Genomic DNA, 144,179 nt, shown 5'->3' with positions numbered 1-144,179 from the left:
AGTTCCCTTTAGTTTTATTTTTCAAGTCCTTATTCTGTTTCAGAGAGGTATTTCACCATAAGATTTTAGAGTCCATTTATTTGGGCCGGGTTGCATATACTCATAATGGACACATGGAATTTACTTGATACCAGAGAGACAAACACAGATATGCTGTATTCATTCAGGAATAAGACTTCTTTTTCTAATGATTCAAGCCTGTTCTGAATAAATAATCTTGCATATATCGTTTGCTTTGAGATGGATGAGCTATTGCACCAATATTAAAGATAGTTAAGAATAATTACCCTCCACAATATAAATCACCCAGATGCTGTGAGGGATGTCACCTTGTATGACAAAAATGGGAGCAGAGGAAATTAGAAAGGAGATTAATGTCATGTTCTGATGCTCTTGCATAGAAGTTATATATAGTTTGCATCTCTACTGCTTGATCTTTCCATATCTAAGGTAAATTGGTTTATGAAACATCCACATGCATATAATGAAAGATTAGATACAGTAAACGTTTAAATTAATCTGTCTACTAAGTGTGTCCAGAATCAATACCAGGATGTAGATTTTTAGCATCTTGAGCTAAATTCCTCACTAATGAGAGGTTTATTTTTTCATTCAGTGGAGCTCTCCTGAAAGGCAAGTGTCTGCCATCTCATCTGATCACAGCAAATGACCTTCCTCTTTGAAGATAACTTGAGCTTATTGGATTTAAAATCAAAATCCTCTCCTAACAAGAATTACTGATAGACACTGATGTTGTCTGGAAGGGGAGACCCCAGTGTGACAGCCAGTGATTCCACTCAATGTATGGCTACGCTATATGCTGTGTGAAGATGTGAACACACTCTGCCTGTGCTTTGAGGTGGCCAAAACCCCTTGACTGTGTTACGGTGGCACCAAGCAGGAGGTCAGGCCCAGCATTGTGTTGATAGAGTCACACAGCTTTTGCATGGCACCTGGGCTGGATCCTGGGGGCTCAGAGCACAGGCACTTCATTGCTCTGAGGTAGTCACCATCATGTTAGCATGGTCATTTTCTGGATGCATTATAAAACTACTGGGAATGCGTCTATGGTTCCTTATCTGAAGCGCTAAAGCCGAGGAGGGCCAAGAAATCTGGCTGGTGTTTGGGACTAAAATGTTATGTCAAAGGAAATAATCCTCTAAGCTTTGCCTTTGTAATTACAGCTTGCTTCTTAAATACGTATGAGCTGCATTCCAGCACGACATATCGTACCATCTGCCAGATGCTGCCCTTGGGAGAGAGAAGAATCTGTAACATAAAGGAAAGAGTTCATTTGCCATAATAGTTTTGCTGTTTAGTCCTTAGATACTTTTAAATTTAAAAAAAATTCAGCAATTTCCATAAAGAACATATTGAATCAAAAGCTTGCAAGATCTCTCTCTCAATTCTTCCATGTTGAACTGGACTGGTCTGCTAAGTAAGTCCAATTGTAATGGGACATGGTTTGATGTGGCAGCCAATGCCTAGAAGGCTGCTTTAAATTGGGAATTATTTTAGAATTAGGTTACTGTGGCCTTATCAGATCTGCTTGGATCTGTAGTTTAAAATAAATTGGGTCATTAGAATGTGTAGTATGGTTAATGCTAATGAGCTGGTTGGTTTAATTACATAAGAAAACAGCTCTAATCATTGGAGGGTGGGGTTTTTGTTAGATTTTTTGGTTTTTTTTTTTAAACTAGTAGCAGCTATGACACTAATGTTTTGTGCTTAATGTCTTCTCATAGCACATTTACTATTTATCATGTCTTGTGACACAACCTTGAAAGTGTCAAAGAGAAAAAAAATAAAACCACACTGAAAAGCTGTGTCTGAGGCTGATTTTCTGAACAGACACATGTTTCCTTACCCCTCTTCCTTGTCAGATGGAAAGTAATACCCAAAGACTTTCCCTGCTCAGAAAAGCCATAGCGATATGAACTAACACCCCTGGTCTATTTTTAAATGGACAGAGTGTTAAATGTCATCTGGGAGGGTGAAGTCCACTTACAGCAGGAAGTCTAAGCTGTTCACTGTTCACCTTTCTCACTGCACACCCTGTGTAGTGAAGGTCCTTCGAGTTATAACTTACTGTTATATGATTATTAGAAAAGCAAATAAGTAGAAATGATGAACACATTTAAAAACTTTAATAATGGGTTACCTGATCCCCAGAAGACACCTTTGTCAGCCACCTGGTATCTTTCTGATGAGGTTCATCAATAAGTACATCTGCACTGGTCCTGATGAAGTTTGTAAACCACATCCAGGCCAATGAAATACCAGATATCAATGAGCCAGATCAGTCACATATAGAGTCATCTGCTCCACTTAATAAATCAGGCCCATGTGAGAAATCACATGGAAGCATCTGACGCAAGCCATACCTTGGCAATGGATTAGGAAAGAGCAACTCACCATGAGCCCTGCTGAGTCAAAATCAACCCGTGGGCAGATGGGAGATGACTAATGAATGTGAGCAAAGAGGTGATCTCACCTGGAAACAGGAACCCAGCACTAGGGATTTTCATCTAACACTGGTGTTCACTGCAGAAGTCAAACTATTTAACCAGATTGATAGTCTGATTTTCCTTTAAAAAGTGTATGAATCTATTAAAATATCTTAGCAAAGCTAATCTACTAAAACACCTTAGCAAAACCAGCTGGGGTTTGCAGGGTCAGTGCACTGGTTCTCATCCCATGAGGGCGAGCTCTGGCTTGCAGTGCCTGCCCCAAGAGATGCGGGCAAGCGCATGGCGCTGAACACACGGAGCCCAGATTATGGTCACAGTCAGTCTGTATCACTGAGATTCTCTGAAGACAACAAAATTTGCAAAATTTGCGACAAGCTTGGCCTCAGCTGCCTCTCTCTGTATTACTGATCTCATCTCTAAATGTAGCTTCATAAAAGTTGTTAAATGCTGCAGAACTCACAAACTAAAATTATGAAGTATAACTAGTTTGTGCCAAGCAGGATATAATTGGTTATACTTACTCTGGTTGGGAAGTGTTGGCCACGTGTCCCATAAGGCTTTCTGTCAGAAAAGCATTAGGTGAATACTAAATACCTCAAAAGCAGAGAGTTAAATGTTGACCCTCATTTATATTTACTAGACCATATGCTTTGCTGTCAGGGGGCACGAACGTTGCATGCTCCAGCGCTGAGAGCAACACTCCCATCTGCTAATACGGCTCCACAACTACTGACTTGTATTTTTGATGTGGACCCAGTACTGAATGTCAACAAGATCTCTAGGACCTTATCAGTTTAACAACTGAACTATCAGTGAGAGCGTCATTGTTTTCCAGGATGTAGGCTTTGATCCAGAGTGGTTTTTATATCTATATAAAATATTTTCAAAGTATTCCAACTTTTTAGTGGATCGAGATGCATAACAGAATAGATGCAATATTTTGTGTAGTGTTTTACGTTGGAGGCAAGAGTGAGGATTAGGAGCTGATCACTGAAGGAATTAGCTGTTTTGAAAAATGTTTTCTATACATCACATTTGCTGCATGCAGGATAGATGTATGTATATTTTCACTGAAATAGAATGTGCAGTGATACATTTCTTCATTTCAGTCAAATGCAGATGTCTAGTCTGCCATTATAGATGATTAGATACCTATATTTACTGCTCTGAAGTTATTCTTAATAACACCATTGCTCTCAAACTGCTTCTTAAGCTCCAGAAGGGCAACTGGTATTGTGGCTAATTATTTTCAGCATTCTGAATACAATAAAACTGCACACACTGGAATTACACGTATGTCTGTTCATAAAAACACACACCCCACTGCTATAGAACAATAAACATTTAAAAAAAGAAAAGAAAATCCCTCCTGTCTTGTCCATATATCATAAATAATAGGTATATCTGTGATGGATGGTATATGGAATAATGTCTTACTTTTCTCAGTAATTGCTTCACTCACTTATCTTTAGAATGCGGCTCTTGCTAACAGCAAGGAAAGGGACACCTACTTTCCCCCCATGGCCATTTAAAAGTAATAGCCTCACACTATTTGTCATTTTCATTGCTGTGTGGTTAGTAAAGGAACAGATACTGAAGGCTTTTTTCTGCCTTGGCATTTGACCATGAAACTCCAAAATTGCAGGTGTGATGTTTGAAGTATCCAGCAGAATATGCCTCATATGCTCCCTCTGCAAAGGGAGCTGATCTGCACTATCCAGTGGGCTACACCCGAGGATGAATGAGTCACCTGAAGTCAGACTTAATAGTCTTGTCTGTTGTTTGGGTCTTGGAAGTCTCCAGTTTAGATCCCACTTAGCTTGTTGGAGATGTCCCAGAGATGAGGACCAAAACCAGCTTCTGGAACAGGGCATAGCACTTTTCTTTCCCTAACCTCATACGTGGGAGCCATACACACTGGCCCCTCATTATCCGCTCAATGAAATGGCTAAAAGGGCTTGGTAAAGTGTAACCTGCACTCCTGTATTCGTTCTGCTCTGTGTTAAGCCAAAAGGAGGACGCTAGGGAGTACCAAAGTCCCTCATTCGTTACCATGAAAAGAAAAAAACAGAACCCAAGAGGTACAGCCTGAAAAACAAACCAAAACACCACCACCCCCCAAAAAAACCAACAAACAACTATAAATAACTTTATTTTATCTAAAACGACATCTTTCTGTTAATCAAGTAAAGGTTATTAATGGATGTGTTCAAAAAATGGGCCTCTTTGGCCTGAACTCACCCTTTCTGACATTAGGTGCCTCACATTTAGCTGATTTGTCTCAAGCTGGTTTTGGAGCTCTTTCGGTAATCAAAGTTGTTTCCTCTCCTAAGACAGATTTCCCTGAAGGGCAGTTTGTTCCCCTAATTATTTTACAGTGAATGTAGCTAATTAGATGACAGTTTTTCAGAGAGAAAGACAGATGAGATGAATCCCACCTTTGGGGCCCTGACCCACTGCGAATGAATCAGCAATGGACAAAGTAACACTATTAAAATAATTCGAATTTCCAGTCTTACTAACTCTTGAGAGAGAAGAGCTGCAAAAACTTAGAATGAACATTTCTACTTAAATGATGAAGAAGGAAAATTACATATTTCATGTAAGGCACCCGTTCTCCTGGAGTGGCTTGTTTCCTGTACTTCCCTAACAAAAATATTTCAAGCTCCTCTCTCTCCTCAGCACTAAATGATAAGCTTGATAGTAGATATACTGTTATTTTGCACGAGTAGATGCTGCATTCATTTATAAGGCTTTAAAGTAATTCTGTTTAGCAGCTTGATGTAAGATGAAAGCATGTGCACATTACTTATTCCTAGTCAACAAATACCAGGTATATAATTTACACGGAGAGCAACATCTGGCACGATCCTTGCTGCTGGGAATAGTGGAAACTGCACAAGGTATCCCCATTATCTTATCAGCCTAATTTTGCTAAGCTCATTTTAATGAAGTGCAGAAATGTGACTGCCTATTCAGCCTCTCATCCTGGGAACATATTGTAATTAACTGCCTGAGCAGCTGTACGGCAGTAGGAGAAGGCTTTAAATGATGTGACTCTGTTGATATTACTTGTGTTAAAATGATTTTGGAGATTGGAAAGGAAGATCTGATTGCCTTTTATGGCAGTGTCTAAAGCCTAAATGAGTTCTGACACCTGAAGGAAGAAGAAATAACCTGCAGACTTAATATCAGCAGTCTGTAAAATGCATTTGGAAGCTTGATCACCATGACCTAACCTTTGCAATTATTTCAGCCCCTCCAGTTATTATCATGTATTTGATCCTCAAATGTTGTTTAATTGATACTATAAATGTTAACATAAACTCGATGGCAAAGGAACAGCTATTCATTGTGTAAGTCAATATCTTCATATCGCAAGGAACCAAGATACCACCAATGACTTTTCTCATGAGTAAACAGCAATGGTTCATTGAAAACCTGCAGAAAAAATGTACTTGGAGAAACTATTACAACACTTTATTAAATGGGAGTAAATGAAGTTAGTCTGGCAGACAGCTACAGTCTGTAAGGCAAGGATAGAGCAATGTATTGAATAATACATTTCAGGTGTTGATAAAAATGTTTTAAGATACTGCCTTCCGTGGGATGACATAATAGTTCTACAAAGCTGATTGCTGTCTTTGTTTCTAAAAAGTAGACTAAGAGATTAAGACAAACTATGGTATAGAGTCCATCATGGTAAATTATCATTAAATACAGCTGTGAGCCAAAAGACTTCTGCACCTCCCTGTCCTGTTCAAGTCACTTATTTCAACAAAATGAGATTTGAACAGAGGAAGCTTTCCAGGTTACACTCCAACCAACTGACAATCCACCACTACTGAAATTTCCCTGCAAAACAGTGACAGCAGACCACCATGCAAAAGCAAGACCTAGCAGGAAAATACACCGAAGATTTTACAACATGTTCCTGATCTCAGAGTCCTAACCCTCCACCAATTGCCACCTTTAACATTCTGCACCACTCTTCTAACAAAGCCTTCAGGAACCTATGTTAAGTTTTGAAATTGGTCTTCAGTTTAGTTTTGTTGGAAAGCTTTATGTGGCCAGGCTCAGGCTTCCCCTCGGAGGGGATGAGACATGCTCCTTCATGTTACTGGAGATGTGTGCTTTGCTCACCTGTTTGGCCTGCTAGAAGCAGGGAGGGTGAGTCGAGGGTGTCAAGAATGTGTTTTCAAGTGCATGGTCAAGGGGAAGCTGTGGGAGCTCCAAGAAAAGAGTGTGGGAGAGAGCAATCTGGTTAAACATCTCATCTGTCTTTAAGAACCTCTGCAGATGTAAGCCTGCACCCATTTGGGGGGCTGATCCAGTGCAAAGGCTGTCAAGAGGACACGCATCTCTGAGTGATCCTGGAGCAGAAGCAAGCAAGACTGTTGCTTAGTAAGGCCTGTGATCTCATGAACATTTTTTTATTTGCTTCTGTCTGTAAAAACAAGACATTCTTGCAACTCACCTTTATAGATAGCCTTCATAACCACATATTTGGCTAGCTATGGTTTCCCTCCATAACTGCTTGTTTGCAAAAATCACTTGATGCATCTTGTTTAAGAGCATAAGGTCCCCTGTGAAGTAAACATTTCTCACAGCTAGTTCTATATTGTTCAATGCAGAAGCTTGTGGGCCTTATTAGCATTATTATTTGTATTACAGAAAGCACCACAGAGATTTGAGAACAGTTGTTCTTTGGCTCGAAGAATGGGTTTCCCCATGAAGAGTTGCTTCAGGGACATTAAAATCAAAAGTGGAAATGCCACAGCACAAAGTACACAAAGTGGCATTCTGACATGATTATGGGGGAATATAAATTACAGCCACATTAGTACTAAGTACTAAATATCAGCATAAATATTTGTCTATTCCAGCTGTAGATTCTAACAGTGATTTAGACACATAAGTGCCTAATAGTAGCAAAGCATTTGTTCTAAGAATATGGATTTCCATATCTGTGCTGTTATGAGCAGTATTAATTCTTCATTTGAAGCACATTTGTCTTCATCATTCAGAGTATCCCTTTTCATTAGCACTGGAAATTCAGTCAGAAACATGCTGTATTCATTCCACTGATTATGAGCTAAACTACCCTCTTGGGTGAGAAATGCAAAATACATTTATACTGTTTTAATTAGACCTCTAGCAAATCCTTGGCAAATGGCAATTTCGAGCAAAAGACGAGAGAGCTATTTCCTTTAGTCTCTCGCTGCCACGATAGCAGGATGACAGAAGGAGCTAGGAGTTAATAGGAAACATTAACCAAAATTTGCCCTTGTAGCAGCTAGCAGTTCAGCTGCTGTTTCATATTTCTTCCATGACATCACACGCACTTCCAGACTTTAACATTTGTCCATGGCCTTCAGGGAGTGCACACCATGGTAATAAGATGAACTGCTGTTAAAAGATTGTGCTAATACCATCAGGGCTGACACAGCACTGATGTCAGTGGAGGTAAGGGAGAGTGCTGAACTCCTCACCTCTGTTCCTGTCACTGGGAGGATGAAAAATGTATACCCTGATGCTGCCAGCATTGCAAGCTGTCTCCAGCTGCTCACAACCAGCGACCAGGATCAAAGGGTGGGGACTGCCAGGGCCCCAGCATCCACGGTGCTCAAGGTTTGTGTGCCGTGATGGAGGAACAGCAATGGGCTCTATTGAGGCAGGGAGAAGAAGGGGCTGAAATCTCTCCCTTGCTTTTTCCTAGGAAACCTAGATCTGACCATCAGCTTAAAAATGTGGCTGTGCTCTCTGGAGACACAGGTACATTGAAAGATTATTAAGTTGTATTGGACCACCCCAGCGGTCCTTTATGGACTGGCTGGCCATTGATGGGTTAGAGAAACACCCAATTTCTCAGCCACAATATTCTTTGCCATAAAAAAAAGACACTAGCTCATGGGAAAAGCAGTGACTAAGGCATCACTGAGATACAAATTCCTTCCCAGGCTTGCCCTTTCCCTGCCCGCTGACTCGGGATGAGTCACTGTCGTTTAGCCTCTTTCTCCTAGATGCTTCATTTATTCAGTGCAAATCTCCTAGGGCAGAAGCACCTTCTTAAATGGGTTTGTCTAACATCAAAGATGACTGAGTGCAACTACAGTATATAAACAGTAAGAAGGAGGCCAGCTGGCCTCGGAGTGTAAAAGGCTTGTTCTCTGCACCTCTTGGCCTTTCCAGATTGTGTAAACTTACAAATATCAGAAGGAAAGAATCCAAAGGCAAAGGAGGAGGGCATGAGGAGGAGGAGGAAGGGAAACCACATACTAATGGCTTATGATAAATCACTTGGCAATTCATCATCTGGCTTGTTTGAGATAAAAAGCCAATATAAAGAAATCAAGAGCAATTATGCCCCAGCCTATGAAATGGCTTGGGCTATGCTCAAGCCTTCATTTTTCAGCTTATGAAATGTCTGGGGCTATGCTCAAGCCTTCATTTTTGATTCTATATGTTTTGCACTTTGTATGTTTTGTCTCTTCTGTGAATAATGGATTCTGTCATCATTATTAGTTATTATTTTCATTATGGTATTTATTATACTCTTGAAGGATATACTCCACAGGATATGGCTGAAAAGTGACCAGATTGCAGTTGTAGAATATACTGGGTTTTAAAGGCGTTATTTCATGTGCCTAATGAATACATAATTGGGATAAGAGGGCTGAAAGCTGAAACTTAAAAATCCAGCCTGGACATGTTTTTTTAAAAACAACAGCTGCAGAAATTTCTGCCGGAGCCAACCGAAATAGTTGATAACTCTCCCTCTGGGCTTTTCGGACCAATCTGAGTGTGTTTCCCAACAGCCCAGTGGCCTTGATGACAATCAGCATAGCAGGGTGGAATATTGCTGTCTTGGCGCAGGTTGCAGTAAAGGTCAGGCTAAAAGGGAACCTTTCTGGGCTTAAAAATAAAATACACACAGCAAAAGAAGTGCCAAGCTTGGAGAGCTAGGAGTCTAAGAGAGCTGTTGTAAAAATGTAAGCTTTTAGGGGATAGGGTGAGGAAAAGTACATACCATATAGTAATAAGGAGAGTATTCTGTTCATAGGGGTGAGCACGACAAATAACATGGAGAGGTAATGGAATAAAATAGATCCTGCCTTAACAAAAAGAGCAAATGGCTGCCTGTAGGGTATTGATTTAGTTGGACAGTACCTGTGTACCAGTCCTCCTCCTGGAGTTAAAGACTCTGCAAACAGGGCAAAGGGGAGCTCTCTGCCTTGCAGAGCTCACGGGGTAAATGTAAGATGAGAGGCCACAGACGGGCAAGGAAAACACAAGGAAACCAGCACACACTGTTGGTCAAAGTGGTAAGGCCGGCAGTTTCAGGAGATGAAGGACCTAAGCCCTGCTCACACAGCAAACAGGTGTTTTAGGGAGAGATGTCAGAGGAGAATCATAACAGAGTGGTTTCAGAGCTGTCTGTGGGGTTTTCCTGCTGTCTGTGGAGTTTTCCTGCCTAATGCAAGGGGAAACTTCAGAGAAGGCACAGAGGAGCTCACCTGAAACCACAAAGCAAGCAACCGAGCTGATGCCAAGGCCCGACTGATGAAGATGAGGAAGGCAAGGAAAAGAGGGCAGAAAATGTAGGCTGTGAAATATTTTCAACTAGTTTCTCCTGAATATACTGTAGCCTAGTGAACAGCATAAGCAGTTGGAAGAGATAATGAATGTCATGAGTAGCAGTGTTTTGAATGGGCAGGAGCAGGGAAAGGGAAGATGCCCATGTTATGACGAAGAGGCAGGTAAATGATGTCACAGCAGTGACAAAGCCAAGAGATGGGACAGGCAAGAAGGCAGAATCAGATTCAGGGCCATGGTGAGATGACACATGCACAAAAGAGATACAAGAGACAGGCTGAGATGTTAGGTAGGACATTAATTGTTGTCGTGGTTTGGTCCCAGCCAGCAACAAAGCCCCACACAGCCGCTCGCTCACTCCCCCAGGTGGGATGGGGGAGAGAATCAGAAGAGTAAAAGTGAGAAAGCTCGTGGGTTCAGATAAAGACAGTTTAATAGGTAAAGCAAAAGCCACGCAGGCAAGCAAAGCAAAACAAGGAATTCATTCACCACTTCCCATGGGCAGGCAGGTGTTCAGCCATCTCCAGGAAAGCAGGGCTCCACCACGCGTAATGGTTACTTGGGAAGACAAAACACCATCACTCTGAACAACCCCCCCTTCCTCCTTCTTCCCCCAGCTTTATATGCTGAGCATGACAACATATGGTATGGAATATCCCTTTGGTCAGTTGGGGTCAGCTGTCCCGGCTGTGTCCCCTCCCAACTTCTTGTGCACCCCCAGTCTACTCGCTGGTGGGGTGAGAAGCAGAAAAGGCCTTGACTCTGTGTAAGCACTGCTCAGCAGCAACTAAAACATCTCTGCTTTATCAACACTGTTTCCAGCACAAATCCAAAACTCAGCCCCATACTAGCTACTATGAAGAAAGTGAACTCTACCCCAGCCAAAACCAGCACGATTCTGGTGCAGTCTCCATGTACGGCCCAGCACAGGATTGATTCTCAAAACAGCTGACAGGACAGATTTGATCTTTTTGATGTTTTTATAACACATGCTTCAGGAGTCCTGCGGCCGGCCAGCTGATCCAGCCCCTGCCGGCCATAGGTGGGCTGTTGGCCCATCACAGCAAGCAAATGCAACTCTATTGATTTAAAGATGTATGAGTCTCCTGCTAGAAAATCATTGTATTCAATGGTTTCTTTATTGCAATTAATAATGGGAGTAGGTTTTCCATTATATTCAAATGACATTTTTTCCTTTTCTAGGAGACAGATGGAAAAGCACATAACAGATGCACGGAGAGAGGCATTTTTACAGAAGTCTACGCAATGGAAGCAAACTTTAATGAGAAGAAAGGTCAGTCTGGCAGGTCCTTTTCACACACAGGTGCACAGTGCAGAACTTTCCAACTGCTAAACTGTTACTACGGTAGTGCTTAGGACCAAACGAAACCTACCTTTGCTCTCTCCTTCAACAAGGTTTATTAGCCCAGACAGAACCCTCACCTGCTTTTCACAGAGTAGAGTCAGGTTGTTGTTTTTCTGTTCTTCACAGAATCACAGAATCACTAAGGTTGGAAAAGACCTGTAAGATCATCAAGTCCAACCATCAACTAACACGACCATGCCCATTAAACCGTGTCCCACAATGCCTCATCCACACGTTCTTCTCCTGGTCTCACAAATCTTGAACTCCTAGTTGTGCAACCAGAGGGATGATGTACATGTCCTTGGAGCACGATGACTGGGGACATGAAAGACAGAGACTCGAAAACCCTCACACTAGGGGAGGTTAAATTCCTTCTTTCTAGGTACTGACTTCTTCACTATCATGGGTTTGAACATCTGCGGTCTGTCAGCCGTATGGATGTATGCATGGCAGAGGGCTCCTGCAAGTATAGCACCATGGGCCAGAAGCTGTCCAGGCTCTTGGATGGAATTAGGCATTGGTGCCCAAATCTGAATGTCAAGGGATCTTGAAGGTGACATAGGCACCAACCTGATCTGAATGGGTGACAGCAGAGATGTGCAATGTTTGCATTTATATGGATAGGGAACTTTGGGGCTGACCAAAGAGACACGTAGACAATGGACAATAAGGAGAATATCAAGACAATTGCCATTTTGAAGCAGTGGTCTGAGCTGTTGGTATCCAAATTCTGCAAAGCATTAGTCTAAATTCAGTCTTAATTTAGGTGACTTCAATCTGGCCTTCACTGCAATTACATGGAATTGAATTGTGTCCTGCACTTACTTCTGCAGTAAGTTCTTTAGGGACAGCTAGGTCTTAGGATGGTATCAGAACACATTTATCATCCCCTTATATTTTCATTCGTTTTGTGACTGTGCCTTTGTAACCTGATACACTGCTTCCATTAGTCCTGACAGAAACAGCTGATCTGACAGAAGAGCCCTTGCCTATCTTCAAAATTTTTTTTACATTTCTAGATCTTGTACTTATTCTAAGTTTGGAAGATAATTACTTGAATCAGTTCTTTCTTAGCCTATTGTTATTATTTTTTGTATTTAGGTCTCAGTGTAATCGTGGCAAAGAACCTCAACCTTGATCAAATCTGTTTGCTTTTCTCCCTCTGGTCCTCCAAAAGAGTAATTGGATTGTTATACAAGTCTAGTGAAAATAGCATTTTCCATTTTCAAGCATCAAAGATCTTCTCAAGTATTTATTGATTGCCATCTCTTATGATTCCTCTTTGAAGCAGGTAAGATCTGTTACATCTGTTTAACCAATGGATAAACAAGCCTTGAGGTTCTTCGTAGAGCTTTGAATGACATACTAGCATCGATATTTTTATTAAATTCCTTCTTTCATGTCAAGGAACTTCATCCTTCCCTCGCAAACCTGGCTCTGGACTCCACAGCCCATGAGTTTTACTACCACTCAGTGTTAGTTCAGTGCATTGCAGTGGAGTGCAGACACCGCACAAGCTGGGCAGAGTACCGTGGTGTTCCTCTGATCTGCCCATGCTGTCATGGAGGTGTCAGCAAACTGCTGCTGGGAAGGTTTCCTGGACCCTGCTGGCACTCCAGCTGTGCCTGGGATAATCTGCAGAAGGTGGCACAGGCCAGAAAATGTACAAGAAAGCCTTCAACCAAAGTAAATTGAGGCAGTCACATCCCTCTGCTCTCCCATGCAGAGAGAGACCAAGGAGCTGAGATCCCATCTCTCCATTTGATCTTCCTCATCTCCTCCAATTTGGTCATTTTCATATGCCACATGTTTGTTCAGGAACTTTCAAAGGGCAATGAAACATTTTGGCCTTTACACAACTGAAATATTTTTTTAGAATATCTTGAAATGCTTTCTTTTGAACCAATTTGGCATCAAACTGTGACTTGCATTTCATTCTCATACGTTTTAGGCCACCTCCACCCTATCTATGGTCATCTAACTCTTCCTAAATTATATCCCTAGCCTTCTGAGATGAAAGTGCTTCTTAACTTTTTCCATAAGCAATTTTCTTAAGTTTACCCCTGCTTTTTAAGTAGGGGTTGTTAATGCATGTTTTCAAATATTAGTTTCCGAAGCCAGAGGCCTTTTCTTCTCCTGTAATAATTTAATCCTTATCACAACCTATTGTAAATTTTCTTTTAATTTCATCCCTACTCAGTTCACAGTTCTTTACTGAAATTCAGTTTATTCATCTTAAGTAATAATTTCTTACATATCAAAAGAAAAATACATTGTTGACTAATTTAAAGAATCTCATATCTTATCAAAGAAGACTTCAGATTATTCTGGGGAGCCTGTTTTTGACAAAGTCTTGTAGCATATTAATTCATTTCTCTGTACATCTATATTTTCCTTAAAAATGTCTTCTAAATTCTTAAATATAACTGGCATCAAACTAATTCGGTTTTAATTAGCCAGTTCTTTTTTTTTTCACCCACTTCGAGAAATCTGCTCCAATCATCTGATTTGACAAGATCTCTGATGAGACTGAGAGATATGCAGAGAAACTGTGTGGAGGAAAAATACTTATCACAATACCACAGGTCAGCTATTTTTCATTAGTCCACTGAAATCCAGAGGGCTGATGAACATGGGCTTGTGAGCTCAGAGTCAGATATTACTGTCCTGTCCTTAAAGCCACCTTTTTCACAAGATTTGGCACTGCAGGCCAGGGCGATTTAAAAGCCTGCCATCCCCAAATGTCCCTGCCAGATTACTGATTGGGTGTGGTGCTGATTTCGCTATTGCCATGAAGTGTAAAACACTATTAATCTCAGTTTACATTAAAAAAATCAAGCTGTGAACTGTGCAGTTTGACGATTCAGATCCACAATCATCTCTGATTTAGCTGTAACAGTTGAAGAGTTTATCTTCCAGGTTGGTAACCTCTTCAGCCACTGCAGGTAAATCCTATGTGAATCAGAGGCTGAACTGCCCTTGTTTTCACAATTATCCAGCTATCAATGCACAAAGAGTCATGAGAGTCATGCTGCAAATCTCTGCCCTGTACTCCAGAGGTCTAAGTCTTACCAGAAAAGACATGATTCAAAATACTGTGGGTATATTTCAGCTATCCCAATTGTCTCATCAAGCAGTGACAATATATTACTATTAATATTAATAAGAATTTTATCAGATTATTGCATTTCAAGGCCTAGGAAAGAAATACGCCAGGAAATAGATCTCTACTCTTCATATTCTAGGGAAAATTCTATTTGTTGTTGCAGTTAATGTTTCTGTTGGCAGCTACATCAATGACAGGCTGAGAGATGCGAGAACTGTTGCTCTACAATTAGACTGCGTCTCGTGGAATAAGCCTCGGTAGGAGCAGAGATCTTCGTGCCTGCTGCTGAGTGATGGGATTAGCTCACATCTGAGCACAGACATGATCTTGACATGCAGGAGGCTTTTGAAAACAGTTTGGACTGAGAGCAAATAAGGGTCTTTTGCAGTACCTGAAATTTGAAATGCAGGTGCCACAGGGTAGCTGACAGGCATGGAGAAAAGGACATAGTGGGACATGCTGGCAGCCTACAATGACAAATAATGTTCCTGGACCTTGAAGTCAAGCAGTACACTTCAGCCCGCATCCACGCTAATAAACCATGGTAGTCCCCAAAATAAGGTGGCTGCACACAAACCACTTTGGGGAATGATCCCTGGACCATGCCAGCTGTTGAACTGTATCCAGGGATTGCTGGGAACTGCACAAGTTGGAACAAGACAAATTCTTGACAGGGAACAGTCTAGGGATTTACCAGCACAATGAGCCACATTCCTGTGCCCAGGACTGTGCTGGAAATTACAGAGACACCCTTGGTATGCAAATGGATGCAGAACTGGTACTTCACTGGTAGGGCAGGAATGGTGGTGGAAAGGTCTGTGGTAGGGCTTGTTAGCAACCAGCCCTCATGATATGGTTAAGAAAGTCACCTATAGGGCTGGCTACTCTACAGACATGAATTAGAGCACCTGGTCCATCACGTACTAGAGAAGTCACGGCACAGAGAAGACTAGAAAGCATGGACTGGTGATGTGCTTTGCTCCCTCCTCAGTGCCGGCACATCCACGCTGGATGGGGCAGACCCACAGCCCCTGGTGCTGGTTGTAGGGCACTGGCTCGTGCTTGCTGACTGCAGAGGACCAGGCAAATTCACTGCCCTTGGAGCCTGAGGTATGCAAAGTGTGTCCTGTATGGGTCTATACATCCACATCTACCCACTCTGCTGGGATGGAGCAAAGTCTTTGTGTGCCTCCCATATTCGTGTATATGGGGAAATATTTACTGCATTTTAACTGAATTTCACTCAAAATGTGCTCTTTATCCACTGAGCCTTTGCACCTTTGTATTAGTTTGGTCCATTTAATAAATTCCTCCTGAGAAAAACAAAAGGCAATGTTTCATCCTTCATGTGTCATACGTGACTTTCAAAAATGACCTTGCAGGCAGGGATTTTTAATTTCACCTGGTTAAAGAAGACTTTAAATAGGAGTCAACAGGACCTCTGCCATGCAAGTGACATCGAAGAGCAAGTTCTATGAAAGATAATGGAAGAATCACCTACATGATTCTTCAGTGCAAGTAGATTTTTACAAAAGGCCAAAATAGGTGCATTTATACATGAAGAAAACATATGCATGCAGATATATGGCAAATATTTTTTTTGGCTGACAGTAAAAATAAACAATTTCATCTTTCAAGTGACAAATGACTTCTTATTTGGCAGAGTTGATTAAATTTGTTTTGTGGCTAGAAAAAAAAAAACGTGCTGCAGTTCACTGATACAGAAACAATTAAAATAGATTGGTTTTGCTGATGCAATTCCAGACATGAACTAATTATCCCTTTATGAAATCACATCTGTAAAAGGATAATTGATTTGAATGAGTACAATATTTCACAGAGACATGAGTGAGTATAGCACCTGTTTTACCTCCACAGTATTTTCTTATAGTCTTTAAAAACTTAATTCTTAAGAGTGGCTGGTTTACTATTTGCTTGGTTTTATTTTATACTGAGTCCTATATTGAGTCCTGCACTTGGGTCACAACAACCCCATGCAACGCTACAGGCTTCTTGGGGAAGAGTGGCTGGAAAGCTGCCTGGTGGAAAAAGGACCTGGGGATGTTGGTCAACAACTGGCTGAAGATGAGCCAGCGGTGTGCCCAGGTGGCCAAGAAGGCCAACAGCATCCTGGCCTGTATCAGAAATGGTGTGGCCAGCAGGAGTAGGGAGGTGATCGTGCCCCTGTACTTGGTGCTGGTGAGGCCGCATCTCGAATGCTGTGTTCAGTGTTGGGCCCCTCACTACAAGAAGGACATTGAGGTGCTGGAGCGTGTCCAGAGAAGGGCGACGAAGCTGGTGAGGGGTCTGGAGCACAAGTGTGATGAGGAGCGGCTGAGGGAACTGGGGTTGTTCAGTCTGGAGAAGAGGAGGCTGAGGGGAGACCTCATCGCTCTCTACAACTACCTGAAAGGGGGTTGCAGAGAGGTGGGTGCTGGTCTCTTCTCCCAAGTGACGAGTGACAGGACAAGAGGAAATGGCCTCAAGTTGCACCAGGGGAGGTTCAGGCTGGATACTAGGAAAAATTCTTTTATTGAGAGAGTGGTGAAGCATTGGAACAGGCTGCCCAGGGAGGTGGTGGAGTCACCATCCCTGGAGGTATTTAAAAGACGTGTGGATGAGGTGCTTAGGGACATGGTTTAGTGGTGTACTTAGCAGGGTTATGTTAATGGTTGGACTTGATGATCTTAAGGGTCTTTTCCAACCTAAACAATTCTATGATTCTATGATTCTCTACGTTCATATGCATTAATGTACACATTCCCCTCATGCATATATATCTAGACATAAAAATGTTGGGCTTCAGAAAAACACCAAATTAGATTGGAGCACTTCAGAGGAGCCAGTTTACTTAAATGACACAATGGTTTCTAAACCTTCTGTTAAATTTTGTTGCTTCCACAGTCTGTTCCAGAGTTCATACAACATGAAGGAACTCTTATTTTTTTTGGATATTAAGTGAAGTAGTAGAAATGTTTCCTGTTTCTTTTGCCTTATGGATGCTCTGCCTAGAGAGCAGAATTCTATACAATGGCACATTTCCTGGTGACCCTTGAGAATGTTTTTACATGCAGAAACAGAATATATATTGGCATCCAGCAGTCTGAGATGAAGTGGAATAATGCCACATGAGGACCACAAGTCCAACAGAAGAATTTCAAAGTGTGACATGAGAAAAACAGTTAAAGGAATTTACAGCATACGGTGTAGAAAACAAACACCTGACAGGTATGGCGATAAATAATAGAGACTGTGTTAAAATAATGTCAGTAAAAGTGGAAATTTAAGTATGTTATTTGGAAGCGACTGGTGACATTTAGTTGTCAGGCCAGTTAGCTAGGGGAATAATTCATACATGGCAGTAATAACTTGGAACAACTGAGGAGGAAGGCTGGTTGGTACTTGCCCATCAGGAGCAACTGAGAGCCACCACTGTTGCATCTGTGAGAAAGGCAAAGGTGTTCCTAGGACATATGAGATGAGATTTTTCCAGTATATACAGTGAAATACAAATGTCACTGTATCTCACAGCACCTTGGTGTCCTTATTCATGGAGAAACCTCACCTGCTGTACTCTGAGCCAGTGAGGTCCCACACTCGAGAACCCAAACTGGGCATGGTGAAGAAAAGGCCTGTGATGTGGTTGGGCTGCTGTGCAAAGGGACACTGGGCACACAAGGCTTGCTGAAGCTGTCATGACAACAGGAGGAAATATTTTATTAAAAATTACTTCCTTCCCTCCATTTTTTCAATTCCGGAGAGGCAGAACCAGGTTAATGCAGGACAAATAAATTGGGCATGGACACATTTAGATAGAAACCAGGAGAAAGTTTCCAACTCTCTGAACACTGAAAACCTGGGTCAGGGCCAGTAAACGTCAATAACAAGAACGAAGCAGTTTTGAGACAGACCCTGATCAGCAGATCGCAGGTTAAGAAGCTGTGTGTACCTGTAATAGCAGAAGACGGAGTCTAATGATCCTTCTAGTCTAGTGTTCCAGGCAAAGTAAAATAGCACAGCCTGATCTTCAAAGGCACCAAAGAACAGTGATCCATGACTGAGGAAAATGTCCTTATTTGTGACTAACCTGAAAAATACACAGCAATTAAGCATCTATTTAACTATTGGACTGAATTAGAGCTTTAACAAGCACTGCATGTTAATGTACTTGATTAACAAGACCTAATTTTCATGACATAACATTGCATTGTTAATAGAAAAAAAATCGTCATAAAGCAAACTGAAAATACAGCATAAAATAAACTGAATTTAAGATGAAAAGAATAGCATAAATGCTGCAGTACTGGTTTTGTTGTTCATAGCAGAAAGTTGGTGGTGGCTTCTCTTACCTAACAGAAAAACAGGTTTTATACCATCCAAACGTGAAACTTAAAAATGGGCAGAGTATATCATCTTCTGTGTGTTTACTCTGGTTGAAAGTTGCACTGATTTTGTAATATCCCCTACTTTTAAGTGTATATTACTAAAGATTTATGCCATTTCCATGCCGTTGAAATGCTGTGTTATTAACACAAAGGAAGGAGGTTTTGACCAGTACCTTAGTAGCAGTCTTTTGAAGGTCTGTGAATACCGACTGGCCAAGGATTTTGGTGCAACTAGAATCATCAGTGCCTTCTGTCAGAAACAGCTTACCAAAACAGCAACAGAATGAAAGAAGAAAAGGGAAAAGTTTGGATGCAATTAAATAGGAAGGTCATTCTTTCCATTCTCAAAGCACAGATTCCAGTAACCTAAAGAGTTATTAATGGAGCCAGCGTGCTGATGATCAAAAGAGAAGCTTGAAAGAAGTAAAGATTTTCAATACGATGCTGTTTTCACGGCTGCAGGCCTACAGCCAACATAGTTATTTCTTATGAGTAAGGGCAAAGCCGGGTTAAACCAATTAATTTTTTTATGGAGAATGTGCTTTCAATTTTGGAGATATAATGAAAACCAGTTTACATTTGGCATTACTTAACAGGTAGGAGCAGAGCTTGGTTTGGTTTAATTATTGGAATTACTTAGATATTCTTTTATGATGAAGTAATTTAAGTAAATTCTAAACAGCCACATGCCGATAATCTTCAGCACTTCATTTCCATGATTTACTTGAAAAATTTGATTTATTACTGCCCCACAGCACTGTGTTGTCTATCATCAGGTGTACTGGATTGAAAATGCAAATTCTCTTAATGCTGCCAATTTTCAGCAGAGAAGCCCTAGAAGAGATTAGATGGAGATGGAAAGAATTGCCAGAAACTTTGTATTTTGACAGCAAATGAAGCAAATGAAAGGAACAAAATGAAAGAAGCAAATGAAAACTCAGTTGCTGAGGCGAGCAGCTCTGGTGCCAGCACGATCGGCAGTGGACTGCTCTAGCGCGGTGCACAGGGGGGTTTCCTGAATCGGGGGAACCTCAGGGGAGAGAAGAGACCTGCCAGAAGCCTGCAGCTCACACCACAGCAGCTGAGGAGACCTGGGCAGGGCCAGGAGCAACGGAGGCCAAGTCCTGACATGTATAAAGGAAACCCCTGGGGAGCACCGCGAACAGTGCAAGCAAACAGGGTGTCGTACGGCAGTTTGCATGGAAGAGCATGCGGGAAGGGCACTGTAACTCTGCAGGCTTCACCAGGGAGCAACAGTATCTCCTGTTGAGTTAGCAGGGCTCATCGAAAGAGCTTTAAACTAGATTTGAAGGGGGAAAGGGATAAAACCAGGCTTGCTAGAGATGAGCCTGGGGGCAGCACGCCAATGTTTGAGGGATGGTGTGCTAGCGAGGTCTTCAGTCTGCTCCATGATGTGCTGAGTACACACTGGAGCCCATTTGAAATGTCCCTGTACTAATGAGCGCAGCACCTTAGCCATCTCAGTGGAGGCAGGGGATGGAGATCCACACGGCAGCAGGCATAAGGGTTGTCAATGCCTTGGAAACCATGGAAGCACCTAAGAACAGTGACATAGGGATTAGGGCTTCTCCCCAGTAAAGATGGTGGGATCAATAGCCCAACTGAAGTCCATCTACACCAATGCATGCAGCATGGGCAACAAACAGGAGGAGCTGGAAGCCATTGTGCAGCTGGAAAACTATGATATAGTTGCAGTCACAGAAATGTGGTGAGATGACTTGCACAACTGGAGTGCTGCAGTGGATGGTTATAAGCTCTTCAGAAGGGATAGGCAAGGAAGGAGAGGCAGTGGGGTAGCCCTGTATGTCAGGGAGTGTTTTGACTGTCTAGAGCTTGACAATGGTGATGAAAGGGTCGGCTGTTTATGGATAAGAATCAGGGGAAAGGCCAACAAGGCAGATATCATGGTGGGAATCTGTTATCGACAAGCCAGTCACGATGAAAAGGCAGAAGAAATATTCTATAAGCAGCTGAGCAAAGTCTCACAATCACTAGCCCTTGTTCTTATAGGGTACTTCAACTTATCAGGTGTCTGCTGGAAATACAATTGAGAGGAAACAGTGGAGAGGAAAGAGTCTGGGATGTTCCTGGGGTGTGTGGAAGATAACCCTGACACAGCTGGTGAGTGAGCCAACTAGGGAAGGCGCCCTGCTGGAGCTGTTGTTTGTGAACAGACAAGGACTTGTGGGGGATGTGATGGTTGGAGGTTATCTTGGGCATAGTGATCATAAAATGATCTCGTAGAATCGTAGAATCATAGAATCATTTACGTTGGAAAAGACCTTTAAGATCATCAAGTCCAACCATTAACCTAACCCTGCTAAGTCCACCACTAAACCATGTCCCTAGGTGCCTCATCCACACGTCTTTTAAATACCTCCAGGGATGGTGACTCAACCATCTCCCATGGCAGAAGGAGAAGGGTTAGCAGAACTGCCACCTTGTTCTTCCAGAGGGCTGACTTTGGCCTGTTTATGGGTCTGGGTGACAGAGTCCCTTGGAGGGCAGTCCTGAAGGGCAAAGGAGTCCAGGAAGGCTGGACATTCTTCAAGAACAAAATCTTAAAGGCCCCGGAGCAGGCCGTCCCTACATGCCGAAAGACTAGCCAGTGGGGAAGACCATCCTGGCTGAACTGAGAGATTTGCCTGGAACTCAGGAAAAAGAAAGAGTTTATTACCTTTGGAAGAAGGGACAGGCAACTCAGGAGCACTACAAAAAAGTTGTGAGGCTATGCAGACAGAAAATTAGAAGGAACAAAGCCTAACCAGAACTTAATTTGGCTACTGCCGTAAAAGACAACAAAAAAAGTTTCTATAAATACAGTAGTAACAAAAGGAGGGCTAAGGAGAATCTTCATCCTTTACTGAATGTGGGGGGAAACACAGTGACAAAGGGTGAGGAAAAGGCTGAGGTACTCAATGCCTTCTTTGCCTCAGTCTTTAATAATAAGACCAGTTGTTCTCCAGGTACCCAGCCCCCTGAGCTGGAAGACGGAGACAGAGAGCAGAATGAAGCCCCCGCAATCCCAGGGGAAATGGTTAGCAAGCTGCTACACCACGTAGACATATACAAGTCTATGAGGCCAGATGGGATCCACCCAAGAGTACTGAGGGAGCTGGCAGAAGAGCTCACCAAGCCACTTTCCATAGTTTACCAGCAGTCCTGGCTAACCGGGGAGGTCCCAGTTGACTGGAGGTTAGCAAATGTGATGCCCACCTAAAAGAAGGGCCAGAAAGAGGATCTGGGGAACTACAGGCCTGACAGTCTGACCTCAGTGCTGGTGAAGGTTATGGAGCAGATCATCTCAAGTGCCATCACACTGCTGACAGATGATGGTGAGGAACTATAAAGGGGGCTCGCCTTTTTTGCTGAACAAAGGGAGCATTTAATGCCAATGAGAAAGAGTAGAAGGCAGGTGCATACAGCTGGCCTTTGACTGCACTGCTTAGCCATAGGTAGCTAGTGTTATTTGAGATGTTCACCCCACCTCTAGCTTTTGGAACAGAAAGATGCGGTACACCCCACACACCATGCAGATGCTCAGACACGCTCAGGCATCAATGCCACTCTGTGTTTAAAACATTCATTTGATCCTTTGATATTCTCAATACAGTTTGGCTTTATGAGGTTAAACTGGGGGTCTTTTGGTGGTCAGCTGAGAGAATTTGTAAAGTGTGGGTGAACTACCAACAGACTGTGAAGGTCAAAAGCACTCCTAGTCCTAAAAAGGGGAAATACAGAGGACCTGGGGAAAATACAGACCTTTCGGCTTGGCTTAAATCCACAATGAAGTTCTGGATCAAATCATCAAACCAGCCGTGTGTAAGAAAGAGTTAGATAAGAAAAAATACCGATGTCCCAAGAATTAAATTATGACTGAACCTATCTATTTTCCTTCCAAAACTAGATACAAGTTCACATGGCAGAGAAGAATTTCTGATTTCATACACTTTAATTATTTGGCACAGTTTTGGACACTATTTTCCAAGATATTATATTATAAATAAGAAAGAGCACAGTCTAAACAAAATCATACATAGTAGGTGCAGAAACAGTAGGATACCATACCTGCATTTCACACTAGTACTGTTCATAGTGTTGGTCAGGACTTTTTAGTTCTTTACCAGTTTAAGAAAAATGCATCAGGTGGGGTGCCATCCGTCTGCTGAGTGTTTAGCAGCGAGTCTTCAATGAATTTTCAAATGGATTGAAGGCACTGCTGAGTCTCTTTAAGAGCAAGGTCAAATTCCTACATGATCTTGACGTCTGAAAAATGCAGGGTGAGATTCAATATGAAAGCATGAGAGGCAGGAAGAATCCACTGTACAAACATGCAATATGGCAGTAGCTGTTCAGGAAAGGAGACGGGGGATATAGTGAGTCACAAGTTGGAGCTGAGTCAACAATGTCCTGGTGTGTGAAAAAGCAAAAATGATCCTGGGATGCATGAAAAGCAGCATGCAGCCTACAGAAGATGTGAAGCTGCAGACCTTGCTGTAGACATTCATCAGTATATGTCATCATATAAAGGTTTTGCTGGCACAGTAGTGACAGCAGGTCTCACAGAAAATGGGATCATAGATTAACTGTTTGCCTAAGATAATGCTAAGGAGGTCAGGAGGTTGTCACAAGGTGAACAGTCCTGTAAAAACAGGATAAGGGAGACAAATTCATTAAACACAGGGTGCGTGGCATCCTTTGCCAGGAATGGAATCTCTACTTTTCTAGATTATGCAAAATAACATGGGATTGTTTCAAGCAGTGTATAATATTAGGTTATATGATAAAAGGCTTATTTGCACACACACAGAGGAGCCCAGGGGCACAAGGGCACTGGGAGAGTCCCGATACCCGAGTCAGAGGCACAAGCTGCTGCCCCAGTCCCTGCCCTGGGAGTGAGTGACTGGCTGAGTGGGAGTTTGACGGCTGTCCAAGGTTTAACCCACCTGTATTGGGTTTGCATGGCAAGGTTTTGGTGGCAGGGGGGCTACAGGGGTGGCTGCTGTGAGAAGATGCTAGAAGCTTTCTCCATGTCCCACAGAACCAGCTGGCTCCAAGATGGACCTGCCACTGGTCAAAGCTGAGCCAATGAGCAATAGTGGTAGCGTCTCTGGGATAACAGATTTAAGAAGGGAAAAAAAAGTGCTGTGCAACAGCAGCTGGAAAAGAGGAGTGAGAATATGTGAGAGAGACAACTCTGCAGACCCCAAGGTCAGTGCAGAAGGAGGGGGAGGAGGTGCTCCAGGCGCCGGAGCAGAGATTCCCCTGCAGCCCCTGGTGAAGACCATGGTGAGGCAGGCTGTGCCCTGCAGCCCGTGGAGGTCCATGGGTGGGGGAAAGGTGTTTAAGATTTGGTTTTATTTCTCATTACCCTACTCTGATTTGATTGGTAATAAATTAAGCTAATTTCAGCAAGTCAAGTCTGTTTTGCCCGTGATGGTAATTGCTGAGTGATCTCCCTGTCCTTATATTGACCCACGAGCCTTTCGTTATATTTTGTCTCCCCTGTCCAGCTGAGGAGGGGGAGTGACAGAGCGGCTTTGGTGGACACCTGGCATCCAGCCAAAGTTAACCCATCACACCCACCACACCCATAAACCGGGATGTATTTTTTGCCACCAAACCAAACCTGTGGTCATGCTGTGAAAAGCAAGACCATGGATCAATGGACATAGTGCACCAACAGCAGAAGATTACAACAGCCACAAGAGTGCACCTTTCCTCCTCATGCAGCCCTCATAAGACCTCAGCTGGAGACTAGTTTGGGTAAGTTAGGAAAGAAATAAGTCAAATGGGGGATGGGCAAAGAATGCTGGACTTCTAATTTCAGCATGACCAGTTCAGGTGAGAACACTGCCTGTGAAAATTGTGAAGCTCATATTGCTCAGAGATGTCTACAAGCAGGTTAGATCATCATCTGCCAGGATGTCTTGGCTAAAGCTGATCTTGTCTTTGGTGAGTCAAAATTCACTAAAAAGCCTGTGAGATTCCCGGTCGCTGACAGATTGCAGTGAAGACAGACACCAATTCCCTGCAACAGCTTTCATAGAAAATGATGATACAAAAACAATCATGTTAAGAGCCAGGACAGACTCCTCCTGATGGGAAACATTCCTAATTACATCTGGTTTTAGACTTACATGAGGCAGGCTGCTTCCTTTGCCAAAAGCATTTGAGAGCTGTAGTAAATTAAAGCAGAAGTCTCCAAAGTTTAAACCACGCAATCTACAAAACCATATTTCATGTACATCAAGCACTTTTCAAAATCAATGACAACCATCTAAAGCAGACAAGACATCATTCTAAAACTCACTAACAACTGCAATGGATTTATTAGCTTAAAAGCACACTGATATGGAAATAACATTTGATGTGGCATAATATATTCTATCAATTTAATTTCTGAAGACATATATTATTTAAGCTCCAATTTCTAAATAGAAAAGAACAAAATATGTGATAATAGATGTGGGGCAGCAAAAAATATATATAAGTAAATCTGGGGTTTTGTCTAGGACTGGAAAGGCTTGTCAGAAGATGTAGGAAATGCTAGGGCAGCAGATCTTAATCCCAACAAAGAATGGTCCTTTCCTTGAAGAGTATTTTACACATTTGAAAAATAGAGACCTACTTCTGTCTCTTTTTTAAGCTTGTATGTCAGAAGGAGAAAATGTTCCATACCAGCTGCAATCGAAGTTATAGATGCAGGTCTAGAGACAGAAGTATTAGTAAAATAGCATTACTGGGGTAGGCAACACGTAGACTGGTTTTTACATACTGAGCTCATGATTTCCTTACAAACTGATCAGGCTCCAAGTTGTGGAAAGGACTGTCTAGCCCTGTATAAAAACCAAAATGTTGTAAGAGGTCAGACAGACCATTAAGTGTTGTCAAGGGATGCCTGTGAAATAGGCTGAAGTATCCTGTCTGATATCAAACACTGAAAAGGTCTCTGTAGCAGGGACCGGGACCCAGTAATCTGCCTAAACCACAAAGCAAGGCCTCCTGCTGTTTGCTTTCCCATGTGGCTTGGTGGCTTTAGTTGTGAACCAAGGGACTTTTACAGAAAATGCCACATCCAGGTGATGGGGATGAAAGTTTGAGTCCTCTTATCCTGGGGAAGGAATTGAATGGAGGTTTCCCAGACTCTGGACATGCTGTGGAAAAGGTAGTCAACACACATCATTGACTCATCTCAACAAAGATCACAGAATCAGAGAACCATTAAGGTTGGAAAAGACCTGTAAGATCATCAAGTCCAACCATCAACCCAAAACCACCATGCCCACTAAACCATGTCCCACAATGCCTCGTCTACAAGTTCCTTGAACACCTCCAGTGAGGGTGACTCCACCACCTCCCTGGGCAGCTTATTCCAGTGTTTCACCACTCTCTCAGTAAAGAAATTTTTCCTAATAACCAGTCTAAACCTCCCCTGGTGCAACTTGAGGCCATTTCCTCTAGTCCTGTCACTCATCACTTGGGACAAGAGACCAGCACCCACCTCTCTGCAACCCCCTTGCAGGTAATTGTAGAGAGCAATGAGGTCTCCCCTCAGCCTCCTCTTCTCCAGGCTAAATGCTGCAACATAAGATGATACAACATAGGTATCATCCCTGCAAGAAGACCAAATTGCCCTGACCACACAGCAGACCAACAAGCAAAACATTCAACACTGCATCAAGCACTGGTGTTATTTGCTTTGTTTGCCTCCAGGCTGCTCCCAGTCAGTGTGAAAAACACCCCTCATCTTCTACCAGAACATCGTTTTACCCCCGGAGAGGGAGCCTGCTCCCAGAGACGGTATTTTGTCGAGGCACCAGAGCGATCCCTGCCCCCCCGGACATACAGATCTTAGCGGACCTCAGACAAATTATTCTAAAAGAGATTAATCACTGCAGATGGGGACAAAACTAGTAGGCAGTTAGTGACACTGGGGATGGACCAGAAACCTGGAGTCAAAGGAGAAGTATGCCGATCCAGCAGTACAGCCACAACCTGAATTGCTCTGTGGAAATACCTCCTTTTGAATTAGGGATCCGACAGCCATGCAACCATGGGTGGTTTTTACCTAAGTGATTTGCTCAAGGCAACGTAGGAAGAGGGTGGCAGAGCAAGGACCAGCATGGCAGAGCAGAGAGCCTCTAAAAAATCTGTGTTAAACTAGGTCCTTCTTAATTTTGCTCATGAGTTACTTTTATGTTAATATTCTGCTGCAGCGAGGCGAAGCCAGACACAACACACAGGGTACTGAGTTGCAGCAAATAAACCTTTTTAGCAATGCCTGGCAGCAAGTTAGGATAAGTCAAAGTTCCTCCTCTGCTTTAACCCTCCCAGCAGAGAGGAACAGTGCAAACACCAAACAAGACACATAAGCGCTAAAAAGTGAGATTTTTAAAGCATGAGTACACTTTTAGTAATCCCAGGTGTTATTAATAGCATCAGTATGGGCATTTATTTTCCCCACACTGAAACTAGAATTGTAATCCCTTATTGATTGAAGCTGATACACAGGACACACTGCAATTTACGTGATTGATTCGCGTACCTGGAGGGAGTCAAGTCATCTGTAAACCAAATTTTTTCTTCCCTTACAGGCCCCTGTTAGATAAATGTCTCTGTAAGCAAAATATCTTCTTTAAATTAAGGGCAACAGGTCAAATAAACTGCTAGCAAAACCAGGCAGAACTTCAGTAAAGTCCGAGTGGAAAATTTGACCTTATAAATACATTTGCTTATATTATGAGAAGGTAACTTGGATTCAAGAAAAAAAAACTTTTTTAAGACTGAGAAGTTACATGATTCACAGAATCACAGAATCACTTAAGGTTGGAAAAGACCTGTAAGTTCATCAAGTCCAACCATCAACTAACACCAGCATGCCCATTAAACCATGTCCCACAATGCCTCGTCCACACGTTCCTTGAACACCTCCAGTGATGGTGACTCCACCACCTCCCTGGGCAGCCTGTTCCAGTGTTTCACCACTCTCTCAGTAAGGAAATTTTTCCAAATATACAGCCTGAACCTCCCCTGGCGCAAGTTGAGGCCATTTCCTCTTGTCCTGTCACTCGTCACTTGGGAGAAGGGACCAACACCCACCTCTCTGCAACCCCCTTTCAGGTAGTTGTAGAGAGCGATAAGGTCTCCCCTCAGCCTCCTCTTCTCCAGACTGAACAACCCCAGTTCCCTCAGCCGCTCCTCATCACACTTGTGCTCCAGACCCCTCACCAGCTTCGTCGCCCTTCTCTGGACACGCTCCAGCACCTCAATGTCCTTCTTGTAGTGAGGGGCCCAACACTGAACACAGCATTCGAGGTGCGGCCTCACCAGCGCCGAGTACAGGGGCACGATCACCTCCCTGCTCCTGCTGGCCACACCATTTCTGATCCAGGCCAGGATGCCATTGGCCTTCTTGGCCACCTGGGCACACTGCTGGCTCATATTCAGCCGCTGTCAATCAACATACAGAAGATCTAGACTTGGCAGCACCCAGAAAGTGATATTCACCTATATATTAAGAATTCATTTTTTTTCCAAAATAGCAGGTTATTGCAAAACCCTAATCTAGTGTCCAATTCAAACAGCTGGGATGTGCTCTGTTTTTCAGAAGGTGCCAAATATTCCCCCTACTAAAACCACTAGTCTTCGTTCAGGCGTAAAATGAGAAGCTTGAATATCCCAGTCACTTCATGAAAGGAAGACTGGAAACCTGTTCATAAACCGCAGATAAATCACCTTAGGAATAAAGCCAGAAGGAGGAGACAGCTCCGGGTGCCTCTGGTGTGTATGCTCGTGATCGACGTCTCCTTAAGCATTCTCTTTAAAAGCTTCATGTCAAAGTTTCTCCAGTCTCTTGACAAACAGAGTTTTTGCTGCGTTCAGCCCAGCAGGGGAAAGTGTGATAATTCAGAAGGATGAAACTCTAAAGTATTTCTGGTTCATTTGAAACAGCAGCAGCCATGACTAGGTAATAGAAAACAAAGTTCTTTTCATTGCTGTGAATCTCAATGATGCCGTCTCAGGCAGGAACGGTAACATCTGGTTTTTCTTCCATATTCGTCACGCAGGGACTAAGTGCCTAGGGGGAGGGAGAGAAACAACAACTAACAGCATTCATACATGCATACATTTATTTACATGCTGAATGACAAGACGAAGGAGTTGGGGTATAATACAGGTGAGCTTTTCAATCTACAGCACTCAAAGCCTAGAGCTAAGTAATTCAGGAGTGTAAAGTTTTGATCTGGTTTATGTAAAAATCTAGATTATATTTTCTGATTTAAGTGCAGGTGGGTGACCATTGCCTGCCCCAAGAGCGGACAGCAGCCTGTCCAGTCCCCGAGGCTGGCCTGTTTCTGCCCTGCTACCAATATACCACCTCAAACTGATGAAGCATGCTGTCGTATTATAAAGACACCTCTTCGCAAGCTGCACATGAAAGTTGTTGTGAGTAAAAGATTTGTTATTATAGGCTTCCCCCCCACCACCCCATTTCCTTTTTTATGTATTATTGATGGCAGAGGTAAAGAGATTTGAGACTCTCCTGTGCACAGTATCTTCCCAACAGGGTAAGTTGTAAGGAAATTATTATTGGAAGACACCTCTATAAAACAAGTTAAACTAATCACTTCTTCATCTTCCTAGCAGAGAATGACTTTTACTTATTAAACTGTTACAAAGCGGTTAATTTCCTCGTTAAATTTAGCTGCGGAGAAGATGATCTCACTTTCTAGTCGCACCGATGTCCTGGCCACTGGGCCAGTGGGTGGAGGCGCGTGAGGCAGCATTTGCAAACCCACCTGTGTTTCCATGCAGCCATGCTGCATCGTTGGAATGAGCCTGGGTATTTAGTTCAATTCCCTTCTTCCCAAGTAAGTTTTCATTTTCATGCGTTCCTGTGCAGCCGTGTCTCAGCTGGATGTAATAGTGCCAACATTTTGAAAGGAAAATTGCTTTCCTTTTCTCACAGTATTTCATGCATAAAGCATCCCTTACAATCAGAAAATGCAACTGCTCAGCCTGTGCAGAGCAGGGCAGTTACCGAGGCCTCAGGAAACGGGTGGGCTGGGGTCTTTTCTGCTTTTCCAGTCTTAAACAGGCCAGATCCGTGATCCTTACTGTCATGACTCTCACGCACACTCATGCACGCGGCTGTCCAGGTCGCTGGCTGCCAGGAGTGCCTGAGCCTGTCACTCGTGCCAGAGACCGGGGACACAACGCCTGTGTGCGGTGCGAGCAGGTGAACAATCTGCTCAGCATGGCGGCAGAGCTGAGGAGGAAGTGGAGAGGCTGAGGAGGATCAGGGAGTGCGAGAGGGAGACAGACTGGTGGAGCCACACCCAACCATCCCTGAGGGAAAGGCAGAGGATGGAGGCTCCACGAGAAGCAGAGGACCCCTTACCCTCTTGCCGCCGGGCAGAAGGAGGGGCCCTAAGAGACGAAGGGGAACGGAAACAGGTCCCTGCTCGGGGCAGCAGGTGAATCGCCTCACAGCCTCCCTCACCTTCCCAGCTGCCCTTACACAACAGATATGGGGCTCTGGAACTTGAGGGCCAGGATAACAAGGATATGGACGGAAGTCCATCCAGGGGGTTGCCTAGGGTGAGACAGTCTGCTAAGACAAAAAGGAGGGTAATTGTCATAGGCGATTCCCTCCTGAGGGGAACAGAGGGCCCGATATGCCGACCAGACCCAACCCCCGGGGAAGTCTGCTGCCTCCCTGGGGCCTGGGTGAGAGAGGTCCCTGGGAAACTCCCTGGTCTGGTACGGCCCACTGGTTACTACCCACTGTTGGTTATGCAGGTTGGCAGCGATGAGGTTGTGCAAAGAAGCCTAAAGGTGATCAAAAGGGACTTCAGAGCTCTGGGGAGACTGGTTGAGGGATCGGGAGCACAGGTAGTGTTTTCCTCAATCCCTTCAGTGGCGGGGAGGAACACTGAAAGGAAACGGAAAGCGAACCTGGTTAACACGTGGCTCAGAGTATGGTTCCATCAGCAGAATTTTAGGGTTTTTGACCATGGGGCGGTCTACATGGCACCAGGCCTGCTGGCAGCAGATGGAGTTCAGCTATTGTCAAAGGGGAAAAGGATTCTCGCTTATGAGTTGGCGAGCCTCATCAAGAGTGATGAGGGGGAAGGGGATGACACCAGGCTCCCTAGAGATGAGCCTAGGGGTGGCATGGCGATGTTGGGGACGAAATCGATAGCCCAGCTCAAGTGCCTCTACTCCACTGCACGCAGCATGGGCAGCAAACAGGAGGAGCTGGAAGCCATTGTGCAGGAGGACAGCTATGACGTAGTCGCCATCACAGAAACATGGTGGGACCACTCGCATGGCTGGAGTGTTGCGATGGATGGCTATAAGCTCTTCAGGAGGGATAGGCAAGGAAGGAAAGGCGGTGGGGTGGCTCTGTATGTTAGGGAGTGTTTTGATTGATGAGGACTCATTTAATTTTAAAATTATTTGAAAAAAACAAATGGTAACTGAAAATTCAGTGCAATGAAACTAAACTGAAAAAATGAAAAAGTGTCCGTTTTTTTCCATAGTTGGCCGCAGTGTATGTTCATTTCTGCTTGTTTGTCAGTCAAAATCATGCAAAGAAAGGTTTATTATCCGCTACCAAGAATAGTTTATCGTGTCTGTTTAAATGGCTGTGAAAGAGCTTTTGGAGGAGCGTGAAGCTCTGTTTATGTTATAGGCAGCATCACAGTAGCAGACATATTTCTATTCGCTTCTTGTGGGAGGTGCGGATTTTCTTTTTCCTTTTAAAACGTGTTTGTACATAACGCTGTTGGAAGGTGCCAGACAAGGCCATAAACACAAATCCTCTGTTCATCTGTCCATAAAACAGCCCGGGCAGTGCCCCATGCCCAAGGGACCGCTCGTCTTCGACTTCTAGTCCTGGGGACCAGTGGTGGGAGGGCTGCAGGGCATCATCTCCTCCCGCACAGAGAGCCCATGCTGCCGCTAGACCACATGTATCTCACTCCCTTTGTCTCACCCTGTGAGATACAGCCGCTGCCAGCTGCTCTTTTGTTAACGCAGATTTTTATACCACATTTAACCTCATTCAGATTTATCACAGCCCTTCCTTAAACCAGTGTGAAGTTTATCCTTGCTGCTCCTAAGGGAAAGTATTCAGAGCACAGTAAAACAACTCCTCAGAATGACTATCAAGTATGAACTTAACAACAAAACATCACACCCAGGGATTCACTGCAATTTCCAGTAGTGCTGCCGATGCCCTTTTCCATTTTCCGACGCTTTGTTACACTGCAGATGGGCTCAGCTGCCTTTCTGCAGCTGTACAGCCCAGTGTTAGGAGAAGATGGAATATGCGAGCTATTTTGTAAGCTGAGGATTACAGAGGGCCAAGAACAAACGAATGCTTGACAGAAAACCAGCATGAACTGGAAGACAGACACACAGAGCATTTCCCTCGACCCAGCAGAGCACAAAACCGTTCACACCCCAAAAGGGTCCCCACAGTGTCCTACAAACCGCATTTATGGAAACGATGACTCAGAACTTCCATTTCCCCGTGCTTTGCTGGCAGCGGGGTTATGAATCATCTCCAGCATTACAAGTTCACCTCAGACACAAAGGGGGTGAAAAAAGGGGCTAATTTTAACCCATCAAGAATGTTTTCAGGCTGTCAGACCCAAGTTTTGTGTCTTTGTGAGGACGAAATAGAAGGAAGGGACCTAAGAGCACTTGAGAAGAAATTAAAGGCTAGCACAAGCTCATCACTAATTCAAAGAAATCCTGCAGCCAGGATTTAGAAGAGCACCGGTACAAAGTAATAGGTTATAAATCCTTGATTCCCTTAAAAACACTAATGCCAGTCATCTCAAGTTTATTATTTACTGCCTGCCTACACAGCTGCCTTTCAGTTTGAGCACTCAAGGAGAAATTTCTGTGCACAACAGACCAGCAGCGATTAAACTTTAAAATCCAATTCATGACTTCAGCCCCACAATCTCCTATACTTTGTGAAGAGAAAAATTGGTATTCCACTTAAAATTTAACAACAGAGGAGACCCAATCTTGCCGGTTTGCACAAGGTGACAAACTTTTCAGCAAAAAAAAAAAAGAGAACTTGCATTATTGGAAGGGGCTGGGGGGGAGAGAAGCTTTACCATTTGCGTTCAGGGTTTTTATATAGAGGGTTTTGTAAAAGGAGAAAGAGATCCAAAACATTTACTGGGGAAAAACAGTGCAGAATCTGTTCAGAACCCAGGCTGTGTCACTCCAACCCCGCTCGCTTATTAAATGGAAATAGAAGCAACCAACCCGGAATGCTCCATCTTCTGATTAAGAAGAGAAAAGAAGAGGGGAGGGAATTGTTATCACTGTATTTGCAGCACAGCGTGCTGACTGTTTTATTTTCTTTTTTTTTTTTTTTTTGGTAACTTACTTTTACAAGTGCTCCATTAATAATTCATGCTGCTTCTAAACGGCTGGGCAGCCGCTGTTTGTCGAGTTTCACAATGGCTGAGTGACGAGTTTCACAATGGCTGAGTGACACCAGTGGCTCTGACTCCAGGCTACTATCTTCGACTATCTGCTGGAGAGACACATTGCTGTCCTTCCTTTGTCATTCAATCCCTGACACAGTTGTGACAAATGCTGGCATGCCCTGTCATTCCCGTCACCCTCCGATAACAGAAATCTGCCACTTTTCAATGTGCGGTCTGCACTCTTGTCCCCCAAAGAAGAAGCTGTATGTTAATGATGCCTGGTGACGTGCAGGTCTGCTTCTGCTGGTTGCTTTTCCTCTGGTTACATATTTGGATTGACCTCGCTTCAAAAAGCACAGACTTTAAATGCTGCTTTGGGATCAGCACCCAGCTAGAGCTTGTATGATAATGGTGTCTCCAGGGGATTAAGGGGGAAAAAAGGCTCTCTTTTTTTTAGCAAAAGTGATAGGAGACAATGCCAGATTTTAGGACAAATAATGAAGGACCACAGATGGAAGGAACTATATGTTTCCAATTGGTGCTAAGGAGCTTTTGGGCCTGAGCTGGCAGGGCGCAGTGCAACCCCCAGCACTGCTGGAGGCTTCCCAAAACCTGTCAGGACAGCACACGCGGGACACACCACGTACCTTCCTTATGTGCCGAAGCATTACAAACTGCTTTGCAGAAGTTCATAAAGAATACAATCCTGCTTCCTTTCTCAGATGCTTGGAAGTGGTGGGTTTGTTTTGGATGGGCAGCGCAAAGTGTTCTGGGGCTCCCTCTGACTCTGACAGCAACTCGCAGCCCCCCTCCCTCCCTGCCTGCAACATGGGGGACACATGCTTGATGCATTCAGACAAAATTGCTCTATTCACTTAATGTGCAATATCCATTACAGAGTATCTAAGAACCTGTTCGGAATGCTGGTTCCAGGAAGGGGCTGGGAACCTTAATGAGTTTCCTAATTTCCAGGGCTTTGATCTTCCCAGATAAAAGGATGCAAGCAAGTGCAAAACAAGGATTAAGTCATCATAGCTAGAGATGCCAACACCAGTCTATTGAATCCACCATGCCCTCGGAGCAGGCTGCAGTGCCTTAACCAGGCATATCCAGCATTTAACTACCATCGCCTCGGCAAACGTTCACTACGTGTTGCTGTTATAAACACAGGGGACAAGATGTTACAAGGGCATTCTTTTTCCCATGGAGACACTGAATGCTGCTTCCTTTATCCTTAGCTACAGCAGCGCTGTTACCAATTACAATCACTAAAGGAGAACAGCTGGCACTTGTTCGAACACAGCGCTCTCTCCAAAGCCCACTGAAGCCGATGGAAAAAGGATCTCCGTTCTTTCATTGGATTTTGGATCAGACTCAGAGAGACCTGATGGTTTAGAAAGCAGTTGTGTTTTTTTTTCCATTCCTTTGTTGCTTCTCCATCTCATGTTTGTAACTAGAAACCATTTTTTCCAATCTATACACCCAGTGACAGGAGGTTGGGGCAGCATTACCTCCACCACTTTTATAAAATAAGAGATGTTAATTAAAAAGCTGCATAGCGGGGCTGGAACTATTAGCAACTAGAAAAGGAGAAAGAATGAGGCAGAGCAGCAAACAGGGACAGACTTTTGATGTCCTTTGCACATGATGTTTTTTCCCATTAGAGTACTTTCACGGCTGTTCCACGTGTTTCTCAAAGCTCAATTCATCTTGCGCACCGACTTCACTGAAAGGTAATAAGCAACTCCCAGCTAGAGAGTCAATTAACATGTAATCTTTGACATTTTGAATCATCACCAGCTGCCAGATGGGTTTCTTTTTTATACAGAATGAAACCTATTACTTGAGTGTTTGAGAATTTGATTCTATGTTACATTTTTTCATATTCATCTAGACTGCTATGTTTTCCAGTCCCATGGTGGGAAAGTGCACTGAGTGTTGCCTCTGAAATTATCAACAAAACTCTTCTTGATCTCAGTGAGTGACAAACTATTCCAACAGTGACTGTGCTGGGAGACCAAAATTTCCTTTCCTCCTGCAATTTCCATTTGGGGCCAAATTTTCATTTTCATGCCTGAAGGGCTCTGACCAGTGAACAGAGGCAGCGTGCCTAGATGGCTGCAGCAGCTGCTGACACTACCCTCTATTAAGGGTTCACAGAATCACAGAATGAATCACAGACTGATAGGGGTTGGAAGGGACCTCTGGAGATCATCTAGTCCAACCCCCCCACCAGAGCAGGTTCACCTAGGGCAGATTGCACAGGAATGTGTCCAGGCGAGTTTGGAATATCTCCAGAGAAGAAGACTCCACAACCTCTCTGGGCAGCTTGTTCCAGTGCTCAGCTACCCTCAAAGGGAAGAAGTTCCTCCTCGTGTTTAGATGGAACTTCCTATGACCAAGTCTGTGCCCGTTACCTCTCGTCCTGTCACTGGGCGCCACTGAAAAAAGACTGGCCCCATCCTCCTGGCACCCACCCCTGAAGTATTCATAAGCATTGATAAGATCCCCCCTCAGTCTTCTCTTCTCCAGAGTAAAAAGACCCCAGTCCCTCAGCCTTTCCTCATAAGAAAGATGTTCCAGTCCCCCAATCATCTTTGTAGTTCCCTCTCTTGCTGTATGAACAGCTCAGCTGCTCCTGAAGCACGTACCGAACCCGATGCACAATGGCAGTATGAGCTGAGATTACCTTGTATTATCAGAATGCAAATCAGGAGCAGTTACGCCGCTGCTTCACAAGGCAAAAACCATGGGGAGAGTGCGAAAGAGTGGGCAGCTGAGGATCATCATCTCTACATCATTCCCAAGTTGCCATTTATTTGCAGCGCAATAACAGTTTGATCACCTTTGGCAGAATACATTACAGGTAAGCTAGTTTACTGGACAATGCAAGTACCTCAGAATTCAACTTGCAGACTGGGACTGTAATTTCTCAGATGCACAGGAAGCACCTACTGTGAAGGACCCCAGCTGAGCTTTCAGTTGCTACAGCTACAGAAATATTTAATGATGGTAAGTAAATTATTATCATTGCTCTGTAATTTCATTATATATAATAAAATGGTACCTGGTAGTTAATAATAATCACATATCTAAATATAACAGTTGCAATAAGCTCAATCTTGCTCACCTTTCTGCTTTACTGTTGGATCCCCACTGGTGTCAACATGGCTGAGATTGCCCGTCAGTTCAAACGGTTGTAGTTATCTGTCCTTGAAAGATTAACAAGGAAGGAGGATTCCATAAAAGGATTAAACATACACATATAAATAGCATACTATGTAATGTAAGAAAAATTGTAGGTGGACTAGTCTCTGAATCACCTGGAAATTTCTGAAATCACCCTGTCTTACCGAGCTGTGTATTTTCTACATTTTGTTTAGTTACGTAGAACGACTGCAATAAACTGTCACCTGTACCCAGAATAAAGGCTACGAGACTGTTGTAATGATAACTTCAGTTATTCTGAGCCACTTACTAGAAACAGTCACAGCTCTGCAAGTTGCTCAGTTCATCTGAATGCCATGCAAAAAAAAAAAAAAAATATATATAGTATATATACATGTTTGACATCAAGTGATGTCTTTGCTGTTTTCTCTTAACACTTCTTAAAACCAGGCATGGTAATAGCAACACTCATGAAAGAGTGATTATTACCATTGTGTTAAAGATGGTCACAGAAGAAAGGATCAGGCTCAATGAGCTCTGAATTGGAAATGCATTTTGCAAAAGAGGTAAGGAATAAATGGCAGAATCTGAAACCCAAACCCATGAGGAAGTGATTTACTGCAATTTTCTTTGGACTGTATAATCCTAAAGTAGAACGGAACTCAAGCCTTTTAAGAGAGATCTCTGCCACATTAATATGTTCGCTGCATCACCACCACAAAGTGGCTCTACCCACTGTAATACGCTGCGCCCCAGTCAGATGAAATGGCTCGCACCTCAGGTTCACTAGCTGGTCAATTAAATCAAGCTGATAAAGCAGATGAATTCAGCCAAAGGACAAATTAAGCGGCGCAGCACATATCATTGCCAAGGCAGAATCTAACACACGGAGCAGATGCAGAGAAGCTGCTGTACTCCCAGAGAGTGCCGTGCTGGCCGAAGCAAGGAAACACTACCAGAAATTAATGGCAATATGGTGTACATGCTGAACAAGAAAGCCATGCCATGAAACACATGACCCAAACATTGCCGTTGATAAAAGTAAAAATGAGAGAGAGAGAGATTATTCAAAGGGTAATCCAGCGGATAAGAGTACACCATCTTTTATGAAGAGTAGATCAATGTAAGAAGGTTCCCAATGAGAGAAAAGATTAATTGTAGTCAGCGTTGCTGGTGTATGAGCAGAAAGGTCACCAAGGGTCTGGAGCAGGAGCTGAAAAGACTGAAGTTTCTATTACACGGTGTTAGAGGGAAATGCAGAATAATTACTTTTGCAAGCTTGCAAAGGATTAAACTGATTTAAATGGGATGAATCTAGCTGCAGCCCACTGCATCAGCTGTGTGACAGTAATTAATATGCAGATTAGAAAAAAATTAAATTGAGTAGTTTACTTTGCATTAAGGCAACATTTTCCTTTCAAAATTTCAGCGACATCTCAGGCCTTAGCATAGATAAATAGTGTGGAAGATGTCTTCCAATGCTCAAAGTTATTAATGCACAGACGAATTAATGTTCCAGGCTTCTTTTTGATGCTGAACAACTTAATTTGGGATTTAGAATTGAAGTTCTAGTTTTACACTACAAATTTTAAAACTGTTTAGGAAAACAATGTTCAAATTACTTACAAATATACATAATGAAGTTGGGATAGATGTACTTGCTTGGGCTTGTATTTGTGCTTTGCAGCAATGTAAAGGCCACAGAGGGCATTAGACATGCTTAAATGGTCAAGCTAATTATTCCTAAATATTCATATTGCAGTAGCAGTCACAAGCCTGCCGCGCACTAGGGTCCAACTGCTTTATGAATAAAGACTGAAGTCTGTCAATCAGACCTAAAACTGCATGGGCAGAGCCGGGTGGTCGTAACAGGGCCCATCAGCAGTCGTAGACAAGGCAAGGTGATGAGTCAGGTCCAGGGTTCGCCTAGGGAACGCAGTGAGGAACAGCAGGAGACTGGGCAGGAGGCACGGCGGCAGACAGAGCTACAGTGTAGGTCTGAGGTCCATCCAGGAGACAGGGGCAGAGGCAGGACTGGAGACAAGCCACCTACAACCAAGAACCAAGATCCTTTTAGGAAACAGGCCAGACGTATCTCCAAAATATCCATGATGTTTTCAATATTGATCCCAGCTTCCAAGATATTTCTGTTGTCTGTTGGTTTTCTGTTATGCAGACTTACTAAGCATACTGTTACACCAGTCATGAGGTAGGCAAGTGCTCTGGATACCCATGTTAAGAAAGGAGAAACTAAGACTGGAAGCCCAGGTTGTGTTACATACCGCTTGACTTTCAAAAACTTCATGATATTCAAACACTTCAGAGGGCATGCCAAGTACTCCCCACCTCTGATGACCAGACCTGGACATCTAATTCTGTGCGGTCTTCAAGACCATCCTATGAATTTCCTTTTTAAGGTTACTAAAAATTAATTTTCAGTCAAAAAAGGAATTGCATCCTTATTTAAGTTGTAGCTACCTGTCACGAACTAAAGAATGATACTGCTTTAACTTCTACTGTTTTTATTTTACAGATGACAAAGAGGGATGGCAAGAATAACTCAGAAGGATTGTGACACTGTTTGCCATCAGCAGACAACCTTATTGTAGACAGCTTCACAAGTTTTGTCTAACTGAATGTGAGAGAGAGTTACACCTAGGGAGAAATGCTTCATCATTAGTTGTGCATTTCTGCTAGGATAACGTACATGTTACTGGTGAAAGTTTTAAAACACTGTTTTCACTGGACTGACTTCTGAGAAGCTCACCCCCTGCCTACAACTCTACAAAACCAAAAATCATTGCAAGGGCACTTGGCTCAAAACACACCGCAGCATGCTGGGATCTTTGCCGGCCGTTACCTGTGTGGAGAGCTGTTGCAATGCTCTGTGTTATGCAAAAATGACTTGACCTTTGGATGCTGAGAAACCGGTGGTGCAGCTCTTCAGCAAGTCCTGAGCAACGCTTCTGCATCTATTTTTACAGCAGCTTCATCTCGTATTCCAGATACTGCAAGAGTCCCCCAGCCACCCGTGTGTCAGGAGCGCAGCAATTACTACCCAGCTCCCACCTCAACCCACCGCGCAGCTGGATCCTCACTTAGTGGCGATGAGCTCCCAAGCTCACTGGCGTTGGAGAATTAGTTCTGTTGTTTGTGTGCTGATGATTTATAATCTCTACATATGCATAGCTAATTTTGTTTTTAACCACACTAGCTGTTCCTCTCAATCTCTAAAACCTCCCGAGAAGTGGTAAAATCCCATTGGTTCCCATTTTCATGATACATGTTCCTAACACATGCAATTACTGCCTGCGTAATTGCCAGCTCACATAGGCTCAATTATTAGTTTCTAAATCAGGTATTTAACTAGTCCTTCTAAATCACTGGGAGGGTGATTTAAACACAATTTCATATACCCTTGTGGTGTCAGCCTCAGTGAAATGGTTTGGGTTCGCAGTAAATCACACGGTATCCAAGTCTTAGTGCCTTCTGTTTTATAAGCAGGATCTGTCGTCTAAGAACAAGTAAAATCCTTTAATACACAGAATCCTTTTAAATTTCTGCGCATGTGGATAAAGCAAACTGTCTTGAACAAAGGTTGAAAAATGGATCAAGCTAAGCATTCAGCATAACAAAAGAGCATCAAGAGATCTGAAAGCAGAGCCAAAGTGGCAAGGCATATTCTTCTGAATATACAGCACCAGGGAATAAGCATGAATGTCCAATTCAGATCAATCTCGGCTAAACTGGGAAATATTCAATTAAATGACAATCTGGCTTCACGCTGAGCTGTGATGTAGGACACCTAGTGTAGAAACCTTATTGATGCCTCACTGCACTCAGTGCCCTGAAGTCTTTGTGAAACAACTTAAGCATAAAGTACAGACGCTAACAGCTAGTGAAGTAGGCAGTGAAAAGAGAGAAGAAAGGAAAAAACCAAAGTTTGTACCTTAAGACAACACATTTTCATTGCTTTGAGGGGGTGTGCAGAGGGAAAGAAGTCCTGGTGGCTTACCTGTAGAATAGTATAAATACAGAATTTTGCTGCTAAACACATTAATGTTGTTAAATGAAGACAGACATACTTTGCTCTTGCAACACTAAAAATTTGGGCTTTTCAAGAATATCCCTTACATGTGGTTTTGCAAGCTGTGTTTACGCTTGCCTTGGTGTTACACTCCTACCTTGGTATCTACTAACGTTACCACTAGAGGCTAGACAGTAGCTAGATGACAAAATACACTCATTTTATGCATCTGCAGACGTTGAAAGCTAGTCCCACCTAGATTCCCATGCTGAGAATACTACCCAAAAATGTAACTGTTTGAAAAACAGCATAACAACTGAAAGCATGCTGCCATCGTTCAGCTGGTATCTGTCCTTTCGTGCTTCCACTCCCCCTGCCACAGAAATATCATTACCAGAATTCACAGAATCACAGAATCACTACAGTTGGAAATGACCTGTAAGATCATCAAGTCCAACCATCAACCCAACACCACCATGCCCACTAAACCATGTCCCACAATGCCACGTCCACACGTTCCTTGAACGCCTCCAGTGAGGGTGACTCCACCACCTCCCTGGGCAGCCTGTTCCAGTGTCTCACCACTCTCTCAGTAAAGAAATTTTTCCTAATATCCAGCCTGAACCTCCCCTGGCGCAACTTGAGGCCATTTCCTCTTGTCCTGTCGCTAGTCACTTGGAGGAAGAGACCAGCACCCACCTCTCTGCAACCCCCTTTCAGGTAGTTGTAGAGAGCAATGAGGTCTCCCCTCAGCCTCCTCTTCTCCAGGCTGAACAACCCCAGTTCCCTCAGCCGCTCCTCATCAGACTTGTGCTCCAGACCCCTCACCAGCTTCGTCGCCCCTCTCTGGACACGCTCCAGCACCTCAATGTCCTTCTTGTAGTGAGGGGCCCAAAACTGAACACATTCAAGAAGCTCCAGGCTCTCACTTGTTCACAGAGCTACAGACCCATACAACCAGGTATGGCACTGTCTCCATGCTGCATTGTATAAAGACACTGCACTGTACAAAGACAGCAGAGAGGAATGTCAGTTAAGACCCCTCTCAGCTGTGAGAAAAGCTTTCTTCCAGGAGGGGTTCCACATACGCTTCCCTCCACCTGCCTGTAGGCTTTTCTGCAACTTCTTTATGTTTTGTATCTCAAGAGGAAAGACAACAGAAGGGTACCTGGCTTCTCGTGGCTCTGCCACAGATTTACTGCTACCCCCTACTCCAGTTCTCCATTTACAGATATGGAAAACCTGTATTTTAAAAACTCTTATCAGTCCTGCCTATGTAAAGACTTAGGATGTTTTGGGCAAGGATTTTTGGTGTGGTTTTACAGCACCCACCACAAGATGAACCAGTGACTAAATTCTGCTCTAGTACAAACTAACAGCAAAATAAATAGGCCTATATTCACTCCAGAATATAAGACATAGTAATATATTTCCATTTTATCAATTCTTGCCAGATCTTGTATTGCCCTTTGTTACTGCTATAACAGTTTTTAAGGTGATAGTTAAAAAAAATCCCCCAAATCCAAAACCAAACAAAAAACCTAGTAAAATTTGCACAAAGTATATCTTGCTTAGTATAGAGTATCAGGAATAGATTTCACCCTGACTTCCTGCTTTAAGTATGACTAAATAAATGTTAGGTTTAGTCAAAAGTAACATCTTGCATCTTTACACAAAAGCCTGATAGTATTGCCTGCTTCCCTTATTTTCCTCACTCAGACAAGGCTCTGGAGAGGCTCTGTAACTAAATGCATCGCATGGAAAGCTGGAAGTTCTGGTGCAGATTCAGGAAAAGTAAAATAAAAATAGTATTAGACTAATCACTAACAAAGTATAACACAATCACTGTGGCAGGCCCTCTGTTATTAATTTACTGCTAAAGTACATACAATTTTAAATTTTTTGTCAGATAGTTGGTTTTGGGTTTTTTTTCCATTCTGACCCAGGAAAATTAAAGCTGAGACTGGCTAAAGTACACCATCTACAGCTCCACAGCGTTGTCCATGGGTTTTTTTGTTTTTTTTTTTTTTTTGTTTTTTTGTTTTTTTGTTTGTTTGTTTTTTAAATCACACCTTAAAGAGAAAGAGAGAGAACTATAGCGGGTCACATTTCTAACACAGATGCTATTATGTAAGCAAAGACCTTTTGCCAAGAAAAAAAATATTCTATTGAGGCAAATGGGAAAAGGATTTATTCTAAATAAGAAACAGGTTCAAGCAATACAAAACTAAAACGTCTAATCATGGTATTTCCAACCCTAGCTATACCAGTGTAAGGAGTTTTGTCCGGTCACCATTGACCCTTTTCCACAGCTAACCACACTGGTTGATAACAGTGAAGTCCTCCAAAAGCCGCCTCCTTGAGGTTGCCCAACAGCTCCGTGAGCAGAGGGCTTGGGTGAAACTCTCAGTATGCTTCAAGGGAAGTGTATGGGATTAAGTTAATGCTCCAGTTTCCTTAGAGTAGATTAGAGAGCTCCTACATGACCTTTTCTGCTGTCAAAGCTATCGAGTAACCTCTAGCAAATGGAAAAGAACAGCATCTGAGGACCACAACTTCTTTACTGAACACCTCTAGGTTCAAAAGTGGACATCTGTCTAGCACTTCAGTAAGTAATTTTGGTTTCAGGTGTTACTGTCCCCCAGCTGTTTTCTGACCTCACAAAACAGCACAGTTATGCCAGAAGAACTTGCAAGTACTACAATTTGTAGTAAAAAGTTCTTGCCCCGTGGCAGTGCCCAGGAGTTTAAATCAACGCCCAAGGTACTGGAATCTCCCAAACAGCAATGGAAAGCAGCTCCACGCTGTGGAGCCTGCTCTCTAAATAGACAAGACTTCACATGCAATTCATTATTTAAAGATTTAAAATGCAAGCTGAAGAGCTAAGACCAAACTTTGACTAGAGTGTCATTGTCTAGGCTAACTTTGCAGCAAGTGAAGGATGGCTGTTTCTGCTGGATAAACTGATTGACCTTTGATCAAGGGGTAACAGGTATGCACAAAACAACTCCGGAGTTAAAGACAGGGGATAAATCATCCAGACTTGTTTACGTTGGTTAGATAATATACTGGTATTCCTGAGCATCACTCAAGTACCCTATTTCTGTTGAGCCATGACCAGGGACTTGGTGTAACGAGACAACACAAGCCACAAGGTGAAATCGGCAATGACTTTTTTAATGAAATTTGGGTGTGTATTACAAGTCCTGAGCTTGTTACGTGATGAAAACTGATAACATGATCACAAAAAAGAAGTTTCTTAATTTGTCTTTCATCCTTATTCTAGTCTGAATTTCTTACAGTTGCCCTAGGATTATTTACTTCCCACTTTGATTCCAGTCCCACTCGTGTGCTCTCATCAGCAACATGTTCTCTATAAATCTTTTTTTTTCTTTTTTTTTTTTTAAATTCCAATTCTGGCAGCTTGGACTGCATGGTTCTAACCCAAAATACCTGTACTGGATGCTAGATTTCAGACACAATAATATAAAAAGCCAACAAAAAGCCAACTTGTCATCACCAAAATTGTAAAACATAATTTCAGAGAAGAAAGCCGTGTCACAGAACAACAGCCACAGAAACTTTCACACTGATCTACTGCTGTGTTTTTCAACTACTCTGAGGATGACCTAAATTCAGGCTCCACGTGGCTCCTTGAAATTTTGTTTTTTCAGTAAAAACTGACATGCTACTTCATACCCAACTACCCGGAGATTTTTTGACGTGGACCTTTTCTATCATGTTTTGGATTTGAACTCTTTAACTCACTCAGTTGCCATTAGATGAAGGAAACAGTTGATTACTACCATTTGAATATGGATTTGAACAAGCTACCTAGCACCAAAAAAGTCTGTACTCTGTTGTTAATACTCCAAGCCCATTCAGCTTTCAGCTCCCAGAAACTATTTTCACTCCTAATGGTAATTGCAAAATAAATGCAATCTTGGCTAATCAAAAAGGGGAACCATTTCCAAAACAAGTTGTAAAAACATTGACTAGCTCTGTAATCCACTGGGATATTTTGTCCTTTAGTTCATTGCTAGCCCATTAAGAGTATTACAGATGAGATAGCTCCTATGGTCTCATTCTCATATGTATTCCTGTAAAATACACTTACAGTGTATTTCATTTGGGTGCATGACACAAAATGATCCCTTATTTTCCAGAAGATAACATTCCTCGAACTGAAGACAAAAACGTAACAAAGGTTGTTCTATAAATTCCTACTAATTGTTTGATTCCATTCCAAAACACTGAAGACCTTTTGATCCCTTTTAATTTACCTAGGCTGATTATTTCCAGCTTTTCAGAAAAATTTATAGCATTTAAAAAATCAGGCAGAGCTCTGTGCAATGTATTGACTGTAATTTCCCTCTTCATCCACTTTTAGCAAACAAGGCTGTAAAAAATATTTTTATAGAGAATAAAAAGGTCATTTATAGCACTGTCAGAGATGTTTATTTCCTGGTTTTGTATTTTACTGGCAACCACTACTCACTTCAAGTCTTGCACTGGACTTTTCATGAAGAATAAGTGACATAAACCGATATAAAAAAAATTGATATAAAAACTGAATAAAAAAAAATAAGTGACAATGATGCTCTTATTTAACATCCCATCAATGCCCATCCCATCAACTCCTTCAGACTAAGCTCTGACAAGCATCTTTGTTAAGTGCAGCTCTGAATATAAAACAGATCTAATGTCATTTTGTTGTCCTTTGTTGTTATTAAATGCCCAGAAAGCTGAGGTGGAAGAGAATCCTTTGAGGTCAGCTGCCCTGTTCTTCCCACCAGGCTCAGCCCTAATGTCTGGCTGTATTTTACTCAGCGCAATAATAGAGCAACTCAAGAAGAGGAGCTTCTAATATTTCAGGTACTATCTTTCAAGCTAATAGTGCTCCCCAACAGTACATTAATACTATTATTTGGCCTAATATTTCTTTTGCTCAATGACATCCCATCATTTCATGTTTTTCTATCACACTAAGCCCTGCCTATTCTCCTCTGGTTAAATCCTTAAATATTGTTGATCACTGTACACACGGGCACTTGGCATCAATCACCTGGTCAACTTACGTAGACCCAATTCAAGAGAGAGAGGGGAAAGGACAAAGAACGTTTCCAGCAATCCTTAGCTCCAGCTTCTTCCTGTCTTGGTTTCTGAGGAGTGGTAGGCTGATATGGAACCAGCTGAACTCAGCAGAAAAAACCCCACCAAGTTAAAAAAATAAAAAGGCCAATCCAGTTACACCAAGCTCCACTAAGTGTAGCCTTCCCCCAAAGAAACTATGGCCCGTGGAGAGCCCAGGCGGGAGCAGGTTGTCCCGGCAGGACTGCAGCCCGGGGAAGGGCCCGCGCTGGAGCAGGGAGAGGTGTGAGGAGGGAGGAGCGGCCCCGAGGGGCTGTGGTGGACTGACCGCAACCCCCACCCCACCCCCTGTGCCCCTGTGCCTGTAAGAGAAAGATTTTTTTTTAAACTAGGACAACTACTGCCGTCCCTTTCCTTCATCCAAAGGTCTTACAAATTAATTTGAGATTTATTAGGCAACTTAAACTTCATTTAGATAGCAGAGAGAGGAAAATAGGTAGCTGCACTAAAACAAGCAAGCAACTCTTGAACTCTTCAGTTGAAGTCCCCTCCCATGCACAGTGCTATCAGATCAGGAATATACTGCCTAGCTGGAGGCACTTGCCAACCCGATGCTGCTGCAGTAGTCTCTTTCTAGCATTCTTATGTTGAACTTTAGCTCCACTACAACTGAGGGCTGAGTCTGTACCCCTTGACAAGTATCTGTCATAGCTGATGGCTTTTTATCAATGTGGCAAGTCATTCCCATAAGCATCAGCATGTTCTGTACTCTAAAACGTTTTGCTGGTTAATCTGAGAAAAGGCGATCAGGTTGGTCATTGGCAACTCACTCTGAGAAAGAAAAAGTCATCGTGGGATGGTGAGTTTGCACCGTGATCCGCTTTGTACGGGACTGAGAGGAATTATATTTACATACAAGCAGAGCATTTTTATCCATTAGTATTTACCAAGAAACACATGATGGCTTCCTTTCTCTGCCTCAACCATCTTGAAGATTTCCAGAGGGGAACACAACAGACTTGACAGAATTTTTTGTCAGGAACATACCACAAGGGCTCTGTAATTTGCACTGTCCTTTGAAATGTGTGGCACTGCTTTTAATCACTTAAAGCCCAATACAGGCAAGTTGAGAACAGGAACACATGAAAGATAACCTAACCAATTACCTGTACCTTGTGGAATTATAGTGGAGTTTAATATGATACTGCATATTTATGTCATAATATCAAGTTTGATACTCTCAGGATGTGCCAAAATACATCTCTGTGACTGAGTGCACATGAAAGTCTTCCAAGATGAAAAGTTGTCCTCATTTCAAGGAAGAAAAAAAGACAAATAGAGTAGTGCTGCTATTGATGGAAATGATGTCCGCTAATGATGGGAAAGCTGGAAATGCAAATTGAGAAGCTGTCAAGCCATGTGCAGTACAACTCAGCAATCCCACTGTCATCATATTACAAAAGGGAAAAGAACACCTGCAGTTTATCACGGTATGAGTAAAGACTGTACTATCAGCATTATCTAAAGAAACCACATTTTTGCCAATGATGCAGTCTACAAATGAGCTCATGTCTTTCCCTGCTTAAACTTCCAGATAGAGCTCAAACATACCTACAAAAAGCAGAACTGTGATCTGGTGTAAAAAATCCAAACACAAACCACAAAACAAATGATAACAATCCAATCCATATACTACGATTTTGCGTACATCTGTTTCACTCAGCTCTGCTATATGCACTGATAACAGTCATCATTATTTTCAGAGCAAAAGAATTAAAAACCAAAAATCAATATTCTTTTCAATTCAATACTAGTTGCACAGTCCTCAGTTGAACCTCACTGTTCTTACAGAAATACAACTCCACATTTAAGCAAGACAAGAAAAGACAGGCTTCCAGTCTTTGATTATTGATAATTCTACCTCCATAAAAGATTAGGTGCGACTTTGGAAAAAAGTTCTCCCAAAGTGGTCAGTCTCGAGTATTCAGTATGCTTTTATCCCAAGAGTTTGATTTTCAGAAGGGCCAGGTACTTAAAACTTCCTCACTGGGTGAATTTTCACATCTGCATTGACTTTACTGAAGCTTCAACAATCTGGAGCAGCTAATGATAAGCCTCCTCCATAGAGGAGTTCAAGCCAAAAATTAAGTCCTGATCCTGCAGTTGAACACATCTCCAAAAGGTTCCCTCACATGCCAAACTCTCTGCCCACTTGGACTGCAAAACATTTATTTGAACATTTGAGTATCTTGCAATATTATTTCTGCTATTTTCTTCCTTTCTCTGCTGTGCTAACAGTACTTACTCCTTCCTGAAATGCAGCAGGGGGGGGTATGTGTTTTGGTTTTGATTTTGCTTTTTTTTTTTTTTAAGTTGGTAAAGCACATGTGCATGTTGTGAGCAAATTTATTGGAATGTGACAGCATTTTTCTTTTCCTTTATTAAGACCGAATGGATTAAGTGCCATATTCTATATGGCAGTGCTAGGACGCTGTGTGGACTCACAACTTTGTAACCTCAGAAGAAATTTATTAAAACATTTTGAAAATCTCAGACTTGCAGCAATTTCACTTCTGTAATTGTGTTTGAAAACATGCCATTAAAAGCATTCATTTCAAGTATATATATTCAAGAAGTGTAATTCCTTTTTACAGTAGGAACAATTGGTCTAACATTATCATCGCTGTAGTACTCGTCTCTAGCTGTTATTTCATACAACCCAAAATTTGAGGTAAAACAACGAAGTATGCAGTTCCTTTCTCTTTTCATCCCATGGATTTTGCTGATAAGTGATACAGATCCAGTACAAAGCCTCTATCAGTGCAGCTCTTCATACAAGTTAGGATGCTACAAGAGCCGGTTAAAATCACTAGTATCAAGAAACCGTGCTGGGATTGAGAGGAACCCCAACCAGCCACAGAGACCAAATCGCATCAGAAAGAAAGGCAGATCCCATCTTCTTCTCTACCCAGGAAAGAGAAATCTCTGGATATAATGAATTAGGGATGTAAAAAATTTTGGAACCTCCATTTTCCATACCCTCTCCTGTGCCTTTTGCCCTGCGAGGTCCAAATTTTCCCCTTTGTGTACAGAAGCTTATACCATTCTGTAACACGAGGTCCTTCAAGAACTAGTGTTCCTGGTTAATTTCTGTAAGACCTTTTGAAGACGTCAGCTTCAAGCATCATAATCTTACCTTCCATTAAATAAGACTCTGCTGCCACTAAAATTATTTGCTGCTTCCTCTTTCCGTTTTTTAAAATCTTTGCACGATTCCAGGACCTACCTCCCCTCTGTGCTCAACACATTCCCAGAAACATTTGATGTGTTCTTAGCTGTGCACATCACTTAGTCCATCAGTTACTCGCTTTATGCATGCATAAGCTTTCAAAGAGTAAAATTTGCCAAGTGTTAGCCTAAAGCCAGGATACTCCTCAGGTGTCAAAGAAAGAGGAAAAAACAGAAGATCATACAGTGTAGTAAATGCTAATGAAAATTACTAGTGTGTGGGAAGAATGTATAATCTTCAGAAACAGGAGCTACTTGAATAACTTAAAACTGTAACTGCTTGTCTCCCCTGAACTGAAAAGGTCACTTAACCCTCAGAAAAGATTAATTAGATAAAAGGAGTTGAATCTACACTAAAACCAATCTGTGACGTTTAGGTGATAACAGAAGCAGAGCTTGCCAAGCAAAAGATTTAATTCTTACCTTTTTGGTCATTCCAAATCCAGACAAAAGACAACTGGAACAGCCGTGGCCTTTCAAAACAAATGCCTGGTATAAACAAAGCTCTCCGTTTTCTTCATGCTTCTGAAAAACTGCAAATCTTTGGACATTGACTTTGTAAAGTACAATGGCTTACATTAAAGAGGAAGTACTTACCTCCTCATAGTATTACAGATGCTGCATATTCTAGAAAGAAGAAAATGTATTAATTACAGGGGCAAGAAATCAATGTGCAGCACACAACACAGCTGAAAGTCCTTCCTGACTTACACCTCATATGTTTCCAACCACTGCATTTCCAAGCAGAGTTGGGAGAAAACCTGGAACTTACGAAAAGACCTGAAATGAAAAGTATTTTTAAAATCAATAAAAGGATACAGAAAATTCACAAAAATGTTTATGCTTTAGTGTAGGAAAATGGAACATAACTTGCCAATTATAAATCAAGCCTTAAATTACAGTAGGTATGCATGGCCATGATATACTGAAATTAAAATAAAGAAAAAAAAAACAAAACCAAAACCCTTCCTCCAAATACAGACACATGTCTCATAGAAACAGGTACTGAGTCTATCTGGAAATAATTTACCTAAGAATTCTTGAGTGATGCATAGCAAAATACTTTTCCATTTTCCCCCCACAGTCAGATAACAATACAATACACTGCTGAACTGATTCAGAAAGGTTTTACATTAAGAATGTAGCTGTTACCACATACGATCATGATGCTCTCCCAAATGGGGTTTTAACAGCAAGTGGGCTGTGAGTATTTCACTAAATTCTAAGAAAACTTTTTGAGATTGCTTTCTTCTCTTTTAGATAATGAAAAGCATTATTCTTGCAAATCAACACTGAATTTTAGCCCATAATTACAAAACCAAAGTTTCTTATGCAGATTAATCAAGTTGATACATTTGGTGCACCAGTTTCTGTATCACGTTGCAAATGTTATTAAACACTTCACGGCTCATTCTGTTTACTGAACATATAAGAAACCAACGCTGACATTTGTGACCAGCTCCAGCCACTCACACCAAATGGCAAAAAGGTCTCCATCCTACAGATGCAACATCCCTGGAGCTTCTTGTGCATTTTCAAGGTTAAACCAGAGGAAACACAGCTACCACCAAAGTTGAACGATTTTCAGTTCTTTTCCATTAATAAATTTAAACTCCCTATCATCACAGTTAAGGGAGAAGCTACCACTAAATGTTTGCACTCTGATTTTGTATAGCATTAATAGAACCCAGCAGACTTAGAGGAGGCAGACAACCAACTCACTACATTACATCAATTTAGTCAAAAGCTTTTTTCCACTTTTCTACGAGAACACCCATAAATAGGTTCAATCACATAGGAAGGTCCGCCTAGTCTTCATTATTCTACTTTCTTGATTAGAGACTACTAACTGGAGGAATAATTCATCAGAGTCAATGCAAAACAGCATTTTTTACTTAGCTGTGAAAGGGAAGCCAACACTTAAGAAACTAGAGCATTAGAAGAAAACATGACAATTTTGTTATTAATTAATAACTTTTATAGCTCAAATTTAAAAATATTAAATCAGAAACAATTCAAGATTCATGAAGAAAAATCTGGAACTATATACATGCATAATTAAGAATATCTAGATTCTTGTCAATATTTACTTAAGTTTTTTGTACAAGTTCTTTCACACAATCATATTTACAAGCATGTCTGTTTAAAACATATGAACATACATCTTTTATAGCATTTACAAATAATTTGAATATAGTTTTTTTTCTTAAAAACAAAAGAGTATTTCATTGATTTGACAGATTTGTTTTTGTCATATGGTACTGGACAGGCATTTATCCAGTGGGATGGAAAGAGTTATCATTATGCAATTATCTAAATAACAGTCGTCCTACTGGTACCCCAAATTATCATATATGGCTTTAAATACTTCCCAAACTCAAAGGATCATCTCACAAGTACCAACTACAGTCCATCTGTGGTATGTTTCTAATTAAAGTCTTGAGCCTTTGTTTGGGTTAGATCCACAACTCGGCAAACACGTTCTAAGCATGTACTCAGAAATAAGAATCCCTTCGAATTTAAAGAAAAAACAACTCTGCTTCCAGTCCCATCAAGCATGTATTAAGTATGTATAATATAGGATGTATGGACTTTTCTAGACATTCTAGCTACCTTTATAGATGTTTTATTATTGTGGGATAACACGGTTTTGAACAGACAATATTTGTGGGGATTTACAGGAATCAAGTGAGAGATCTTCTAAGAAGGGGAAGAATACTTTTTCCTCAAAATATGAAGATTTTTTAGAAAAAAAAAAAGTCTGAGGAAGTTTTGTACATAAGTTACTAATACAATCCAACCAGTCAGATCACTATCTAGCAACAAGGTCTCGCTTCACAAATTAAGTAAAGATTTGCCAGCTTGCTCACTTTTGGCTAGGAAAAAAACCCCAAACTTCTGGCTTTGGCAGATCAAGCAGCCATCTCCTTTTAATGCTGTTCTTTAGAGCTCCTGCACCGATTGTTCCACAGTTTGTTCTTCTACAGGCTGCATAGCTTCCTGAACATAAACTATGAATTCTGAAGCCTCTCCACCCTGCGTATAGACAGTCACTGTCTCAATTCCCTCCACTTCATCTGATGAGACTACCAGGTGATGCTGTTCAGACAGCTCCACTGAAGCCTGCTGCAGTGTCTCTTGAATCATCAAAGTGTGATTGGCTGATTGCTCCTCTTCTTTTACCTAAGGAGAAATTGAAGCGGTTACAGAAATTGCACCTTTCCAGTAAGTACCTGGTATTGTGATGATTAATGGAAATACAGCACAGAAATTAGAAATCAGATAGGTTTGAAAGAAAATATCAGTTTTACAGAAAATTTCTTATGAGCACTTTTGATTAATAAGTGTATAGCTAGACAGAATACTGAATAGCATCAGAATACCAAAAGCATCTCAGTTATATGCACAGAGAGCTGCAAAGTTCCAGGAACATAGGTCTTTGGAGACAGCTTTAATCTCTCAGCAGTCATTCATTCAAAACTGCTCTTATTTAAATAAACCTGAAAGTCAAACAATTCCTCTAGCAGCACTGAGATGAGAATCCATCGAAAAAGACATGCAAAAACGTCTACTGTACCCATTTCCTTCTTTTTCTTCTTTTTTTTTCCTAGCCAACTGATTGCTCATAGAAGTAAAAATTTCAGCGTAAACCTTAATGGACTTGTATTAGAAAATGGAAATGTTAATATTACTGAAACAGATTCCTAAGACCTCCAGTTTGTGAGGCAGCAATTTTTACATTATTGAAAGGATAGTGACAGAAACAATTGAAAGTAACAGAATTTTTACTGAACATTTTGTTTCTTGTCAAAAAGAAAAAAACAACACAATTTGGTATTGAATTTCAAAGAGTTCAAACAGCTGTCTGTCAATTATTAAAATATAGTACTACTAGAATTCAAGAACAAATCTTAATTCTTTACCAGATCCATACAAAATTCCTATGCAAAGTACTCCAGGCCAGTAAAACACAGCAGAAAACTATAAGTCATGTGGAGGAAATGCATTCTCTCAAGTGTTAGCGATAAAATAATGTACCTTTGAGGAGAGAATGGAATAGCAATTTTTTGGTTTGCAAGATATATGCAAAGGCATTTGTTAGATGTTTTCAGAATACCGCTCCCTGTGTTCACTGAAGAGAGCTGTTTTATTTGCTGGATCATACATGCCAACCCACCTGCAAATGCAACATGCAGTCAAATCAAATCCTGTCTTCCTTCTCTTTTCAGAAAATGGGTTGTTTCTGTTAAGGCCTGTTTCTCTTTCATTTAGGCTTAGCAAATGTTTTAGGAAGTAAGCTTCCAGAGATAAATCACGTTTATTTCTCACTGTAAGAAAGTAGCTGATTGAAATCGTAGGGGGTCACGTTCTCTACAATAAGTAAGTTTTTCATACCATCAGATGCATCTATAAATTGTCCACTTAAACAACAGGGAACGAAGACAGAATTGCTGGCTCACCTACATCTCATGATGGAAAGCAAAACTCCATGGTATTTCCAACAACCATACGAAGTGTAGTAAGAAGAGAACAAAGGATTGATAGATACCAATTTACTGGATCTCGGCATATCCCTGTATCTCAGAGCAGTATATGGTGTGCTTTTTGCAGCACTGAACTCGTAAGCGATTTTGAAAAGAATAGGTCAAACATGGTAGATTCCACAGCCTGTGGAATCGAAATTATGTAAATTAGAAAGGGGCTATTTTTTTTTAATTAGAAGCTGATTCAAAAGTTCTCCAATTCTCCTTTATATGGCATTGTTTTGCAAACAGTAGTATTAGAACAATCAAGTTCAAGAAAATATAATTAAGATCAGTACTGTTGCTTAAGAGGGGAGCAGGAACAGAAGGGAAGAACTACGGTGAAGCTTCCAAGCATATGTTTGACCCCTTAGAGACCAGCAAGGAGAAAACAGAAGTTCTATATGTTTGTTTTCCTGATGCTCTTTTCTACTTTCTTTTTTTTTCCCTAATGGGAAACCATTTTTTTCCCCAATGGTTGCTACCATTCCCATTGTTGTACACTGACTTTTCTTTTAACGTTTTTTATTCCATGTTTAAAATGTCTGTCAGATGATGAAGATTTCAGAGACGTGCAAACCCCTTAGGACTTCATATCACTTTGAACTTTCACTCAATTCATCAGGCTATACAAAGCTTTTTCTTGAACAGTAACAAGTATGTTCAGGTGTTAAATTATTCAGAGGTCCCAGAGTCTGTATGCCTGTAATATATTGATGAAATATATGTGGATTTTATCTGTTGAAAGTTTTAACATCTAAAGAGAATCTTGGCATTGTCACTGACCTTAATGCAACAGCACAATCATACCTACTGATGCTGACTGGCTTTGTTGCACAGGATTCAGATTACAGGGAAAAAACTACAGGAATGGGCTGAAATCCTTTCCACGTCCTGTTTCTTTCACCAAGCGTATCTGAACATTTTAATTGAAAGTTACTTTAAACAGCTCCTGCTGAAGTTCAAGCTCAACATCCTACAAAAGTGGGTGATGCTGGATGCTTGCCTTGACACAATAAAATTTGCAACCACCCTCAGAAAAACTAATTTAAGTACCCTTTACTAATGGAAGCTTGAGCCTCTCTTCAAAAAGCAAGGAGCTAAATCATGAAAAGAAACAGCACTGTTAACTTGCTTCTCTTGTTCCTCCCCCCTCACCCCCCCCCCTTTTTTTTTTAAATTATTAAAGAAACCCTAAGTCCTACTGAAAGCAATAGGAATTTTGTGAATTCCTACACAGAACTCCCTTTTTGTAACTGTCCTCTCCTCTTTTCCTGAGGCTACCTGCTCCAGTGTCAGCTCCTGCGTGAAAGGGAAGGACATACACAAGATCTACTAATGAAGATCATAATATGCAGACACAAGTCTAATCACTACCAAATTCAAAGAGGAAGCTGCAGTTAAAAATGTTAGATAATTAAAATCTCACAGCTTGTTATGAATCAGCTCATAATTACAGCCCTCGATGCTAGAGATCCTCAAACAAATACAAAAATAGGAATGTCTAAAATTTGGCCCTTTAATCATGTAATATACGCTAACCTCTCCTGTGTTAGTGCACTATACATAATCCTCTGACAACACGCCTCAGGCCAGAAAAATTACACTACATTTGCTAAGAGCTGCAAGAATGCACAACACAGTCTGAGAAGGATCTCGTACAGTCTCACTTTAGTCACTCTAAATCAAAACCCATAAATATTTTTAAATATAGTTTTGTGAGTGCACGTAAATAATGAAGAAAGGAAAATAAATAAAGCACAGTTGACACAAAAATGAAATGAAACCAGAATCTCATTCAATTCAATAGCAGCAATCTAATACTTATTCAGTTTTATATGCTTTTGAAATGAAAATGGCCAATAAAGTAAGTTAATTTAACCTCTCTACCTGACTTTATCGATGTGGTTTTATTACCCTTGTCATGCAGGGTAAAGAAGACTAATGCCCTTATTTCTGGTGTTTCTAGCTTCCAGTATCTTTTTTGGACAGCCATCTGTAATCCTTTTAGTTTGACAAATCACCACATTATTTTGGATATTTACATTTCAAATCACTTCAATGTTTACACGCTTCTGCTTGGTTCCTATTAGATTGTTCCACAGGGAATAATCTCAAAACGCTAATTTACATCCCTCAAATTGATGAAACAGTGGGACAGCTGCCATCTGAATGAATGAAGTCACTACACTCAATTCTTTTTATTGGCATCTGAAATCTTTTGAAGAGTAGCATCCAAGACCTCTTTTCTGTTCGACAGCCAGCTGAAAAGCATCTGGCTGCTTATCCTTTGCTAAAGAATGACAGCAAGAAGCTGAAGCCACACACAGCTGGCATATTAAATCAATTCAGTACCTGCATAAATATTCTTTATTAGCTAAATGTGTCTCTCACAAAAGGCAATGGGACTTTCACCCCCATGTCTTCACAAGAAGCTCAACATTTCATAAATGTTCTCAATTTAAATATCCGAGGACCATCCAAATACATGTAAGTGACATTAAAAATGGGTATCTCTTAGAGGAATCTCTTCCTCTCAAAACAAGCAAGTCTTTTTTAATTTGAGAGAAATTAACTCGAGCCATTAAGGAAAATAAACTTCTTCCCTTCCCTGAAAAAGAGTGAAAAAATATTTGCAGTAAGATGCTAAAGCCGCTTTATTATTCTAGAGCTCATCCTGAGAAATAACTAATATCTTCAATTTTCTTTGAAGTCAGCAGGAGTTGCAGGTCCATAGTGTTTAAAACAGTCTTGCTGGGCTTGACCCAAAATCCTCTACAGAATCTCTCCCTTGATTTCACATTGAATGCTGCCTTTCAGTTTACCATGAAGAAGAAAAGTTAATCACAGAGATCTTGCAGGATTTCAAAACCTTACACTAGGTTACAGATGCTCCTATTTATATCATAAGGCACCACAGTAAGAAAATATACAAAATACCTACGGAGAGGATTAACAGGAAGAGTGAACATAAGCACTGTAGATCACAGAGAGCTCCTGGATCTGTGATGTGCCAGCTTACGCTGGTGCCTACAGGACTGTCTCCACCATTTTTCTCAGTGCCATTTGAATATTTTGAACTCTCTGTCTTGCTTCTAGTTCACATATAGATATATTGTGTGAAAAACACAAACAGACACACAGAAAACACTGTAATTTGATCATATGAACCTCTATAATGAGCTACAAAACAATCTGCTGCACAATAGTTTCAGAATAATAATAGAGTTGAATATGAAAGACTTGCTCTGCATAAAATAAAAAATGCAAGGTGGCAAACAAATTTTCATACTGGTGATGTAGATTTTTAAAAAGCTTTAGCAATTGGCTGGTTGAATATATCCTGACAGAGAGACTGTGACTGGCAACTTCACTCATCAGGCAAAATACTGTATCAACACATCTCCTTCTGAGGAAGTATGGACACATTGCCATCATTTCAAGAGCTCTAACAGGACAGTAATCTTGATATGAGATTTTATCTATATGTTACACAGATGACAAGAAGCCCACAGAGGCTGAGAAAACAGGGCCATCTGCCCCAGTTAAAACTTTCCTTTGCTGGTATCCTCACGTTAAGCATCAAATTGCTCATTGTCCTAAAGCAACTGCAAACTTAACCTATATATGTATATATATACAAAGAATATATATATAACTCCATGTATTGCCAAATTTTCTAGATGAACACCAGCATCCAGCATCATGTAGGTACAAATCAGAGCCAGATTGAAATATAAGGTGTGTTGCTGAAGTACAACGTGCAGTAGCCTTTGACATGACAGCCATGCTAATATTATTAGGTATTTATTTTTGAAGGTGTGTTACACTATAAAATTCTGTTCTGTGATCAGCTTCAAGCCGATATGTAATCTTTGCTATGCATTGCTACCGCTGTCACTTTGAAGAAAGTGACTGTTACCATGGTAGGATTTTACTGGAGCCTGAAGTGATCACAGAATAAAAGGATGAAAGGAACTAAAATAAAGGGTGAAATGCATGGAAATCCAGTATTTTCTTAAGCTTGATAAAGATCTGCGTAGTTAGTGAAACAGTTGATATACTTACTCTTCAGAGCAAATTATGTAGAAGTCAAGGTTGAAAATAGGTTATTACGCTTTTCAGGACTAGAGTTAACCCTACACTCCAAGCTACAGAGGTAGTAAGAACATCAGTCCTGTCTCTTATTTCTGAATGGGAGAAAAAGAGAAAGAATTCAGCAGCCAATTACTACTCTTTATTGTTAATATTAGTGTAGTGCTTTGGACCAGGACCTGGATCACATCAGGTATGCTACATGCAAAAAGTATTTCATGCCCCAAAGACCTTATAATTTCAATATAAACCAAGAGATAGTAAGCAGACACAGAAAAAGGGAGGTGGGGGAGTACAACATAAATGAGACAGTGGTAGTTTTGTGTGACAGGCATTAGCATCAATATACCAATAGCCTAACCACAGAAAATTACTGTCATCATATTTTTGAAGAGTAATTGAGGAAAGACAATGAGGTACAAATTGTTCTTCATTAAAAATCCACATAACTAAGCACGATATGGAAGAAGGCATTAAGAAACTTGTTTGAAAAAAATAATGAGCAATTAAATCTTCATGGACTGAGCAAAGGTTGGAGTCAAAATCTTTACAGCTAAAGAGAAATGGGACACTAAGTCAGAAAGGAGTAAAAAGCCTTGGAAATGAAAACAAGGTTTTGTTTGATGTGGCAAAAAAAGGAACATCAAGTGAACAGAATAAGAGAGGATGATGTCAAGAGGGGCAGAGAAAAGTAATCTTTGAATTTTTCTGAAAGAATACAAAAGAGGCAAAACATAATCTGTGAATGTCAAAAAAAGACTATCAGAGTTAACTGTAGCATAAAATAATGATAGCTTGGACAACCATTTTAGCTAAGTGGTTGAAATAAGAGACCATATAAAAGTCATCATGCAGAACAAGTCAGCACCATTTAGCTAATCACTTGCATGCAAAGCCCAAGAATCCTACCCGAAGGGGACAGCAGCTTTCTGGCTTGAGTAACAGGAAAGACTTACATCCCATAGGGTTGAAAAAGAAAGTGGACTAAAGATGAACATTTGTGCAGAAAGACTGATATAATCATCAATAATAATGATTAGTGATTAATACAATCTTCCTAGCCATCTTCAGAGTGAGCCTGAAGTGATGGCTCTAGAGCAACAGGAAAACTTTAGAGAATAGATGCAATCTTGGGTCAGGAGAAGATTGTCTAGAGTGGCAATGTAATTTTGAAAAATGTCTTTGAAACAAAGATCATGCAAGTCAAATGTCTGTGTATTACTTAGCATGTGAAGCCCTGGATTTTTGACTAAAGCTTTATGTGCTACAAGTAAGGTGGCATAAAAATGTCTGTTTGCAGTGCTCACCCAGATATACTGTTCAGAAGAATTAGAAATTAAGAAAAAGAACAGGGAGTTGACATGCTGAACAAGATCATGGGCATAGGTTAGTTGTGTTTTTGGGGGGTTGGTTTTGTTTTGCTAAGAGTTAACAAAGACTACTGCTGTGCTCTCCAGGAGTTTTCTGATTACGAGGTAGGCAGGATTCGCTCTGAATGAAGAGGGATCTCAGTGGCTTGTTCATACAGGAAAAATAATACTGAGCACAAGATTTAAAGCTTTACACAATCATCTGCTGATGAGTTTCTCATATCAGGACAATAATCTCTGGTTTGGTATGACACGTAAAACATATTACAGGCCTAAACGTGGCAAATAAGCAGCACATTTAAATGAAAAAAGTCCAAAAACCAGACAATATGCAACCAAATTTAACTGGTTACTATAGTATACTGATTTAAAACTTTGGTTGAGACTAGGAATCCCAAAAATCTACTGCTCTGGTTCAGTAATTTGAAGCAAAAAGAAAACTTCAAATTTGGACAAAGAACCATACATAGTTTCTACCTTTTGTTTCAAAGAGATTTGGTACAAGTAATACACTGCATTTGTGAAAAATAAATGAATTAAACCAGCAAGTATCTAGCTACCATTACACATTCCTGCTAACAAGCACCGGAAATGGAAGAACAACAACTACAACAAAAACTAGAGCTGATGGACGCAGACCAAGAAAAGGCAACTCTTCTCATGTTCCGGTCAGTGCAGTGAGGGATTCAGGAAATAAGCTTTCAAGGATGTTCATATTGTGAAACCAAGAAAATGCACTTTGAATCTTGACTTGCTGGAGAATAACTTACAGACACTACACACTGAAAGAGTCTCCTCTGCAGAAAATAAGATAACAGGAGTGCTCATTTCTGAGGGAAACGTTTCTTCACAAGAAACTCAGTATTTAAATCAAACAAATCTTTAACTTGGAACAAACTACTTCTTCAGGATCAATTAATATCCTTACCTGATGTAAATGCCAACCAAAGGAAATACTATGTATCAAGGTAGTTTGTAGTTAAACTCTCTCTCTCTCTCTCTCTTCTAGTCTACATACAGATATATGTGTGAAAAACAAGTCTTTGAACACAGACCTGCAGACAAGGGTGGCTGTGATACCAGCATGACTGCTCATCCTCCAATCCTGCCTTTATATTCAGCACGTGAGATAGGAAAACAGTCCACCTATATAAATAACGGACTGAACAGCCTCTGCTAGCAAAATAAACAAAAAACCAAATGAAACAATCTCCACCCTAAGGCATGAGGGCAAAAGTATATCTGTAACAGGACACAGAGATTCAAATGAGCAGAAAGTAAAGTGACTTGTTTTACATTTCCAGTCCCTCCACCTTGCAATGTGCTCTGTTCCCACAAAACTGCTTTCTCCCCAAATTTCTTGTCTGTGTTTACCATCCACTATGAACAATATTTCCTGCCTTTTCTAAGCATTTATTAGCCTCTTTCCTAGTTATTCTTCAAACTTAACACTCTCTGCTCTCACCTTTTCTCCACCTTGTTACTTTTTTGGGTCTTTAAGCAGTGCAGAACAACTCAAATATCATGCCATAAAGAAATATCTTCATTAGCTCTGTCAGAAAGAGATCCAGACTGAATCACTAGTAACTGAAAAGGATTCAAACTAACAAGGATACACTTCTCCTGCCATGCTGTGATCAAAGCTTCAGTGTGGATATTTGCCAATCTCAGATCATACTGGTAAAACTTCACATTATTAACTTTTTCTCTTGGGCATTTGGTGTGTATTATGTTCCTTAGCAGCTGTATGTTTTCATAGCTGTCACGCAACAAGATTTCTCCCAAATTAGATGCCAGAAAAAGATTAATGTTGATAACTGACTCTCAGGCACGAATGAGCTAAAGTAATTTCAGGCTCCAGACACAATCTTTGAAAGGCCTCATACACATGACACTATCAGAGCCAACAACGATTCCTATTTCCCAATCATAATCCAAGCTAAATAGGGCTAACTTTCTATTTTTGGGGTTTAAAATTGTAAGCTGAATCCCAACTCAGGCTGTGATTGGTTACTGCTATGTTGTCAAAGTGTTTTCTTTTATAAAATCATTCCTATGAACAAAACCCACAAAGTTTCCAAAGTCAGAACTGAATTTTTTTTCTTCTCGACACTCAGTTCAGGAGCTGGGGGCTTTGAACAGACAATATGATCTTGATTTCACCTCCTTTATAATGTGTACCCATGATTCAAGATACTTGCAATAAGTCTACATGCAACCCAGAACAATAATTTAATAGAAGAACACCTCAAACATGGTATCCTCTCTGTCTTGTGACTTAGTAGAAACGATTTTTAAAATATACCAGTCAGATCTAGCTAATATACTGGACATCTTGCAATATGCTGAAAGGGACTTATGGTAAAGACCGAGTTTGTTTCTGCAGGCAAAGGTCTTGCATTAACCTGAAACACTACAAGTACTGCACAACAAAGGTACCTGAGCACACAGGTTAGGGGAGCGCTAAAGCATGAGGATGGCAGCACTACTGATAGATACATCCGGATTCACACAGAATTCTAAGGATCAAGTGTAAATGGCACTTTCATGGGGTGAAAAGTAAGGAAGAGGACAGCTGCGGGAGAAAGTTCCAGGGAAGAAATGGGAGACAAAGATAGCAACAATATAGTGTAACATTTACAGCAAAAAATACTTTTCAAATGTTCTAATAATTTAGGATTTAGAAGAAATTTCTTGGTGGAAATACAGAAATATGAATGCAACTTGCAGGGCTAGCTAGAAATGAGATATGAAGGTGAGAACTGATCAAAAAACTGGATAATGTATGTCCTTAGCAAAAAAAAGAAAAAACCCAACATAACAGAGTAAAAATCAGAACAACTACAATAAATGTTGTTAAGGAAAAAAATGGAACCAAGCTGCTAAGCAAGGACTCGGTGAGGCCATTAAAGAACAAGAGTGGAAATTCAGTGACAGATGATGCTGATATATCGCTGACACCCTGAATGAATTTTTTGTCTCACAATCCACAAGAGAAGGTGAAGGTCACAGAAGAAAGTGTGGAATAAATTTTCCGGTAAGAAAGTGAAGTATGAACACGTCTTAAGATCACTTCAAGGTTAACAATTAGGAACTCAGCATACTTAAAACCTGACAAAGTCATAGGTACAAATGAGTGATATCCCACAGAAAGCAACCTGGTATTGAAGAAAAAAGAAATGCTGACAATTCTGAATAGGAGATGATTACAGTCATGTTAATAACATATAAAGACTTCTTTCCCTCAGATTAAAAATGGGTGTGGCTGTAATTCTGAAGCAGTCTTCTGGTGGGAAGACAAGAACTGGAAACTAACTAAAGCTGTGTAACAGATCAAACAGACTTTGATAAATGATTTATATAGAAAATTAAAAGAGAAAAACATAAAAGAGGAAAATGAAAGGAGAAAAATTTAAAAGAGAAATAATCATCATGATCATCATCTACAGACCTCCCTTGGTCCTCGCTCTACTTCCATAAAGCCCACTAAAGGTAACTAAACAGTCAGTCAGCTGTCAGTAGGCGTACTGCCACTTGATCCTCCCCTGGGAAATCACAGATCTGCACACTTCTGCACACACAAAGTGAAAAGTCACTGAGGCTACCAGAGAAAGAAATGAGTAGGCATTCCAGCATAGGCAAGAAACATGTTAATAGAGGAATGATGTTTCCAGCATCCAAGTAAGGCATTAGTAAAATCCAATGTAAGCAGAAGTAGCACAAGATCACTCAGCTTGAGATGTACTTAAATTCTTCACTGATTTTGCTTCTGTGCAACCTCAGGTTAGGAGAAAAAAGGTGTTTTATATTAACAAGACTCTAAAGGGAAGAAAACAAAAAAGAAAAGCAGCAAAGAGATGCTGTGCTCTGAGAATTCAATATTTGATTTGATATAGGAGTGGAGCTTCTAACAGTTTGACATCAGACCAGTGAGAGTCATTGATGTATACAAGGCAAGGGAAAAGGAAGTGATCGATGCTTAGCAGCTTGTAAACTCAAAAGGCCAGAAATATGGATTAAAAAGTGAGGGGAAAAAATAATTTGTAATATAAACATTTACTTACAAAAAGCTATCAGCAAATTCAGATGGCCTAACAAGGAAGACGATAGATTTTAAGATGAATCAGCCATTGATCAGATTTAATACTTGAGGAGGAAGAAGCACTGAATTTTTTTAATTATTTATTTTTAAAGTTTAACATGCAACTATCAAAACATAGTTTCTCCTTGGCAGCTGCAACTTCAACAGTCACTTTCTCCTATGCTTTTAGAAGGGCCTCAAAAGATGCATTTTTATGGGAAGAACAGGTTTCAGTAATATTGACAGCACAGACAAATACCAATGGCTAATACCGCATTCAGCCCTTAAATAGGTCATATGTACAGCACAGCACGCATGTTGGCAGTGACTCTACTGTTGTTTTGAAACTTGCGCATAATAGGACTAAAATTTTTCTTCTCTTTAATGACTGAATTTAGTTTCCAAATTTGGATCCATTATTCTTCAAGAAAACCAAAAACCCTTATGCGGTTTCTAATCAAAATACCTGTTCAGTATTGCAAAGGAACATCTCAAAATGCTTTGTCTTGAAATTCTGCCATGTCTCCCTGACATTTGGGCAGCAAGTTTAGGAATTATCCAAATACTGCCTTCACAGACTACGGGCTTCCCACTTCTGTGAGCTCTCATCAATTCAATGTTCACAACACTACAAAAAAATACTGAACTCAAAAGTTAGTTCTAGCACTCAGAATAATCAGAGTTTTCATTCATTTAACTAAGAGGACTTAAACTCTTGAGGAATTTAATTAAGACTTCTCACGTACCTTCCTCCCCTCACCTATCAACCACATTGAGTGCAGAGACCCCAATGAATCAATGAACAGAATGGGAGAAGGGATGAGCAGAGAGGTAGGATGAAACAGGAGGAACAAGTGGAGCCTGCAGAACACTGTGAGGAGAAACGTAAAATGTCAGCAACAAAGTTGGCAGACACCCGTGAGGAAGAAATACTGAGCAAAAGTCTTGATGTTTGCACTCAACAGCCACCTCAAATTGAAAATTATTTCCTTTTACTTGATGATTTTGTAGATCTTATCATTCTTAATTTCTAAAGTGTTTTAGTAATACTGTACATTGCAAATATTTTTAGGAAAAATTGTGCAGTACCAAAATTCAAGAAAAATGTACATACGTTATGTAAGTTACTTCTACCAATATCTTATAAGGTTTGTCTCATTTTAAGAGGAACTATATTGCCTACCACAAATTATGTTACTTAATTATCAGTTGAATCTACCATTTTTCTGGAAAGAGAATTCGTGCAAAGGCCTGAAATTAACAATCAATCGATCTTACACTTTTTTTTTATATTGATCTATATCTTCGTGTCTTGCACAATTTCCCTGGTAACAACAAAATTAACTACCTACCTTTTCAGGCAACTACAACTCAATTGAATTTTTCTTTATTTATCCCAAACGTGGGTGGCCATGCTGACTTTTGTCTCACTTAAGCAACTGATGTAAGGAGCACCTGCAACATTCTTCTCGGAGCTGTTACATGCCTGCAGATCACTTGGGTTGCACCCCTCATTAGAAAGGTAGCGTGAACTCAGATTGAGGAGAAGTCTCATTTGTCCCAAGGGTACATGAGTTTAGGACCCCACAAGTCTGTCTAACTTCAGCCACAGGACACCACTGCAAAGGCTAATGACAACAGTTCGTCTTTCGGTACGGTCCTACAGCACCACAGTTGCAGAGCACGCACAGTTCTGCACAAGCAATGCCCTTTCATGCTCTTCTGTATGTGGATGAATGCTGTGCCAAGGACCTCCTGATTCTTTTAGGTGACAATGGAACTAAGTGCCCACCCACAACGTCGGTATGCTATTTTAAAAAGTGCGAAAACGCTTGCGAGAAAAAGGCTGTAATTCCTCACACACACACACATATATGTGTATATATATGTGTGTATTTGGTCACTCGTATTTTATATACATGCAAAAATGTATGCATTTATATATGTATAAACATATAGGTGTATATATGTATAAATACGTATGTGTGTGTGCATATAAACACACATACACACAACATGTAGTCAGAAATTAGTTTAGGAATAATTCTATATGTCTTGCACAGTGATTCAAAACTTAGCCCTTGCAAAACAATACTCATTTCAGAACAAATACACAAAAATAAAATACAGCTTTTTTGGAGAAGAAAAGAGCTCTTACCTGCTTTACCACTGTCACAGTGCCAGGTGCCATGGTAACTACAGAAGCAACCGCAGTGGCATCATGGGTTTCCGAACCCAACTCAATGATTTGCTGCAGGATGTTTACAGCTGTTGGATCAAGTCTTTCACCTTATCAAAAAGACAGTAACCATAAGATCATTACAGTAAAACAGCTTTACGGGTATGTGAATCTAAGTGCTAAAGGCACTCTTTCCCCTCCTGCCTTAACCCTGACTCACAGTGCTGTTTATAAATTTCAAATAGCTCAATAACATGACACTTTAATAACAGATCTATGGCAGGAAAGTATGCGCAAAACAATTTGCCCGAGGAGTGCATGAATCAGCAAGTGAAGCCACACTGATCATTTGCATGCCTATTTGAAAGAGATCTAAAAGAATACATTGAATAAAGAAACAATAGGTGCAACTCATAGCAGTAACTGTAAACGAGGAAGCTGCAAGACTTTACAAATCCGAATGTGTATTTGTCAGACATTCAACTTAAACAGAACCTGAACTCTATACCTATAACCACAACAGTTATTTGGTATATTACAAACCTGTGTTTACCATCTGTCTGACCATATGCAATACCCCTCAACCTAAAAGATGTACTGTTATCACTAACATGCTGAACGGAAAAGTTAATTGCTTGAGACAGCTCATGCTTATCATTTTATAAGAATGGGATCAAAACATGTTTGCCCTTTTTTAAAAAATCCTCTTGATATGTGTAGCCCTGACAAAGGAAAGGCAAGTTTACAAAAAAGCCCCCATACATGGAAGTGTGAAAAGGAAAGATTCGGAGGCTGGAAAATGTTTTTTCTTATGCACGAATAAGAATTCCCCTCCTGTGGCCCACCACTCCCACACACCCAGCACCAGTGTAAGAGGGATGTCAGAAAGGGAAAGAAACTCGCAGGGTCATGCTAAAGCTGCCTTGTGTTTGCTGTAATCACTGTTGGATCTAGGAAAGAGACAGTAAATAGAATAAAGCTCATCTCTTAACCCCAAACCCTTTCAAACTGAGGTTGATACTGTGATGAGGATCTAGGTCAGATAATTTCAGTTCAAACAGAAAGTAGTAATATTTTTTTATCTATGTAAGAAACAAGTTTATCTGAGTGCTGAAAAATGTTTGCTTGCTTTAGGGTTTTTTCTATATAACTGCCTTTAGACAAGATACTACTGGTTTTTGTACCTAAAGGGAAGAGTCTGGAAGAGTATCTGAAGTTGGATGCACTAAAGCAAATCATTCTTTGCTTTGCTTTGAAAACTACAGCCTCATGCTTAAATCAAAAATGATATTCCATGATCATGTTTATTTTAATTTAAATATATAAAAGCTTAAGAAAAGTTCTCAAGAGCTTTTTACACATTCAGAATTCCCAGTCATTAAAATAAAATAAAATACAGAAATTGTCAGTAATGTAATTTAATTGCAACATGCTTGGAAATTCCATTAGAAATGGGAGTTTTTGAAATGTATCTGTATTATGAACTATAAAGATCACAATGGTAAACAATTGTAAAATGCCATCTTCTGATAACCAACGCATTTATTTATATATATAAAACCAAAACATATGAACACCTACTCTAGTCTCTGATGTTTTAACACTCTCAGAAATCTGAACATTTTTTCTTTTCTTCCAATTTTTATTATTTCCCACTTCACAATCATTGTCTAATCCCATTCTTGTTCTTCCTCAATCTGATACAGAATAGCTTACTCTGTTTTGTGTATCATCAGAATTAAGTTTGTTAGTACTGTCTTGGGAACATGGTAAATGAGCTATTCCACCATGTCCCTTCTGCAGGCTGGCTGACTTAAGCAGGGAGAAAAATAATAGCTAGAGAATAGCCATTAGATACACACCATCTACTCTGCCAAGATAGCTGATTTCACAATATATTTAATAATACAGGCAGGAAATTCCACACACCCAATAATACAGTGCAAAAGAGAGTGTGATAAGTATTAATGACTTAAAGATACAGAAATTCATAAAGAATGGTCATTTCTCATTATTTATCCTCAAAGAAAAATACAAACCACAGAAGTAAGTTCTGGATGACAAATTTAATCATTTTTAATAGTTTCACAGGAGAACATATATTGCCCAGTATACTCAAAAGAATTAGATATTTATGAAAAAAGATATATTTTGTGTTCCAACCTAAAAAAGGTAACTTACCATTCTCAGAAGTATATCTAAGGTTCTGTAATGCAGCTACTGCAGCTTGAGTGCCTTGAACATCTTCTCCAGCCTCTGTGATATGGAGATATTGAGCCGATGCTTCTTCAGAAACTTCAGCAGTTAACTTGAAAACAAAACCCAGCCAGGGCATGAATAATCTTACTCTCACTTTAGCAATTTAGAGAACAATGAAAGTTTGAGTTTAAAGGAATGAGTTTTGGACAACAAATATTTTAACAAGAGTTACAGAAATACTCGGTGAAACAGAATTCAAGAAGACTATTACAGGGAAGTTGGGATATCATGCCATAGTTTTCTTCTAGATTCCACTTCAAAAGATGTTTTAAGCATGCTAAATTACCTTGACTTCATTTTTGTTGCACAGTTATTTTACAACTAACAACAGACTTCTATTGTATCAGGGTGTAGTAAAGACATTTTAGGCAAAATTAGTTTATAATGCATGTCCTTGCAGATCTGGTAAAGTATCTCTGAAGTTTGAAAATGGCATTTTGTTTTAGAAAAATTATCCTTTCCATAACTATGTTTTTTCAAGACAAGCTGTCAATATGTATTCCTGCTCTGATGGGACTTCTTTACTTACAGCCGTCTCAGCAGCAGAGACGTGCTTGCATCCCAGACGCCCTCTTATTTTTTCAGGTTTGGGCATTTACTGGGAGAGCGTGCAGACAATCGTTTGTGAAATGCATATCGATATAAGACTTTGAAGGACCACATTTTAAAATGCTTGCCCTGTCTTCTTTGAATAACTGACAATATAGAACCTACTTCGATATTTTTCAAGGACTTAGCATTCTGTCTGCGGGTACTCAAAAACCGTTGAACAAGAACTGCAGGACAGCTCTTCCAAATGAGGCATTAGACTTATAACAGGGGATAGACTGCCTGAAATTTATCAGAACAGGTCTTAAACTGTGGAGGTCAGCTCACTGCAGTTGACTTTTGGCTTCTTCCTCTCACTGGACACCAACAAAAGCCTACTCAGGCAGTGAAAAAGACTCAGCTTGCCAACTGTAATTTTTTAAATAAAAATGTCTAGACAGTTCTGTGGTTTTCCCGTAGCTTCTGCATCTACAGTCAGCTCTGCTCTGTAAGAGTAACAGTTTTCATTTTAAAACAAATAGCTACACATATGACAGCCGAGGAAAGTTTGAAAGGGTAGCTGCCCTACCCCACCACAAACTGAGAAAATTCAGGTTGTTGGTTTGGGTTTTTTCTAACCCAGCTTCTTAGTTCTAACAATTTTTTTAAGGTCTGATCTTAGTGATACTGTGATTTCCTATATACTTTGGATTGAAGCTGGAAACACAGAACAAACGACAGAAGACTACTCTGTATAACAATACCCTTTTTTTAGCTGACCAATTTACAAATTCAGTTTTCTACATTCTAACCTTTTCTGGACCAAGACATAAGCTTCCTTCATTAATTCAATATAAGCTTGCAGCTTTGCGCATCTTGCAGTTAACACCAGTGAATATTTAGCATATAATAAAATGCAGCAAGTTTTTCAATTTCACATTTTTTTGCTAAAACTTTCTCCCTTTCTGCTGCAAATAAAGGAAAAAAGCAGAAAAAAAAGCAGAAATAAGCACTTACAATGTTGTTAATCCTACCAGTATTAAAGCAGTCAAGCTTAACAGTCAGAGCAATATATGCATTCAAAATGGAGATGAGATAACATGACCTCCTATCTTATATAAACTCAAGAACACATTTCTGAATACTTCTTATTCTTATCCTTACTTTTCTCCCTAGAATTTTTTAAAATCTTAGGGCCAAAGCCATGGCAACTTTGCTTTACCTCCCACTTGTTCTCCCCATCATGTTCCACTAGCTTCATTCCATGCTTGTTTTTAAGATGTCTGTTGAATTCCCATTTTGTACCATACACAAAGCTGCAAACAGGACACTTAATGCCACCTATAAGAAAACACAAATAAATCTTTGAGTTATTTACATATAAATTCTTTTTCAAGGCAGTAAGGACCCATTTAATTTGACTCCATCTCAATCAAGCCACATAACTAATTTAAAAGGGTTTCCTTTATCCCTGTGTCCAACATGAGAAAAAGGGAAAAAAAATAAAGTAGTTGAACTCTCACAATGCTTAAAGGGCAATTTTGGATAATGGTAATGCAAGGCGTCTGGAACAACTCATATATCTGGGAAGCTATAGCCAACCTGCTTCCCTGCCTGCACGCCTCCCTTCAACGGATGTGAAGTTGCAGGAATCCTGTCCCCATCTTTCCCCCACTCCACACCTCTCTCCCTGGGGAACCACTACCACAGGCCCATTAGAGAGAAAGAGCAGGAACAACTATTTGCATTAGTCTCAGACACAGCATCATTTCCACAATTAGGTCCACGTAACAAGCATTGGTTTCATCTCTCAGGAGCTACATGTTAAGGGAGATAGCTAAACTATAACAGAGGGAACATAAATTGCAAAGTAAATAATAACTTCTCTACCAGGTGAGAACTTGTGCTTGTTTTGCTAACAAAAGCCATTCTAGAAGTGGCATGTACATTAGAAAGTGAAAAGTTTTTTCAAGGACTGACAACATACTAAGTTTGACCAACCCCACCCCATTTTTTTTTTGCTTGGCCACAAAAAACCACTGCAAACCTGGGAATGCTTCAGCCTGTGCAGAATCATTCCTACAGTCATGATTCTGGCTGAAATTCAAGTCTGGCAGCATCAATGGAAACTAGTTCTAGTTTCCAAGTGAAATTTCTTTCAAGTCTGGGGGTGTCTATGACTTACGTTCTGCTTTAGGCCCACGAAAAACAAAACCTAGCACATGTTTAAAATTATTCTGAACTAATGCTTTTGTCCTGTAAATACTCTTTTATTTCAAATCATAGAGTTCCTTAGAGACTACTTTTGATGCCTACTCCGTTACATAGCATTGCAGCTTCAAACGTAAATTGTATGTATAGTCCAAAAATCTACGAGACTGGGGTCTCTGACAAGCTTTAGCTTTAAATATCCATTCCCTGTTGTCTTGCAAAGCCCTGGTGTGCCGGCTATCAGGACACGATGCAAAACCATAGTGCACCGTATTCTTTCAGTAAGTGCTGGGATTTTTTTTTTAAAGTGCTAAGAAACAACACTGAGATCTTAATATTTAACATACACAGTAGTGGCATACTTTAATAAGTTTTTAAAAAATGTATCTTCTCTAAGACAGTTGTTCTAGTTTTCTGAAGTTTCAAACAAACATTATTAAGTTTTTTGGCACATTATCAAAGCAAATGAGGAAGAATTAACAATGTAATGTCATCTTCACCCAACTATCTTTGCTTTTGAGAGTTTCTACTGTTTATGTTCACATACAAAACTGTACACCTAAGTTTTCTGTCTATCTACAAACTGATGCATAGCATGAATTTAGCACAATAGTTGCTGTCTGAGTATGCAGCATTACAGGTAAAACACTGAGCATGACAAAATCATAAGCATCCCATTTCCTACACTAGATTAAACAGCTTTTACTTCTTTTTTCTTGTGAAAGTCATTTGGTCAAATGTCAGATCTCAGGTGCTTGTAATTATGCAAATAAGCATTTCTCTTTTTTCCCTCCTATTGGCTAAAGCAGAACAAAAATAATCTGTATGTGATAAATTGTTGCATTAGGTGACCAGAACTCACTCTAACAAATCTAATGGCTAGGGAAGGGCGTCATGCCACTTTAGGAACTATGCCACCAGATGGCTGACTCCACATTATCATGGCAAATGATGACTCTTACCCGTCATGTTCAAACGCTTCACATACACTCTCATAAACTGGTTATAAGGCAAGTCCTTGTTGCACGTAGCCTTTTATGACTGAAGTGATTAGAAAAAGCAATCCATTTTACAGTAATGGAAACCTACCATATGGTATTCTACCAGGTGAAAAGAAATAAACTTTCTGTTTTGATAAAACAGAATATAACTACACCCAGACGCTAGGGTCTTTAACTGACACTTATTATTCCCGTACAATTTCCCCTCTTTGCTGTCGATCTATTGTAAGCCTTCACCAAACTTCACTGTTATAACAGATGCTCAATACTCCATCTCTAGACAAACTGAAATAGTCTCCCTCTTAAGGGAAACTCAAAAGTTCACAAAAGCAAAATACTTTTGTTCAGATTAGGACAAAGATATTATCAGTTACAGAAAATGAAAATAATTATTCATTTCACACCAATCTGTAGTATTAGGAAAAACCTGCTGTTATGAAAGAGACGACACTTTTCTGCATTACTTTGGTATGGAAACTATGATAACAACACACCAGATAAATTAAAGCTGTAACTTTTGTCATTATGACTTTAATTAAAGAACAAATAATGGAAGCATAGAATTAAACTGGTAATATATAACTCCATGTCAGTGACTTGATATGACAGCTCAGGAAAATTAATTTCTAGACGATTCTTTAAAGTAATGGGTAACATACAGAGAAAGTCAACAAATTACACACCTTACCTACTTTCAATACCAAAACTGATGTTTGCAACAAAATAATGCACACAAACATTATACAGCTCCACAACTTTTTTCCATCATGGCATTGACACATGCTCTCCAAACTATTTATTGGCCTAAAATCTCCATAAGACAACTATTATTTTATGTTAAAAGAAAGCATGGGATGATAGCAGTACAACAGAACACAGGGGCCACAACTGGATCATCACATATGTACTGCACGAGGCGTTGCACAAACACAAGTAGAAAACCTGTCTCCCAGAGAGTGCAGAAATATGTAAACAAAACAACGGATGGTCAGGACTATTAGTGAAGAGAAAAGAAACAATTTTGGGAAAAATTTTATATGACTTGCCCAGCACAAAGCAATGAAACTAAAATACGAAGCTATCAAATGAGCAAGTAGGCAGAAAAAAATAGCGGGTAATGCATATATAGTACTCTTGTCCCCTGTGCAGAATACATCAAATTCTTATAGTATTTATTTTCCTTTATTACTTTAAAATACTAAAATATATGTCAGATCATAAACTTCCATTTAACAAACAAACAAAAAAAACCCAAAAAACCCCCAAGCATTTCTCTGATCCTGGCTGATCCTAATTTCTAATATAAGCCCAGAAATTCAAATACTGCTGTCTATCCCTGGCAATGCAGCTGCTCAAATGAACGTGGTTCCCTCTTCTATGACTCATTCATTTATTTATAAACTCACCCTAGGAATCTTGAGTAGAGTCCGGCAGTCTACATTCATATAAATATTTCCAATTAAGATTATTTGCACTGTCTGCAATGCCATCAAAAACCCGTTGAGAGTAGAGAAGAAAAGATGAACAACTATGAGGCAATCCACTCTGGGCTCAGTGGGTGATTTAGAACAAGCAGAATACAATACGAATAGGTATAGACAGCTTTCATTAGACATTGATCATTGTTAGTTTCCCATCTCACTGTTTTTCCAAATCCTTTCGCTTGCTGGTTCTCCTGCCTTTTCCTTTTCATCTATAGTCCTTTAATTTCAAAGGACTTGTTTACTATCAGGTCTGAAGGGTCTTCTTCCCTTATATGAACACATGAAAAATTTTCCAAAATTGCTTTTCAGATCTATGAATATGGTAAACTGAAACTTGATAGAGGCTAGTCAGGCAGGACCTGCTGGCCCACGCAGGTCAGAAACGCATACCTTGTCATACTGCATAATATGTCCACAAAGATCTGTTTGTGCTGTGTGACCCAGATACAGAAGATCTTCTGATTCCAAAATCAGGAAAAATTTTATTAACTTCAATAGGACTCATGTTTATCAAATCCAAATGCAAACCCTAATTAACTAAAGTCTCCCACAAGGAACATTTTTTTTTTGTTTCCCGATGAGATACCAAAACATTGAGAAAAACTGATGTTTCTACAGTATGGTAAGAAATCTGCAGATCTCCTGTTTTTATTTTGGGCCCATGTGTTAAGATCCATGTGATGTGTCACAGAGCAGGAAATGCAGCTGGCAAAGGAGGTTGCATGTGGGAAAAGTGCACCTACTAACACGGCTTTCTTCATGCAGAGTCCTGATAAGAGGCACTGACTTCAGAGCTACTACATGGATTTGAAGCCCCTTTACTGCTCTAAAACTCCACACAGCAGGTGAACACATGGAAAGCAGGCACAGCACTAGCAGTAGCGCAGGAAATATAAATGCTGTGTAAGGAAGGGAAAAGAAGGATGCAAAGTCAGAGAAAGATTAGAATAGTTTAGACTATTTCAGTTGGAAGGGACCTGCAATGATCATCTAGTCCAACTGCCTGACCAATTCAGGGCTGACCAAAAGTTAAAGTATATTATTAAGGGCATTGTCCAAATGCCTTTTAAACACTGACAAGCTTGGGGCGTCGACCACCTCCCTATGAAGCCTGTTCCAGTGCTTGACCACCCGCTCAGTAGAGAAATGCTTCCTAATGTCTGGTCTAAACCTCCCCTGGTGCAGCTTTGAACCATTCCCACATGTCCTATCACTGGATCCCAGGGAGAAGAGATCAGCACCTCCCTCCCCACTTCCCCTCCTCGGGAAGCTGTAGAGAGCAATGAGGTCACCCCTCAGCCTCCTCTTCTCCAAACTAGACAAGCCCAAAGTCCTCAGCTGCTCCTCATAGGACATTCCTTCCATCCCTTTCACCAGCTTTGTTGCCCCACTCTGGACACATTCAACGACCTCCACATCCTTCTGAAATGGTGGGGCCCAGAGCTGCACACAGTACTCAAGGTGAGGCCGCACCAACACTGAATACAGTGGGATAATCACCTCTTTTGACCGACTGGTCGTGCTGTGTTTGATGCACCCCGGGATGGGGTTTGCCCTCTTGGCTGCCAGGGCCCACTGCTGACTCCTGTTGACCCTGCTGTCAACCAGCACCCCCAGATCCCTTTCTGCAGGGCTGCTCCCCAGCCACTCCTCTCCCAGTTTATACTTGTGCCCAGTGTTACTCTGTCTTAGGCGCAGAATCCGGCATTTGGACTTGTTAAATTTCATCCCATTAATCATTGGCCAGTGCTCCAATGTGGTGGACAAAGCATGTCCACCACAGAAAAAATTAAAGGCTGTTCTCTGTCTTCGTTATAAGACTACTCCTGCATTCTCAATAGATTTACAGGTTTTTTGTTTCAGTGGAAAAGAATTATTTTCATAAGTGCATTTATCTGGCTCCCAAAGGAAAACCTAACTAGCATATGATTGATTTTATTTGTTCAAAACATTATAAATATGATCCTTAATTTCATGTCAACAGAATTCAATCTCAGGTACCTATTCTTAAAAGTGACTATGGACAAATAATTCCTCGCAGTGCTCAGATATTTGGAAAGTTAAACAAAGCTCCCCATAGCACACAGTTCTTCCTTCACCAGCACGACTACAGAATAGAGGCTTGGAGTACTGACCAAGTAAATATTACCTCTATAAAACAACCGCAGGTTCCCTGACAACTTTCACTGTCTGTGAAAATAACTGTAAAATTCTACTATATATTCCTGCCCTGAAATTTATAGACAAAGATCTACTTTTTAAATTATTTCTGGTTTATTGACAAAAAGAAAACAAAGAAATGTCATATAGAAATCACACAGGCTCAAACTCCTTAATGTAGTTACACATTTCTCCATGATAGTGCAAGTTTAAAGGGAGAGTCTCAGACTTTGAGTGCCTTTCTGTGTGTAAATATTTCAGCATTATTTTAACATGGATTAATGCCTTCAACAGACAGATGTTCTGCGTTAGATGAATAATTTGGAAATACTATTTAGAAATAATGTCATCTTAGAAGAATTCTATTTAATTCATTATCTAATAGAACAGCATTATTTTGGTCTCCATTCTTCAACAAAACCAGAAATTCTGAAGATCCCAAAAGATATAAAAAGGCTGGTAGCTTCTATTAGAAAAATAGAGAAAACACTTTCTAAAATTATCAGAACCAAAGTAAGAAATTAAACTCTACCAAGCATTAAAATATTTTCAACACAATTTAATATTTAATTTGGCTTTCTCCTCTTCTTTCCCACTTCCCCTCACACCAGGCACTAGAACTGAAGGAGCTGTACACCCAAAAAGGTATCTGACTGCGTAGTCAATTGTTTGCTTTGGTTCACCTGCCCAGTGTGCAACAGCAGAACTACCCATGGGAGTCAGACAACCTGTACAAGTCTCCTTTGCTAGCACCCAGACACTGCAAGGAATGAGTTATAATTTGTGATACCTGTATCAAGCAGAAATAAAGCAACTAGTGACATTGACCATCTTTTCAGAAGGATATAGGACTTCACCTGGGATGAAATTTATAAACAAAACCAACAACAGCCAGGAACATAACTTTTTGTGCTACTATATAAATGTGGTAAAAACTACTACAATCTGATTTTCTCTTCCCCCTGGCATTGGTGGACTTGGCAGGGTTAGGTTTACGGTTGGGCTCAATCTTAAAACCTAAATGATTCTACGATTCTATTCTATTAGCTCTAATACTTAATCTTGAATTTTTGATCCTCCCCAAAATCCTTGTTGCCTTTACTTAGTTTATCTGTGACAGCGATTTCTCTAATTGACCAGGTGTCTATATGTAATTAGTTTTACTCGTCACTATCTTTGTGTGGTACAACTATAGTTTTACACAGACAGCAGTAACAAGCAGTTGTTCTAGGCGGAATGAGGTATTTAGGACTCTAACACAGAAACGTTATGCAGGGAAATGCACGCCTGGTATGACAGCCTTGAGAGGTAAAGACCCAGGATGCAGCACAGAGGAGGGCAGGCATGGTGTGACAAAAAGTGGGGTACAAGCTTGGCTCTGAAGATCCCACAGGTATAAACAACTTAGAAATGATCAGTTAAAAATATGCAAATCTGGAGCTGGATAAAACTGGCTTTAGGGACAACAAAAGTAGTATTTAACATACATGAAGAGCACCATAAACAGTAAATTCAGATTTAATTTGCAGCTACAGACCAATGAAAAAGAAAAGTGTAAATGTGTGTAAGCAAACATGTAACAATAGCCCCAACTGGAAGGGGAGAGGAAGATCATAGAATCATTTAGGTTGAAAAAGACCCTTAAGATCATCAAGTCCAATTGTAAATGTAACACTGCCAAGTCTACCACTAAACCATGTCCCTAAGCACCATGTCTACACATCTTATATTAGGAAAAACTTCTTCACTGAAAGGGTTGTCAGACATTGGAACAGGCTGCCCAGGGAGGTGGTTGAGTCACCGTCCCTGAAGGTTTTTAAAAGACGTCTGGGTGAGGCGCTTAGGGACATGGTTTAGTGGTGGACTTGGTTTACGGTTGGACTTGGTGATCTTAAAGGTCTTTTCCAACCTAAACGACTCTATGATTCTATGATTCTAGATGACTTTTAAATACCTTCAAGGATGGTGACTCAACTACCTCCCTGGGCAGCCTGTTCCAGTGTTTGATAACCCTTTTGGTGAAGAAATTTTTCCTAATATGCAATCTAAACCTCCCCTGGTGCAACTTGAGGCCATTTCCTCTTGTCCAATCACTTGCTACATGGGAGAAGAGACCTACACCCACCTCGCTACAAGCTCCTTTCAGGTCTTTGTATGTAGAGAGCGATAAGGTCTCTCCTAAGCCTCCTTTTCTCCAGATTAAACAACTCCAGCTCCCTCAGTATAAGACTTGTGCTCTGGACCCTTCACCAGCTTCGTTGTTCTTTGGACATCAAGATGAACATCATAGTCCTCCCAGAGAAGAACTCCAGATGCTGACAACTTACTAAAACCCCTATCCCAAAGCCAACACCAGAGGGACACCACCCATCTTAGGACTCAGAGAAACAGTGGAAGGGTGACCATAAGACCAGGAAAAGAGTAGAAACTAAGAAGTGTGTGTGTGTGTTACCGTTTTAATTGTAATAACACTACTATTCAGACTTCTTCTGTATATAAGTAATTACTTTTTTTTTTTTTAAATAATAATTAGATCTAGACTAATGGTGATTCTTGAACTAGACTGTTAAGTTTTCTATTATACTACCAAGAAATTCTTTGCTTTACTTACATAGATAAGGTGTGTTTCCTTTGCCCATAAAAAAAATTTTGAGCATAAGAATTTGTAACCTGTTTTACCTGTACTCTCTTTTCCCCGCCATTTTTCTAGTGGGGGAATAACTTGCTGCCATTTACTCTTCAGTCTTTTTCCTTACATTTCCTCAACCTTACCTTTAGTTCAACCTTGCAAAACTGTCATAGAAATTTATCAGTAAACAATATAATTCATTTCAACACATAGTGATACTTTACTTACAAAAGGAGACAAACAAGTGAAAACGATAAATGTATGCAACAATGAATAGCACAGGCAAGGTAAATCAAAACTTTGGTTCATCCACCCTTAGATACCAAGAACAAAGGACACTAAATGGAGGATAAAAGGTGGCCATTTCAGAATTACTAAAAAGTAGTAGCGATTTATCACATCACACCCAATAAACTGAGGAACACATATTGCACAAAAGTTTACCTTTACACCAAGTTTGCTTCAGCAAAAAAAATAAGTCTTATATGGTGGAGATGTACCTTGTTGGATAAGGGCTTCTGCTGCAGGCTCCCCAGAACCTACATTTACATACTCTTCGTTAGGATGCTTTCTGTTGTAATGCCTCTTCAGGGAGCCAGATATGTTGCAGGAATAGTGGCAATGTGCACAACGGAACGGCTAGGGCAAAAAGGAAAATGTTAGAACGTATTTCCTGACCTCTTCAGGATACAAGTTTAAGCTGCAATGTTTTGATCCCGAGAAACCATGTTCATTTCTGGTTTAGGCATCTTCCATGGAGACCTTCCCAAATTCAATATAAATGGAAGTTGTAACTAAACATTACCTAAAATTTGATACTTTTTATTATGTGCAAGACACCAAGTATTCTCAACATTCTAAGTTTATTACCTACTTTTTGCAATTCAGTAAACTGTGTGCTTTCATAATTGATGATCACAGGTCTGACCATGTGGAGACTTTCTGCTACAAGGAAATGACTCAGCTGCCGTAAGCTTTGGTCTGAAAAGGGGGAGTAAGAGAGCTAAAATAACTGAAGGTACAAAATGATTGTACAGCCAACCTAATTTAACACATAACCGTACGTGACAGGGTTGAACTCTTCCCTTTCCTTTCCTTCTCTCTCCAACATGCTCCCAACTGCTTCCCTTTCACTGGCACTTACATTCACCTGACCATTTCATGAGCTAAGTTTCAGGAACTAAATTAATTAATTTTTAAGAACATACGTCTCCCTTCAACTGACAGGGAGAGGCATTTCTAAAGAAAAAAGTTTAGGAAAACAAGCGTTTGTGCCTAAAGTTAGCCTTTGAGAATAACCTTCTGACGGAGATATGCCACAGTTTTAGGAAACTTGACGCAACTATTAGGGTCCTGGAAAAGAATGCAGACATTGACCAAAGCCCTTGGGGAAAAGTCAAGTACCTCAGAATGGGATGTAAAATGTTTCATGCACAGCAGCCAGGCCCACCTAAAGCTAGTCAGCAGAAAATGGTTGGTACCGAAATGTTTATTAAGAAGCTGAATTTAAAGCAGGGAAATGTCTGCAGTCAGGGTCCATTGATGAGAACATTCCCCTAAGCCTGTTGCTCATGACCTTCCTTCAGGTTCCAAATAGCAAAAATAAGGAAGAAAAGTGGTATTCTGATTCCCTTAACCTTACAGTTCAGAGGGTACTGTCACATTCAGCTATTCAGTTTTTCAGAGAGGGGTACTCTCCTTTTCTATTGCTGAAACCGTCTTTTTCTCAAGAAAATAATCCAGACAGATTCTTGTACCACTCCCTACATACTTGCATGTCCTGTATGTTATCTGCTATCCGACAGCAGAATTGCAAATTCATGGAGCTTGGAAACACAATGGATTAAATTATCATTAGGTTGCATAACTACTGACATTCCTCTGAGTTTGATATGCAAACAACTGTCCCAGGAGGCAACACATTACTAACAGACAGTTTTTGAACTCCTTTTGACAAATAAACCTGATTGACCTATTTCAGTGTTTTGCAGTTCTCTTGATAATGCATTGAATAGCCACACTTAATACACAGGCTGACAGAGGACTGAAAAGAGGTGCTGAGTCAACAGTTCTAAAGCTGATTCCAAGGTCAGAACCAGCCGTATTTCAAGAACTGCATTATGAGTACATTCATCCTGTTAGCCATTAAAAAGTGGAAAATGATGTATTTTCATTTACAAAAAATCCTTTTGAAAAGGTAAATCCACAGCATAACTACCTGCTTCAGAAAGAAAAATTATTTGTTCAAAATGTATCATCTCTTTAGATGACTGTCTTGATTTTCTTATATGTCTTGTCTTCCAAAAATTAAAGCATGAATCAAAAGACTCTCTTCCTTTGTGCTTTATGGAGGTACATAGCATTGGTACTTACTAAGAATGGCTGAAGTGTACTCTTTATAGAAGCAAAATTATTTGTTAGATAACAGAAGATGCTGCATATGAAAATAGTATGATGATTTCAATAAGAAATATGGTCATTGCCAAGAGAAAGTGTTACATTAAAATGAACATTTTCATACATACAAGATACTGGATTTTTCTGGAAAAGAAACTAGTATAATTTCTATTTCCTGAACATAACATTTCACAATTCATTACATCAAGACCTATGATGCTGAGAATCAATGTGAAATTTAGGAATAAAACCATACTACAGTTTATTAAAATAAACCGTATCTCTAATCTAAACACTTCATAGAAACATTAACAATCTTCAAAACTCTTTCCAAGACACGTTTCAGATAAATAGGGTGTTTTAAAATTAATTCACTTCAATTTTCTTCAAGTATATGAACTCATCTATAGTACATTAGACTGGCAAACGTTCAGAGAAAATTAAGGTGAGCAATGAACAGTGATGTATGGGATTCGCTTTCCTACTTCCCTAGGACATTTTAAGGTACGTATTAGATCAGTTCTCTCAAGGACTGGCAGTCAAAAAACCCAATAATGTTTGTTTTATATTGCAACATACATATATTTTTGGCAAGTAAAGAAGCTAATTACAAACTGTCCATGAACAAAATAACCCTATCTCAAAAGTCTGAATATAGAGTCAAAATTCCCAGAATACTAAAATGTTAAGATACCATAACTGTCATCAAACAGGAAAATGTGCCAGTTTTAAAACTGCTGTCTGAAGTTCCATGTATTTCTCAATGACTTATCAATAAGCATGATTTATATGTTTTCTTACCTTGAAAGAGACATGTTGTTCCATATGACGTAGGAGCTGTGGTTTTTGGGCAGCTGTATAGTCACACACTGTACATTTAAACTGCTTTCCTGAAATGGGAATAGAAAATGGGATAATTTTTTTCCAATAAATTCAGAAATCTACTGATTATATTTCCTCATAAAGATGATTTCCAAAATGCTAAGAATGAACAATGAACAATACTAGAAGCCTGGCACTCGCTCTGCAAAATTTTGGTTAAATAGAGCTAAGAGCAGAGTAAGGAAGAAAAAAGGCTTGAGAGCCATCTTTAAACTATAAGCATTAAAGAGTCTAGATGCTCCTGGGATAGTCACTTGGGAAAGAAGAAAAAGAATCTTTATAGTGTAGTCTAAATGGAAGAAGGAGATAAATTATTTACAGCTACAGGCACAATTATTTTGCTATTTGTAAGGCAGATTTGGATGTCCTTAAAACACAGATGCTTGGTCATGTTCACGTGTGTCTTCACCTACTTCTGTCCCAAGCACTGAATTGTTACGATTCAAACACATTTAGATTTTCTGGGGTTTTCCACTCTAAGTTTTCTTGATGTATTTCTGGTAGGGTACGACATGACCTATTATTTTTACCACAAGATTTGGTTATGTGTTTAGCACTACTCTTCCAATAATGACTCAAACTATCATAAAAGGGTTTTCTATACTGGTTTTGTGGAGAGTTTTTGTGTTTCGACTGTTCACTTCTGCTTTCACAGTTTTAAAACAATGGGTGCAAGTTGCTCCATCAACATCAGACTGAATGATGCCTGCTTGCCTTGTTCATCATGAAATTTTGTCCTTTTTCATCTAAATCTCTGCAGTAACCGTATGTCTCACATACAGTCACACAAGGCAAAAGAAATCAGATACTGGGACTAGTTCACACTTTGTATTTCGTGACTTACACGCTGGTGGCTACCAAACAGTAGGGATAATGGGTAGGTTCTGTGACCTGTTCTTGGAGAGTGCCGATTCATATTTCTTTATTTTAACTGGGCACAAATTTCCTCAAAATGTATGGAATTAAAGTAACTGTTGGACTTCTACTCTTCTGCATCAATTGTTTCAAAAATCATAGAGTGGACCGGAACAGGGGTAAAGACAATGGGTGCATATATGCATAAACATTACTCCTTCAGATACCAACCTAAAAAGTCATTGAAAGATTTGAGACTGTCTCTCAGGTACTTGGCAGACTGCAAGCCTGCATTGTAAGCAGGTCTTCTACACAACATAATGCAATTAAATAGAATCAATCCAATTCATATATATTGCTTTGTGAAAAAAAACAAACTTCAGTTCAGAAGTATCATTCAAAGAAAGGTGTTGCTTTAAGTTCCACAGGCAAGACATTATACTTGAAATTTCTTTACATGCCTGTGAGCCTTCTAGTCAGGCATCAATACTGAAGGCACTAACCCTCTAACCTGAAATAGCAACAATAAAATCAAAGAACAAGAACTGTAATTTCAACTAATGAAAGCTGAGACCCAGAATATTCACTCTAAAATAAAGTAAGTATTTTTAACAGAAGACTTGATTAATGACTATGACAATTTACTTAGAAATCAGATGGATACCCTGTCATACCACGTCTTTAAATCAAGTCTGCTTAGCCTTTCCTAAAAAGATGTATTACAATCCAGAGGAAACATAATGCAAAATTATTTGATTAAGTTATGGCCTGTACTCTGCAAGAGATCAGACTTTGTGATCACAAGAGTCTGCTTTTGGCCCTGAAATCATTAGCCTGAGTCCTTCTTAAGGCAAAGTGGTCAGATTTGTCATGATATATTTTTAGGATTCTCTAACAGGAAAGAATCCTCTCTGACATTTTCAAGAAACATTTGTTGCTGTTTGTAGTTTTACAAAGAGTAAAACTCACAAACATACCACCATTCTGTAGGTTTCTCTTTCTTCAAAGCATTCTCTCTCCCAAATCTTTTTTTTCCTTATGATTTAAAATAACACAATTTCCTCCCTTTTTTTCCTCTGTGTTTCATACTCCCTTTCTCCATATTTAGTGTTTAAGATTCTATCAGTCCTGCTACCTCCAGCCAACTTACAAGGTGTATTAAATACAGAAAGACTTCAATCCTGTATTAATTGCCCATGGCTGCCAAACTGTATTTGACTGACGTGGAATAAATATGTGCTAAAAACTACTCCAAAAGCAAAAGAACCAAAAGAAAGGATGCAGAAGTACAATACAGAATAGTCTGTATTATCCTGAAAAGATCTGGTTTCTTTAGATTCTGGATCTTGCTCAAAAAAGTTACAAGCATTTTATACTGAGTGTGAAAGTTTCTGAAAAACACAGCTAAGAAAAATCTTAAGACAGTTCCTAATATCTAATTGAAATAATGAAAACCAGGTTTTCTAGTTAATTTCTGATCAAAACCAGCAATAATCCTGACCTGCGGCATTATTTTCTATCATGCCACTCTTGAGAAGTCTGTCTTCTGGACAGGAATAAAGCAGACAGAAAACTACTTTATATTCCACTGGTTAAGGTCACAGAATCACAGAATCATTAAGGTTGGAAAAGACCTGTAAGATCATCAAGTCCAACCATCAACCCAATGCCACCATGCCCACTAAACCATGTCCCACAATGCCACATCCACACGTTCATGGGAGTTTATTTTGCACTCCACCCCTGTCTTCCAGCTCAGAGGGCTGAATACCCTGAGAATACCTGGTCTGGCTATTAAAGACCGAGGCAAAGAAGGCATTAAGTACCTCAGCTTTTTCCTCATCCTTGGTGACAATGTTTCCTCCTGCATCCAGTAAAGGATGGAGATTCTCCTTGGTTCTCTTTTTGTTGTTAATATATTTGTAGAAACACTTTTTTTATCCCTTACGACCATGGCCAGATTGAGCTCTAGCTGGGCTTTTGCCTTTCTAATTCCCTCTCTGCATGACTTAACGAGATCCTTGTACTCTTCTTCAGCTGCCTGCGCCTTTAAGGTTTCCTTCTTGAAGAATGCCCAGCCTTCCTGGACCCCTTTGCCCTTCAGGACCATTTCCAAAGGGACCCTCTCAACCAGTGTCCTGAACAGACTGAAGTCTGCCCTCCAGAAGTCCATCGTAGTGGTTTTGCTGACTCACCTCCTTACTTCGCCAAGAACTGAGAGCTCTACCATTTCATGGTCGCTAAGCCCAAGATGACCTCTGACCATCACTTCTCCCACCAGACCCTCTCTGTTTGTAAACAGCAGGTCAAGCAGGGCACCTCCCCTGGTAGGCTCCCTTACCAGCTGTGTCAGGAAGTTATCTTCCACACACTCCAGGAACTTCCTGGACTGTTTCCTCTCCGCTGTGTTATCTTTCCAGCAGACGTCCGGTAAGTTGAAGTCCCCCACAAGAACAAGGGCTTGTGACTGTGAGACTTCTGCCAGTCGCTTGTAGAACGCTTTGTCGGCCTCTTCATGCTGGTTGGGTCGTCTATAACAGACCCCCAGCAGGATATCTGCCTTGTTTGCCTTCCCCCTCATCCTTACCCATAAACATTTGAACTTGTCGTCACAATCATTGACCTCAATACAATCAAAACACTCCCTAACATACAGAGCCACCTCACGGCCTCTCCTTCCTTGTCTGTCCCTCCTGAAGAGCTTATAGCCATCCATCGCAGCACCCCAGCCATGCGAGTCATCCCACTATGTTTCCGTGATGGCGACTACGTCATAGCTGTCCTGCAGCACAATGGCTTCCAGCTCCTCCTGTTTGCTGCCCATGCTGTGTGCAATGGAGTAGATGGGCTATCGATTTCGTCCCCAACACCGCCATGCCACCCCTAGGCTCATCTCTAGGCAGCCGGGTTTCATACCCTTCCCCCTTTAAATCTAGGTTAAAGCCCTCTCGATGAGGCTCGCCAACTCATCAACGAGAATCCTTTTCCCCCTTGGGGATAGCTGAACTCCATCTGCTGCCAGCAGGCCTGGTGCTGTGTAGACCACCCCGTGGTCAGAAAAAACAAAATTCCTCCGACGGCACCAGCCTCTGAGCCACGTGTTAACCAGGTTCACTTTATGTTTCCTTTCAGTGTTCCTCCCCGCCACTGAAGGGATTGAGGAAAACACTACCTGTGCTCCCGATCCCTCAACCAGTCTCCCCAGCACTCTGAAGTCCCTTTTAATCGCTTTTAGGCTTCTTTGCACAACCTCATCGCTGCCAACCTGCATAACCAACAGTGGGTAGTAACCAGTGGGCCGTACCAGACCAGGGAGTTTCCCAGTGACCTCTCTCACCCGGGCCCCAGGGAGGCAGCAGACTTCCCCAGGGGTTGGGTCTGGTTGGCATATCGGGCTCTCTGTTCCCCTCAGGAGGTAATCGCCTACGACAATTACCCTCCTTTTTGTCTTAGTAGACGTCGTCGTAATGCGTGGGGCAGACTGGCTTACCCTGGCAACCCCCTGGATGGACTTTCATCTATATCCTCATTATCCTGGCCCTTGATTGACATTGCAGGGCTGATATTTGGAACAAAAATTGCCTGGGTTCATAAGTCAGGAAGACAAGACTCATAAGCAGTGAAACATCTTTCAAATTGATTTATTTGTGAAATGACTGAAGAACACTAGATGTGCGCTAGTAAGAACTTTTGAAGTGCTGTCACTATAGAAAGGGACACTGGGCAAAGAGAAACTGCCACCATTGAAGAGGCTGAAAGTCCCTTGACAAATCTTACACTACGTTCCTGGTGACAAATGTTAGCTTATTTTTCACAAGTGTTTGAAATGCATGAAGCATTTACTGGGGTGGACTTAGTGAGGAACATTACTTAAGACTCCACAAGCAGTGAGATTCTGTTTCCACTGGAGCCAATGGCAAAATGCATTTTCCAAAGGTACGGGGAATTTCTCGGAGTACTTTTGAAAGTGTAAAAAGCAAGGCAAAAGAGCGTAAGTCTTGGATTTATTTCTGTCAGTCAGAAAGGAACATGCAGTCACCTCAGTTATTGCAGAAGATGATGACAGTCTGAAGCCAGATAAAAAAGGCTCCTGGTAATAACATTGCTTCTAGAGTCAAGGCTTCAGCCTGACCTAGTAGTAAATGGTCAGAGAATATAGTTACTTGCATGCAATTAAATGTTTAAAACTAACTTCACACCTTTAAATCAAATCCAGACAAGGCAAGCTCCTGCACAACTATAGCGCTCTTCTTAGCAGTGCCAAATTTTGAAAGCAGCCTCAGCTGAATTGCAGTAGTTACTTACACACATATGTACGTTGTTCAAGAAATAGAACTAATTCCCAGGTAAAAACAAATTCAACTTTCATTGCTGAATTTCACTATTAGGACATGCCAGATGGTGAAAACAAAACAGAAAGGTTTTGAAATGAAACCCCATGCAGGGCTTTTTTTACAGCACCATAGAAAGAGACCTTTTTTTTCCTTATAGTCTGATCGCGTTCCAAGTTTCCTTTTAATTCAGATACAACCTGCCTCCTTCTCCCAGCCAGGAATCAGCTGAGGATTGCATTTGATAAGTAAAATCTTGATTCTTGCATATGAAGTTTAGATGTATGTGCAACACCTCCTTGTTATTGACCAAGTTATTTCAAAATATTGGAAAATACTTTTTGAATAACGAGTGATTTAAGGAGTCATGGTAATACTACAGTAACTTCGGTAAAACGACAGTAACTATATGCTTCCTATAATACGTATCGTATCAATGTAAAAGGGATCATCTCTTTCACTAATATTATACATGGAGATATAAAAGTACATAAAAAAATATAAGTATCTCTGACACAAACACTTCACATATATTCCAAAGATGTAACAGAGCATTGTGTGCTTTCTGTGAAAGGGCAATGCTAATGAATATGTAAAAAATTTAAAAAAAATAATTTAAATGAAATGGTCAATAAAGAGTGGAATGAGGTTTCACAAGGTTGCATGAGTAACAAAGATCAGGCTACTAAGTCATAATGAAGGCCTGTACAACTTATCCTGCTAAATTATTTACTTCAATTTGATAATCACAGAGGAATAAAGTATTGTTGTGTCCCAAATTTTGAAATAAAAGATGGTATTTTTCCGGATTTGCATGTCACTTTTTTGTGTCAACATCACAGAAATATTAGAATCGGAGAGCAAATTCGTGTGCTACATGTGTGCCTATGCGTAATACATACTCAGGCTGACCACTGACTAGACGTGGAGACACAGAGGTGCAGCAGCCTCGGGCTACTGGATTCGGCAACTCCTAACAATATTCTCACAGAAGATAGTCCGAGCCTTAACCACGGAACTATTTATATTTTCAAATTTCTATTAAGATCTACAGTTCTCTGTCAGAGGGATAAAAGGCCAACCCAAGATTTCAGAAAAATCAAGTATTCCAGAGACAGCTGTCTTTCCTTCACAAAAATTAATTTTGCAAAGTTTTGAATTATTTCACAACAGTGTCTCCTGGGCATAAACAAAATTTGTAAGTAGCACTTAGTGTTCAACTGAAAAATTCTTGTTAATAAGGTCCTATAGTATAACCACTACTTATTGCCCTAAAATAAACTCGGATTTAATAAACATGCACTTACCATCAGCAGTATGAAGGAGTTTATGGCTCTTCAAAGTGCCTTTTGATTTGAACTTTTTCCCACACATATCACAAAGGTGCGTTTTCTCAGTGCTGTGACGATTCATATGGGCTTTCAAGTTACTCTTGCTGCGAGTGGCATACTCACAGAGAGAACATTTGAAGGGTTTGACACCTAAAAATAAAAAAAATATACTATGAAACAAACAAGCTGTACCTTGTGATGAGAGAGAGGATGGACATTTGCTCGAAAGAAATTTCACATCATGTCAGCAACATAGACAACAAGGTCAAAATTTTAAAATTCGGATACCTGTATTTAAGAAATTTCATCTGTAGCTTCTGTATAAATGATACCGAGCTCTTGACAGCATCATTTAACTTACTAAGACAAAGGAGGGGTTCTTTTAGAATTAAATACTGCCCTATTGAAGCCAGGTACTGAATTTAACCAAGCAAATACTAATATTTTGGTCTTGGTATGTCCATCCTTCATTTAAACGTAGAATCCAGACTGCCTAAGTTAATGCCTAGCTGGTGACAAAGCAAAATCTCCCTCTAGAAGTCTTTAGATAACTATCATTTTCTATTTACCACAATAAAGAATGAAGAAACCTGTTTCAGGAGGTTTGCTTCATTAGGTTCTTAATATGTAAGCACAAGTTAAATGTGCAAAGCTGTGTTTTATTGTTAATTAGCATCAGATTTGCTAAGGGCTCATGTAGGAGAGTAGTACTTTTTTTTTTTTTTTTTTTACCCCTGGCTAAGATGCAAGCACTTACAATTTCACTTCTTTCAAATTGCCCAAAGCATGTAATAGAGAAACGCACAGTATGTCATCTAGCAGAAGGTCTACAAGAACAAAGTAAATCCTTCAAAGAAAAGTTGAATAAATCTGAACTGGCAGAGTAGTTCAACAGTTTCATGAGACACTGGCAGTTTTAGATTGATATTCATGACCTTAAAACTAGATTTACCAGCATGAGGAATTATAGCCTACTTTAGGCAGACTTGATTGCACACTTTGGTTTTGGAATAAATTTCTATTCACCTCTCTCTCCTGCTAGTTAGATGAGATGGGTTCCAAGCTTTCTTGGCAGAATAAACAAATTTTATCTATGGAATACATAAGCAATTGCTCTAAGCCTACAATTTTGCATTACCTAAGCTCCTTAATGGAGCAAAGGCTACTGGAGAGGACCACTACTATAGTATCCAGGCAGATAATGTTATACTTAAAGCATTTAAACAAATATACAGTATTAGTACAAATGTCTGAACTATCTGCATGGGCACTTTGGAACCAAAATGTCAGTTCAGAGGAGTACCAAATTCCATTATCCCCTTTATGCAGGGGGATGGCTAAAAAATCCAAAATAATGCTCAGAAGCCACAGGCAATCTGTTCTATAGATTATTAACTGACTGAAGAGCATACGAGCGGTCTTCGCCCTGTTATAAAAACAGACAGATTGTGCAGACACAAGATCTTATTGGGCATAGATTTTAAGTCCAAGGTATTTTTAATCTGTGTGTTGCCATATTACTGGAATTTCTCCCTGAAAAGTCATAGATATGATAAGCATTATCTTATGGGTTTTTCATCACTGTTTATGTCCAAGTCAGCCAGCTGCCATGCTCAGCATGATTTAATTAAAACACACACAGAAGTTATAGGCATACATCAAAGCAACTGGATTTCAATTGTTTTACTAATAGATTTCCAGACCAAGTATTTTTGGACAAATGTGAAAGGAGCAGCAGTTAGTCATGAGAAGTTACAGAAAATTACTTGTTTTCAGAGATTGAGCATGTATTTAATTCACTCTTCCTTACTCTTATTCATTACAGAATACTTTATGGATCTTTATGAATGAGTTTTGGAAAAAAATGGAATCAGAAACCTATTAATTTTATTTAACATTTAAGCTGTCTATTCATGTTGTGAGCGTGCAGTTCCATATGTGATCCAGAATCTATTAAACTAATTATTTAACCTCTACTATAGCCTAAAGTTTTTGATTCAGGTGTAGCAATAAATTTGAGTTCCTTTTTATGTCAACAAAGCTTGTATAGAATATGAGACTGATTATATGCCCAAAAACTTAAACCCAGAGTTTTACCTTCATGAGCCCAAATATGACGCTGAAGGTCTGACCCGTTCTTCATAAAATAAAAATCACAGTAGGGACATTTCACAGCTCGTTTTCCAATAAGTCCTTTCAGCTGAACTCTTCTGCCAAGAATCTCAGAAATAGTAGTCATTGAAACCTCTGAGAGAAAAGTAAAAGGTAATAAAAACAAGAAGGACATGAAGGAATTTGTTCTATGTTACATAAGTAATATTGAAGAGCTAGATCGTGATTGACTTCAACTTTTTAAATGCTCTACTTTCCCTACTGCCACTCAGATAAGGCCTGAGCAAAGAACATAAGGACTTTTTTTCCTTTACAGCTTTTAGGATGCTCTGTCCTTTCTGTCCTGATCAGCATACTTAGTGTCCCCACTGCCTGGTTTAAAAAAAAAATTAAATATAAAAAAATCCCGAGTGTGCCACTGGTTTAGAAATAATTTTCCAACTATAAGCTTTCTCAATAAACTAATTTGGCACTTTTTTCTTCAATATTTTCAAAAGACTTTATTCAAGATTTCACCCCATATTTCCACATCAAGGATCTGAAGCCAATTCACTTCAGCCACAGCTATAATGATCAAAATGCCTGATAATCAGCAAATTTAAAGTTAAAAACAGACTCATGGAATAAATGCTATTGGAAGGGACCTCTAAGGTCACATCCTCCAAGCAGGGCCAACTTTGGAGTTCCAACTTCAAAGTTACATCAAGTTGCTCAGCGCAATATCCAGTCCTGTTCTGAACGTATCCAAGGACAGAGATTCTACAACCTCTCTTGGCCCATTCCAGTGTTTGACCACCTTTACAGTCAAAATTATTTTCCTCATTTCTAATCAGAATCTCCTTGCTTCCACTCATGTCCCTTGACTGTACAGTTCCAAGAAGATTCTGGCTCTGTCTTCTTTTTAATCTCCTGTTAGATAGTTGAAGACAGCAACTAAGATTCCTCTCCTAGCCTTCGCTTATTGAGGCTAAACACACTCAACTAGAAGTTTTTCCTTCATTCGATCTAATGTTTTGGTTGTAACAGTGAAAAAGCCCAAAATAATGAAGTTTAAATTAAAACATCCCAAACACACATAATGAAAACATTGCCAAATGCTTTTAAAAAATAAATCAAATTACTCAATGCATTTCAGATGAATAAAATGCTAAATGAAAGTACAGCACTTATGCAAACTAAATATTAAGACATGAAAGCTGATGACTTATTATACCTAAAATCGTATAAAATTTGAACGTTACAGTCTAAACTTAGGTTTTTGCCAAATATGAACAGTCATACCTAGTCTCCTGATGATTGATCCCAGAGTGGAATCAAAAATCCTGCCTGAACTCATATGCACAAGGAAAACAACCTCAAAAGGGAAATGTAAAAGCCCATGAACTGAACAGAGATGTGTTCTAAAGTACCCAAAAAAGAAGAATACAGACCCAAGTCTGAACCCTCATCTGCCTTCTATGGCTTAGATCCTTCATTCATGACTGCAGGCTAGTATGGCTGCTCAGTAGGGATCTATGAAAGCTGATGCCTCTCATGTCTCAGGACTATTAACAAATTTCGTATTAAATCAGACAGTGGATGGAAAGGTACATAATTCTGAGAGCTGGGACCAGAATCCAAGACTCCTCCTTCACTGCTGAGTACCCAAATCATTCGGCAATAAAGCCAAGCTCTCTTATCTTTTTGGTTTGAAATACTGTTCTACCAAAGTTTACAGAGATTTTGGTCCCACTGCCTTCATGGGACCAGAATTCAACTCCTATTCTCCGCAAACCTAGAAAAGGAAGGAGTACAGTTTTATTTCATATTTTCTACTTGATGAAATAGAAGAGACAAGAGAGGGGTCATACTGAATAATATTAAGAAAGGAAGGAGAGGGGAGCTCCAGAAATAGCATTTTAATGATAAATATGAAAAGGTTTCAGTTTAAATTAATTTTTGATATGTCGTTTTAAAATTCAATTCCTTTTAACAGTATCCATTTTTCCTTTCACCTTTACTCTTTTCCATTTACATTTTTAAAAACAATTGCACACATTCCACTGCAGTACTTGATAGTTTATACCATCAGACCCCTCACATTTATTTGGCTTGTAATTAAGTATGTTGTACGAATAAAGAATTTACTCTTGATTACAAGGACAGTATGCACAGGAAGATTTGTGCATTAGTTCTCCTCCATATATTAAAAGTGTTATTGCATAACTACTGCATAGGCATATCTTAGATGTAGTATTTCTTTAGTACCATGGAGATATACCTAATAAACCTGGTATATTGCTGCTAAGTTCTGTTCACCTACGATATATGAATTAAAAATGAGGACAAAAAATAATAGGCTGTGCAGATTCTCTTCTTTAACCTTAACTTCTATTACAATCCAGATTTTAAAAGAACCCACTTTCCTGGCTCAAAAACTTTATGCTATACTTTTAGAAGAATTCAGATACCAAATGAATTGTTCGAAAGTATTTAAATGCATGAGTTTAAGCATGTCAGGGCTCCAGAGTTAACTGGTATTTCTGGACCCCAGACACAGCATACACTAATAATTCAGCAGTCAATGGACCAGTGCAGACCAATGGCAACCTGTAAGGGCACAGTACATAATGTACGGCTAGTTCACAGATCACATTATTTAGGGAGGTCTCCTATACTCCCTGGCTGAGACAGCACAAAGGCTTTACAGGCACAGCTCCTGAGATTCAATTTCTGTCCTGACTGGGTGACATACCTCCTGACTACAGTATAGCACAGAAGCCTTTCATCATCTCAATTTGCTGCATCAGACATGTCCCCTGATGTATGACAAGCCCTCCAACCACACTGTTGTAGAGTGGTCTGCAAATGAAGAGGTTTGGTAACTAAAGAGCTGAAGTGGGAGTTAGTCTGAAATGAAAGTGAAGGAAATTGTTTAAAACACGGGTCTAGCACTATCTAGTGGCAGTAGGAAGATAAGAAACTGCTGCTTCACCTATTATGCTGTATTTCTGACATAGACAAGAAAAGTTACATCATTTTAATTGGATTTTTCCTTCCCTAAACTCAGCTTGAGCACGGCCAGTATTTTCTTTCTTAGTATCAAATTATATCAGGTGATAAGTAACACTGTAGATGAGTTAATTAAAACATGCTGGCCAATGCAGCCAAGTCTCCTTCATCCACAGTAGCAGTGGGCCTTTTATCCAACATAATACAGATACTGAGGAGGAAAGTATAGACACACCAAAGCAGCTCTGCCGAGACCACATCAGCCAGATTTAAATCAGTCCCTGCACCAGTCGCTTGGGCACTTTGGCATTGAATTCCCAAGATTTGAGAAAGGATTGTTTACTCACGCACAGCACACTGACTTACTGCATTCATTTTATGTTGTGCTTGCACTGGTAAATCAGGGCACTAGAACGTAAGGTATACACGGAGTTTGAACGGACTGCAGCGGTTAGCTTGGATCCAGCCAGGCTGGTCAGCTCCAGCTTAACACTGGCCATACTATATCACAGCTGGTTTGAGTAAGAGCCCTGCTGCAGATTTAGGCTGGCCCTGGAGGTAAAGCCCAGCCACACACTAATTGAGCACGCATAGAGTCAGCTCAGGGACCTCTGCATTCATGTGAATTACCTACAGACAAAATAATGGGCAATAAATGCATTTCTGTCAGTTTACGTATGGCCAATGGGAATTTTATGTCTCCTGGGTTGTTACAGGATGTCTATATGCCTAATTCCAAACGTCCCAATGCTGAATTTGAATTCACCTAGGTTCTCTTTTGGAAATGAGTTCTTTGCCAGATGAAGACAGATTTCCTGATATACTCCACAACACACATGCTGGAACAATAACTTTTTTCACTCTAAATTCTAACATCCACAAACCAAATACAATTCTTTCTCTAAACCAGTTATATTAGACATAGACTCTTCTCTTTCTTTGGAATGTAATCACATTACACTGCTCATTCTAAACCTTTATCCATTTATTGCAGCAGACTGAGAAATTTTCCTTGATTTTTTCTTACCAGGGTGATTTGTCTTGATGTGCGATTTTATAAGTCGATCTTCAGAAAACGACTTCTCACACACAGGACAGGAATAACTCTTTTTATCCTTAGCGACAAAGAAAGAGATTGCATTATCAGTCCACTGGTGTAATCACTATAGCAATTATTCAGTAATACATGGTTCTCAACAAAGTTACAATTGAAGGTTCAGTTTTTAAGGAAAAAACGAAGATATTTGTAGTGAAATAAGTGAAGGAGAAATATTTAAGTATTCCAAGCACATCAATAATCCTCATGAATTAAGGCCTCCAAGTTACAGCACATGAAAAAATGCACAATAAATGTAAGCATTATTTTCTGACTGACTCTTTAGAGAATCAAAGATCAAGTCACATAACAGAAGAAAACGTATTTGATATAAGCAGTAATATTCAGTTTTTTTTCAGTTTTTTCACAAGTCCACCCTTCTGAAACCTAAGGATCAGATCTCATCATTCTGAAGACATCCACCAGTACTTGTATTTATAATATTACTTAATGGCCTAAAATTGAGCAGAAGAGTTAACGACAATGACAGATGCCATTACTTACTCAGTGTCTACATTTCAGACTACTTCATAAATATTCAGCATTTTATGTATTACCAATAAAGTATTACTCTACTATTTCGATTTAAAAACTTACAGACTACTCTGGCTTTTAACATGTTACTGATGTTATAGAAGATTTAACACCATCAAACAAGTTGAACTGGAGAGTTTTGATGCAATTTCTTCCTATATGCAATTTTAGTGTAATTGTCATTTCAATGTTTTTACAAACACATCTAACTCCACATAAAAATATAGGACTTTTCTCCATTAATTGGTAAATTACCCAATTTAAAATAATCTTTGCTGCTTATTATATAAATTGAAGTGGTTGTTAATTCCAGAAGCATCTGCTGACACAACAGACTGGATGCTCAATCAATGAGTGGGTCATCTAGTCACCTCTGCACTGACTGGTTTAACATGTGAATGGATTATCAACACAACAGATGGAGTGAAGAAAGTCTAGTTAATCCTGACAACTAGGCAGATAACCAGATAACATATTACCTGGTGGGAGATGTGTACCCACCAAACTACCAAGAGATCACTGTAAAAGGTGAGCTGAAGCTACAGAACAGATACTTCACTAGTTATTTCAAGAGGACAGAAAACTTCTAGAAGAGCGTGGAAGGAAGATTACTGTACCAAAAACAGACCGACCCCTGTGTCATGAAAGAGAAATCTGAAGTTAACAGGAGAATAAGGGTCCTGGATGCTACCAGTTTCTGACCTGAGACCAAACAGCATCTCTGAGTAGAGAGGAAAAATGTACAAGGAGGTTATTATTGTCTATATGCTGCAGTTATACATATATAAATGGACACCTCTCTTAAAAGAAAAGCAAAAACTGCTGAGTTCCCATGGCAAACAGGTTTTGGAATATGATGCAGGTATTTGCATTCAGTATCATGTACCTCTGAAAAAGAAATCCCTATGTTGAAGTACCTACAATGTAAAACCAGAAGTAGCCCTAGAACTCATGGGTTGAAATAGCAATAAATAATTTCATGACAGTAGGATATGGAATATGAAGCTCTCATAGCCATTAATATGGCAATGGCACAAGGAGAATTCTGCCTCTGCTGTTACAAGGTCATTTGCTCCTGTGAGAAAACCTACACCAGGGACTGGGGATGGCAGCTTCTAAAGGATTACACCCTGAGTAGAGCAAGGAGAGTAGTATCTTGCTATGATGGAGTTGTGGCAGTCACTATTTTGAGCCCTGAGAATCTCAAGTGAAGAAGGAACAGCAGAGAATACTAGCTGGCTTTTGGAAGAAGACATTCAAGGAGCTTACAATGCTGGCAAAATCTTCTTGAGAAAGAGCTACTAATTTGCGTAATTAGGATCTCTCAAATGTTACAAACTATTATCCCTAAACCTGCTACTGATGATTTTGGACTTCTACATAAAAAAGTTGTTCAAATGACAATTGGTAGATTAATTCTAATAAAGCTCTATAGCAATGGTTGCACTTTTTCAAAGACTGGGTTGCATGATTACATTCATAATTTGGCATGTAGATGAAAAACATAAACACAGTATCATTTAGGGGGTGTTGAGGGGCCAGCTGAAATTTGTGGACAGATCTCAGTTTGTTCCTCAAACTTGTTATATAACTGGTTTCAAAATATACAATAAATGAAAAAAAAACAAGAACACATCTTTCCACATGATGATGGTAACAAAATTTTTCAATAACAAAATAATCCAAACAGCTTTCTTCAAGCAGTTAGAAAGTTATCTATACCAAGTTCTGCAGTAAATGATTTTCAAAAGGGGTATCTTTTGTAGTGTAACAAACAGATTGCATTTCTGAGCACCGAGTCTCTTCAAAGTGTATCTGTCTAGCTCCAGTCTCTCACAGAAAGCATCCAGCTGAAGCCAAACCTTCCACTGTTGTTTGTCCAGGTCAGTGCCACAGACTTTTGGACCTTACGTTATTAGTTTTGAACATTTAAGTGTACTTCTGTCGCTGCCCTGAGAGCTTGTGACAGTGTTGGTCCTTCAGTGTAATGCCATCATCACTCTCAAAACCAGCCTTTAAGAAATCCTCTGTGGCAAACAAAGTATTTCAGAGCACCCAGGTCACACCACAGAGCCGCAAAGAAGGTCTCTCCCACCACAGCTCTAGCTCTTCAGAGTGCCCTCCTCACAGGCGATGACAGAGGCACTCTGAAGGACTTAGGCTGAGGTTGTAGTAATACCTTCAGCACATTCTCAGCATGCAAGTTTTCCTCTGGTAAGAATAAAAGTTATTTATTCTATGCCTTATCGGAATGTCTGCCTTTTAAATGCCTTTGAGGTTTTTTTGTAGGACACAAACAGAAGCAAAGCACCAAGAGAGCTGGATCTACCTTTGTTAGAGACCAGCTGCATAGTCCTATCAGCTACTTAAATTTCAAAGTCACATCCACACTTCCTGAGATTTGCTTAATCCCCCTATTAGCCAACTTGAGGAAATACAAGAAACTTAAAATAATTCCAAGATAAAGTTAGCTTTCTGACTGAAAGTACTGTTCACATTCCACAAATCCGGAATGAATTAGGTCCATAAATATTCTTAAACCCAGTGAAAAAATTTGTCTAATACTATCAAAGAATTTTGTTATTTATGCTATGTTTCATTATAAAATAAGGCTACTTCCATAGGAATCACAATGCATTTCTCTTTATACAAATTACTTAAAATTGTGCTAAGAAAGCATCAGCTATATTGCATTACCAATTTATAGCTCTCTGAAGAGAATTTTGTTTCTCTAAGGCATGTGTTTCAAGGTAATTCAAGGGGTAGGTGTACTAGTGTACAGTCACAAAAAGAAAAATGAAAAGCCTCTGTAGATGTAGCATTTAAACCAACAGACCACTATGAAGTTTATTTAATGAATCAAATAGTACTGAATGTGACCTACACTGCAAAACATCAGAAGCATTAGCAGCTATTCTATTGCACTCATCAGTAAAGAGATATTCTAATGACACAAATATCTTCTCTTAGGAACGTACATAGAATACATACGATCCTATATTATATGATCTATATGGCAATTCTGTCACTAATTTCAAAAGAGACTGTGTGAACTCTGGACTGCTTTGTTATCAATTTCATTAATAGTGTAACATTAAGACCACGGCCATAATAAAAAGTGTTCAGGCCTAAATTAGACAAATACATTAGAGAAATCAACAATCCATTCCCCTCCTTTTAGTAGTAGTGACGTGGTTTTATGAGCAGGAAATACAACAAAGCTCTACTAAATACTGGTACTCTGAGAGCATTTCCAGCAAAAGTTCTCACAACTCAATTAACACAATATTTGATTGTGTAGTTTCGTAGAGGAATAGAGAGCCAAAGCCTGCTCCTGCACCTACTCAGACCAACAGAAATTTTATTTCTAACGCCTATGGGAACAGAATTAGGCCCGAGTTACACTTCTGAGGAGTGAAGATGTCCAGAAGTCTTCACCACAGTTGTCATGATGTTCAAATCAAAATTTTCATGAACGATTCCTGAATTAAGCTGATGTCCTATTAAAATGCAACTTAGCTAAACAGATCTGATGTACGCAGGAGGCGGCTATGCACACCTATCAAGGAGGCTAAAGAAAAATTTGCACATGGTTATACTGACTTTTATGAAGTCTGCCAAGCAGCAGAAATCATAGGTCACAAAATGACAAGCACCTGCATACAGTACTGCTTACACAGTAAAAATGAATGGCTAGCTGACATGATGGAAGCAAGGACCAAAAACAAAAGCCATTTTCCAACTGAATGCCTGATCATAGATTTTTTGGTTAATTCCTTCCTTCTCCAGTACCTTGCATTCTTGACTACACAGTGGCACTGTTCCAGAGGCAAAGGTATCACAGCCAGACCAGTGACGGTCTGAAAATGAATGCTCCTCAGGAAGGGGAAAGAAGCAATCAGAGCTCAAGTACCTCACTTCCTACTGAAAGCTCTAACTACGCTATTACATGAAAGGTCAGCAGCATAATGAAATTTCTAAGCACCTTTCCAAAGACAGGAATCATTTACATGCAGAAATGTATGTGAATGCAGACATGGGCGCCTAAGAGCAAGTGGCGGTTCTGGGTCTGAACTCCAATTTTACAGAGGTTCTTATCTTGGAGTATAATTACGTGTATAGATTTAAAATAATTTCAGACACAAACCTCTCTGTGATGTTTATCTGCTCAGCGTACTGAGTACTATAAAACCCACCAGCCTACATCAGCATTCTTTGGTTCCACAGCTGGTCCCTAATGTTACCACTAGCTCATTCATAACTATAAATTATTCTGAAGTCATTATAAACTGCCCACCCCTCTCCTAGGTACTACAACATTGAAGTGATTCACACATGTCATGGTTTGAACTTCTGAAGAGCTCCATAAATGCCGGGAATTGTCAAAAACCACTACACAAGCCTTACAAGTGAAAGACGGGTACTGAAAATCAGAGAATATACACAAAATTTTGGTTTTAAATCAAACAAAGCCTCAATTCCCAGACTTCAAAAGTAAAAATCTTCCCTGTAACAACGATGTGTAGCCAATACTGAGGCAAGAGCCAGCACACACCCAGTCCCCATCATCATCCCCCAGGGAATAAACAATCCCAAAGTCAGTACAAGAGTTGAATGGTGTATAGAGAATAAAATGGGTGGCTATGTACTGAGTGACAGGGATGAACAGCAAGCTGCTTTTTAATAACCATCATTTATCCTGTTCACCAAAAAAGATAGGGATCCAGGTGAAAAGCAGCCAGCAACAAGATAACAAAAGATAACATTCATTCAAAGAACTGATCCGAGATTTTGGTATTTTCTGTCTTCAGGGAAGCGTTAATTTTGATATTTATTAAGAACTGATTTTGCAAACTAAAATAAACATTGAAGTAGCTTTCTAGATTTAACTGTGCATAGTTTGTTGAAGTACTATATTTTGGAAGGAGCAGTCCTGTTCAGTGAGGTATGCAGTAAGTAAATACACCAAGCAGTGGGCACAAAGGCCAATATGAGAACTGCCAAGTTCAGTTACGGACTAAATTCTAATACAAGAATTTTTCAATGCATTTATAAACTCAAATATATTTGACAGTAAGCATTAGTAAGCATACTTCCGAAAGATCTTGCTGTCGCACTGGTTTTAATTATGAAATGCATTTTATTGGTTCTATTTAGTATCATGAAAATCATTCTCCTAGTGGGAGCTGTCAGACATTCATCACACTTGAAAAACAGGTACTTATGTAAGGATACAGGATATCTAATTTTAGGCTTTTTTTTCTTAAGTAGCCTCAGATACCATTTACACAGATTTTTGCCGTCAGATGGACATCATAAACATAATAAATTCAAAAGTAGCCTAGAAGAAGGTCTATTATGTGAGTTTTCTGCATATTTCATAACAAATTCAGATTCTGTTTAAAATATCTACAGAATTGGGGGACAAAAGGGGGAAAACATGTTCCCTTTTGTGTCACCTGTTTTGGTTTGGTTTTTAAAGCTGTCCTGCAGTTACAAAAGCCTAGCACGTAACAAGAGTAGGAGGTGAAGTGTTCTGTTCTGTTACAAACACCTTTAAAGTAACTTGAGCTGTTGGAAATATTGGCCAAGAGCCTACCTGCCGACTGCAGAAGGTGACCTGAAACCACTAGGTATGTATGTTAACAGCTTTTTTAAGTAGCTACACAGAAATTGTCCACATCGGTGGAAAAATTAACATGAATCCTTAATTCATGCATCACATTTCACTAGTAAAAGGAAGCGTAACAACAATATTTATCACAGTACTTTGAGTTGTGATGTTCCTTTTTCATGTGATTAGGAGGAATTTGTCATATGTGGTGCATTCTGTCAAGGGTGCGTAAGATTTATTTACAAGACAATGCCAGCGAAAACCATAATGTTGTGTAAAGAATGAAGAAAGGCCCATCTGTGTGAATATTTCCTTGTTCTTAAAGGACAGAAGAGTAAGCATTGCAATTAAACAACTGGTATTTTCTGCTCTGCTGGAATAAGAACAAAAATAAATTCAGGGGAAGGGTAAATTGCCTTTTGGAAGTATTTTACTGCATAAACTATTAAAAACCCAAATTGCAAGGATGTAGTTCATGCCAATTTTCTGGCATTATCAGTCAAGAAAGTTTAATTACAAATAGCATGCTTGTCAAACATGTTATGAAATCCTAAACTGTACTTTATTCAATACCAGTATCTTCATATAAAATCGTCTGAGGTAATACGTTCCACCTAAGCACTCCAGATGGCCTTCAAGAAAGACTCCAGTCAAAAATGGACTAAATTCATTATGCCAGAAGAGCAGGCATTTGCCAAACATCCTTTTCTAGAGGTCAGTTTGGAACGGGAAGGAACTTACCTGTGTTCATACACTGTGTGAGAGTATGCACATTACAACCCCTCTGGGTATACACAAGTCTAGAATGTCCCAGATGAACTATACCTTGCAAGCAGAAAGGATCCTGCCACGTGGTAGGAAAAGAAGTCCATGGTACGCAAATATTTTCTGACAAGAGCTTAACCTATTTGGGCCACTCAGGCAAAACAATAAAACAACAACAAGAAAAAGCTAGGTAACACTGATGTAAAGAAAATAGTTGTTTTTTCTTAATCTTCCAAGAAAAGCATGTAGATGATTTCATTTCTAAAAAAGCATCTTAATCAACAATGAAGAATAAAATCTCATTCCTGAGTTTTAAGGTATTTCTTGTTCTGAATACCACAATATATTTTTTAAAACATACTTTTGATAGAAATGTAAGCAGGGTTGATGTAGAAAACATTTTTCCTAAAAGATTATCCATGTGATAATGTTGGATCAGAGCAAGATCACAAAGCAGTGTCTTGCATAAAGTGGGCTTCCAGTCAGGCATGCAGCCCTTTGCATAGTCTCAAAGAAAACATGTAACAGGGCACACTGAAGAAGTAGACCAGACCCATTTTTAACACAATGGAATTCAGAGCTTACTGAAAAAGATAGGAGCCTTTAAAACATGATCTCTTCATCTTTGTAACCACAACAGAATATGATAGATGTTCAAAGAGATTGGCTGCAACTAGCTGGAGCTATTTGGAAAAAAAAAATTCTTTTCAACAAATTAAACTTCTTCTGTCTATAGTAAGAGAGGAACATATTTTCATTTTACCACAATCTTCTATTTATGAAAGAAGGGAATTCAGCTCCAAGGAATGAAGTAAAATAACAATAGTACCAGACCTCATTTTAGCCTCTCAAGATCCAAAGAATCTGAGAATACTGGGAAAACTGAGGGAGAAAATGGCTACAGACATAGTCTACTGGAAACTACTACGAGAAGGACCAAATATCTAGTTGCTGTAACTCATGTATTCCCTGTACAGAAGTATGCAGAGGGTGCTCAGGTAAGAACTCTTACCTATGTCTTCAAATATTGCCACATATTGCAAACATTATGATGATGACACTGAATTTAGACAAACATACTGTTTTGTTTGTTACTTACCAGCTCTGTGTGAACTTTAAGATGTGCCTGGAGCTTGTATTTATCTGGTGTAGAGTAGTCACAATGTTCTGTGGGACATTTCAGCAAAATATTACTGTGTTTCTGAATGACGTGACGCTTAAGGCAGTTTTTGGTGATGGAAGAATAATTGCACTGGGAGCAGTAATATAAATGTTCTCGAGTGTGTGTACGAACATGCATGTCATAATGCACTTGGTACCAAAACAACTTGCCTGAAAATAAAATTAGACACAAAGAAAGTAATTTCTAAACAATTGTTAGTGAAAATTCCAACACATACTCAGTTTTCTTTTCAGGCAAAGATTGTGTCATATGTCCTGAAACAGACTAACAAGGGCAACTTTAATACATATCAATGATCTTTTTCCTAATGAGTCCTTTAAATCTGTTCTCCTATAGAAAGAATCTGAATGCAACTGTACACAAAAAGAGACCGTCAAAATCTTTTTTACCTACTTTTGTGTTATTCCTTCCCAAAAGCTTTTCTGATATAATGGCACCAAAAAGAAAAAGTGCATAGCAATTCATCCAACGTACAATGTTATGGTGTTTCAAAAACTTTTTTTTTCAAACTTTGATCCCTTTCCTTTCTCAAGAATGAAGGCTACAAAATAAATCCCAAGTTGTTTCCTTTCCAGACATGAAAACACAAAAATTTTCAGTTAGAATAAATGGAAACGGTGTATTCTACCCACTTTCATAAACTCAATCATGACAAGAGGTAACGGGCACAAACTTGGTCATCGGAAGTTCCATCTAAACATGAGGAGGAACTTCTTTCCTTTGAGGGTGGCAGAGCCCTGGAACAAGCTGCCCAGAGAGGTTATGGAGTCTCCTTCTCTGGAGATATTCCAAACTCGCCTGGATGCATTCCTGTGCAATCTGCCCTAGGTGAACCTGCTCTGGCGGGGGGGTTGGACTAGATGATCTCCAGAGGTCCCTTCCAACCCCTGTCAGTCTGTGATTATGTGATCAAAACAGTCTTGATCTGATACTATGTAACAAAAATTTTCATCTCAAAAAACTGGTTCAAAACAAGTCACAAAAAAGATGCCAGTATATGTATCTATTGTAAAGAACGTATATTATCATACATCCTTCTGCACTATATGAAAAAGACTCTGAATTTTATACTAAGCTGATAATGAAGCTTAAGCATTAAAGCATGGACTGACTAATGCTGATCACATGCCTAAATCTGCTCTGTTCAGCCCTAGTGAAAGTTATGAGGTTGGGAGTGGCACATGGACAGAAATAATCTAATTCTATCAAATTTCACATCAACAGAAAATTGAGCCTAGAAGAGCACTGCTATGCTATATTCTGCTAGCGGGTTTTTTTGAGGAGATTTGAGTCATTTCACACTATTTATAAAGCCCAGAGTAAATCCCACTGGACCCCAGAATCCATACTGAACTACAAAATTAATACTGCTACAAAGACACACAGATATATCAAAAACTAAATCAGTGGAGCAGGAAAAAGATGGCCCACTATATAACATTAAAAAAAAAACCCAACAAAAAACATCATTCTACTACTCCTTACCACAATATTCACATTCCAAGTCTCCATAAACTTTTCTTATCCTTTCACACAACTCCGTGTTCATTTGTCTCTTCTGCAAGCTGTCCAAGATCTGCATAAAGGCAACAGCTCCACTCCCACTGTCTGAAGTAAGTGCATTAGAGGAGGCTGCGTGTGGACTGGTGGCTGCATTAGCTTCTGGTGCTGGCAAAGGGTTTGTCGTTTCCGCTGAATTTTGAATTGGCGGGTTGCTTGTTTCTGATTCACTAGAAGGAACAGATTGATTTCTCTCTTCAGAGACTGAAAGGTTCTCAGTCATTGCATTGTTCTGACTTGTATTTAAACTTTTGTCTTCAGAGAGCAAAAGCTGAATTTCTTCCCCCTGCTCATTTACAGAACTGCAGTGATTAACTTCCTCTTCATTTGCAGGGGAAACTTTTAACTCATCAGAACCAGAAGTACCGTTTTTCAGCAGAAAGCAATCTGATGCTACGCAGGATTGAATGTTTGGGACTGCTATGTCTGTTGTCTGACACAGCGTCTCTGTTACATTCTCCACCGGAGGATTTTCATATTCTAACAAAGGGACTGTATCAATTTTTAAGTCATCGTTATGTTGACCATTATGGTTTACATCTGCAGCTGTTGATTCACCTTTACAAGCAGATGGCTGTGGTGTGTTAGTAGCATCACTACTCATGATAGGCAATTCATCCGCACTTTGTGCTAGCTGTTCACCAAGGGCTTCGGGCTGGATATCACCTCCTGGCTCAAGGAGGCAGAAACTTTGATTGATAGAACTGTTAAAAACAGAAGTCTCATGCAAATCCGCATGCACATCTTTGATGTGAGCACGAAGTCTTACAGAACTGACAAATTTCTTCAGGCACACAGAACACACATAAACAAATGGGTGTTTTCGCACATGAAGCTCGAGGGCTTGGTATTTAGTGGCTCCATGACCACAGAGCTCACAAGCAAAGGGTCTTTCATCACCATGAACAAGCATGTGACGGTCTCGATCGAGTTCATTTTTGAATTTGCGCTCACAAATATGGCAATCATAAAGAAGTTGTCTTTTGCCCTCTCGTGTCATCAAGCGAAGTTCATCAAAAACATCTTTCACTTTTTTATCTTGAAGGTCATGTGTTTCCTTGATGTGCTTGATCAAATTTTTAACATCTGAGTATTTCTTTTTGCAGAAGCGACAATGCTGCTTAATTTTCTTATGAACTCTTTCAATATGGACTTTGAGATGTCCTTTACTGAGACAAGTGAACGTACAATAATCACAGCTAAACTTCTCCCCTGTATGTTTCCGCATGTGAACATTAAGGTTGGCTTTGATTGCACTGGCATAACTGCAGTATGAACACTTGTAAGGTTTTTCATTTGTATGAATTCTCAAATGTGCTTGGAGGGAGTGTTTAAATTTGAACACCTTGTTACAGTATTCACATGTAAAAATCTTCAGCTGAGTTGGACCCAACCTTAAAAGAAACCAAACCAGTTATGTTTACAATATGGAAACTCAGTGACATAGTATGTCAAAATTTCCCTGGATGTTCATAATGGACAGAAATGTTTACTTTAATTTATTTTAAAAGGGTATTCTCCCCAGGCTTTTTAAATTCTACAACTTATGCACAGATTATTTTCAGCGGTTCCTTTATTGAAAAGGCTCAGAAAATATTTCAGTTTCATGAAAATGGATAGGGAAGCATTTCAGTCATATTTTGCATGAACATAAATATAAGTACTTCATAATTACCTGCTAGACTTCATTGCCTGTTCATATGGGGTTTGCTGAATGGCATATTCTTGATATCCTCTTCGTTGTGATGGGTCTTGAACTGTTGCCTCTGGAGTTGTGGGTTCACTTTCTTGGGGAGCAGCCTCAACAGGAACAATTTTTGTGGCTCCTAAAAGCAAGAACAAAAAATGCTTATTAAAAATGTCATATTAAAATGTGCATAGTCTATAGCATACAAGTGTGAACAAAACATTAAACTCTGTAATCATTAGTTCAACTACATTAGTTTCTATTGTCAAATTCATGTGCATAAAATGACGGACGCACTTCCAGAAGACATCAGTATTTATGCCACAGATCTGCTTAAATAAGATGCCAGGACTGCTGGTTCTGAGGGTTATTCATGGTGCTTGATGCCTACTATTATGAGATCCTATATCCAAACACTTCCACCTTCAAAAAACTGTAACTTTTCAAAGTGAAATTTTATTTTTACTGTGTCTGCCCCATCCTACATCCTTTGAAAACTACAGCCAAGCTGTTTAATCAGTTCCACAAATAAGGCTGGGGAAAAGACGCTGTTTAGTCTATATTTGAAAGTCTGCACAACTTTTCCTTAAACAGATCTTTTATTGCTTATATTTTGGGGCCTGCTGCCATCCTCTCAGAATAAAAGAATATGATGTTCCATGTGCACTTCTCAATCTCCATCAGAAGCAGGAGTAAAGGGGCTTTACCGAATGCAATAGGATCAGATTCTATCCTTCAGAGCTTTACAGTCAGTGGAGGCAAAAATAAACATATTTTGACTTGAGATTATTTAGCTGGGTGTTCTTTATTTTCTGAAAAGTGGCAGAAAAACCTTAATTCCAGGGATCCATAGTTAGCATTGAAGGGAACAAAAATTCATATAAATATTAACTTACACTGAAAAACAAAAAAAGCCCAAAACCTCATGTATATCAAACCAAGCACCCATTATTGACTGATCCCCTCTTTTTTAACTTCTTTGTCTGTAACTTATCTACCCACGTGTTCAATAGGAATGCTATTATATTCAAAAGTTAAAATTATATATAATTGTATATTTATGTATTTATTCACAAATATATTACAATTATGTGAATATTTGTGAAATCTTCGTATTCTACTAACAAGTACTACAGAAAAATCTTTGAAAAAAAGTGTATTTTGCTTTCTGGCCTAAAACTGAAAAATTAATAGTGAATGAGGGACCTTATACTGAATAACAAAAAGAAAACAAGACATTGAATATGTAGTAATAGATAAACACCCATCCATCCTAGAAAGAAAGTATTACAGGACCTGTAATTAAAGATTGTTCTATCACGTACTGGGGACAAGGAAGCAAGAGCGGTTGCACATGAAAATATCTTTGAATTAAATAACGAAGTTAGCAACTTCAGGTAAAACTGAAATTTGGTAAGCTTCCATTTATTTTCTTTTTCTTGGAAATTACATTAGTATCTAACCTCATTTCAATTCACCTGATAAGAAACTTGAGGAGGAAAAAAAGTACAATATATCGTTGTGACAGAGGAAAGAATTTACAGTAAGAATCAAAGAAATCTGAAACACAAAAGCCTAGAAAGAGCCTAGAAAGTAAAAGCCAGAGTCAACATAATGAACATATTTTAACAGATTCTCACTGTTATTCATTTATAAATATATATTAAATGAAATATATATATAAATGAAACCTGAATAGAAAGAAGTTCAAAGAATGATGCATGAGCTATTCCTTTAACAAAACGATGAAATTAATTCTTGTTCCACTCAAAGAGCATGTTCCTGAAGATATTATTTACAAAACATATGCAGTATTAACATAAAGTCTCTGAAACAACAATTATAAGAACAACAAAACTAAACCAGAGAGAGTACACTGTCCAAAGAAAACTAGCTGGTTAGCAAATTACTAAATCTAGTTTCCCTAAAAAAAAACTTCTAGGCTGCAGACTAGCAAAAGCATCAGGACGGTAGAGTATACGGGAAAAATCAGTAATAAGTGGGAGTTACCCAACAACATGTGTGGAAGACTTAGGGACATTAAGTTGAGAAAAGCAGTGCTGTAGACAAGGGAGAAAGCTGGAGATCCTGTGGGTCCTTCAGAGTGATTTAAAGTGGGAAATGGAGATATTTTAAGAAGAGGCCATTTGGGAGTATGTAAGGCTATTGAAGCTTTTTGTATCAGATGGGACATCACCCAACTCTGTAAATAAACAGACTGTAATAGCTCTGTTGCTTACTGAACTGGCTGGCTCTAAAAATGGCTTTTTTTGACTCCTGTTTTTTAATAATGCTTTCAGTTCTGTATTAAAGATTCTGCCAGTTGATCAGAATTGATCTTCCAAGTTTTCAACCTAAATGTTACCAGAACATTATAACTTCTGTTCTTCCTGTCACTCCTTCTCCTAGAAAAGCCAGGTTGTCCAGCAGGACTGCATCTCCCAAATTGCACTGTAGTAGCCCAGTGAGACGGGAGCTTGTCATTACAGTACAGGAGATGCAGTTCAATCAGTGGGTTCAGTATAAAGATGATAAAACAGACAGTAGACACCAGACCAGTGTTCCCATACTTTAATATTTTTAAAATAGAAGCAAATTCTTCTATATTTAGAATGACTCAGTTAAAAGAAAATAGATCTTGAACTGCTTTATATGCATGGCTACCTCTTTCAGGCCTCCCATTTCCTGAATGTGAGACAAAGATCCTCATTAATTGCTCTGCACTAAACCTCCTCTGTGCCATTCTGCCTTTCAGGATGTTTAAGCGTTTCCGGAAAAGATTGTTGAACTGTTAAATAGACTTTTGTGTTATCAGTATAAAATTTTAATCACCTAAATTATGTGGACTAGATAAGTACTAACTCACCAGTATTTTGCATACTTGGAGGGGACAGAATGCTCCAGGTCATCCTAACACTACCGCCTACACTCCCCATGCAGTTAATAGAGAGGCAAATACCTCTAAAAACCTAAAGAAGAGTACTTGCTCACAGTAGGCCATCACATCCACTCATGTTAGGTGGTTACTTCCTACACTTAGAAGATACAGAAGCAGTAAGAAACTTTAGATGCCTCCATCCACTTGGGATGCTGCCTAAGTACGGGCTACTAATGGACCAGTAGCCACAGCAATCATTGCTGTATCATAAGCAAATGACTAACATGTATGTCCAGAAAGTGAGAAACTTGGGTTTCTAGGCTCTACCCAACCTAGTAGGTAGTGAACCCACTGTTCCACATCCCAAGAGAATGCCTCCAATATTCATGTCTCTAAAAGCAGCCACAGGCTAGGGAAAAGTATAAGAACCAGGCAAACAGATACAAGGTCTGGTTTTCCATTAAAAATATCATATGCCAATAAGGAAGATAAACGTTTTCTTAACTGTTCCCCTGAACAATGATTTCAAGAAGTCAGAGTAGACAAACACCAGGGGAAAACAAGAGGTTAACTGTAGGGATCATTTCTTTCAAAAAAATCCTTCCTCCAGCACTATTGTATCTCTATTTTAAATGCAGAATGGACTTTAGTTTACTAGACACTATTTATGCCTTTTGCTTTCCTCTTTTCAGTCAATATAATCTGTTCTACGTAAATCTGCTTTAATAGTAATAAGATTTGAGTTCCTCATGACATTCTGACAGCAACTTCTACAGATAAGCATTATCCAGCGTGCCTTATCTCTGGCTCAAACTCTCTTGCAGTCTGTCCCTTAGAAAAGTATCTTGCTCTTCACTATAGAACTCCCCAATACTTATCAACAGTCTAAAAGGTAATCACAATGGAAGGAATTATTAGGAATGGATTAGAAATAAAACAGGAGGCATCATCAGTTAAATTCCTACTAAAATCCAACTAAATTCTGTGAACCTCCTACAAGTTCAAGTATGGACAACAAAAAGGATATAGAAGTAGAAAACAGTAATAAAGACAAACTCAGAAGTATTTTGTTTGAAAAAGGGATACATATCTTAGAGACCTTCAGCTTGGAAGAGAGATAAATGAAAGAGGAATATTGGAAAGATAAAATTAGCAATACTGTGAAAAAAGTGTGAATAATCATTCTCTAGCTCATAAACCATGAACAAAGCTTGAGGGTAGGAAGGCTCTGCAGAGGGATCTGGACAGGCTGGATCGATGGGCCCAGGCCAACTGTATGAGGTTCAACAAGGCCAAGTGCCGGGTCCTGCACGTGGGTCACAACAACCCCATGCAACGCTACAGGCTTGAGGACAAGTGGCTGGAAAGCTCCCCCGCAGAAAAGGACCTGGGGGTGTTGATTGACAGCCGGCTGAATATGAGCCAGCAGTGTGCCCAGGTGGCCAAGAAGGCCAACGGCATCCTGGCTTGTATCAGAAATGGTGTGGCCAGCAGGAGCAGGGAGGTGATCGTGCCCCTGTACTCGGCGCTGGTGAGGCCGCACCTCGAATACTGTATTCAGTTTTGGGCCCCTCACTACAAGGAGGACATTGAGGTGCTGGAGCGTGTCCAGAGAAGGGCGACGAAGCTGGTGAGGGGTCTGGAGCACAAGTCTTATGAGGGGCGGCTGAGGGAGCTGGGGTTGTTCAGTCTGGAGAAGAGGAGGCTGAGGGGAGACCTCATCGCTCTCTACAACTACCTGAAAGGGGGTTGCAGAGAGGTGGGTGTTGGTCTCTTCTCCCAGGTGACGAGTGATAGGACAAGAGGAAATGGCCTCAAGTTGCGCCAGGGGAGGTTTAGGCTGGATATTAGGAAAAATTTCCTTACTGAGAGAGTGGTGAAGCACTGGAACAGGCTGCCCAGGGAGGTGGTGGAGTCACCATCACTGGAGGTGTTCAAGGAACATGTGGACGTGGCACCGTGGGAGATGGTTTAGTGGGCATGGTGGTGTTGGGTTGATGGTTGGACTTGATGATCTTACAGGTCTTTTCCAACCTTAATGATTCTGTGTGTGATTCTGTGTTTACAGAGCAGTTTAAAGAAATAAGCAGTCAGCAGGCTTAAAACAAAACAAACACTTTCACCATGTGTGTAATTAAATAATGGAACAATTACTGCACAATGTTACAGAGACTGAAAATATAAATTTATTCAAGAAGGGATTTAGACAAATTAAAACATATGTATTAAATACAATGATAGAGGTGCAACCACCAGCTCCATGGCTGTCAAAACCTGGGAGGCTTTATATAATAAGTGCCTTGTTTCCTTCCTATAGTGATGCTGCAAACTGCCTGTAGAGACAACTGATCCAACTAGATCAATCTTTAAGCTATAGATTATTTTATTATTATTTTTAAGTTTAAAAACACCTTCATAATGTAGGTACCTTGGTCTGTATAGGTGAAATAATTTGTTAAGGGCATGCAGTGAAACTGGTAGAAAAAAAAATTCTCTGACAGAGAAAATGAGTATGTGTATGCACATCTGCACATGTATGCATATTAATTTTGCCAGTTTTTTGAATCAGTTTACCGCAGGCTGACACAAGCACTAGTGCTGCTGCAAGAAAGGGGAAGTGAACGGGGAAATAAGAGACAAGCAGAAAAGCTCCCTTGACAACACTCTGATATTAAATCCATTCAGATGTGTCATAAACACACAACCATCATTCGGTGCACTACAAAAAAAAAAAGTCTTCTTCAACAGAAAAGACTGTTATCAGTTTAACAGAAAAGACTGTCATCAGTTAAACTAAGTCCCAAACCAGAGAGCAAAATTACATTCTTCCACTTCTTCCCCACTTCCCAAAATCTCGGTGGGACAAGAAACCAAGTGTTCATAAATTACAGCACAGGGTACAGCAGCAGGAGAGCACAGCTGGCCTTTTACAGAAAGTGGTTCCTCAGTGGAAATTGGGGAGAGAAAAACCTGCACAGTGTTGTATCAAGTATTTGCAGGAGAAAAAAAATCCAGCTCCTTTAGAAATCAAAAAATAATTAGCGTCAAGAATTTAAATACTTTATGCTATTTTTGTGTGTCTTAAGCTCTACCAAAAACCCCAAGAATTCTACCATTGACTATATTTACAGGAACTTTAAACAACTCTCCTGGTAACAAGCTGAGTCTTTAAAATATTACGGGACGCACATAAACCAACAATTTAAATGTTCAAAGTAGAATCTCTCTTGAATCAAACTAATTGAGCAGGAATAATAAATTAGTTTTAGAAGCCTTGATAATATTACAGAATTTAAACATGGGAAATAAAATACATTAAAAAAGGAAGATTGAGTATTTGGCAGAGTTTACTCACTGGTTCTTAAAAATAGACTATGAACAAAAGTATTTGCCATTCACAACAAAGTATTTTTAGATGTGCATATAATTGTAATTATTCATTCTCATTCTTAATCACGATGCTGTATTGGGTTTGTGTGGCAAGGTTTTGGTGGCAGGGGGGGCTACAGGGGTGGCTTCTGTGAGAAGCTGCTAGAAGCTTCCCCTGTGTCCGACAGAGCCAACGCCAGCTGGCTCCAAGACAGACCTATCGCTGGCCAAGGCCGAGCCCATCAGTGATGGTGGCAACACCTCTGGGACAACAGATTTAAGAAGGGGGAAAAAAACTGCTGTGAAACAGCAGCTGGAAAAGAGGAGTGAGAATATGTGAGAGAAACAGCCCTGCAGACCCCAAGGTCAGTGCAGAAGGAGGGGGAGGAGGTGCTCCAGGCGCCGGAGCAGAGATTCCCCTGCAGCCCCTGGTGAAGACCATGGTGAGGCAGGCTGTGCCCTGCAGCTCATGGAGGTTAATGGTGGTGCAGATATCCACCTGCAGCCCCTGGAGGAGCCCACGCTGGAGCAGGTGGATGTGCCCAAAGGAGGCTGTGATCCTGTGGGAAGCCTGTGCTGGAGCAGGTTCCTGGCAGGACCTGTGGCCCCATGGAGAGAGGAGACCACGCTGGAGCAGGTTCCCGGCAGGACTTGTGACCCCGCGGGGGACCCACGCTGGAGCAGTCTGTTCCTGAAGGACTGTACCCCGTGGAAAGGACCCATGCTGGAGCAGTTCATGAAGAACTGCAGCCCCTGGGAAGGACTCAGGTTGCAGAAGTTTGTGGAGAACTGTCTCCCATGGGAGGACCCACATGCTGGAGCAGGAGAAGAGTGGGAGGAGATCTCCCCCTGAGGAGGAAGGAGCGGAAGAAACAATGTGTGATGAACTGACTGCCACCCTGGGCCACTGCAGGGGAAGGGAGGGGTGGGGGGAAGGTGTCTTAAGATTTGGTTTTATTTTCTCATTACCCTACTCTGATTTGATTGGTAATAAATTAAACTAATCTCCCCAAGTCGAGTCGGTTTTGCCCATGACAGTAACTCATGAGTGATCTGTCCCTGTCTCATCTCAACCTACGAGCTTTTCGTTACATTTTCTCTCCCCTGTTCTGCTGAGGAGGGGAGTGATAGTGCAGCTTTGGTCGGCACCGGGTGTCCAGCCAAGGTTAACCCACCACAGACGCTTACAAATATTTGTACTCCATTTAATCTGATACAAGGCCCTGTGCTCATGAACACAGCACTCCCTCTCTTCAAGGTCTTTGGGTCCCTCCAGTTGTAGAATCACAGAATGGTGTGGGTTGGAAGGGACCTTAAAGATCATCCAACCCCCCTGCCATGGGCTTAGATACCTCCCACTGGATCTGGTTGCTCAAAGTCCCACCCAACCTGACCTTGAACACTTCCAGGGAGGGGACATCCACAACTTCTCTGGGCAACCTGTTCCAGTGTCTCACCACCCCCACAGTAAAGAATTTCTTCCTTATATCTAATCTAAGTCTACCCTCTTTCAGTTTAAAACCATTACCCCTCGCCTTATCACTACACTCCCTGATAAAGAGTCCCTCCCCATCTTTCCTGTAGGCTCCACTTAAGTACTGGAAGGCTGCTATAAGGTCTCCCCGGAGCCTTCTCTTCTCCAGGCTGAACAACCCCAACTCTCTCAGCCTGTCCTCACAGGAGAGGTGTCCCAGCCCTCTGACCATTTTTGTGGCCCTCCTCTGGACCCACTCCAACAGGTCCATGTCTTTCCTCTGCTGAGCACTCCAGAGCTGGACACAGCTGGACTTCAGAGCCAAGTCGAGTGGAAGAATCACCTCCCTCGACCTGCCAGCCACACTTCTTTTGATGCAGCCCAGGATACTTTCTGGGCTTTCTGGGCTGAAAGCGCACATTGTCGGCTCCCGTCCAGCGTTTCATCCACCAGTACCCCCAAGTCCTTCTCTGCAGGGCTGCTCTCAATCCACTCATCACCCAGCCTGTATCCATGTTTGAGACTGCCTCAACCCAGGTGCAGGACCTTGCACTTGGCCTTGTTGAACTTCATGAAGTTCGCACGGGCCCACCTCTCTAGCCTGTCAAGGTACTTCAACACCTGCATAGAAAAAAAAAAATCTACCATTTTTATTGAAACTGTATTTACTTTGTGGGTTAATGCAAGCTTTCAAATTTCTAAAGCTGTAAATCTATTACCTTTCATGTGCCTCCCAAGTAAACATTACAGAAAAGGAACATGGGGAAAAATCAATATTGTCTGACTGTCCTTTCTGGGAAGTTATAAACTAACTGATCTGTTTGTTCGAAGGGATTTTGTAGAGATCAATTTAGTCATAATCTACTGAACGCATGATGTAAAGCAGTGTCCCAAACCTAAACAGTGTATAGCAAAATTAGAGCAAACTGTTAATGTAATACTCCTAAAAGCATCTTTCATTTAAGAAGGGAGACATACAGTCTGAATATTTCCTCTACACAGTGGATAAAATACAACTAATTCTTAAAGTCTTGTCTATTTTTCTAATTGACAGAATGCTTATCTGACATCTTCAACAGGATTTTACTGCACTGGACTTGAAAAGGGATTATTTCCATGCATCTTTAAAGCTAGATAACAGGTGACTACAGAACACTAACGCTTGCAGAAAGATGACTAAGTTTTGATAGTGCTTAAGCACTTTTAAACTTTACTTTCGACTTAACTTTACAGATTGTCTAGCACACAGAAAGCAGGGAAGGAAGAAGACACGTTTTATCTATTCATATTCGTCAACAGCACTCTATAGCAGTAAGTCACCTCTTCAGCACATGATAAATCTCCAGAAAAATGGAATAATGAAAGTTCTTTATAAAAACTCCAGGCATTAAAGTATTACTGAGGAAGGGGAACAGCCTAAGAATTGCTAGTGACATTAAAATACAGTTAGATCATGGAAACTGATGAAAAAAACCAGAAGAAAAAGCAATGAAAAATAAATTAAAACATAATTGTATTAAATGCAATATTTTTCTTTTGAATCTTCAAAGAAGCGGTTAACCACTTATCTAATACCTTCTAGAATTTCCAAATTCTGAAAAATAGGATGATAATTCATAACCGTCTTAACAGCAACAACTTTTTTATTACACATATTCTAGCTGGGAGCTTGAATATAATAAGATTTCTAATTGTCAACCAAAAAAATGAGAGGACCTTCAAAAATAGCTGCAGGTTCACATTTGACTGTAAATCCCTTCGGTTCATTAAAACCTTTTGAATGTAACATGTACTATGCACAAATAGCTCCCAAGCTGAAGTTGTTTTAATACTTTGAGTCTCAAAAAGCGTATGTGTAAAGAAAACCCAAACTTTTTGTTGTCCAAAGAAAAATTTGCCTAGGTAGTGATTAAGGCACCGATCTCCTCTAGATTTTCATTTCCTCTCCCACATCACACGTTTACTACATTTTCTTCACTATCTGTATTTACTATTTTTTCGTTCGCCTCTTTAGGCTAGTTTCCTCAGAAAATGGGTGTTTGATGGCACTGTCTACCATGTCTTTTCTTCCCCTCTTGAAAATTCTGTCTTGCCAGAAATGTAAAGATCTCAAAGACAAAAATTCTTACAAGGTTCATAAAATTTAGCACCTGGAGAGAGGAGACCCCAATTACAGCTCTTCCCAAAAGCTCTGAGGAAAGGAGGTGAGCTCACCCAGCTTCCTCTACCACTGCAATTAGAAATGCATTTTAGCAAAGTCCAAGCATATCACAGATCTCAATATCAAAAGATACTAAAGAACAACGAAGAAAATTCAGCTAGCTTCTAACCCACAACCATAAAATAAATAAATACATTCTAGTTGTTCTGAGAGCTATAAGCAAAACAAATATTCAGAAAATGTTACCAATAATGAAAAGGAGAACAATAAAGCTACGAAGCTGAAAGTAATGTGCAAAACCATAAAAAGGGATTCTGTCAGTCAGGTGAGTGACTGCTTTATGTAAACCGGCAAATGCAAGTCTAGTTTTAAAATAAATAGTTTGACATTATTTCAAAATCGTTTGATGAAAAGGCACTATAAAAATTCATGGATGAATAATCCTTTAATCATTCTATAGCAACTTTCCTTGATTTTCAAATATATATATACACACATTTGCTGTCAAACTATTCATATGCATAAATATTAAGTTATATATACACAAAGCTGTTTGTTTATCATAAATATACACACAAATCAAGAGCTGATATAAAGATATTCCAGGGGAAAAATACTTTCCTTTTCTTTGGTCACTGATATTTTCAGTTTCTTCTTTAAAACTATTCACAGACTAAACATAACTGATGTTAATGCAGATAACTACACCCAGGTCCAGCATTTGTCATACCTATGAAGAAATGTGACGGTAGTTCTAAAATGATGTAGCTTCCAGATGCAGAGATTCTGTATCAAGACAACCAAATAATACTAAATATTTTTCAGATAATAAATATCCTAAGCAGTTCAGTCTTAGACCAATGACTATTTTATACAGCGTCAGCATGGACAAAACCAAATTTGATTATATAATTGGTGATTCTTATTACCTGGAATAGCTTCATGGGCTGTCAAAACCACACTTATAATAGGATTTTTAGCTCCTGAAACTTGTTCAGTCTCCTTAGTTGATGGAGTTTTCTCTATTTTCTGAGCTCTGGACCTCTTTGGAGTTTTTTCTCGCTCATCTTCCTTCCTGTCAAGGTCAACGTCAGAATCATTACCTAAAGAGCAAACATCAAAAAGAATGTAACTATGTACAAAAGAAATGCAGGTAACACAGTCACTACCACTACAAGAAAACATTATGAGAAAATTAATACTACTGTAGAAAGAAATGCATGTTATCAAAACAAGATGTGTTGCACGAGTCCCTAAAGGGGAACTTTTTTCCCTCTATTTAATAAAACCAGTGCGATACTTACACAAATAGAGAAAATAGACAAAATAAAGAAAAAAAGAGAAAACTTTAAAAATGGACTCTCAGAAACATTTGTGTTTGTAAATTACCTTGACATTATTGTGGATTTCTGTGAAAATTCTACTAACTTTGTAGAATTTCTTATGATTTCACCATTAATGAACAAATCATTTTTCCCCTTTCCATATGTAATTGTTCTGATGATTTTAGAACTATTTCTCCTAGTACTGGATTCATTATCCATCTTATTTAATGTCGAGTCTTCCAGTAGTCTCGCTGGATTAGGCTTTTGTCCCCCACTGTTACTCGGAATCAATAACCAGAAACATACTTTCTTTTTCAGTATCAATTCAAAAAGAATTAAGGTTCAAAACAGTTCTTTGGTTCAGCCTAACTCCTGACATGTAACTCTTCATTTTGAAGGTCTGCACTTCTAAATCACCCCCTAAACTGTTGCTGTTCAGAATGTCTTCAGCCTCTTAAATTGGATAACTTCTGGACCTGTTAACTAGAAAGCAACGCAATAGTTGTATTCAAAACACTCATCTGAAAAAAGAATGAATAATCAGTACCAGATAAGCTGTTCCCTGAAGCTATTTCTTCCTTAAAGTAAATCATAGAGTTTGGAAAAGACCTTTAAGATCATCAAGTCCAACCATAAACCTAACCCTGCTAAGTCCACCACTAAACCATGTCCCTAAGCACCTCATCCACGTCTTCTCAATACCTCCAGGGATGGTGACTCCACCACCTCCCTGGGCAGCCTGTTCCAATGTCTGACAACACTTTCAGTGAAGTTTTTCCTAATATCCAACCTAAACCTCCCCTGTCGCAACCTCTGGGCATTTCCTCTTGTCCTAAAATGAGGAATTCCTCCCTGAAAATCTAAAAAAAAATTTAAAAATTGCTTATAGATAAATAATTAGCAGCATAAAGAATAAGAACAGAGGGTTGCAAGTTTATACCAACAAAATTTCTTTAGATTAGATGAAGCGGTAGAAAATGCAGGCTAGAGAAAACAATCTTGGCAAATAAGGCATTATGCAAACGTTCCAGAGGTAATGAGTAAGGAAAACAAAAACTGATGGAAGAAAGAAAATTATAAATGAACGCAGTGAATTTCAGATTTTTTTCTTCCCTGAATATAAAGCAGCTGACACAATCTCCAGAATAAGTCATTCAATGTGCTGTAGCTGCTCCACTGAGATAGGGAAGCAATATATAAATAAAAACCAGTAACAGCAAAGCTGTAGCGTGTCTAGAGTTTATGGCATGCAACTAGCAAAAGCAGTGGAAAGATATGCTACATGGAAACGGCTGTGCTTTAATTTCAGTAATATTTTGTTAATATTCAGCTGAGATTCAAACAAGTCTGTCTCCCACGGTCTTACCTTAATGGAACAAAGGGTTAAAGAGTTCTGGCTGTTCCTTAAAAAAAGAAGGGCACAAGCACAAACTAAAGTATCATAGTTAGGTCTGATCAAGTTCCTAGCACCTGGATGAACTGCAAGCTCTTTACTAGATACAAAACCAGAAGGAAACAAGGTATGTAGGAATTAGATTAGATTTCTCAGTGTCGTGGTTTAAGCCCAGCCGGACTAATCACCACACAGCTGCTCACTCACTCCCCTTCCTCAGCTGGACAGGAGAGAGAAAATATGAAGAAAAGGCTCGTAGGTCGAGATAAGGACATAGGGAGATCACTCACCAACTACCATCATGGGCAAAATAGACTTGACTTGGGGAAATTAGTTTAATTTATTACCAATCAAAATCAGAGTAGGATAATGAGAAGTAAAACCAAATCTTAAAAAAACAACACCTTCCCCCCACCCCTCCCTTCTTCCCGGGCTCAACTTCACTCCCGATTTTCTACCTCTCCCCCCGAGCGGCACAGGGGGACGGGGAATGGGGGTTGCGGTCAGTTCATCACACGTTGTTTCTGCCGCTCCTTCCTCCTCACACTCTTCCCCTGCTCCAGCGTGGGGTCCCTCCCACAGGAGACAGTTCTCCACGAACTTCTCCAACGTGGGTTCTTCCCACGGGCTGCAGTTCTTCACGAACTGCTCCAGCATGGGTCCGTTCCACGGGGTGCAGTCCTTCAGGAACAGACTGCTCCAGCGTGGGTCCCCCTCGGGATCGCAAGTCCTGCCAGCAAACCTGCTCCAGCGTGGGTTCCTCTCTCCACGGCTCCACAGGTTCTGCCAGGAGCCTGCTCCAGCATGGGCTTCCCACAGGATCACAGCCTCCTTCAGGCATCCACCTGCTCCAGCGTGGGGTCCTCCACGGGCTGCAGGTGGATATCTGCTCCACCGTGGACCTCCATGGGCTGCAGGGGGACAACCTGCTTCACCATGGTCTTCACCACGGGCTGCAGGGGAATCTCTGCTCCGGCGCCTGGAGCCTCTCCTCCCCCTCCTTCTTCACTGACCTTGGGGTCTGCAGAGTTGTTTCTCTCACATATTCTCACTCCTCTCTTCTCCGGCTGCCTCTTCCTGGTTTTTCAGCCCTTCTTAAATATGTTATCACAGAGGCGCTACCACTGTTGCTGATTAGCTCAGCCTTAGCCAGTGGCAGATCCATCTTGGAGTCGGCTGGCATTGGCTCTATCAGACATAGGAGAAGCTTCTAGCAGCTTCTCGCAGAAGCCACCCCTGTAGCCCCCCCTGCTACCAAAGCGCTGCCACGCAAACCCAATACATTCCACCCCTCGCCTCTGTGAATCACATATTTACAAATGATCATTAAAATCTACATTCATAATACAATGTTCACAAACTTCACTCACATCAACAAAAAAGAATTACCCACAGCAAAATCAAAATAAAATCATCACAACACCAAACAAAAGTGGACAATTTACACACAATCCACCCCTCGCCCTTTCACCACAATTACAACAACAAAAATTCCCCATGATCATTCTGCACTCTAACATTGTTCAGTCCGTATTTTGCCCATTACCTCTCCCAATTATGTCCTTATCTCAAATTCCTCGAGCCCCACGTTGGGCGCCAAAAAGACTGTCGTGGTTTAAGCCCAGCCGGACTAATCACCACACAGCTGCTCACTCACTCCCCTTCCTCAGCTGGACAGGAGAGAGAAAATATGAAGAAAAGGCTCGTAGGTCGAGATAAGGACATAGGGAGATCACTCACCAATTACCATCATGGGCAAAACAGACTTGACTTGGGGAAATTAGTTTAATTTATTACCAATCAAAATCAGAGTAGGATAATGAGAAGTAAAACCAAATCTTAAAAAACCAACACCTTCCCCCCACCCCTCCCTTCTTCCCGGGCTCAACTTCACTCCCGATTTTCTACCTCTCCCCCCGAGCGGCGCAGGGGGACGGGGAATGGGGGTTGCGGTCAGTTCATCACACGTTGTTTCTGCCGCTCCTTCCTCCTCACACTCTTCCCCTGCTCCAGCGTGGGGTCCCTCCCACAGGAGACAGTTCTCCACGAACTTCTCCAACGTGGGTTCTTCCCACGGGCTGCAGTTCTTCACGAACTGCTCCAGCATGGGTCCGTTCCACGGGGTGCAGTCCTTCAGGAACAGACTGCTCCAGCGTGGGTCCCCCTCGGGATCGCAAGTCCTGCCAGCAAACCTGCTCCAGCGTGGGTTCCTCTCTCCACGGCTCCACAGGTTCTGCCAGGAGCCTGCTCCAGCATGGGCTTCCCACAGGATCACAGCCTCCTTCAGGCATCCACCTGCTCCAGCGTGGGGTCCTCCACGGGCTGCAGGTGGATATCTGCTCCACCGTGGACCTCCATGGGCTGCAGGGGGACAACCTGCTTCACCATGGTCTTCACCACGGGCTGCAGGGGAATCTCTGCTCCGGCGCCTGGAGCCTCTCCTCCCCCTCCTTCTTCACTGACCTTGGTGTCTGCAGAGTTGTTTCTCTCACATATTCTCACTCCTCTCTTCTCCGGCTGCCTCTTCCTGGTTTTTCAGCCCTTCTTAAATATGTTATCACAGAGGCGCTACCACTGTTGCTGATTAGCTCAGCCTTAGCCAGTGGCAGATCCATCTTGGAGTCGGCTGGCATTGGCTCTATCAGACATAGGAGAAGCTTCTAGCAGCTTCTCGCAGAAGCCACCCCTGTAGCCCCCCCTGCTACCAAAGCGCTGCCACGCAAACCCAATACACTCAGGCATACTGAGGCAGAAATATGTATACTGGGAACTGCTAATGGCTTGATGCTAATCTGTAAATCTGAAGTTCGTATTTACACTATTTAGAATGAGCAACAACCACATAACAAATTGAATTCAAACACGGTTAACAAGCCATTTTTCTATGGAGTTATGTTAGCTCTGCCTTGCGAGCCCCCTGCTTTTGAGTGCCTGCTAATGATTTCTTCAATTTCATTAGATAAATTCCTTGATATATGCCTCTTCCCCACTACCTTTTTCTCGGTAGATTTCTATGATTTTGGAAAATATTGCTGCTCTGTAGGTATAAAGGGTCTCATTATGTCTCCATTTAACTCCTTGATATAGTTGTAAATTATTGATTGATATTAAAACCACCTAATTCTAACACGGACATTTCTCTGCAGTACTTCAAAGAGATATCTGAATATAAAGAAATATCCCCTTTGACCAGAATCTGCTTATGCAGTGGGTTTTTTTGGTGGGATGAACAGTGGTGGGAGGAAACGAACACATTTTTCCACATTTCCTTCATGAAACAACCTCTGTTAGTTTATTATCAACAATAAAATGAATCATCACAAATTTCACAGCAGGACCAGGCCACCAACAGAAGAAAGTCTTCTCATAAGGAATCAGAATACACAAAGAAAGTAAGCTGCTTATTGAATTGTGTTTCCCTTGGGCTACTTCACATACTGTCAAACAACAAATACAAAAATTAGTTGGGTTAATTACTCTGCTTTTGTTCAGTGGACAGTAAGAGTTAGTGGTAGTATTGGCAGGAAAAAAAAAAAAAGATTTGATATACCTGTGAACAAAACTCTAAATAATTTTTTGCATGTTTTAGCTAACAGAAGTCCAGAACTACAGATTGAAAGGAAAGCTGTGATTAGGACAACAGAATTTTCTCCATTTTGCTTGCGATAACATAATAAATTCCTAGTAGGCATATGAACAGAATCCAAGCCCCCTGCTCCTAAATCCTCCTTTCTAACCATTACAAAGTCAGAGTTAGTCAGTTTAATGAGGAAATAAAATGGTTGAAACCAAAAGGCAAAATCATTCTATTGTCTTTTCAAGTTCATCTGTAACTCTATTAACTTTTGAATATTGGAATTCTACTAAAAAACAAAAAAGGAAGAAAAGGACAATCACAGAGTTGAGTTTGTTAGTGATCCACACTAATGAATAACAAACTACTACTACCACAGTAACAAGGTAACAAATGTTTCATGCTGGTTTTCTTTCCTAATGTGCCTCTATAAGGCAGATCAGTTTGCTAGTTCCTTCAGTTCAACCAAGGGTAAAAGCTGTGGAAAAGAACAAACCCATTACGACAAATATAGCTGACTCCCTGCTTTCAAAGCAGTACTCCAAAAATGCTATTTAAGAAAAGATTTTAAGATAATAGACAGAATGGTAAAATAAAAATATTTCTTTATTAAAATGTCGCTATTTCATATGCACAGAAACCTTGTACATGGATACTAAGCACTAAACATGAAGATTATGGCCATGTGAACATATTTTCTTAATAAACCCAAAGCTGGTAAGTACTTCAAACAAAAGACTGAATCTCAGCTTCCACCTTCTCAATATGAGCTGAGAAAATCCAGCAACAGGACTATGTTCAGTATCTGCAAAGATGCGAGGAAGGTATTGAGTGCTATGCAAATTTTGCTAACAAAAAAAGATCACACATATATTGGCCAAAAGCAGGCAAGAGAGAAAATTCAACTGATTTACTGATCATACATCTTCAACTAGTGCTGAATATTTGTATAATAATACTCTCAACATTCACACGACACATTAAAAAAAAAAAATCCCTCTTCTCTACAGAGCAGTCAAGTTCTGATACTTAAACATCAAAATTTATTCCCTAATCTGATGCATGTAGTAGCCCCATTCTTCCCCTTTCTGAGAGGTACAAGTATGTTCCAGAAGAAATTTGTTGATGAGGACTTGGATCTGCACATGTCGCCAATACCTTTTGCTACAAACATAACTATTTCACAGTTTGTGTGTAACCTGATAGAGACTGCAAAAAAACCCCACCAAAACTAACACTCTCCATCAAATCACCAAATCAAAAAAAATCTTTAACTCTCAATGAAAGCTGATTTCTTCCTGTACTCTCTCTACACCAAAAAACCCAGAACTAGAAGGTGTGCTTTAGGAAGGGATAGAGAGGGAGACAAAAACATGTTTTAATGGAAAACAAGAGCTTCAACTTTGACCACAGGGCTCAAACTGCCTTTCCATAATATGGGACCACCTCATCAGTAATCTAGTTGTCTTCCTGGAAAAAATTACTTAACTGTTACTATTGTGGATTAGAGAGTAAAAATAAGTGTTTTGTCTCTCACAACTAGGACAATTCATCTGCATAATACAACAATCCTTGTTGTATTAGAAAGGAACACCCATAAGTGATTTTAAGATGATTTAGGAGAAAATGGAGTATATACAACTTAGAACAGTGAAGCGAAGTTTCTCCAAGCGGTAAGGGTCTTTGCTTGCTCCTAAACAGATTTATTTAGACAAACTGCCTCACTTTGCATCTCCCTTGCTAAACAGTCAGCTTAGCACTTTGTCAGCTGGCACTTTGATTCAACAGATGAATAAACTCACCTTCTCTATCTAGCGACAGGCATTTTAAATGCTTGCTTCTCCTTGTGCAAGAAACACAACTTCTAACACATTTAAGGAATGGTTGTGTCTCTGTTGATGAGTAAAGCTACTGTTAACTCTGAATGAATCACTGCTTTCAGAGTCCCGTCAACTGGATTGTTCATCTGTCCCATGATTCTATTTGAGTTGTTCATTGAAGGTACTGCTCTCTGCATTCGTAATTGGATGTACGATGTTTTGCAGGCACAGCTACACATCCCTAATTGGCATGTTTTTAAACTACTCTTCATTCAAATTATTATTTTTTTACCCCCTAAAAGATGCTGGTATTTCATAGTAGCAAGAGAGTAGTTTGGAAAAAAGTAAACGGCCATTCCAAATGAACCCATGCAATTTCTTCTCCTGCAGAGATTGACATACAACTTGCAGAAAGAATTCATTTAAATTAGAATCCAATTGATGGCAAAACCATTTTAAACTAAGGCCGAAAGTGCCACCTTTAAGAATTATGCAGGCCCCTAATTCACTAGAACTGAATGGTTCACTCCAGAGAAGAGAATCTGGGCTGTGCACTGCTGTAATCCATTTTCCAGCCAAATCCCATTCCCCAGCCATCAAATGTCCCCTCTTGTATATGCTAGAGATTCAGGTATGCTGCAGTGTGAGAGAGGGATGGTGGTTAAAATAATTACTTGTTGTTTATCTCTCAAAACAAGTGAGTTCAGAGGCAGCTGCTGAGGAACCGATCCAATCCAGCAACAGCCAAAATCCCCAAACCCATCCCATCTCAGCGGTGGAGGCTGAAGCAGCTCCGTTTTCTGGCTGGGAGCAGACACAGTGAAGACACATGGCTGTTCAGGAAGAATCTCAACTCTTCTAGTTTTGTCTTAGGACAAAAAGAATGGATGGTAGTAACTCCAGCCAGCCAGATCCAAATCATTAGCCAAACCCATCAATTTAATTTGATTTAAACAAATAAATACAGAAATAGGTGTACATGCAGCTCTGCTTAAATCACATCAACTTTCTTAGGCAAATCAGCCCTCTATTAAAAAATACATTTACTAAGCATATACATGGGGGATTTGTAAGCACAATGGACATTTTTTAATTCTGTGCAAAAAAATTAACACACTTTTTTCTTGCTGTTTTAGTGAATGAGCCCACAAGGTGAAGGCAATCATTATGCATCAAAGGATTACATTAGATGCACAGAGGATGTCAGTAACCCAGAAGGCTTGGTGACTCCTGACAGAGTGGGAGAACTATCAGTGAGACACTGATCTCTGAGAGGTCAATGCGGATCACTAATCACAGAAGCAAAAAACAGCAGAGGGCTATTACCTTCACCAATTATTCCTCTGACCAATACATACTGCAGTTTCAATACAGTTTTATAGTGATTTATTCATTGCGATTTTAAACGTCCAATATGATAAGGATTTCAACACTTCCCTTGCCGATCTATAAAAGATAGCAAAACATTTTATTACTTGGAAACCTTTCCTAATAGTTCAACTTCAGCTCAATACATATATTATGTATCTCTCAATAAAGAGTATCACATAGAATATCAATATATACATTTCAAAGCATATTTTAGCAATAGCTAAAACATTAATCTGTTATCAGCATTATTTTGGTCACAAATTTAAAACACCGCATCATATGAGCTGCTACGAAGAAAATTAACTCCATCCCAGCCAGATCCAGTGCAAAGTGAAAATATACTTGATTATTAATCAGATGTCCATGCAGTGCTAAACTTTGCAAGAAATTAAGAACTTGAGAAAGTAGAAAAAAAAACACTACAGAAAAATCACAGCAGCATTAGAAAAACAGCTAAAAGTAATTTCAAGTTGGAAAACCATGGATAAAAAGGGTGCAAAAACCACCACATATGTATTAGTTAAGAGATCAAATACTAAGGGAGAACTTCTTGCTGTTGAAGCTCCTTATGATTTTTAGCCATCTACTCTGAACTACTGTGTCTGAAATGAGAAAGAAGATATTGTAACTCCGGAAGGTACAAAGACCCTCAATAAAATTCTCCGTCTAGCTCTAAGAACTTCAGCACAGGAGAAATCTCATCAAATTAGAAGTTTCAGTACTCCTTTTCTCATATACACCAAAATAAGTGCGATTTCAAGAAGTTTTTGTCTCAGGGATAGTTTACTCTAGAAAAAGTTGGTATCAACCGCATCTGATCAAGTGACTGAATTATTTGTTGAACATTATACACACACAAAAACACACATACAAAATAAATACCTGATGTAAAACTTGCAGTACTGTGTGCTGAGACAGCTACACCACTATCTGTGTATGATACACTTAGATTCAACGCCATTTGAGGACAATGAAACTACAGAAAGATCTCTCAATAATCAGTAACCGGTGACAGAATAACCTAGAATTTAACCAGATTAAGGTCCCCACAAGCTGCATTTCTAAACTGCCGTTACACACAGAGCTCTAGTTAATACAGTCAATGGAGCCTACGAGCAATTCAGCTAGTCCCATGTTGCTCCACAGGCTCCCCTAAAGTACTGACTTGATCTTTGCAGAGTATAATTAAAGCTTAGAAAACCTAGTGCATAAACACATATATGGAGACAGGTGCTAGTTTGGAACGGACTCCCACCTACAGCGACAATAAATGCAAAGCAAAACACAAAGAAAAAAAATTTACTGATAAAACAATGAGCTCTAAATTGACTCTTACAACACAGGGAAGACCTGGCTGGCTGTCTAAATAGTTCCCTGAAAACATAAGTTCAATACTAAGCAACAGTCAGAAAAGCAAACATAATCTGAGGAATCATCAAGAAAAGAGTAGAACAGAAAAGAAAAATAAAAAATTTATGCCATGGTGTAAACCAGAGATGCTCTTCTGTCTTGAACGCCACTAGTATTCTGGCCCTCCATCTCAACACAGTTACAGCAGAGTTGCTGAGAAGAACGATAAGACTGACCAGATGCATACGCAATTTCCATACAGTCTAGTTAGTCTGTTACTTAAGACTGATACAGGATAAGAATAATCTTAACACAAAGATTTCTAAATTATGAACCTTATGCAAGAGGTTAATACAGCATTATTATTCACCATTTCCCAGAGTTATGGACAAAATGGCACCCAGTGAAATGAGCAGCATCAGGTTTAAGAAACAATAAAAAGTACCACTATTTCACAAACTATGTAATAATGCTCTTAAATGCATTAACACAGAACATACCGAAAACTAGAAACCAGACAGCTCTGTAACCCACTTAGATAAATTAAGAGTTTAACAGCTTTCAGTTGCCAGTGATATGGGTGAAACCTCTAGTTCAGAGACTGTCAACAACTTTGACAACTAAGAATCTTGGTGCATTTGTCCAAGAATTTTTGTTTTTGAATTATGAACAGTTCCTCATGAAATTACATGAACAGATAAAAAGTACATTTACAATTTCACTATTTGCTTGCCTTTTCAATTTTAGACTTTTTTGTTCACATTTAGAAGGTTCATCCACCATCCTCAAAACTTTCTTCATAACAAAATTTGAGTATGATAACAATTCAACAGCTCAGATTTTAAAGAACATCTTTTCTGAGCTGGTAAAGCAACACAAGTATAACAACCCTAAGCATAGACCATATTGCTCTTGTCCACTCCTCAGAAAGTTTTGAGCTACTCAGTGTGATCACATTTTCTTAAAGGATAATAATAATATGCAAGCTACTTTTATCTACATATTCAGAAACTGAAAAGTTGTCCCAAAGCAGTTCATATGGTAAAGCCAGAGTGGAAAGTTTTCCTGTGATGGGACAGTAATCAGCAGATGGCTGAAGACTGAATGTGCCAGATGTATTCCAAGGAAGAATTATCCCTTCAGGACAAAACCAGCCCCCAATACCTTCACAGTTTGCAGTCAAGGTAGGAAGTTTTGGGCTGGAGACATTCTAGCTGCATTAGTCACCAACACTGGAAACCCTCGTTATTTGCTGCTCAAGAATTACTTATTTTGCTTGATTGCTTTGCTTTTGCCAGGGAATACATAAAAAATGTTCCATTCACCCAAAATTGCGGTTGTTTTCTTTTTAAAGAAGGAAAAGGTTAAGCAATTTACTTTGAAAAATCTGCCACTGTGTATTGTAGCAAAAGAGATCTAGACAAGATTTTGGAGCTCCAATGAGCTAACAGGTCAAGAACAGTTAATTTCAGTTTATACTCTGATCTGAAATTTTATTTTAAAATGACAGTAAAAAAGGCAACATTGCCAAAATAATGCAAATGTTAACACCGTACCTAGCACATACAAACAGCAAAGGGCATGGACACTTGAGCTGTCAGAGGTGAGACAGCTGGAGTGAAGGTCACTATACATAGTTGAAAAATCCTACCACTGATGATAGTAAAAAAATAACCAGGTACTTTATCAAAGCAAGAGTTTCTGTGCTCTGGCAACCTATTCTAAGCCCATTTTCATTATTCTTTGCCACAGAAGTTAAATTCTACATCTCACTGAAAGTGAAATAGTCATACTAGTTGTGTACCATAATGACAGACTGGACACAAAAGGGTAATAGAAAACTGGAAAAAAAATCAATGGCAAATTTTGTCTTGAAGTAGAATCAACAGGATATCATGCTAAGCAATTATAGCAAAAGCAAAAACCTAATTTTAATGAACAACAAAAAACTCACATAAAGTTAGATAACTTGGACAAATGTATTACTTTGTATGCATGTGACATTCACCTTCGAGCAAAGTTAAATAGGGAGTTGGACTATATGATCGTTGTAGGCCCCTTACAACTGTCCTATTCTGCTCTATTCTATTGTATTCTAAATGAATATTCAATGTTGCCTTTTTAAACAGGCTTCCTAGAGGGGTGGTCAATGCCCCATGCCTGTCAGTATTTAAGAGGCATTTGTACAAAGCCTCTTAATGTACAAATAATATGCTTTAACTTTTGGTCAGCCCTGAAATGCAGCTGGACTAGATGATCATTGAAGGTCCCTTCCAACTGAAAATACCCTATTCTAAAACTTTGAGAGGCTGAATACATTCAAATCAATCTTACAGATACATTTAAACAATGAAGTCTCATAGTCCAAAGACAGTCATTCACATAAAGTTTTGTAAAATAGAAGAGGGGAGTTTGGCATTATTTTTTATATAGTAAAACAAGCCATCCAGAAAAGCGGTCTTTAAATGTATGAAAAGAACAGGACAGAATTCAGGTTTCCCAAGTCACATGATAGAAACACCTCTACAGGATCATCCTTCCTCACCTATGTGTGATACTTACCTGTGTGGCCCATACCACTTCTCACTGGAAAACTGTAATCCTCTTTGTGAAAAACAGAACAGTTGCTTATGCAAAAGAAGCATTTCAGGGAGTTTAAGACAATCATTAGTGCAATAAGAATTTTGACCTTTTTGAAAAAAAAATTAAAATACTTTGTCTAACTTTATTCCCAGTTTTGCTTCAACATGCTTTTTATGTTAAAAGAAACAGACAATTCAATTCCATTTAAAATTAACATTGGGGATTACAAGTTGTTACCAAGCAGGTTAAAGGATGTAAACAAGCTGTTTCACAACATGCTTCATATACTTTTGTTGGATATTTTCTTACCTCCATCTCCTTCTTCCTCCCCTTCATTTAAAACAATAATGCAGATATGTTTCCTCAGCTGACGTGTGTTGGAGAACTTCCGATTGCACTTGCCACATTCCAAGCTGCCTGGTGAGACTTCAGCCAGTTCCGGACCTTCTTCTGTCCCAGGTGGAGTTTCTTCGCTTGGAACAGAGTTATTTTCTGCCACGTCTTCATCCACACAAAACTTCTTAGTAGACCCTTTTGGTCTGCCCCTTTTCCTCTTCACTACAAGGAGCTCTAGAAAACAAAGTTAAAAAGAAGCCATAATTAAATTCCAGAGCTAATTAGCTAATATCCATCTGATCTTTGAAAAGTAGGAATATTAAATGACGTTTGAGAGCCTCTATCCCTAAGCTTTAGAAAAGGTTAGCTTCACCCAAACTTATTTTTAAGCAAGGGTATTAGTTGGTATTTCTGCTAGCTGCAAAGCAATAACAATTGTGTTACTGAGATCGGCAGATGTCAAAGTACCACAGTTTTACAGAAATTACACTGCAAGCACTCTTTTAAATTGTTGCAGAACTGTATCAGCATGCGTATTCTATGAAGTTGTTCTGACATTCTAAAAAAACCCACCCTTTTAATTTAAGTCGCTCTCAAAGAAATTGCTTAAGCAGTGAGATGTATTCAGAGAAAAACAATTTACCTTTTAAAACCAAAAGCTCATTTTCCTTTTAATAAATTGAATGATTACTCTCTAATAATTCGCATGGTTCTTTATTGTTAGTGCTTTCAAGCCAAAAATTGGTATAAAAAATTGTTGGCAACAAATAAATTCCAGAAGTCATGCAAAAAATTTCTCCTTAATGAGTTTTTCAAATAGTGAAAAGCAGAAGTCATTCACAAATCTTAATAACTACAACATAACTTTACATCTCCGTATTTCTGTAGAGGAAACATTGATAAAAATCAACAAAATGTAATGAACAGAGAAACACATTAACAGAAAAAACTTCACACTCATTTGCTGCTTAAGATTTCTCTCATCACTGCTGTAGTTACTTCCAAAGCCAACTTGCTGTCATCCGCTCACAGGTGTAACTGCTGAAGATTGACCAAACCAATTAGATCTCCAGAAAACCTGTAGTCAACAAAAGCAGATACTCAGAGGGAAGGGGGAATTTCCCAGATAGTGATCAGGTTCTTCTAAGAGATTTCATCCTAGCTGTAAGCTACTTCCATCTAATAGGTTAATAAAACGAAAAGAATCAGTCTCTAGCCTTGTTAATCCCAGGGGTTGTCTGCTGGTTTTTTAGTCCTTATATTGTGCTTCTTGAGGAATTATCTGATTGTTATTGTATACATTTTAGTTATTTATTTTGAAGCTGCTTTTCTGCAAGGAACTGTCAATTCACAAATGGCAAAGCATGGTAGCATTTAAATGATCTTAAGTCTGAGCAGACATCTGATGAAGTATCAGACCTACTCTGCGTATCTGCAGAAAAATACATAGTTCGGAGAAGGAAAAAAATCAGTGTGCATCTAAAAGAGCTTGCCTGATGGCGTATCGAGAAACGGGACAGAGTCAGGCTTCATTCCAGGCTTTTAGGATTCATTTTATCTAACGTTAGACACTTGGGCTCTCAAATTAGTTAATATTTGTCTTCTATATTGAAGGAACAGAGAAACTACTCTCCAGAGGGCAGTTCAGACCACAAAAGGCCTGAATCGTCTCCGGATCCCAGAGTGACTAAGATCCCCATTGAAGAATCTTCAGTTGCATGTACCGAATTCCAGCTTTGAGTATTAAAAGGTAAAAGAGGTTGATACGGTTGTCATAATTGCAAAACAACCCCGGAGTATAATGTGCATTAAAATGTGCTGAGTGAAACAGAACAGGTATGAAGCACTTATCAGCCATCATCTTTGTAATATCAGAGACAAAGAACGGGCACATACAAAAATTTTGCCAAGAACTCTTGTTTTTAATGCTCAGATAAAAACAAGCAAATTTAAAGCTCGTGCATGTTTCAGCTTATGGTAATCACAGCAAACAAGTCCCTTAAAGTTGTTTTTTTTTTTAATATTTCCAGATCTTGAGACTTGTGCAAAAATAAAAAATAAAATTATTCTCCTCGGAATTTCATACTTTTACTGGTGGTTTGGGTTTTCATTTTCTTTTGGTTTTGTTTGTTTGTTTGGGGTTTTTTTGCACAGCACAGATGGGACAAGTATGAAATATGTCCTCTGGGTTACAAGAGAGAAATGCCCAGTAATTAAGCAACTGTTGCAGTTCCAAAGGCTTGAAAGTATCTTGAGATTATTCAAGCCAGAAGAGACTAGCAATACTACACATAAATTGTGCCTCTTAGGAGAAGCTTACCTTTCTCCTGCTCTTATTCCAGAAACTTGCACCAAAACCAGTATATATCAAGAATAAAGATTAAGAGCTGTCTAAAGCTTTCTATCAAGTATTCATCAAGCCAACAGCCTTCCTTCTGCCTGATAAATTGAGACTGACAATGTAAAAGTCTTGAAAAATCATGAAAGGAGAGAATATTAAAAAAAACCAAACCCCACATAATTTTCAAGTACAAGTGCCAAAAGACCTGACTAAATTGGTTGACTTAGAGCATATGGAAAAATAAATGACCTCAAGGAATCTTAAGGGAAGATTGATGCAGGAGAACATGAGGTGGTGGCAGCATCTTATTCAAAATCAGTTCAGCGTTTCCCTTAAGTATACCAGACAAACAAAAACCCACATACAGAGACCATAGCTTTGAGTTAATCATGTAATTAATATCAAGTGAAAAAGAAAGCATTCTGTCTTGTTATAGAAGTGATTGAGTACCTGTCTGCTTAAATATAATGTAATAAGAACACTAAAAGCCTCATTATGAATAGGAAAAAAGCAACCCTTTCATGTAACTTTTCGCAACCCTCCAGTGTTCTGCATTTCTGTGTTACTGCACTCCAGTGAAAGGAGTTTTGTCAATTATCATCCAAAAAGAGATGGGTGATTTCAGTGCTCTCAAAACTTCTCTTTGCTACCATTCATGTTATTTTGATATCCATCAATTGCAGCAATCAGTATTTGGTGCCTTAAGTTAAAGAAATTAACATGTAATTAAAACCAGCAAACAAACAACATTTATCCTCATGTCAACCTGTGAAAAGGTCACAGTGTGCCAATGTGTCAAAAATAATATGAAGAATACGGATGTGGATGCTACTCAGGTTACTGTAAAATAATTAAATCCCAGGATTTAAAGAGCGAATGCAACCACCATATTCTCTGTGTATGATATTCCTTTCGTTCTTTTACAATGCAATCATCAGATTACCCAACAAAAAGAAATTAAGCAGAATCAGGTAAAAGAGGTATGCTGCTTCTTGACTGTTCTAATGTAAACTTAATGAAAAACAGAACAGCTTTTCACATTAAGACAGAAATTGAAACAAAATCTTGTACACAAGTGGAAAGGTGAAAGCTGGCCCTTTAGAAGGTTGGTGGTAGATCCTCTTCTACAGCCTACAAAATTGTATTTCTTACCACTGTGACTACTAATGGTGTGGCAAGCAATATATAGAATGTGTGAACTTATGTCTGTTTGTAAATGAGCCTACCGGTAGGATAATTTACAGCAGTTCTCAAACATTTAAAAAGGCGCAGTGGCAAGTGCTGGGTAGCAACATACACAAGAACAGGAGGACTCAAATGAACAACTGATACATCACCAGAACTTCTGAGGCTTATGACAGTCATTTCATTTCTTCGCTCCTTGTTTTCCTCTTTCCAGGACCAAAGATATTTTAAGCTACTTTGAATTAGCAATGCCAGAATTAAGTTTTTAACAATGCACATGACCACACCATTCCAGCTGTCTCTCTCTACCCAGCTTGCCACCAGCTAGCCGTTCATGCTGCATTGCACTAACCTCAGTGCAAAGCACCACCTGAAATCAACAATACCCAGTAATTGAGTAGTAGTACATTGTCATTCCTCTGTTAGTACATAACCAAGTCAGTCAGAAACATCATTGCTTGCTAGAAAAAAGAAGCTGCTTAACTGTTAAAAATAAAATAGTATATTAAACACATAAATAAATAATCTCATTTATTTCAAGGATGCTTAGTCAGAAGAAGTTTTAAATTGCTCATTAAAAAGATTTTAAAAGTAAGATCTTGTTCCCCCAAGAATATCTTAGTTGTTTCTGGGCATTTCTAAACTTATCACGGACTCACTGAAACCAATCTTTATGTTGACTAGTATTGGATGCGCTATGGCAATATTCAAGGAAGACATTCTGTGCTATGCTATATAATTATGTACTCAAAGACATAAAAAAGGCACTTCATAAAGAACATAATGAAATAAACTACATAAGTCTATTTTTGTACTGTTCCTTCATAGGAATTATTCACATAAGCTTCTCCAAATCAGTCCATTTAATAATCAATTGTCTCAAAAATGTTCAGAACATGAGCAGCACAGAACATTTCCATTTATGAGGCCTTCATGTTTTCATACAGCAGAATTATATTTAATTAATCCCTTGAAGTTTAGCTAAGCAAAATATATACACCTCTCTCTTTCAATCAAATTCTACTGAGGTCTGTGATAGTTCCCATGAATTACTTGTCTGGGATCATGCTACTTAAAAATAGAGGTCCACAACCAGACCTCCAGAGTACTAGGGCCTAGACAACATTTTTTTAAAGTTTATTTTTTTAAATAAATAAAGTTGAATAAAAGCATAAGATTAAAATAACAATAACTTCACTGATGAGTATTTTTAACTCTTCACAGATCAGACTGTAGACCATGTAGATCCTGGCACACTAGCACTGTGGATTCCGCCAGGCTTAATGATCCCCAGTACAGTGTTTGCCTAAAAACCAAGCTTTACCAAAACTGGTTCACTAAAGGACAACACCCTTAAAGAGCAGGATTTTCCAAAGTTGCTTTGTTATGTACAGGAAAATGCAATAAATGGTAAAGACCATACACTGTAAGAATATCATGGATTTTTCTCCTCTGGTTTTCTACCCCTCAGCCTTAACTCAATTAGATGTATAACTCCAGTTACACAAGTACAAATCATCTTCAATAAACCATTTTAATGCTGTAATGGGGCAAATATCTCTGACTCTGGAAGAGGAGGAGGTGTAAGTGATCCCTATCAAATGGCCCTTTTTCTCCAAACCTGTGTAAGTAGCTCAACACAGTCACCATGCTGCCAGCTGTAGCATGATTCAAACAAAAAGTTTGTCAGAAGTCACAAAGCACTGGTGTTCACCTAAACATCCTGACCAAATTTTAACAGCTAGATGCATTACGCAACATGAATCCTTCCTCAAATGTCAGTATAAAAAGTTTACATTTTATTTAATCAATTACAACAGTATATGGCTGTATTCAGAATCTTCTGCATGAAGTGTCACGCAAATATATGCAAATAAATCTCATCCACAGCCTTATGTTGTTACTGTTATGTGTACATACCATGGCACCTAGGAACACCTCTTATCCCCCAAGCCTGAATGCATGCTCTAGTTGCATCCTTTGTTCAAGTAAGGATGAGGCTGATGCATATGCCACATTTTTAAGTGACCTTAATGAGTTAAACTCCTTGGAGAACATTATGATACCAGATACTAACTTTCTTCCAGGTTTAATAATCAATAGATCAGGCCTGGAGACTGTACTGCAGAGAGGATGTATCCCATAATGTGATATAGCCTAAACCAAACAATCCATCAGGGAACAGTAGTATGACTAGATGAAGATAGGGCCATCCGTGCTGTCCCTCCAACCATTACCAATCTGACTAAGTAGAAGCAAAAAAAAGCAGAGAGTTTTGAAAAGCACTTTGAAGGAGACGGAGCTCATTATGAAAGGAAACCCTATGCAAAAGTGGAGTATGAGTGACTACAGTCAACCAGTAAAGAACTGTCATTTCCCAAACAAAGATGCCACGCTCCAGCGCTGGACAAAATGTGACCTATGCATAATTTGTGTAAGAGCAACACCTGCCCAGTATCCTTGGTTCCACTTGATAAAAAAATTCTAACATCATCCTACCAAAACGGTTAGGACAAATCAACTCTAAATATATCATGCCTTAACTATGGGAAAGTGGCATGACTAAATAAAATTCAGCAGAGAGCACTGCCAATAAAAGAACATTAGAGTAATAAACACATATTACTTGCCTAGCATTTTACTTGTTCACAGTACTTGTAAAATCATTAATTTATTACTCAGGCAGAACACAGAGTTCCATTAACAACTCGGCATTCACTTGTCTGTACCAATTCTGGAATAGCTACAGTGTTTACCAGTACTTGGAAGAAAAACTACGCTTTCAAAAGACAAAAAGACAAAATCTATCAGCCAACAAGTACTAAAAGGAAGCTATAATTTCTAAGACTGTCATTCATCAATCATTTCTCCTTTTAGTGACAATACTGAATTACTACAAAGAAGAGTCCACTGAGAAAAAAATTGTGTATTATAAACTTCTAAAGTTTTCTCTGCTGCAGATTCTATAAGAGGAGGGAAAAAATTGATGCCTTGAAAGAAGAACTCTTCAAATTCCTATATTCAACTGTGAAATACCCTTATTTTTAAGCAGAACACAGGAAATAATTGCACAGGACTTCAGAACAGACCACCCTCTTTGCCAGTCAATCTGTGTGATGGGAAAGAAATAGTAAAGTATGTCTATAACACAAGTTGAAATCTATGTGAAAGTAATTTACCTTGACAGTCTTACTGACAGCAGATGGCAAAGAGTTGGGCTACACAATCTGAAAAAGGTGGTACCATAGGATCATATCAGATGACAAAAAGCGTTCACCAAGAATAATGGAAAAGGTAACTTATGAATATGTAACTTAACATTTTACATAATTAGATTTGCAAAGTTATTTTCTTAACAGCTGCATATGTCTAATTTCTGTTGCTTCACATCATAACGGTAATTACATACCATTCTCATAAATGTACAATGCATGCTTAACAACATACAGTACAGAAAGTGCAGACAGTCCCTGACACAAATGCAGAAAGAAGTTTACAGAAGAGCCTTTTTACTAAAATGAGTAAGAATGTTACAAAGCACCAGTCTCACTGTGCTCAGAAATACAGTTTAGTGAAGGGCTAACAGGAAACAAAGATTTAAGAAAGGAAGATGCATTCTGCATGCCTGAGAAATTCATTCTGTGCAATCAAAATAAAATTAGAATGGCATTTTGAAATTTGATGTAGATCTGATATTATTCATCTTCCTCTGATGCACTGTTTATTTCAGGTATTGTGTGAAATAATCATCTGGTGCAATTTTTCCTCACCAACCATCTGAGGAGATAGCAGCTATAGTTGAATACTATATGACCATTACCAGAATTATCTTATGATGATGAAGTTAATATAACTGCTGGTAAATAAATGAAGAAATATCACATGCTTATGTTAATGATCAAAAAAATGTTTTAAGTATGATATCAGAGTGTTTTTATTTGTAAGCACGTACTTTTTAAAATCCAGAAATCATAATGATTGGAAAATCCTAGTAGTTATGTTAAATAAGAGGTTTGCCAACGATATAAATCCATTGCTCAGTAAGGGTCTAAAAGAAGATATAATTATGAAGTCTGAATTACTTTGAACCCTTTCCTAATATTACAAAGAACTGCAATTATAATCAGTTAAAAATGGAATGAATGTAACTTCTTCCACGGCAGAGTAAAATCATTCTGTATAACCAATTCAACCTTTGACTACCAGATTGCTTTATCTACTAGTGCCAATATCAAGGCACAGTTATAAATTATGAATCGTGCCATTTCCTTTTTGGAATAGAACTATTAATACTATGTGAAACACAACAAGCAACAAGTTAGACAACTCAAAGCACACCACCATTCCTAAGCCTCGAGACCCCCCCCCCCCATCCATGGTGTCCTGGTTGCTTTCCACAGCTATTACACAATCGTCCCAGTGCTATTACACAGCTCAGATTAAAGCTGTAGGAAGCAGACTTTGCTATGCTTGACATTTAAAATTAATGGACCAATGTCATCATCCTCTGTCACGTACTGACTCTATCCACATCTGTCCTCAGATCTACTCTGCGCTGAATGAAATTCAAGGTGGCAGTTGTACAGTGACCATTATAAAAACAACCTATGTAAATCATTCTATACACAGTGCAGATTCATCACACCATAGGTTTCATTAACAAACTAAATTACTTTGAAAATTACATTCCTCTCAATTTATGAACATACCTTCTCCATCTTTGTTTATGCTTGTGGGTACTGTTAGAGGTTGGAGGGGAATAATGATGTCATCCACATTGGTCCCTTCTTCTGTATGCTTCTCAGAGACATGAGACAATAGTTCGGATTGATTTGGTGAAAATAAGTTACAAAGCTTGCACATGAAGATGGAATTGATCCCTGAAAAATAAGTTTAAGAAGAGTTAATATTTCCAAATTTAAGTTGTTTATTTAAACTCATTACCGAGATTTTGGTTCAGCTAACACAGTAACTATCAGTTAAGTTAATACACTTAACAGACAGTACTGAGCTGAAATAAAGAATGTTACACCGTTAAATGAGGACATTCATAATAAACCATAATTACTTCATAAATGAATTAATTTAAGAAATGGTTAAACTTCTACCCAGGTCTGCAAAGGGCAAAAAATTTCTTCTGGCTCAAATCTTAGACATTTTCTAAGACGACCCAACAGGAAGCAGGATAGATTAAGACCTTTTTTTCCCTTCCAGCCTCAGACAATGTTACAATTTCTTTTTTTTTTTTTTTTCAAACATATGATAAAATTATGTAAGACATGAAGTCATTGTCCAGGTTTGATGTGTATCACATTGGTATAAATGCAAACCATTTTATCCTTTACAAAGTAGCTCTGAAATACAGAGAAGTTGGGCCCCAAATCCTAATTTATGTTCATGGACCTTGCTGTTTTTTCCCACAGGTACTTAACCTTTCTACTCACCTCACCCAAGCAAGTCTAAGTCTCTAATTACCTGTGTAATTGCTGGAAACAAAAGAAGGTTAGAAAGAATTAAATACCGTAAAAGAAAAAAGGAAACTTTTCCTTCGCTATAGTAAAGTTTGTTAGAAAATAATTATATTTTGAAATAAAAGCATGCTTTGATGTGTCATTTTTGCCTTAGCACGTTACCACAAGCATACACTGTGAGTTAAAAATGTTAAGTGCTTGGTTTCAGGGGTCATTATCCTTAGATGTGGCCCTGCCACTAACGAAAGAGCGGGGAAGAAGGTCACAACATCTGCAGCACCGTAGACCGTAAAATGTTGCATCATATGACAGTCACAGCTACGCAATCACGTCATCTTCTGGCCATTCACTTCAGAACTGTACAGACACAAAGTTTTTTCTTCTTTTATCCCAATATTTGAAAAAAATACCAGGCCTCATCTTGACCCATCTACATGGAGACAAATGGGCAGGAATACGAGGAAAATTTAAGGAGGGGAAAAAAAGTTCTGCTCTCAAAACAAAACACATCATATCGGCCTCAGAGGCAATATTAACATTTGACATTAACAAAAACATCTAGCATTTCATATGCTTTGACATACATGAATCCTGTTGATTCAAAAAACACCCCAACAAACTTTCAAAGCAGCAGCAAATGAAGAATTTCATTAAAACTTTCCTTGGTCAATGCTTTAAACAGAAATTTTGCAGAACTTTTCAGACAAAACTTCGTGGGTTTTTTAAATAGGTACTAGAGGTGTGATGTGAAAGCAAAGCCACAAGAGAGTAAATAACAATAAGGAAGGGTTAATATACAGTTAATAATTCAGAAAAATCCTGCTAAAAAAAAGCTCATCAACTTTTGGCAGAGAGATAATTCAGAGGACTTTGGTTTCTAAAACTGCTGTCATTTGGTTTAATAGTTTGATTTTTCAACAGTCCCTGCTCCCTTCAGAGTCCAATAAAACCTAACAATAACCAGGAACTGATTTTAACAGCACACTCGTTCTTCAGCTACATATATAAACTCCTGGCCCAGAGATTGGTTTCAATTGCTCCTGTCCCCTCCGCCTCCCTAAGGAAAGTTAGAGACATATGCTCACTGAAATCAAACTGGAACAACCAATGTTATTTAAGGTACAAACCAAACCACAGATTAGCCGGATAAATACAGAAATAAAGTGATATTTTGTGAACTTTGGGATGAATCTGGGGGGAAGAGAACAGGGAAGCTGTATTTTGAGACCTGTTTTCAGAACAATCCCAAGCAAAGACCACTACCCCTATTCAACATTATTCCCCTCCCTTCATGACACACTAATTATATGGTTCACCCCACTCAAGAAAAATCCATCGTTATGGATTCTGAATGTTCTACATGTTAAGAACCACAGAGCTGGCTTTCTTTTACACTTATTTACACCTGAACCTGTAACAAAAGTATCCTCACGTTCAGAAATAATACAACTACCTCAAAACTGAAAGGCAGAATATGCCTTTCTCTCTTTTAAAACATCTCTGAAAAACAACTCAACTGTTCCTGTTGTTTGAAATATACTCTATACTACACACGCAAGCACCTATGTAAAATGTATAATACACTCAACGTGTTCTTAGGAGCTCAGCAGGGTTCCTTCTCAGGCATTCTGCTGTCTTGAGCACACACATATTTCTATTTTGATTGCAGTATGTTTATAATGGAAATGTTCCTTTGAATCAGTTCCTTTGAACTAGTTCTGCTCTAGTTAGTATTATTCTTTTATTTTTTTTAAAAAAAGTGAATGAAGCCTGTTATTGACCCAGCGGATGACAACTGTTCTTTCTAAATGTAAACGCACGTTTAAGATTCACACTACAAAACCTATGAGCCTTTACCCAAAGGTTTAACTAACACTGAACACTGGAATTCCATGATTTAGCTGACACTTGTATTTTGAGATTTTATTTGCCACTGTTTCTGCTTCCTGACCTGCTAGCTGTTTTCCCTAAAAGTTCAGGCTCACTGCTTTGTGTCTCCTGTCTCCTCCTCCAACAGTTTTAATCAGTACTTACACACCACTTTATCTCTCACTCCTCCCAGTGAGGACTTGGAGAGGGGCAGAAGAGCAGGAAGAATCCCCAAAAGTCTTGTTTGGTTGTTTAAAGTGCCTGGTAACACAAACTCTTGTTTAAAAAGTCTTTACAGGAAGCATTTAGGATTCACACAAGGTAATAAAACCATGGGGAAACCATCAAACAGAAGCAAAGCTGGGACAAAACCAGAGGTGAACAGAGCAGGTGGCAGAGAACAGTGTGTTAGTGAAGGCGCAGAAAGCATCAGGAGAACATGCAAAAGATGCATGTGCTTTGCTCAGAGGTGGAAACAAAAGTGAGTGAAGAAATTATTTTAGGAAGAATGACTGGAAAAGGAGGTCATAAAGCAGAGGATAAACTGTGCTGATCACGGGCCTAAACAACTAGATTAGGAGTAAGCAAACGATAATTGATTAACCAGTTGCTAATTAGGTGGTGTAGCAATAGAGCAATGAATTATAGTCAATTAAGTGTAAAAATCAAATAAGCAATAAGTTAATTAACTATACAGGGAATCAGTGATTAATTAGTGAATAATTAATTACGTAGGAAATCAACAGAGCAATTAATTAGACAGCAATTAAATATACAGAGAAAGAAAGGAACAGTAATCAAGTATGCAGGTAAACAAATAACAGGAATTTCAGCCAAAACCAATTTGGAACATTCCGTTCACTAAACGTGCTTTGTGTTAATTCATTATCTTCAGTTTGCCCAAATAAACTGTGCTAAGTGTACATTGAAATAAAAAATACCAGTTATTTTCTTCTTAAATGGAAAAGTGGAAAATTCAGTGATAATGTAAGTAAAGCCATTTCAAATTTTTTTTTTAGTTCTTCCAAAGATCTCAGCATATTTCTTTATTAGTCTTTTTTTTTCCTTTATCCTAAGCAAAGGGAGATTAACAAATGGATTACTAAAAACAAATAGCAAGCTGCAGACTAGGAAGCAGGTTCCCTTATTCCCAATCCCCTTCACAAAGCATAAAACAGTACCTGTGCTGTTTTGTTTTAAAGTTGGAGTGGGGAGGAAGAAGCACTTATCTAGAAAAATCACTAAAATTAACAGTATTTAAGGGAATCAGGTAATATATTATTGTCATATATACCTTCCATCATTGTATGACAAAATCTAGTCCAGAGGACTATTAATTAAAATTATACAATTAATTAAAATTATAATTAATCAAAAACTTACATTTTGCATAAAAGGTAGGCTAGGCAGTGGGTATTGTTTTGTTTTATTTGAAATAACTAGTATCACAAGAAACACAGAACAAGGAAACAAATTTGCATTTATATGCCATAAAGCATTCTAATGTATCCAAAACTTTTCACCACTCTTTTCAATGCAGGCAAAAGTCAAAAATTTCTGTAATAGCCTTTGAAGTTCTGCAGCTGTTAAAAGGAGCTAGAACTCCATAGCTAAATACAAAAATAAAAATTCACCAGATATCTGTTGGCCTGTGGAATAACAAAGTTGACAGTACACATACTTATGCACCTGGTCAACCTTCCTACAATACACAGCAATAAAGTTCAGAATATGAATAACTACTTATTTCCTTCTAAAACTTACAACAGAGCTAAAAGAAACCTCGCTGCCTCATCACCGTTAACTCCTTAACGACAAGAACTTTCTGCAATCAGAACTCTTACATGTCATTCTTAGACTAGGACTTTGTCTTGCTGGGCTTTTTTCCTTAGTTTGTTTTTTTTTTAAATAACAATTAGGTATTTGTGATTGTATTACAGACAATTAGTAATACTAATGGTGAAAGTTAAAAAAATAATAAAGTATATTAAATCTAAAATATTTCCTCCCATCTTCAGCATATGTAACATCATCTTTATTCTCAGTTTAGTAAATCCTTGATCTCTTAAGTTATACTAGTGTTTGTTTCCAATTCTTTTTTTCCCCCACTTCCTATCATGCATTTTTATCCTTTCCCTTTCTGTCTCCTGTATCTCTTATGCCATGCTCTCTACCACGCGCTCTCTTCTCTCTCCCTGTTCCTTACTACACACTCCCAAGCTTTCAACACAACTACTCACGTTAACTTCCACTTCTGTTTCCAACCCCCCTTTTTCTTGCAGCTACGAGAACTTTGTCCCTCTCTGTTGAGGCCTGGTTGGAATCCAACAGCATTCGTTCTGAGCTTAAAATCTTAAAGGTAAACATAGCTTCCAGGTTTCACAAAATTTAGACAGGTCAGATCTAAAGCTACCACAGTGTTCAGCGGTCATATTATACCGTACAGCTACCAGACACTGTCTTACTGAACCCTGCCAGAAGCTTCAGGTATTCTTAACCCAGATTAAGTAAGAAACTATATCCTTATTTCCAGGGTTAACACCCAGTTACACCACAGAGGAAACCACTATGTCTCTTCTCCAGCAGTACTTCTTCCTGAAAAGACACAATTTAAGCCGCTGATTTGCCATTTTCTACCCCAGCAAAACAGCTAGAGGATCGCCATGTACTTAGCCACAGACGTGGCTCCTCACACACTTGATCCTAAACTCCCTTTGCTTCTATCTTCCTATCTACAAGCACATCACGGTTTGCAGAGAAAGGCCTTGTGGTGGCGTTAGTTTCTTTACGGAACCAGCCAGAATTATCAGAAACCCAAACACATGCCGTCAGCTCAGAATCACATCCTTGGGTCTATTCCTTCTCCAGTGTCTGGCTGCATTTCCAATTTACTGCAGGTCACTTAACTCCCTCGGCAAGAGCTCCATCGCTCCACCAGATGTGCAGGTCCACAGGACCACTTACTCTTCACCACTACGGTTTTCCAACTCCGGAGTAAGTCACGCCACAGCACACAGCACTTGTTGCAAATTCAGTTATTAGGTGAAAAGTCTGTTTTGGTTTTTTAACGTTCTCTTTATGAAAGCTCTTAAAAACAACTGTATGAAGTCCTCCTTCTGTAGGAAGCAGAATGTAGCAAGCCAAGAATGAGGTGAGAAACATCAACTTCTTAAGTAAGATTTTAGTCTTATCATTTATAAGGGTACATGGAAGATGAGAGTCTGCTTCATTACAGCTATCTGCTCAAGGATATTTTCAATGCAAAGGAGGTCAGTAAGTTAACGGGATAAATGACGAACAAGAATACACAGAGACACAAACCTGGCAGACAAGAGATAACAGACAATGCCAAGGACCAAAAGCCTCCAGTTACTAATTGATGGGACACCAAGAAACCGCAGGCACAGCTTTGGAGAAGGCCACCTGGACTTTGTAACTGGTTAGAAAAGGGAAACAAGAAGAATAGGAAGGTTGGGATACTTCAGGAATGTCTGTGGAACTACATGTATTTGGTTTACATGACAAGGTTTTGGTAGAAGAGGGGAGGCTGCAGGGGTGGCTTCTGTGAGAAGACACCAGGAGCTGCCCCTGTGTCAGACGGAGACAGCTCCAGCCGGCTCCACGATGGACCCACCACTGGCCAAATCTGAGTCCACCAGTGATGCTGGCAGTGACCCTGTGATAACATATTCAGAAAGGGTAAAAAATGTTGCGCAGCTGTTGGAAAAGAGGAGTGAGAATATGTGAGAGAGACAACTCTGCAGACCCCAAGGTCAGTGCAGAAGGAGGGGAGGAGGTGCTCCAGGCGCCGGAGCACAGATTCCCCTGCAGCCCCTGGTGAAGACCATGGTGAGGCAGGCTGTGCCCTGCAGCCCATGGAGGTCCATGGTGGAACAGATATCCACCTGCAGCCTGGGGAGGAGCCCACGCTGGAGCAAACAGATGTGCCCTGAAGGAGGCTGCGACACATGGAGAGGAGCCCATGCAGGAGCAGGCTCCTGGCAGGAGCCACGGCCCATGGAGGGGAACCCACACAGGAGCAGGTTTTCTGGCATGACCTGTGGGGGACCCACACTGGAGCAGTCTGTTCCTGAAGTACTGTACCCTGTGGAAGAGACCCATGTTGGAGCAGTTCGTGAAGAACTGCAGCCCATGGGAAGGATCCATGCTGGAGCATGGATCTGGAAGGACTGTCTCCTGTGGGAGGGCCCCCACGCTGGAGCAGGGGAAGAGCGTGAGGAGGAAGGAATGTCAGAGACAACGTGTTATGAGATGACCGCAACCCCCATTCACTATCCCCGCCTCCGGCCACTGGGATGGGACCACGGCAGGTCCCAGGCACAGCTGCTGGGGGGACTGGGGTGAGTAAGGGGCTCAGCACCAGCAGCTGGAGTGGGACCACAGGTCACAGCCCGTGTGTGCCTGGTGCCAGCTGCTGGGCGGGGGGAGAGACAAGTGTCTGCACCTTCCCCAAACCTGCTGCGTGGCTGTGGCTGTCGTACTGGGTGGACAGAGGGGCCGTGCCGGTACCTGGGGGATCCGTGAACGTGCGTGCGCTGTGCGTGTGCCTTCACTAGTGACTTTCAATCTCCGTCAGCCGAAGAGGGGGACTTGGCTGCCTCTACTTACATTTTATGTGAATCCTATACATAGGTGCTGTGAAGGCAGTGCCTCCCCTGTTGGTGTCTCGTGTGTGTGGTGTGTGCAGAGCTGTCTCAGGGATACATACTCAGCTGTGCCACTGGTTCAATCTGCTGGTGGGAAAGCAGCAGCCACGTCCATCAGCCTGGGACAGGGACTCCCGCAGGATACCCCCCAGAATGTTGTTTCTGATCTTTCT

The 144,179-nt window shown here is 39.8% G+C and overlaps 1 protein-coding gene across 3 annotated transcripts; it reads right to left on the bottom strand.

Moving 5' to 3' along the window:
* Positions 1-51,803: 51,803 nt before the first annotated feature.
* Positions 51,804-136,871, bottom strand: ZFAT (zinc finger and AT-hook domain containing). 3 transcript variants are annotated; one of them, XM_059836355.1, is made up of 15 exons: positions 136,709-136,871; positions 128,447-128,707; positions 115,651-115,824; positions 104,828-104,978; positions 103,078-104,546; positions 101,509-101,741; positions 93,428-93,515; positions 89,395-89,544; positions 87,274-87,447; positions 80,700-80,788; positions 78,002-78,140; positions 69,239-69,357; positions 67,411-67,537; positions 65,209-65,339; positions 51,804-52,164 (listed from the first exon to the last, which is right to left on the bottom strand). In XM_059836355.1, exons 1-15 carry the CDS (start codon positions 136,860-136,862, stop codon positions 51,925-51,927), a joined length of 3,699 nt encoding a protein of 1,232 aa, XP_059692338.1. In that variant the 5' UTR covers positions 136,863-136,871; the 3' UTR covers positions 51,804-51,924. The 3 variants fall into 3 exon arrangements, with proteins under 3 accessions (XP_059692338.1, XP_059692339.1, XP_059692340.1); XM_059836356.1 differs by lacking the exon at positions 115,651-115,824 and having other exon boundaries at positions 136,709-136,865; XM_059836357.1 differs by lacking the exons at positions 65,209-65,339; positions 67,411-67,537 and having other exon boundaries at positions 136,709-136,865.
* Positions 136,872-144,179: the final 7,308 nt, after the last annotated feature.

The sequence above is a fragment of the Gavia stellata genome, chromosome 3 (genome assembly GCF_030936135.1).
Source record: "Gavia stellata isolate bGavSte3 chromosome 3, bGavSte3.hap2, whole genome shotgun sequence".
Classification (NCBI taxonomy): Eukaryota; Metazoa; Chordata; class Aves; order Gaviiformes; family Gaviidae; genus Gavia; species Gavia stellata.
The sequence above is the reverse complement of the archived record's forward strand: the minus strand, read 5'-3'. Positions and strand labels throughout refer to the sequence as shown.

What these genes read in the sequence shown, in the direction of transcription:
- ZFAT (XM_059836355.1), bottom strand. Translation starts at nt 136,862, where the DNA reads ATGTGCAAGCTTTGTAACTTATTTTCACCAAATCAATCCGAACTATTG. An exon ending in TCATATTTGGGCTCATGAAG is followed by an intron (nt 87,448 to 89,394) that starts GTAAAACTCTGG and finishes TTTTATTTTTAG; the next exon opens with GTGTCAAACCCTTCAAATGT. An exon ending in AGAAGCCCTTATCCAACAAG is followed by an intron (nt 69,358 to 78,001) that starts GTACATCTCCAC and finishes GTTTTCTTATAG; the next exon opens with GTGGCATTAAGTGTCCTGTT.